Source organism: Sorex araneus, chromosome 2 (assembly GCF_027595985.1).
Source record: "Sorex araneus isolate mSorAra2 chromosome 2, mSorAra2.pri, whole genome shotgun sequence".
Taxonomy (NCBI): Eukaryota; Metazoa; Chordata; class Mammalia; order Eulipotyphla; family Soricidae; genus Sorex; species Sorex araneus.
In genome coordinates, this window is record NC_073303.1 from 265,475,260 (window position 1) to 265,611,264 (window position 136,005).

Sequence of the window (136,005 nt, forward strand, 5' to 3'; positions counted from 1 at the left end):
AAGGAGAGGTTAGAGATACGCTCTGGGGGTCAGGAGTGCTCCTAAGAGCACTGTGAGCTCTCTGGGGGGAGGAAACGGGGCAATTCCGTGACGAAGTCTCAACATGGAGGGTTAATATCCGACACTGCCCACCGTGGCTCTCCTTCAGTCCTCGTATCAGTCGTGTCTCGGGGACTCTTGGTTCCTTTCTTTCCCTTCAACGTTTTTGTTCTCTTTTGGGGTCAGACCCAGCAGTGGTGGAGATTGCTCCTGGTGGTCTTAGATAGCGCAGCCAGCCCTATCACAGGAAACATGCCAAGTTAGCCCACTGAGCCAGCTCTCCAACTCCCTTACCCCTTTTTGTTCTGGGGCCACTCCTGGCAGTGCTCAGGGGAACCCGCGGTGCCAGATTGATCCTGCGGCTCCCACAAGTAGAATGTGCCCCAGGCCCTGGGGCTCTCCGGGCTTCACAGCAACTGTTTCCTCCTGCTGAAGGCCGTCACTTAAAACCAGCACCTGGTTTGCCCATCGCTACTGCCCACTGTTGCTCCCAGGCATGCCAAGAACAGGGGAGAGTGGACAGGTAAAAGCCACCGGAGGCATGTGAGTACCACAGAGGGGAAAGATATACAGAAGCACAGAAGAGGAAGAGCCTGGAGGACTAGCACAGGAGCTAAGGAGCGTGCTGTGATTGCCGTGTGTATTGAGTATTAAGCATGCCATGTATGACGAGTACGCCATGTATGCTGAGTATGCCGTGTATGACGAGTATGCCATGTATGCTGTGTATGCCGTGTATGACGAGTATGCCATGTATGCTGTGTATGCTGAGTATACCATGTATGCTGAGTGGCTGCTTCCAGCCCCAGCACCATATGGCTCCCGCTATCTTCATGCGTGTGGCCGCAAGCACTGCTCCAGGGTCCAGGAAGGAAGCTGTTTGCAGGCTCATCGGCCCAGAGTGCCGGAGCCGCCTCCGACAGGGAAGAGAAGGAGGTACCCAAACCGAGACAGGGGCTGTGGGCCGGACTGCTGCGGCCGTTCGTGTGCAGAGAACGTGTCGTGTTTCCGGAACCGTGGGTTCCAGACAGCTTGTGCAGGCGAGAGCTGCGCGGATGGAGGAGCGCCAAGTAAACCCCACACGTGTCCAGGGCTCAAACAAGCGCACCCAGAGAGGGCTTCACGCTGAGCGCAGCGCGGCCACTGGAACCCTCAGCAGGGCCTGTCACCGGTCCCCTTCAAAGCAATCCCTGCACTCGTCTGCGCTCCAGCGCCGGCGTGAACACTGGCCCACGAGCCCTGGCGCCACGCTCGCCCGCGGGCACTGCCAGGCTGAGCCCTGCGAAGCCCGGGGCGAGGCCGGACGGAGCCGACCCCAACCCACAGCCCAGGAGAGAAGGCACAGGGGGGCGAGCCCGGGAGACCCTGCAAGGCCCAAGTGGGGTTGGGGGCTGGCGCAACGCCGCGCTCCTCACCGCGGGGCAGGCGCGACCCTGAGTGCAGCCCCACGCTCTGGGCCAGGGTCCGGCTTCCCCGGCTCAGCCCCCACGCCGAGGCTCGCCCGCTCCTCCCCCCCGCCCCCGCCGCCCCCGCTTCCGGCCGCGCGCGCCCCCCGCCCGCACTCGAGGCACTCGCGCCCGCAGGGACCCGGTCGCCATGGCTTCCGAGAGTCCGAGTGTCCACTTCCCGCTCCCGGGGAAGGTAACGCGGGCCCGAGGGTGCGCCCCGGCGTCCCCACGTGGGCGAAGCCGGCGGCCCAGGCAGGCTCCCGGAGGCGGCGCCGGCTAGGCGCGGGGCTAGCCCAGCGGTTGGGCTCGGCACCCGGCCAGGCCACGCCCCCGCTGCCGAGGGGCCGGCTCTTCCTCCGGGGGGCGGGCCGGTCACCGCAGGCCACGCCCCCGCTGCAGAGGGGCCGGCTCCTCCTCTGGGGGGCGGGGCGAGTCGCGGCAGGCCACGCCCCCGCCGCTGAGGGACCGGTTCCTCCTCCGGGGGGCGCGGCGAGTCGCGCCAGGCCACGCCCCCTACCGGCGAGGGGGCCGGCTTTTCTTACTGGGCGGGACGAAGTGCGCCAGGCCACGCCCCCTGCCGGCGAGGGGACCGGCTTCTTTTTGGGGGGCGGGGCGAGGCGCTACTGGCCCCGCCCCACAGAGGCGGCCAGGCGCCCAAGGCGGGTTTGTCTCCTAAGGGGCGGGCCCAGAAGCTGCACGCCCCGCCCCGCGGCGGCGGGCAGGCGCAGAAGGCAGGTCCCGCCTTCCGAGGGCGGGGCTACTTGCGTCACGCCCCGCCCCTGAAGCGGCGGGCCAATGGTCGGGCCCCTCGCCGGGGGCGGGGCGGGGCCGCGGCGGCGCAGCGCGGGGATCGCGGAGCGGCGGCCCGTCCCGCGGGCGCTGGCCCCGCCCCGCGGCGGCCGGGGCGGAAGCGGGAGGCGGGGTCGCGGCGCGCGCCGAGTCTTCCTCCCGCGCGGCTGCTCTCGGTGTCGCGGCGGCCCGCGGCGCAGTCTGCCCCATGGCGCTGTGCAACGGAGACTCCAAGGTCAGTGCGCACCGCCCCGGGCGCGCGGAGGCCGCGGGGCCGCGTAGGGCCCTCGGGCGGGAGCGTGCCCGGACGGCCGGGTGGGCCGCGGAGACCCGGACCCCGCGCCGGCCCGCACGTGGCTGCGGCTGGTAGGCCGTTTGTGGGGCCCGCCTGGCCCCGGGCCGCACCTGTGCGCCCTCGCGTGTGTGTGTGTTTGTGTGCGCAGAGCGGGGGTGCACCTGTGTGTGTGTGTGTGTGTGCGCGCGGGGCCGGGGGCGCACCTGTGTGTGTGTGGGGGGGGTGTGTGCGCGCGGGGCCGGTGGCGCACCTGTGAGTGTGTGTGTGTGTGTGTGTGTGTGTGTGTGTGCTCGCCCGCGGGGCCGGGGGCGCACCTGCGTGTGTGTGTGCGCGGGAGCGGGAAGGTGCACGTGTGCGTGGGGGGCGTGTGCGTGGGCCCCCGCAGGAAACCGCTGGGTGGAGGTGCCTGGACTTAGGGCAGGCTGCCGGAGGCCTGGAGGAGACGGTTCCGACCCAGTCGTGCGAGGGTCTGAGCAGGGGCCCGGGTTCACTCAGAGACACGCTTTCCTGGCCGGCAGCTCAGGTTTGGGTTCGGCTGGTTCCGTAAACGGGAGATTCTCCCTCCGTTCGAAGGACTCACCTGCTCGTCCCTGTTGGTTTGGGCAGCGCTCAGGTACCAGCAGTGGACCCGGGTGGGCTTTATGGAGGCGAGTGCGTGCCCCACTCAGCTATCTCTTTGGCCTGTAATCAGCCTATCACATCCCTCCAGGTTTTAGGAGAATTGGGGCTGGAGGGCGTTTGCCTTGCACGCCGCCGACCTGGGTTTGATTCCCAGCATCCCATAGGGTCCCCCGAGCACTGCCAGGAGTAACCCCTGAGCATCATCTAGTGTGACCCAAAAAGCCAAAAAAAACAAAAAAGTTTTAGAAGAATTAGCTTGATTTGGGGTGTGTGTGTTTTCACTTAATTGGATGAGAACTGGTCAGAAACATTCTCCACAGGAACCTCTCTGCTCTCTGCCCGTGTTCTCCCAGGAAGAGGTGTGGGTGTCTCTCCGTGATAAGGAGCCCTCCAAAAGGGCCGCAGCGATACTACAGCGGGAGGGTGCTGGCCTCTCACACAGCAAAGTGGGTGTGATCCCCACATCCCGTGTGGCCCCAAACAAGAAAAAGTGGGGGGCCTCCAGCGGGCAGTAGTACAGCGGGCGGGGCGCTTGCCTTGCACGTGACTCTATGGGTTCGATCAATCGCCCCCCCGGGTTCTCCAGGAGTGACCGCTGCCTGGGCACAGCCAGGAGGAGCCCTGAGTGCTAAATGTGGCCCCAAAACAAGAAGACACTTTGTAAGGAACGTGCAGGTGTGTGGCCAGCCAGGCCTGACCACCAGATGCTCCCCTCGCCCCACCCCCTGTAAAAGTCCGGCGGACGAGCAACTCTTTGGGGGAAGCGTGGGGCGTTTCCAGTGGGGAAAAGAGCGTGTCAGGGGGCCCTCGGGAGTGACTCGGGGTGTGCCCAGAGAGGTTGGTGCCAGGCTTTGTGGAGTCTGGTTCCAAGTGCTGCCTCCAGGCGGTTCTTTGGGACCGCGTGGTGCTGGGTATTGCTTTGGTGCTCCGGGGTCACACTGGCTCGGCCGTGTGCCCGGGAAGCGTGTTCTCTAGCCGCAGTGCTGACTGCATGCCGAGGGGTTCCTGCAGCGCTTTAACCCACCTCGACACTCTCGCCCCGCTTGCTTATTTGCTTTTGTGTATTTGTGTATGTTGCAGTCCTGGCATGAAACCCAGGACCTCACACATGGAAGGTTTGCCCTATGGAGTTAAATAAAATATTGAATTTATGTGTGGGGGGTGCCCTTTGGGTCACACCCAGGGTTACTCCTATCTCTGCACTCCGGAATTGCGCCTGACTGTGCTCGGGGATTCATATGGGAAGCTGGGATGGAACCTAGGTCGGCTGCATGCAAGGCACATGCCCTCCCCGCTGTCCTGTCGGTCTGACCCAGATGGTTGGCTTTATTAGCTTTATTTTCATAGTTCAATATTCAAGACAGATTCTTGGTTAAGGAGGCGATACTATGTTATTTGGTTAAGCGCTGCTGTGATTTTTTTCTTTTTGGGTCACCCCCGGTGATGCTCCGGGGTTACTCCTGACTCTGCACTCAGGAATTACTCCTGGTGGTGTTCGAGGAACCCTATGGGATGCTGGGGATCGAGCCCAGGTTGACCATATGCAAGGTAAACGACATCTTGCCTGCTGTCCTATCGCTCTTGCCGCTGGAATCTGTCTTTGTGCTACACCTGGCAGTGCTCAGGGGTTTCTCCTGACTCTGCACTCAGGAACTACTCTTGGCAGTGCTCGGGGACCATATGTAGTGCCAGAGATTGAACCCGGGGGCCTTCCAGAGGGGCTCCCGGCGTGTCTGAAGACCACTGTCCCACCTCCACCATTTGGCCCTAAATGGATCGTTTTTCGGTTTTTTGTTGTTGTTGTTGTTGTTTTTGCTTTTTGGGTCACACCCAACGATGCACAGGAGTTACTCCTGGCTTTGCACTCAGGAATTACCCCTGGCAGTGCTCTGGGGACCATATGGGATGCTGGGAATCGAACCCGAGCCGGCCACATGCAAGGCAAACGCCCTACCCGCTGTGCTATCACTCCAGCCCCTAGATGGATCGTTTTGGTGCCTGATACTTTGGGGGTTGAGGGGCCACAGCTGGCTGTGCTGGCATCATAAGGATGGTTCCTGGTGGGCTCTGGGTGGGAGGCGGGGGATCCCACGTGGTGCCGGGATGAACCCAGGGCCTATTTGCAGGGGTCAGTGGGGGTCTCTCCCCGCTCTGGTTTCAGGTCTGTCGTCTGTTCAGACCTCCAGCGTGGGCCTCACCAGGAGGATGGTTTTCATTATTTCTCTTTAGTCTCGGAGGGTTTGAAATCCCTCCCGCAACCCCACGTGACCTGGCTCGCCTTTAGTGGGTCAGCTCGGCCTCTGGAGTACTGTCATTCCTGTTGGTTGGGGCCGCGCCCAGCGGTGCTCCGAGACCCCCTGGGGCGGCGAGGCGGGTGCCGTGACCACTGGCCTGGCCCTGTGCTCCCTCGGGATCCCGAGCCTCGGGTGGGGAGTGGGGCGCCGCCGAGGCCTGGGCCAGGGACCCCGGGGGAGCCGCACATCTTCCCGCTTACCCAGAACCAGCAGGGTCTGTTGGGGGACAGTGCCCGCCGGAGCCTGTGGACGGCGGCCCCAGGGCTGCACCTAGGGGCCGGGTGGTGCTGGGTTCCGCCCTGGCGGTGCCTGTCCTGCTAATGCCAGGACTGGACACGGCCCCGGCTTGGGCCCGCACCCTGAGAGCTGAGCGTCACCTTGGAGCGCTGATGAGAACCCGCTTGTTTTCCGGGGTTCAGGGCCGGCAGTGGGAAGGCGTCAAACCGTGACATAGCCGCTTGCATCTGCCTTACGGCTCAGGGTGTCCGTTAGGGGTCTGGCCTGCCGGGGCGAGTCGCTGATTGTGGGGCCTGGGGCCTGCCAGTGGCTGGAGCACTGGGCACTGGGCACTGTGGGGGTGGCCCCAAGCCAAGCCACACACAGAACCTTTCTATCTGGGCGGGCGCTTTGCCTCCACAGTTGGTCTTGTTTTAGAGCCTCGCTCAGCGGTGCTCAGGGCTGACCCTGTTGGGGCCCAGTGCACCATATGGGATGCCAGGGATCGACCCCAGGTTGGCTGCATGCAAGGTGAGCGCCCTACCCGCAGTGCTTCCTCTCTGGCCCAGAGCTCAGTACTTTCCGTTTTTGGGCCAGAGAGGGGGGACGGGAGCACCGTTGGGCCTGCACCCAGCACAAGGCCAGCTTGGCTCAGTCTCTGGCCCCACACAGTCCCCCAAACAGGAGTGACCCCTGACCACTGCCTGGTGGGGCCCAGCTCCCCACCCCCTAGGGAGAAAGGCGACAGCGCAGGACTTGCTGTCAAGTGCCCTTGGGGCGGGGGTCGTGCACGCGTCCCGCCTTGGCTTGGTCCCAGCACAGGAAGGCCCCCGGAGCCGGCCAGCGATGGGCCCTGAGCACAGAGCTAGGAGTGAGCCCCGAGCCCTGCCGTGCGTGGCCAGGTCCTCACACACTCTCCCCCCCAGGTGACCCCTGACTCAGAATGAACCCAAGAGCGGGAGGGCTCGGCGCAGCCTCCCCGGCTGCCCACTAGGGTCTCGGGGGTCGCTGGTATCCAGCCCGAGCCGCTCTCTCGATGGCCAGCTGGCGGGCTTGCCCGTCGCTCCGCCCTCCTCAGGCCCCGTGCCGGTCTGCGCGTGTTGTGGGCCTACCCGTGTGTGCTCTCTGCGTGTGCGTGAGCGCGTTTACTTGTTCATGTGCGTGCCTCTTGCCTTCCGTGTGTGTGTGTGTGTGTGTGTGTGTGTGTGTGTGTGTGTGTGTGTGTGCCCCCTGCTCTGAAGCGGGCTGAGTGGTGGGTGGGTGGGTGGGCGGCTGGCAGCCCCTGTCCGATACGTGTGGGACCGCGTGTCGCCTCTTGTCCCTGCAGCTGGAGAACGCGGGTGGGGACCTCAAGGATGGCCGTCCGCACTACGAGGGTGCCGTGGTCATCCTGGACGCGGGCGCACAGTACGGCAAAGTCATTGACCGCCGGGTGCGGGAGCTGCTGGTGCGGTCAGAGATCTTCCCCCTGGAGACCCCCGCCTTCGCCATCAAGGAGCAGGGCTTCCGGTAGGCCGCGGGTCAGGGGTCACACTGGGTGGCCTGTCCTCCAGCGCTGGGGACAGCCAGCGCCACACGCCCAGCACGGGCCCCGTCAGCTCCGGCCCCTGCGGGGGACGAGGGTCTCCTGGGGCCCGGGCAGTTCCGGCCCTTCTGGCCTGCTGCTCCTGGCCCGCCCGGCCTCCCCTGCCGCCCAGCCCAGCCCCCGTTTCTCCCGGCCCGTCGCTATCTGCTTCCCGGTTGGAGCCGTGCTGGGGCCCCGTGGACAGTGGGCAGTGGGCAGTGGGCCGTGGCCGGCCTCTGGGCTCTAGGTGGGGCTTCCCATGCTGGGGGGCTCAGGAGCGGGAGGTGCCACACTGGCTTCTGACTCTGCACGGGCTCCAGAATCAGGTGGTCCCGCCTCAGCCCCCGCCTCGCCCTGAGCTGAGAGTCTGTTCGGGGGGGGGGGGGGGGGCATCTGCCTGGCACACTGCCACGGGCCACCTGCTGGCATGGCCTGTCTCGGGCCGCAGCACGGGGCCGGGGCCCTCTCTTGGGGGGACTCATTCTCCCTCGTGGCCTCAGATGGGGAACTGGCACATGGCCACGGGGAGGGCTGGGCACTGCTCCGTCCTGGGACCTGTTCTGGGACGAGCCAGAGGGGACCCTGACAGGCGCGGGCTCCGGGGTGTGCATGGTGTGTGTGTGTGTGTGTGTGTGTGTGTGTGCGTGCTGGGCTGAGTGGGTGTGGGACTGTATTGTGTACGTTGAGGTGTGAATGTGTGTGAGTGCTGCGGTGTGTACATGTGTGCACGCACTGCGGTGAATGTGTGTATGTGCTGAGTGTGTGTGTGCTGGGGTGTGTGCGCGCTTGCTACAGTGAGTGTGTGTGTGCTAGGGTGAGTTTGCATGCTGAGGTGAGTGTAAATGTGTATGCTGTGGTGTGAGAGCTGTGGTGAGTGTGTGAGTGCGTGCTGGGCTGACTGCTATGGTGAGTGTGTGCTGGACTGAGTATGAGAGTGTGGGCTGGGCTGACTGTGTATGTGCTGGGCTGAGTGTGAGTGTGTGCTGGGCTGAGTGTGTGAGTGTGGACTGGGCTGAGTGTGTGTGTGCTGGGCTAAGTGTGAGTGTGTGCTGGGCTGAGTGTGTGTGTGCTGGGCTGAGTGTGAGTGTGTGCTGGGCTGAGTGTGTGAGTGGACTGGGCTGAGTGTGTGTGTGCTGGGCTAAGTGTGAGTGTGTGCTGGGCTGAGTGAGTGTGTGCTGGGCTGAGTGTATGTGTGCTGGGCTGAGTGTGAGTGTGTGCTGGGCTGAGTGTGAGTGGACTGGGCTGAGTGTGTGTGTGCTGGGCTGAGTGTGAGTGTGTGCTGGGCTGAGTGTGTGAGTGGACTGGGCTGAGTGTGTGTGTGCTGGGCTGAGTGTGAGTGTGTGCTGGGCTGAGTGTGTGAGTGTGGACTGGGCTGAGTGTGTGTGTGCTGGGCTGAGTGTGTCTGAGTGTGCTGGGCTGACTGTGAGTGTGTGCTGGGCTGAGTGTCTGAGTGTATGCTGGGCTGACTGAGTGTGTACTGGGCTGAGTGTGTGTCTGAGTGTGTGCTGGGCTGACTGAGTGTGTGCTGGGCTGAGAGTGTGTCTGAGTGTGTGCTGGGCTGAGTGTGTCTGAGTGTGTGCTGGGCTGAGTGTGTCTGAGTGTGCTGGGCTGACTGTGAGTGTGTGCTGGGCTGAGTGTCTGAGTGTATGCTGGGCTGACTGAGTGTGTACTGGGCTGAGTGTGTGTCTGAGTGTGTGCTGGGCTGACTGAGTGTGTGCTGGGCTGAGAGTGTGTCTGAGTGTGTGCTGGGCTGAGTGTGTCTGAGTGTGTGCTGGGCTGACTGTGAGTGTGTACTGGGCTGAGTGTGTGTCCGAGTGTGTGCTGGGCTGACTGAGTGTGAGTGTGTACTGGGCTGAGTGTGTGTGCGCTCAGTGTTGGGAACAGCACGTGTGATTTTTCTTTTTCCTTTTGGGGCCGCAGTGCTCAGGGCTTACTCCTGGCTCTGTGCTCAGGAATCACTCCTGGCTGCCCGGGATGGACCTGGGTCCGCCCTGTGGGAGGAAGCATCCAGCTGCCGTGCAGCTGCTCTGGGCCTGATCACCTTCTCCCCAGTGTTACCCTGCGTGTCCAGTTGTGTCCAGCATGTGTACATTCCATGGGGCACCTTGGTTTCAGTTGGATTTCAGGGTGGTGAGTGGGTGTGAGGGCACAGCTCCCCAGGGCGGCCGGAGCCAGTGCCCAGCAGGGGTCAGCTCCCCAGAGCAGTTGGGTCTAGTGCCCAGCGGGGGTCAGCTCCCCAGGGTGGCTGGGGCCAGTGCCCAGCCGGGATCAGCTCCCCAGGGTGGCCGAAGTCAGTGCCCAGCGGGGGTCAGCTCCCCAGGGCGGCCGGGGTCACTGCCCAGCGGGGGTCAGCTCCCCAGGGCGGCTGGGGCCAGTGCCCAGCGGGGGTCAGCTCCCCAGGGCGGCTGGGGCCAGTGCCCAGCCGGGATCAGCTCCCCAGGGCGGCCGGGGCCAGTGCCCAGCGGGGGTCAGCTCCCCAGGGCGGCCGGGGCCAGTGCCCAGCGGGGGTCAGCTCCCCAGGGCAGCTGGGGCCAGTGCCCAGCGGGGGTCAGCTCCCCAGGGCAGCTGGGGCCAGTGCCCAGCCGGGATCAGCTCCCCAGGGCGGCCGGGGCCAGTGCCCAGCGGGCCTGCTGAGGGCGCTCAGGGCAGAGTTCCCTGGGGGTGGGCAGTGAGGAAACCCTCCCCTCCGCTCCCCGTGCTGACACCCCCCAGCGTCCGCCCGTGACCCCGGCCCCTTCCCACAGCGCCATCATCATCTCGGGGGGCCCCAACTCCGTGTACGCCGAGGACGCGCCCTGGTTCGACCCGGCCATCTTCACCATCGGCAAGCCCGTGCTGGGCATCTGCTACGGCATGCAGGTACGTGGGCGCCCCAGATCCTCGCAGGCCCTGGTCACTGGGCTCTGGGCTGGGGCAGCGCCGTCCTTCCCGAGCCCCGCCTGGGTGTCTGTCCTCTGTCTGTCCACGCAGCCTGTTCCCGGAGCTGGTTGCGGTGCTGAGTCTCGGCTTCCCTGCCGGGGTCTCCCCGGCTCTCTATCCCTCGGCGAGCACCGCAGTGCTGCCCGCTCTGTCCCCAGCCCGGGCTCCTGCAGGCCCTGGATGCCGCTTGTGTCCTGCCCCGTGTGGCTTTCCCGCGAGTTTGGGGTCCCATGTGTCGCGGTTGGTGGCTCCGTGGCAGCCGCGGACACAGGCTGGGGCTCTGCAGGCGTCCTGAGCCCCTGCCACTGCCTGTGCCGCTCTAGTCGGGGGCCCTCACTGCCCGTGTCTGGGCCCCACAGTGACCCCGGGCTCCTGCGACGCTGAGTGTCTCCTTGGGAGCTGCAGGGCCACCCAGGGCGCTGGGCTTGGCCGGGAGCCGGGCCTCCAGCTTCGGGCCAGGCTGCCGGCCGGGGCACCCTGAGTCTGCTGCTGTCTTGCTTGCCCTGGGGTCTGGGCTCCAGCCCGCAGGCGCTTCCCGCTGGGCTCCGCTCGGCGGGGACAGTTCCAGGTGGTCGGACAGGTCTCTGTGGGGTCTCGTGGGCTCTGCGTGCCTCAGTGGTTGGGGCTTCCAGGCCCGGCTGACGGCGCCCCTCACGGAGCTGCAGGCTGCCGTGGGCTGGGGGACTCGGCCTGGGGCTGCTGGGGCGCCACCATCGGTGCAAACTGGACACCGTGAGGCTGGCTAGAGTCTCTGGGGCTCGAGCCGGCAGGGTTGGAATCGCCTGGCGTGCCTCAGCCTCGTGTCCACGCGTGCCTCAGCTCCGTGTCCAACGTGCCTCAGCTCCGTGTCCAACGTGCCTCAGCTCTGTGTCCACGTGTGGCCTCAGCAGGCTTGCAGCCTTCCCCGGCCAGCTGGGCGGCACCGCCTGCCTCTGACCACAGCCCGTGTCCCCGTCTGCTCAGCTTCCACCAGGGGCCTCGCTCTCGAGAGTGACGGGCGGGAGGTTTGCTTGGAGTGCGGGACGGACCCAGGCAGCCCTGGCCACCCTGGTGGTCAGCGGGCACCCGCCTCGCGGTGTCACCTGCTTCTTCCCGGCAAGCCCGGGGTGGCGCTGCCCGGGGAACTCACGGCCCCTCTCCGGACAGATGATGAACAAGGTGTTCGGGGGCACCGTGGACAGGAAGAGCGTGCGCGAGGACGGCGTCTTCAGCATCTCCGTGGACAGCACCTGCTCCCTCTTCAGGTACTGGCCGTCCTCTGGGGTGGCACACAGGTCGCCTCAGTGCAGCCGACCCAGTTCTGACCCCTGAGCACAGAGCCAGGGGCCGGCTCGCCATGTGGCCCCAACACCAAAAGCACAAGGAAAGAAAACAGCCTCTTGGAGTCACCTGTTTTGAGAACTTTGAAGAGGCCACAGCCGGGGTCCTGGGGCCACATGCCAGCCCCAGGAGCTCCCCTGGGCCGTGTCTTGCCCACGCACCCCGGTGTCCTTGGCACTTCGGTTGTTGCTACTTGGGGGCTGTCCCTGGCGGTGCTAAGGAGTGCGCCTGGTCTGTGCTCGGGACTGGCTCCAAGTGTCCTCCGTGCTCCTGGGAGTCCGGGGGGCCACGCCAGGCTGTGCTCAGGACTGACTCCGGCTCTGCACTCAGGGACCCCTCCTGGTGGGCTCAGGGGACCCGGTTTCCTTTTGAGATTAATTCCTCTAGGGTCCATCATGGCTGGAACCGTGTTGCACCATGATGTGAGTTTGGTTTCTTGTCTCCACTGCAGCCGGTGGTGTTTCTGCCACAAGACACGCCTGCCTCTAGGGGCGTCGGTTCTGAGCACCCTGGTCCAGCCATGGCAGTGCAAGAACAGGACCCAGCAGTGCTCACGGCCCCACGCACGCGCGCGCACACACCCACCCACCTCTGCTCGGGCCAGCCCGGGCAGCCCCTTGTCCGTGTCTGGGCTGTGGTGACGTGCGGCTCTGTCTCTGCCGCCTAGGGGCCTGCAGAAGGAGGAGATTGTGCTGCTCACTCACGGGGACAGCGTGGACAAGGTCGCCGACGGGTTCAAGGTTGTCGCCCGGTCCGGGAACATCGTGGCAGGTGAGGACTCCGGACTGGCGGATTTTATCCTGCAGCCCTGAGCGGCCCGGGGAGGGCGCTGCTGTGCAGAGGCTCCCCTGCCCTCTGACGGTCTCTCAGGGGCCGGGTCCGAGCGCCCCCCTCTCCCGGGAAGGCATCCGGCCTGCTCCAGCCGTTTCCTTCCCCACTGTGCGTGGCGGCTGGTTCTCGGGAGCTCGAGGGCTGGAGGCGAGTGCGGGCACAGGCTCCCGTGGGAAACAGGCGCTCGCGGGTCCCTCCGGAAGTGGGTGGCGGCAGCCAGTGGGTGTGGCCACTATGGCCCGTTGGAACATGTGCTGGAGGTGGACACGTGTAGGCGCATGTCTCGGATACGTACACAGGCTGTACGTGTAGACCTGCGTGTACAGACGGAAGCCTGTGTCTGGTGCCTGTAGGTGGAGGCCTGTCGTGCATACAGGGGGTGGAGGTGTGTGTGCTGTGTATATGGGGAGTCTTGTGCGTGCGGACACGTGTCGTCTGTATGTTGGAGGCATGTGTCTTGTGTGCCCAGAAGGTGTCTGGTGTACATGTGGAGCTGTATGTCTCATGTACAGGTGGAGGAGTGTCTCGTGTGTACAGGTGTAAGTGTGTCTCGTATAGATGAAGGCATGTGTCTTGTGTGTACAGATAGAGGCACGTCTTATGTATACAGGTGGAGGCATGTCTCATGTACAAGTGGAGGCGTGTGTCTCGTGTGTACAGATGGAGGCATGTCTCGTGTACAGATGGAGGCATGTCTGTTGTGTACAGATGGAGGTGTGTCTCTTGTGTGCAGATGGAGGTGTGTCTCGTGTACAGGTGCAGGTGTGTGTCTCGTGTATGCAGATGGAGGCATGTGTCTCGTGTACAGGTAGAGCTACATGTCTCATACTCCCGTGGCAGCATGTCTCGGCTCCCCAGAACACTCTGTCCAGTGCTGGGCACGCGTGTCTGGGCCGGGCTGGCCTGCTGTGTTGCTGTGCACACGCAGAGCACGCTGGTGAGCGGGGAAGAGAGCGGGCTCTTGCGGCTCTGAGCCATTCCCCTCCCCCCCAGGCATTGCCAGTGAGTCCAAGAAGCTGTTCGGGGTGCAGTTCCACCCTGAGGTGGGCCTCACGGAGAACGGGAAGGCGATCCTGAAGAACTTCCTCTACGACATCGCCGGCTGCAGCGGCACCTTCACCGTGCAGCGCCGCGAGCTTGAGTGTATCCGAGAGATCCAGGAGCAGGCGGGCACCTCCAAAGTGCTGGTGAGCCCCGGCGGGCACTGCCAGGGGCGGGTGAGCCTGGGGGGGGCGGGGCCGGGCGCAGCGCGGGCGGGGCTCAGGCTGCGTCTGGCGCAGGTGCTGCTCAGCGGCGGTGTGGACTCGACCGTGTGCACGGCGCTGCTGCACCGCGCCCTGAGCCGCGAGCAGGTGCTGGCCGTGCACATCGACAACGGCTTCATGCGGAAGCGCGAGAGCCAGTCCGTGGAGGAGGCCCTGAGGAAGCTGGGCATCCAGGTCAAAGGTACCGGCTCCGCCTCTCCCGCCCTGCGCTCGGGTCCCTGCGTGTCAGGAGTGCTGGGCGGGGGACCCTGTGCTCCGGGGGCAGTCCCGGTCGAGGCATGGCCCTCGGGGGCTCCGAATTCCGAGGGTCTCCGCTCTGCAGCAGCCCGGGTTGGAGGGAGGACGGGGTGGGGCAAGGCCCCTCTCGTCTGGCCGCCCTGTGACTGCGCCGGCTGCTCTTCCAGTCATCAACGCAGCTCACTCTTTCTACAACGGCACGACCACTTTGCCCATCTCCGACGAGGATAGAACCCCCCGGAAGAGGATCAGCAAGACCTTGAACATGACCACGAGTCCCGAGGAGAAACGGAAGATCATCGGGGACACGTTTGTTAAGGTGCCTCTTCCTCTTTTGGGGTGCCAGGCACTTCTAGTGCTGTCTGGGTCCGAGTTTCCTTTCAGTACCCTGGGGTTATGTGTTAGCTGTCTCTACCTCACGTGGGCAGCCCTCCCGTGGACTCCCAGAGGGCGTCCCCCACACCTTCCGTGGGCATATGTAAAGCATCTCCATCCCTCCCGTGGCCGTGTGCAGAGCTCCTTCCCCCACAGCTTCCGTGGGCGACCCTGGGTCAGTGACGGGGCTGATGGGTGTTGCTTCTGGTCTGAGTGACCCTGCCGTGAGCAGGCGCGTTTGCCCTCCTGCCCCTTCTAGATCGCCAACGAGGTCATTGGGGAGATGAACCTGAAGCCCGAGGAGGTGTTCCTGGCCCAGGGCACCCTGCGGCCGGACCTCATCGAGAGCGCGTCCCTCATCGCCAGCGGCAAGGCCGAGCTCATCAAGACACACCACAACGACACGGAGCTGATCCGGAAGCTGCGGGAGGAGGTGAGCGAGCACTGGGCTCCCCCGGGCTGGACCCCCAGGTCAGTCGTGCCGCACGGGTGCTGCAGGAGACCCCTCGCTGCCGTCGGGGTTCAGGCAGGGCGGTGGGGCTGAGGGATCCCGTGGAATTCGTGTCTGGTTTGGGGGTCTCGCGGTTGCCCGGTCACCACTGTCCCCTGACCATGCTGGAACACCGTCAGCCCACGCTGCCGAGGTCGTGTCCTAGTGCTCAGGAGCGGGCTGCTGGGGCACCGTGGCCCCCGCTTGTTCGCTCAGCCCGGGCACGGCATCTCGAGCTCGGCCTCGTTGGCAGCACACAGGGCTCTTTGCCGGAGCCTGCTGGTCGCTGGCAGGCCTTTGGGGAGACACTTAGCCCTGCTCGGGGGTCGCCCTGGGGAGCCGTGGGGCGGGTTGGTTGGTGGCCACACCCAGCGATGATCAGGGCTGACTCCGCCTCTGCACCCGGGGATCACTCCTGGCAGGGCCAGGGACCTGATGGGGTGCCAGGAATTGAACCCAGGTCGGCTGCGTAGGCAAGCACCCTCCCCGAGGTGCTGTTGCTCCAGGCCCCCAAAAACTGCAGTTTCGAGCACCAGCTCCATCTTGCTGTTCGCTGTTCTCGTGAGAGCCGAGTCGGCAGAGGGCAGCAACGCCCGACGTGGCGCTCACGGCGTTTGCTCGGGAGTGGGGGAGGCCAGTGCGGTCGGTTTCAGGGCTGGATTCTAAGTGCTCCGGCTGCCGTGCCGTCTGGGGTACTAACCTGCGTTTGCCGGCCTTTTCCCCTCCCAGGGGAAAGTGATAGAACCCTTGAAGGATTTCCACAAAGACGAAGTCAGAATTTTGGGCCGCGAGCTCGGCCTCCCAGAGGAGCTGGTTTCCAGGCATCCCTTCCCAGGTACGGGCGGGCGGGGGCGGCCCTGGGCTGGCGGCTCCCAGGGAGTCACTGCGAGTGTGGCAGCGTCTTGACGTGCTCGGAGGGTTCTCGGGTCAGCTTGCGCCTCTGCGCTGTCCCGGCAGACACGCCTCCTGCGTGCCGGGTGCCCCGGTTGGCCCACGGGCAGCAGCCCCAGAGACTCGATGTTGGGGGAATCATACCCGGGCCCACATCCCCCCAGGGAGCTGGAGTGGCAGACGGGAAGGGCGCCTGCCTTGCACATAGCCGGCCAGGTTTGATCCCGGCACCCCGGGTGCCCCCAGCCTGCCCAGAGTGAACTCTGAGCACAGAATCAGGAGTGAGCATGAGCACCGCTGGGCGCAGCCCCCAGACCAAGGAGGATGACCCCCACCAAAGCCTGCTCCAGGCGCCTCGGCCTTCCTGGGGGCGTCTGGGGAGGTGGGGCCACTCCGGCGGTGCTCAGGGCCAGGTGCCAGCAGAGGAGGGTCGGGTCAGTGCTGTAGACAGCGCAGGGACGCGTGCTGCTGCCCGGCCCACGGGCCTGGCCACTGCGGGCTGGGAGTGCCGACACAGATGACAAGAGGGGCCGGGGTCATTGCCGTGTTTGAGATGAACAGGCCGGGCTCAGCGTCCGGGCGGCAGCGTCCTGTGGCCAGCTGAGCCCACCCGGGGCACAGGCAGGATCTGAAGGCCATGGTCCGTCCCATCTCGGCGGGAGAAAACTCGAGAGGCGCCAGGCCCTGGTGGGGGAGGGACTCAGTCCCGGGCGAGGTTCCGGCGTGTGCTGAGGCCTGTGTCTCCTTCCTCCCAGGTCCCGGGCTGGCCATCAGAGTGATATGTGCAGAGGAGCCTTACATCTGTAAGGACTTCCCCGAGACCAACAACATTCTGAAAATAGTAGCTGATTTTTCTGCAAGTGTTAAAAAGGTATCGATTCAGTGAAACGTGTCCCCAAAAGGAGTTTCATTTAGCATACTTTGGGCCATGCCTGGCAGTGCTTTGGGTGCACTCCTGGCTCCGTGCTCAGGGATCCATATCAGGTGCCGGGGATGGGACCCAGGTTAGCCTTGTGCAAGGCACACACCCTCCCCTCCGCCTGCCGCTCTAGCTGCTGGCCCGCTCTCGCGGTGCCGGCGTGTGGCCGTGCCCTGACCCGCTCACGGTGCCGGCGTGTGGCCATGCCCTGACCCAGTCGCGAGGTGCCGGCGTGTGGCCGTGCCCTGACCCGCTTGCGCGGTGCCAGCGTGTGGCCGTGCCCTGACCCGCTCGAGGTGCCGGCGTGTGGCCGTGCCCTGACCCGCTTGCGGTGCCGGCGTGTGGCCGTGGCCTGGCCCAATCGCGCGGTGCCGGCATGTGGTCATGCCCTGACCCGCTCGCGCAGTGCCGGCGTGTGGCCATGCCCTGGCCCGCTCTCGGTGCCAGCGTGTGGCCGTGGCCTGGCCCAATCGCCTGGTGCCGGCATGTGGCCGTGCCCTGACCCGCTCGCGGTGCCGGCGCGTGGCTGGGCCGGCTGACCGCGCTTCCCCGCAGCCGCACACGCTGCTGCAGAGGGTGAAGGCCTGCACCAGCGAGGAGGACCAGGAGAAGCTGATGCACATCACCAGCCTGCACACGCTCAGCGCCTTCCTGCTGCCCATCAAGACCGTGGGCGTGCAGGGCGACTGCCGCTCCTACAGCTACGTGTGCGGGATCTCCAGTAGGGACACGCCTGACTGGGAGTCGCTGCTCTTCCTGGCCAGGCTCATCCCGCGCATGTGCCACAACATCAACAGGTGTGTGTGTGTGTGTGAGAGAGCGTCATGAGTGTGCGGAGTGTGTGTGAGTGTGTGTGTATGAATGTAGTGAGTGTGGAGTGTGTGTGTGTGAGTGTGGAGTGTGTGTGTATGAGAGCACAATGAGTGTGTGGAGTGTGTGAGCATGAGAATGTAGTGAGTGTGGAGTGTCTGTGTGAGTGAGTGTGGAGTGTGTATGAGAGCACAATGAGTGTGTGGAGTGTGTGTGTGTGTATGAGTGTAGTGAGTGTGGAGTGTGTGTGTATGAGCGCAATGAGTGTGTGGAGTGTGTGAGCATGAGAGTGTAGTTAGTGTGTGGAGTGTCAGTGTGTGTGAGTGCTGTGTGTCCATCTCCCCATCGTCCCTTCCCTGCCTCTCCCCTCCAGACCCTGCCTCTCAGTGGTGCACCTGCGGGTGGGGCATGAGGGCTGCCCCCTCCCGCACTCTGCCTGTGGGAGAGGCCTGAGTGGGAACAATCTTGTTTCCTTTCTCTGGTCTTTGGGTCACACCCGGGGGTTGGGGTGCAGGGTATCGAACCCGGGTCAGCTGTGTGCAAGGCAAGTGCCCTGCTGCTGTGCTGTCTGTGCACAGATGGGAGGTCTGGCTCTGACCCCAGGACCTTTGTGAGAACCAGGACAGGCAGCGGGGGGGGGGCTCACGGGCGGAGCTCAGGCCTGCCCTGGGGTCCGTGCCGTGTGACCCAGAGCAGCTGCTGCCTATCACCTGGCGGGCCGGCGTCCCCGGAGCCATGCCAGGCCGGGGGTCCCTCACACTCGCCTCCTCTAGGGTGGTCTACGTCTTCGGGCCCCTGGTGAAGGAGCCCCCGAGCGACGTCACCCCCACCTTCCTGACCACGGGCGTGCTCAGCACCCTGCGCCAGGCCGACTTCGAGGCCCACACCATCCTCCGGGAGTCCGGTACGTGGCCTCGTCTCCGCTCTTGGCCCCGGGGCCGGGCTCACCTGCCTGCCTTTGAGAGCCTCTCGCGGGTTTCCTGGGTGGCCTGTGACCCCCAGCGCTGACCTCACACGCGGCACGGCACCCTGGTGTGGGCGGCTCTGGGGTCCGGGTGCCCACGTGTGCGGGGCCGTGGGCCACCCAGCGCCTCCTGCCCCCGCAGGCTACGCCGGGAAGGTCAGCCAGATGCCGGTGATCCTGACCCCGCTGCACTTTGACCGGGACCCCCTGCAGAAGCAGCCATCCTGCCAGAGGTCCGTGGTCATCCGCACGTTCATCACCAGCGACTTCATGACCGGGGTCCCCGCCACCCCCGGCAGCGAGATCCCCGTGGAGGCAAGAGACCAGCGTCCTCTCGGGGGAGGGGGGGGCAGGGGGGCATCCCCACACCCTCACTGGTCGGGGGACCAAGGGACCCATGTCCACTTGGAGGGCGGTGGGGGGTCCCCACACCCGTCACTGTCGGGGAGCGGGCCCTCTGCCTCATCTGACTCCCCTGCCCCCATGCGTCCCTAACATCTGCTGCTGCTGCGGGGGGGGGGGGGGGTGTCTCAGCCCCGCCTCGGCCTCGGGCTCAGGAAGGAGCCGGTGACGGTCCCGGGGACACGCACAGCCCCCGTGAGGTCGGGCTGGTGCCAGTGACCTGCATGTCCATCCCTGGGTCTGGGCATTCGGGCCGGTGTCGCCCTGCTGACAGCTCGTGTCCCGCAGGTGGTGCTGAAGATGGTGGCCGAGATCAAGAAGATCCCCGGCATCTCCCGGGTCATGTACGACCTCACCTCCAAGCCCCCCGGCACCACCGAGTGGGAGTAATAAAGCCCTGTCTGCCCGCACTCGTGCCTCCGTCCCGCCGTCCGGCCGTGGGCAGGGGACAGACGGACGGGCGGACGGACAGCGGCCTGCCTGCCCGGGCCCCTCGTCCCGGCCGTGTCTGAAGAGCCCTCCAGGTCCCGAGCAGAGTGTCCGGACGCGGCCTTCTGCCAGCCGTGCTGGGCGGCGGTTGGCCACAGGCCAGCTTTGTGTCCAGGCCCTGGCGGTTGACGGGTTTCTGTGCTTCCCTCGTCCTGCTTCGGGTCCTGCGCCCGGTGGGGAGGTTGGCGGTTTGATGGGCTGGAGGCGCGGTGGCCAGGGCATGGCCGGGCGGTGGCCGCGCGCACAGTGGTCAGGCTCGTGCATCCTGCAGTGATGACCCGGGCTTGACTCCCGGCATTCGTGGGCCCCTGAGGCCCCGGCAGCCCCACTTCCTCAGACCCTGCAGAACCGAGACGGTCAAACCCGACCGCATGGCCTCTGGGTTCCAGCTTCCTGCTGTCCACTGGGCACTGGCTGGGGCAGGCGGCTCCATGTCCATCTGGCACATGTGCCACGTCCAGGGCGGAAACCCTTGACCACGTGCCCGTGTGTCTGGCACCCATGAAACAGGGCCTCCTAGCTGCCCGCCTTGAGGGTCCGTAAAGGTGGGGGGGGGGCGTGTCCCAACCCAGCTGGCACCTGGCCAGCCAACTGACCGGGCAGCAGAAGAGGCTTCAGGGAGTGATCGGCCTGGACCCGGGAGGGGGTGAGGGGCAGAGCGCCAGCCCTGTGCGGTTCCCCGCAGGTGGCCTTGGGACGCCGCCCAGCACGAGGTGGGGATGGGTGGGGGGTGCGGCGTTTGGGGACACATACTTGAAAGGTCACGGGGTCGTCAGTTCCCGATTTCTGACTGGTGAGCAGCAGCGCCTGGCCCTCCCCGGCGGGCTGCACCCTGGTGTGTGCCCCTCGTGGCCCGGGGGTCCTGGTACCAGGGGACAGGGAGGCGGGACAAGGGGTGAGGCAGGACAGGGGTCACGTGGGGAATCTGAGTGGGTCAGAAGCAGAGTTGGTGCCACAGACCCAGCCGAGGGCCGTGAGGCTCTGCCATCTCTGTCTCCCATCCCAGGAGCCCTTTTACACCCCGGGGGGCTACGGGAGAGTGGAGGGGGGCGGGCTCGGGAAGGTCCGGCCAGGGCAGCAAGGCTCAGGCTCCCAAGCCTTCAGAATGAAGGTCCCTTCCGCTCAGGAGAACCCGGGCATGTCCAGGGTGGGTCTGCTGGCCGCCTGCTGGGTACGGGGAGGGGCACGCAGTGTTCGCGCTGTGGGTCCTGGGCAGGAGGCGGCAGGCCTGGGGTGACTCGGGCGATCAGGGGGAAGGGTTGGGGGTCTGCCGCTCGGATCCATCTGCCGAGGCAGGGGTGTGACGGGCCGGGCATGGGGGCCACGGTGGGGAGAGCCTGGGACCAAGGGGCGGGTCGTGCCCCAGTGAGCAGGGCTGCAGCCAAATGGAACAGACAGGAGCCAGCGGCTGGAGGGCAGCAGAGACAGGACTGGGGGGCGGGGGTCGCCCCCAGGTGGCCATAGGTTGGATCATGAGCTGCCCCCCCCAGAAAGTCAGACACAAGGATTTCTAATTTCAGGGCCAGAGGGATCGCTCAGTCGGCCTGGAGAGTCAGCACGCACGCGCGTGTGTGTGTGTGCACGCGCGCGCAGTGAGTGGGAGTGTGAGTACAAGAGTGGTGAGTGCAAGTGTGTGAGTACGTGAGTGTGAGCGTGTGTGCGCGCGCTGAGGGGGAGTGTGTGTGTGTGTGCGCGTGCGCGCGCGGTGCAGCCCAGGTTCCTCAGCAGCCGTGGCCCCTCCACACGGCCTACAGTGGCCGTATTCCCTTCACTCTGCATTTTTATGGGTTTTTTTTGTTTTGTTTTTGTTTTTTTTGTTTTTGGGTCACTTCCGGCGATGCACAGGGGTTACTCCTGGTTCTGCACTAGGAATTAACCCTGGCGATGCTCAGGGGACCGTATGGGATGCTGGGATTTGAACCCGGGTCAGCCGCGTGCAAGGCAAACACCCTACCCGCTCCAGCCCCGCGTTTTTATGTTTTTAATGCCTATTTTGCGTGAAGACCAGGACCGGCAGAATCGCCCGCCCTGACTCAGCCCTCGCCAGTGCCCTGGTCCCAGAGATAGGCGGCTCCTTTGAGAATGAAACGATTCCATGGGATTCATACCTGGATTCAGTCACAGCCCCCAGTGCTCAAGGCTCTTCAGGGGTCACCGCGCTGGGTCAGGCGGAGCCCCCGGTTGGGTCGGCCACCCCTGAGCCTGAGCTGGAGATAGGAGCGTGTTCACAGCAGCCAAAGCAGAAGTTTTGCTCAGTCTGGGCTGGTGCCCGGCCATGCTCAGGGAGCTGCAGGAGGAGCCCAGAGTTGGGGGGTCGGCCACGGGCGCCCTGGCTCTGAGGGTCCCGCCCCACCCTCCCCTGCAGCCCGGACCCAGGCAGGCCTGGGAGGGGCACGTCTGCCGGGGGGTGGAGACTCCGGCTCCGCCCTGGGAAGAGCAGGTGTGCTCCGGGCGGAGGGGCTGGGGACACCGAGGCCAGGCGGCCCCATGCACGGCCCCCACCACGCCTCTGCGGAAGGAAACCCGCGCGTGTATCAAGCCCGAGGTCTCACCTGCCCAGGCCCCTGACCAGCCGGGCCCCGAGCGCTCAGGCTGCACGAGCGGGTTCCCTCGCGTGTTCTTGGTCACGTATCAGCCACCTCTCTCGACCCACACAGCCCTGCGGAGCCAGAGAGGGGTGGCATCCCCCTTCCCGGGCTGGGCGTCCGGGACTGGGAAGCATCTATTTAGAATAGTGGTGGGGCCGGGGCTGGGGGCTGCCCTTTCTTCCCACCCGGCGGTGCTCATGGCTCACAGCAGACTCGAGGGAGGGACCCTATGGGCTGCAGGGACTCAACTCGGGCCCACCTGGTGCAAGGCAAGCACCTTCCATGCTGTGTCGCTGCCGTGGCCTTCTGGACTGTCCCAGTGGGACGGCTCTGCGTTGTGCCTCCAGGAGCTGAGGTCATGATTCGAATTTCACCCCATAGTCCCCGTGTCCCCGAGGTCTTAGGAAACTGAGCTTTAGTTGCACAAGTGGTGACACGTTCTTGGTGGAGGAAAGGTGCTGGGCGGGGGGGGGGGCACGGTTCCCCACCCAGCGCCCGGGGCTGTGCCCGGGTCCCTCCCCAGAGGCCGCTCGCGCCAGCTCGGGCTCTTGCGGTCCTGGGCCTGGCCAGGTGGGCCTGACTCCTGGCCTGGCTCTTCCGGTTTTTGTTTTGGGCTTTAAAAACATTTTTTTCTTTTTGACTTTTTGGCTTCGGGGACCATGCCCAGCGGTGCTCAGGGTTCCCCCTGGCGCTGCACTCGGGGGTCACTCCTGGCGGTGCTCAGGGGACTCTGCGGGATGATGACGGGGATCGGACCCGGGTGGACCGTGTGCAAGCCAGGCCCCAGTGCTGCTGCTCCAGCCTCGTGACGTGGCTCTTCCGAACTTGGGAAACTCGGCCCCCGAGGGAGCCTCTGGCGTGCTCAGCATCTCTGTTCAGGCTGGATTCTCCCCTGGCCCGTGAGGCCTCTGCTGCCCCGGGCTCAGGCCACCCTGATGTGAGGGCGCCGCACGGTGGCTTATGTGAAGCAGGGAAGAGAGACGGTCACCTTCTCCCCACCCGCCTCTGCCACCTGGGACCAGGGTTACTGGGTTCTCGTCTCGCCTCGCAGAAAGGAGTGGACAAGCAGTGAAGCAGAGAGATTTTACTTGGAGGGTTTTGAAGGGAAGGAGGAGAAAAGGGGGGAGTGGAGAGTAAGAGAGACCGAGCAACGCGCTCGAGAGAGAACTCGGGCTTCTCGAGGCGGAGAGCCCCCCACACACCCCAGCCTATATAGGGAAGCGTGAAAGTCCCCATCTCAAGGGGGAGATGCGGGTGGCACGTGTGCTCGGCCACTCGGGCGCAAGCAGCACACGGGCTCGGGAGCACACGTGCGCCCTTCCCTTGCTCAAGGGGCATTTACAGGGTTTCTCCAGCCTGCCCCTGCGGGGGCTTCTTCCTAGGTCAAAGTCCGTTGCTAGGGAGGTTGGTGTGGTGGTTCTCTTCGGCCTGAGCGCTAAAGTTAATCAGATTAAGGGAGAAGTCCGAGGGTATGTGAGGAATTTCCTTCATGGGAGGGGTCCAGTCTCCTCAGGGTCTTATCCGTATCCACAGGGTGGGTCAGCCTTAGGATTTTCCTTCCAGAAGTTCTGTTGACCGAGTTTCATTGCCGAGGGCCTTCCCTGCCGACGTCGACCCCAGCCTCCCCCAGGCCCTGGGAACAGGCTGCAGGGTGGGGCCCAGACGCCCCTTGCGGCCCCCTGCCTGCCCTGCCGCAGGCACCCAGACCCAGGAGTCCCCCAGCGTCGGGCGTCTCGGGGCGCTGGCTGGGCGGGCCGGAGATGAGGGTGAGGCTCTGGCCTCTTGGGCTGCACCACACAGACCCTGCCCACAGGCTCGTCTGTCCTGAGTGGTCGGGGACAAGCTGGGCCCCCCCCTGCCTCCGCCTCCTCCCAGGAAAGGGGGGATGCATGTTCCCAACATGGTTCCAGGCACTTAGAACCCTCAGCCTGGTTCCTGCCCCTCGGGCCACCCGTGCCCTCCACCCTGCACAGCCCAGCCCCATCCACGGGCGGCCACTCAGCGAAGACCGGTTCTGCCCCTCCGGTCGGGGCGTTCCAGGTCAGAATGTCTCCCGGTCACCGAGAGTGAGAAGTCGCATTTTAATCCCTACAAGTGTTCTTTCTCGCTAGTTTCTGGGCTCCGCCCTCGGTGCTCAGGGATCGCGCCCGGTGGGCTCTGGGGACGCCCAGGGCCCTGTCCCCGCCCCTTGGCCGGCCGCTCTGGTTCTGAGTCCGGGAGATTGCATCGGATCAAGCTCTGGGGAGGCGCAGGCCCGTGTCGGGTTTCCAGCTCCTGAATCTTTCAGGGCTGCCGGCGCTATCGGGTAACTCGGCTGAAATTCCCCCGGCCCTGCGGACAGCGGGCGCACGGTCACTTCTGAAGCCCCCGACGGGACCCGGGCCCGTTTCTGTTCTCCCTGAGGCTTTAAGGGTGACGAGTTTTCCGCCTGACGCAATGTGACGTTTTCTTCTGCAAACACTTGGACAGGAAACACGAGCAGCAAGTTCGAACCCCACAGAGCGATGGTGCCTCACCGGGGATGAATATTAATGTCCCCGGCGGCCGGCATCACAGTGCCCTGGCGGGTCATGCCCGGCCGCGTCTGGCGACAGTTCTGCTGAGTCGGCAACTCAACCCCAGGTGGCCGAGAGCACCCTCGAGTGAGGTCTCCCGTGTGGCCAGGCACCCGGAGCCGGCCACCAGCGCCTGGGGGCCCCGGCGACCTTCCCGCAGGAGTCGTCTTCCCACCCCTCGAACAGCCCTGCCCGAAGGCCTCGGCTCGGCCGTGGAAGTGACCCAGCCCCCCCTCCCCAAAACACAGATTTCACAGTCCAGGCCAGTGTCCCTGGCCAGGGGAAGGAAACACCGCGGGGGGAGCTGGAGGAGGGAGGGCCGTGTGAGGGAATGAGCGGGTGTGAGTGTAGGGGTGTGTGGTGTGGGTATGGGGGTGCAGGGCGTATATATGCGTGTGATATGCGTGCATGTGTGTGAGGGAATGTGGATATGTCTGACTGGACACATACACACAGACAATGGGCTGGAGCGATAGCACAGCGGGCAGATTGTTTGCCTTGTATGCTTCCGACTCGGGTTCGATTCCTCTGTCCCTCTTGGAGAGCCCTTGGGCAAGCTACCGAGAATATCTTGCCCACACAGCAGAGCCTGGCAAGCTCCCTGTGGTGTATCTGATATGCCAAAAACACTGACAACAAGTCTCACAATGGAGACACTACTGGTGCCTGCTCGAGACAATTGAGCAATGGGTGACAGTTCTATGAATGTGAGCCTGTGTATGAGTATATTTGAGTGTGTGTATGAGGGAATGTTTGAGTGTATGTGACTGTATATTTGAATGTGTATGTGTGTATGAGTGCGTATGTGTGACTGTGTGCATATATGTGTATATGTGACTGTTGTGTATGTATGTGTGTGAATGTGTATATGTGTGACTGTTGTGTATGTGAGTGTGTATATGTGTGAATGTGTATATATGTGTGACTATGTGTATGTGTATACGCGTGACTGTTGTGTATAAGTGTGTATATGTGTGAATGTGTATATATGTGCGACTATGTGTATGTGTATATATGTGTGTACAGGGCAGGCCAGGACACTGGCCCAATGTCTGGCCCAGGAGACCCCTCTGGAGTGGGCCTGGGGGTGGAGCCCCTGTTCCGGGCCGCTGTGCAGACCCCGGCAGAATCCCCGATGCACCTGAGGACAGCAGGGTGGGGGACGCTCAGTGTGGCATGTCGGGGTCCCTCACGCTGGGGGTGCAGGTGGTCCTGACCGTGGTGCTTAGAAGGGGCAGCGGGTCACGAGTCTGCCTGTGCCAGCCGGGCCGCGCCCTCCGCACCCTGGTGCTGCTCCCACCAGCTCAGCCCCAGGACAGGTGAGTCCCCCATGTCCGTCCAGGCGTCCCTGCAGCCGGGGTGGGGGTGGGGCGTCGCAGGATGTTCGCGGCCCTTTCACGCGGGCTCGGTGTCACCTGGCCCCGAGGGGGCGTGGCGGGAGCTGAGCCTCCCTCCCACCTCCCGGCACAGACGGAGACGCAGCTCCGGGCCCAGGGCCTGGGCACCTCCTGCACCCCAGGATGCTGGCTGCCCGCACCGGGGCCGCCGGGGGCCAGATCCCCGAGGAGAACCCCAAGCTCCGGAAGCAGTCGGGGCTGTCGCTGGGCGGCAAGGACAGGCCCCCCCGGAAAGCCCCGGAGAGCGGGAAGGATGGCGGCGACCGCGGCCCGTCCAGCCAGGCCCAGCTGCGGGCACGGCAGCTGGCGCTGGTGCGGGAGGCCGAGATGAACTGGTACCTGCGGCTGCACGAGCTGTCGAGCGAGCAGAGCACAGCCCACACCACCGGCATGCCGCACAGGTGAGCGCGGGAAGGCGGTGGGTGGGCGGCGCCCGGGGGCTCTGAGGCGACTCCCCGAAGCACCGACAGGCAGAGTCTCAGGACAGAAGCTCGGACTCTCGGAAAACCAAGAGGGTTTCGCCAGGGAAGTTCCTGTGTAAACCGGGTCCTGAACAACAATCTCCCAGAGGTGCTCAGGACACCCCTGGGCCCCGGGAGAGGCTGAGGGAGTCGGGGCTGTTCCCAGAGATGGGGCAGCGCAGATGGCGGGTGATGGCTGGGGGCTCGCGCCGCGGCTCAGTGCCGAGCAAGGGGCTGACTGGGTGCACCCAGGGGCCCCTTCCCGCAGTGTCTCCGTGTGCCCTCACCTTCACCTCCCTACTGTGCCCCTGTGTCACACACAATGCCGATTCTCACCCGTGGCCCGCAGTCCCAGAAGCTTGGGATGACCAACTTGCAACCACCAGAGCGTGTCCCCTCCCACCCCTCAGGCAGGTCACAGGACAGAGACCCACCGAGGATGGACAGACACGTGCCCAGCTGTGCTCCAGGGCAGGCGCTGCCTTCCGTGTCCGTGCTCCATCCAGGGAGGGGGCCGCCTTCCGTGGCAGCATTCTAGGATAGGAGCTGCTTTCCATGGCTGTGCTCCAGGGCCAGTGTTGCCTTCCATGGCCCCGCTCAAGAAAGGGCGGTGCCTTCCGTGGCCGAGCTCCAGGGAGGGGCTGCCTTCCGTGGCTGCACTCCTGGGGGAGTGCTGCCTTCCGTGGCTGCGTTCTGGGGCAGGTGCTGCCTTCCGTGGCTGCGTTCTGGGGCAGGTGCTGCCTTCCGTGGCTTCGTTCTGGGGCAGGTGCTGCCTTCCGTGGCTGCGTTCTGGGGCAGGTGCTGCCTTCCGTGGCTGTGTTCTGGGGCAGGTGCTTCTTCCCGCACCAGCGGACACGGAGGGAGGACCCAGGAGGACAGTGCTGTGTGCGGGGAGGAGCCCCGGCTGGCACTCACATGCCCACTGTCCCGAGAGCTGCGGGAACAGAGTTCAGTGCCCCAGAGCGTGACTCCAGGGAGAGTCTCATCCCCACAGTGCAGGGGCAGGGCGGCCTCACCCTGGGCTCTGGCCGACACGCATGTCCGTGTGGAGGGTCGAGGCGGTCGAGGGGCGACGAGTGGGCTCTGCTTGGCTTTCCCACGTGCCCAGCGTCCTGCCTCTGTACGGGTGGCCCGGAAGGCGTGTTCACAGTGCCATGTTTGGGCCTCGGACCTGCAGGCCTGCACGGTGGTGGTTCCACAGCCGAGAACGAGCTTTGCGCGAGGCACAGGCAGGTGGAAGGAACGAGCTCAGGCCCCCACCGCAGCCACCTCAACTGCATGGCCACAGGACGGGGTTCAGAGCACTGGCCTGACGGGTGGCCAGGCAGGTCACTCAGCCCATCCCTGCGACGATGTGGCTGCAAATAAAGGACCTTTTGGGGGATTGTTCAGGGCATCCTCCTGGCCTGTGCGCAGGGGTCACTCCTGGAACACCGGGGACCCCTGGGGTGTGAGGCATAGAGCTGGGCCTTTCTGCTGTGCTCTCTCCGGCCTGTGAATGAAGATTGTGAGGGGGCACACCGGTCCCTCAGGACAAGGCCCCCGACTGGGTTCTGATCTCAGGGTGGCTGCAGCAGCAGGACACCGCGATATCTCTGAGGCGTGGTCCTCCTCTGGAGGCTGAGCACAGTGGGGGCAGGGGGTCCCAAGGGTGCAGACCAGCTCTCCGGCCTGCAGCCTGTCCAGGATCCCTTAGAGATCGTTAGCAGGTGCAGGTGGGGCACCCAATGGGAACCTTCAGGTGCTGTTCGAAAGGTCCTAGGGGGCTTGGGCGGGAACTGTGGGTCTCTGGGCCTCAGGAATCTGCGGGAGCTACCAGCTCCTCTGTGCACATGAGGACGAGACCGCTCTGGGCCCAGACCACCATCAGACAGAACAGAACGTCCGCCGAGGGGGCGGCTGCAGGAAGGGTCTGGGGCATCTCTGCTGTGTGAGGTTTGAGGCCCCCAGCTGCAGTGTGATGTCTTCTCCCTTCAGAGGCCACTGTGACACCGCACCCCTCTAGGGACACATGTGGGACACTGCCCCCCAGAAGCCAGTGTGACATCACTTCCTCCTGGGGGTGTTGTGACGTCACTTCCTTCTGGGGCTATGTGACTTTATTTCCTCCTGGTGGTGAGTGTGATGCCTTTTCCTCCTAGGTTGACGGGCTGGTGCCTGTAGCCCTGAGGCTCATGTTTCAGCAGGTCCCTGTCTGTGTCTGGAGCCAGTCCCAGGCAGTGGCTGGCATGTGCCCTGGGTGCTGTGTAACTGAGAACTTGATTAAAAACTATTCCTGAGCTGGGTCTAAATAGCAGAGGAAGCCTCTGAACTTGGCACACAGCACAATGTGAAACATCCTCCTGCAGGAGGATGTGACTGGGCCAAGGTTGGGGCCTTTCCCTCTGAGTAGGAGTCTGGTGTCCACTCTGGCTGGGTTTAGCCTTTTCTCTGTAACATTTTGTCTCGTCTCAGGCTCTTGAGCACCCTCTGGTGGTGGCTCCCAGTTCTTCCAGAGGCCACATGGCAGGACTGGATCCTTTAACCCATGAGTGTTTGTGTCGGATTGTTGAGTGTGCTCCTGGACGGGACGGGTGGGAGCTGGGGCTGTAGGGCCCACGAGGCCTCTTGTGCAGGGGCCGGGGGGGGGGAGCAGATGGGCAGGAAAACGACCCCCGGAGCTCATTATTCCAACCAGCCTCCAAGATTTATTGTGGCTTTTGACCTCTTTTGATATTTATTTATGGATCTCAAGCAAGGCCAGTGGAAGAGCTTACATGGTGGCTCCAGAGTTGCCCGTGGGGGTGACGGCCGGGGACTCTAAGGAGTATAGGAAGTGAGGAAAGATGGCCCATTCCAGCTCCAAGAAAGCCTGGAGATTTCAGTCACAAAACTCACGTACCTGAATTTTCAGCAGGCTAATTTCTTGGTGAGGTCTTTCCTGAGACGGGGTTCAGCCAGGGACATGGCGGAGATTTTGGATTGTGGGAGCAAGCGACTGCTGGGGGCTCTGGGCAGGCACTGGGCTAACCCACCCCCTGCGATGTTTCCAGCCATGCACGGGTCTGAGATTTACTGCTTCTTTTTCATTTCTTTTGAGATTTATGTATGAGTCTCTGGAGCAATGCGGATGAATGAGCATGTATGGTGGAACTGGAGGTCATTTGTGGTTGTGGCTCCCCTGATTTGGCATTTGAACTACTGGGGTGGTGGCACCCGATGAAGGTGACTTCAAGTGGAAATTTGTTTTGGAATTATCTTTAGGGAGTTCAGCATAGTGAACCAGAACCCAACTGTTTTAGGGTTGAAAGTTGGTTCTCTGGGTTGAATGCCCCCCAGAGAAAGTGGCAGTGCTGGGAACCACCACCAGAGGGTGCTGTTTTGTTATTCATCTGCAGCTGACATGGGAGCCAGCAGAGAGCGCTGTTCTCTGTGGTTCACCTGCAGGTGGCACAGGGAGCCAACAGAGGGCGCCATTCTGTTATTCACTAGCAACTGGTGCAGGGAGGGTGCTGTTCTGTTATTCACCTGCAGCTGCGGCAGAGAGCCAGCAGAGGGCGTGTTCTCTGTGATTCTCCTGCAGATGACATGGGAGCCAGCAGAAGGCGCTGTTCTCTGTGAGTCATCTGCAGGTGGCACAAGGAGCCAGAAGAGGGTGCTGTTCTGTTATTCACTCGCAACTGGTGCAGGGAGATTGCTGTTGTTATTCACCTGCAGCTGGCACAGGGAGCCAGCAGAAGGTGCTGTTCCCTGTGATTTGTCTGCAGGTAGTGCAGGGAGCAAGCAGAGGGCGCTGTTCTCTGTGATTCACCTGCAGGTGACACGAGGAGCCAGCAGAGGGTGCTGTTCTGTTAATCACTTGCAGCTGGTGCAGGGAAGGTGCTGTCCTGTTATTCACCTGCAGTTGGCGCGGGGAGCCAGCAGAGAGCGCTGTTCTATTTTCACCTGCGGGTGATGCGGGTAGGGTGCTGCGTGGATTCACCAACAGCCTGCGGGCCTTGGTTGATGGTTAGAGATGAGCTCTCGGGCGGAGACGGGCGGCCAGTAAGGTGCGTGTCTTGCACAGGAACAAGCCAGGCTTGAGCCCTGAGACAGAGCTGGGGGTTGGCCCTGAACACCCGCAGGTGCAGCCCCCCAGGGAAATACGAACTAAGGACGAAAAGTGTGCGCCTTTTCGAGGAGGGGCGTCGCGGCGTGCTCGGGAGGTCCCGGGCCCCAACATTGACTAGGCCAAGAGGCCGGTGGGTCAGCGCAGGCCCCGGGTGCAGGTCAGCCCGGAGATGTTCGGGCGGCCTGAGGGCCCGGCGGCCCTCCCCACTGCCCAACCCCAGAGGTAGGCAGTGCCTTCGCTGACGTGGGGCCCGGGTCTGCCAGCGCCTTCCCGAGCCCGGCCTGGCCACCCGCTTCTCCGGAGCTTTCGGCCCCGTCCTTAAGGCTGGCAGGTGCTGCCCTCTGTTCTCCTGGGTGTGCGGGTGAAGACCCCTCCCGCCTGCTCCTGCCCTTCTCCTGCGTTTCACCAGAGCCGGGGGTGCCCCGGGTCCCGGGTCCCGTGCCATGGGGTGTTTGGCTCTCTGTGGCCCCGGGGCCTGTGCTCCCCCAGGGTCAGCACCGGTGCCCAAACCTGCCGAGTCCACGTGCGCTGTGACTGCGGCCCAGCCCCTGGTGCTCTGCTTGTGTGTGGCGTGGGGCGTGTGTGTCTGAGGACACGCTGGTCACCTCCCGGGGGTCTCTGTGCTCCCACGCGCCATCCCGGGCCGGCTCTGTGCTCCCGGCCTCTGGCCCGCTTCCCACCCAAATATTTCCTTTTCCCGAAATAGCGGGCGTGGGAAAGTGCCCTCGCCGCCTTCCCAGGCTGGTGCCCGCTGGCCCGGGCACACACACGGGGGACGCGGCCGGCGCGGGCACCGAGCATGCACCTGTACAAGCCGGCCTGCGCCGAGATCCCTAGCCCCAAGCGGGGGCTGCCCAGGTTGGGCGAGGGGGCTCTCAAGGGCAGGCGCCCCGCGGCTGGCCCCCGGCCCCCGGCCCCGGCAGCCTGCGGCCCTGGCACGGCCGCTGACCACAGGTCCCTGGAGAAGTTTCTGCGTGGCCACGGCATCTCGTGGGGGGACACCACGCGGGCCCGGACGGGCATGGTCTACAGGTACGGCCGCAGGCAGGCCGGGGTGGGAGGGACGGCCAGCAGGGTCCGGTTTCCTTCCCTCTGTTGGGGGGTCGCAGCTGGTGGCGCTCGGGGCTTCCTCCTGCCCCGGTGACCCCGGGAGCCTGTGTGGTGCTGGGGTCCAGGCCTTGCTGGTGGTCTCCGTGCTGGGGGGTGCCCTGTGGGGTGTTGGGAGGGAGAGGCTGGGTGGGGGCCCTGGCGAGGCCGGGAACCTCTGACCCTGCTGCCCACGCTGTCGGGCCGCCCTCGGGTCCCCGCTGTACTCCGGGGAGTGGGCGAAGGGTGGAGCCCCTGGGGAGTTGGGGGGTCACGGTCACGGTCCACCCCCCACCTGGTTGCTTGGGCTGCTCTTCACAAGCCTGCAGGGCGGGCGGCCTCCTGCGAGCGACAGTGGCGGGTGCGAGCTGCACCCTGAGGAGGGCTCTGGGCTGGGAGTAGGGCCCCCCGATCCTGCACGCGTGGCCAGAGTCCGTCCCCGAGCCCCAGCCCGGGGCCCCTGGGAGCCCGGATGCCGGCGGAGGGGCCGGGGGAAGGCCCCGGTGTCCACTGCATGAGGCAGAGTGTCGTGGAGGGGCCCGTGCCCTCATGCTGGACGTGGCTGGGGGCTCCGGGACAGGCAGGAGCCCCGAGCACGGGGGTTTCTTTCCATCCCCTCCCCACGCGCTCGCTGCTGGGGGTTACTTGGCCTCGGCCGCCTCCCCGTCCCGCGGGCCCAGTGCTGCCCTGAGCCATGGCCACCAGGGGGCGCCGGGCCACAAGGGACTCCAGAGCCCGGCCAGCCGGGGACCTTGGTCCCTCCCTGCTCATGGCCCTTAAGGTCTCCCTGGACCCCAGCCTCGGTCACTTTCTCTCGGCACAGCAGGAAGTCACGGCCGGGAGATGGAGAGACGCAACTGTCCTCTGTGCCGGGGAAGTCGAGGCGCGTCAGGCAGGAAGTGGGGCTGGGGGCGCTCAGCAGACGGCCGCCTGGGTTCCACTTGGTTAGTCTGGTTTCGGTCACGCCCGCGAGGCTGGGGCTCCTCCTGGCTCTGCACCCAGCAGTGGCTCCGGGGCGTCTGGGGGCTGTCCGGGAGCCGGGGACCGAGGCGGCTGGCCACAGGCAAGGCGGCGCCCTCCCGCTGTCCTGTCTCTGGCCTGAAGCCGGGTCCTGGGGGGCAGCACCCATGGGACCCGGCCTCTGGCCCTGGGAGGTGGCGCCTGCTCGTGAGTGGGTCCGTGGCCTCAGTTGCACCTCTGCTGTGTCCCCTGCCCCCGTGACGGTCCCGGGTAGAGGGTGGCAGCTTGTTACCAGTGCCCTGGAGAGCGGCCCCCCGGCCAGTGAGACCGGCTCCTGGCACCGCACCCTGCCCCGCCCTGACCCCGACCGGGAGCGTGGCTCAGTGAGGGTCTGCTTGACCACCCCGGGAGTGCCCAAGGCTCGACACTGGCTCTGCGCCTGGGGACCAATCCTGGTGGGACTCAGGGATGCGGTGGGGGCCAGGACTGAACCTGGGTCAGCTGCGTGGAGGCAAGAGCCTTCCCTGTCCTGTCTCTGCAGGGGGCCTCAGCGCACTTCCTCTACAGGACTCCCCCCTGCGGACCCTCCCCATAGGACTCCCCCTGTAGGATCCTCCCCTGTAGAACTCTCCCTGAAGGACTGTCTCTGTAGGACTCTCCCCTGCAGGACTCTCCCTGCAGGACTCTCCCTGTAGGACTCTCCCCTGCAGGACTCTCCCTTGCAGGATTCTCCCCTGCAGGACTGTCCCTGTAGGACTCTCCCCTGCAGGACTCTCCCTGTAGGACTCCCCCTGTAGGACTCCCCCTGTAGGACCCTCCCCATAGGACTCCCCCTGTAGGATCCTCCCCTGTAGGACTCTCCCTGCAGGACTCTCCCTGCAGGACTCTCCCCTGCAGGACTCTCCCTTGCAGGATTCTCCCCTGCAGGACTGTCCCTGTAGGACTCTCCCCTGTAGGACTCTCCCTGCAGGACTCTCCCCTGTAGGACTCTCCCCTGCAGGACTCTCCCCTGCAGGACTGTCCCTGTAGGACTCTCCCCTGCAGGACTGTCTCCTGCAGGACTCTCCCCTGTAGGACTCTTCCCTGTAGGACTCTCCCCTGCAGGACTCCCCCCGTAGGACTCTCCTCTACATGACTCCCCCCGTAGGACCCTCCTCTACAGGACTCTCCCTATAGGACTCCCCCTGTAGAACTCTCCCCTGCAGGGCTCTCCCTGTAGGACTCCCACCCCCCTTCAGGACTTCCCCCGTGGACTCCCCCTTGCGGACTCCCCCAGCCTCTCCTCTGCATGGTGGTGCTGGCATGCTGGATACTCCTCCCCTTCTGCTCAGGGTGCTTTGAGCTGAGCTGGAACAGCCCCCGTGCAGCTGTCCCTCGCCCACCCGCGGTCTTGCATTCCTGGTTCCTGCATTGGACCCTTGGTCCCAGTGCCTAGGGGCCTGCTGGAAGAGCAGGAGGAAAGTTTCTCTCCAAATTCAGATTTTTTTCCTCTTGGCAAAAGTAAATGAAAGTTTCCAGAGTAGCGGCTTTGGTTGCAAAGCCGATGGAGGGTGATGGTAAGATTATTGGACTCGCAGGATTGTGGCGAGAAGGAGCGTCCCAGGTCCTGCCTCCCAGGGAAGGACCGCAGGGGTCGGGGGAGTGAGCGCTAGGGCTGCACGCGCACACATGTCACACTCTTGCTCACATATGCCCTCTCTCACACACACACATACACACACTCATACACTCATGCTCATGCACACCTTGCACAACACTCACACACTCATAACACTCATATATACCCACACACAGTACTCACACACTCACATTCCCATAACACTCAGATATGCACAACACTCACACTCACACACGCTCATAGCACCCCCACATACAACACTCACACATACACACTCATAACACCCCCACATACAACACTCACACTCATACACGCTCATAACACTCATACACACACTCATACACACAACACTCTCACACACTTTCATTACACTCATGCTCATACGCACCCACACACAACACTCTTACACAGCCACACTCTTATGTCCTTGTCCTATGGTGGGAGATGCCCTTGTAGGTAGGGAGGGAGGGAGCGTTCCCTCAGACACTGCAGGGGCAGGGTCCACTTCAGGAGAGGGGCTCAGAGGGGTCCTTCCAACATTCCGAGCCCCAGCAAGGACAGCAACGGGTCCCGCGTTCCGGAAGCGGTGGGCTGTGCGTCAGAATGGAGGGGGATCGGCTTTTGGGAGCAGGAGTTTAGGGAGGAAACTCGGGGAAGTCGGGACAAACGGGGCCAGGGCAGCGTTCCAGAGAGTTCCTCTGACGGCCACGCACACACTCTCACACTCACACCAACACTCATCCCAGTCTCACACTCATGAACTCCCTTACACTGATAACACTCACACTCTGACACTCCAGCACAGACGCTCACTCACACACGCTCTTATGGTCTTTACACTCAGACACTGACACGCTCATTCACTCCCACGCTCATCCAGTCGCTTACACTCCTACTCTTACTCTGACACGCTCATTCATTCACACGCTCATCCACTTACACTCCTACTCTCTGACACGCTCATCTGCTCTCACACGCTCATCCAGTTGCTTACACTCCTACTCTCACTCTGACACGCTCATTCACTCTCACATGCTCATCCAGTCACTTACACTCCTACTCTCGCTCCGACACACTCATATTCACTCTCACACGCTCATCCAGTCGCTTACACTCCTACTCTCACACTGACACGGTCATTCACTCTCACATGCTCATCCAGTCACTTACACTCCTACTCTCACTCTGACACACTCATATTCACTCTCACACGCTCATCCAGTCGCTTACACTCCTACTCTCACAATGACACGGTCATTCACTCTCACATGCTCATCCAGTCACTTACACTCCTACTCTCACTCTGACACACTCATATTCACTCTCACACGCTCATCCAGTCGCTTACACTCCTACTCTCACACTGACACGCTCATCTGCTCTCACGCACGCTCCTCCAGTCACTTACACTCGTACTCTCACTCTGACACGCTCATCTGGTCTCACATGCTCATCCAGTTTTTACACTCCTCTCACAATGACACGCTCATATTCACTCTCACATGCTCATCCAGTCGCTTACACTCCTACTCTCGCTCTGACACACTCATTCACTCTCACAAGCTCATCCAGTCGCTTACACTCCTACTCTCGCTCGGACACACTCATATTCACTCTCACATGCTCATCCAGACCGCTCCCGGAGCCGGTCCCGGCTGGATGGGGGACGCCTGCCCTGAGGTACAGCCCTAGGCGCTATGCCCTGGGGCCTTCCACGCAGACAAGCCGCTGGCTGCTCTGCTTCTGGGCCGGCCGGGAAGGGACGTTGCTGAGCCCATTCTCGGCGTCCGTGTAGATCATGTGGCTGCAGACAGTTTGGGGGTGCGCCTGCCCCTGCCCGCTGCAAGCCCCCCGGGGACCCTGTCTCTGTCGTCGTGTCACCCGCGGAAGGGCACGGGCCTGAGCCACCCGAGCCTGTGGGCGAGGGGCAGCTGCCGTGGCTGGCATGGCCAGGCCCCCTCTGATGCCCTCCTGCCCGAGGGAGGGAGGAGTGGGAGCCACCGGAGCCCGGGGCTGGCCTGGCACCGCTGCTTCCAAACCTCTGGAAGCTTCTGGGCCCCCGGCCACCGCAACACGGAGTGGACAGCGAGGGACGTGGCCCCTCCTGCTCCAGCCATTGCTCAGGGGGTCTCCGGGGTGGCCCAGCTCGGAGCCTGGGGAGCGGCTGTGGGTGGACTCGGGCTCTGGACGGTGACCCTGGCGAGTCCTGGGGCGGCAAGGAGGCGAAGCTGCTTTCCCGGGGTCCCCGCGTGCAGTCCGACGTCTGGCGCCCTGGGCGCTGTCGCCCCTCGTCCCAGGGTGCCCCGCACCCCTCTGGGCTCCCGTCAGCCCCTGGGGCCCCTTTGCATCCTGCTGCCTGTCTCCAGCAGGGAGCTTGTTTCTGGGAAGCCAGCCTCGCTCTTGATCGTCATGCAGCTTTGGCTATCCTTTGGCAAACCCAAACTTGCAGCTCTGTCCTATATTTCTTCCATATGTTTCGGGTTGCATGTCTTAAATTATATTTAAGATCCATTAGATTTGGGGGATCTGAGTAAAAGTTTTCTTTTAAATTTTTTTTTTCTTTTTGGGTCACACTCGGCGATGCACAGGGGTTACTCCTGGCTCATGCACTCAGGAATTACTTCTGGCGGTGCTCGAGGGACCATATGGGATGCTGGGAATCGAACCCGGGTCGGCTGCGTGCAAGGCAAACGCCCTACCCGCTGTGCTATTGCTCCAGCTTCAGTTTTCTTTTTTAATTTTTTTAAAATTTTGTCTGTGGATGCCCCGTTGTACCAATCTGAAACACAGCATGTTTTTCCCAGTGGAATTGTTTTAGTATCATTGAAATTCAATTGACGTAATGTGAGGTTTTATTTCTGAACTTTCTGTTCCCTTCCATTAATCTCTATGCCGAGGCTTTGCTGGGCCCACATTCCTCATTACTGAAGTCGGGTAGTAAATCCTGAAATTAAAGCATATCATTCCTCCAGTTCTGTTGTTCTTCAAAACTGTGTTTTAGTTTTTGGGTCTGGGTCACATCTGGCTACGCTCAGGGGTGACTCCTGGCTCTGCACTCAGGAATTCCTCCTGGCAGTGCTCAGGGGACCATATGGGATGCCGGGGACCTAACCCAGGTCAGCCGCATGCAACGCAGCTGCCACACCTGCTGGACTATTGCTCTGGCCCCTCAAAACTGTTTTTGTATTTCCACAATCTTAGAAGAGTTTGGCAATTATCACAAAGCTCAGCTGAGAATCTTTGTTCTGCTTTTGGGCCACACCTGGTGGTGCTCGGGGCTGACTCCCAACTCTGTGCTCAGGGATCACTCCTGCTGGCCTCAGGGGACCATCTGGGGTACAGGGGATTGAACCCAGGTCCGCTGCTGTGAGGTTGTGGTGGGGCGGTGCTGGGGTTAGGTCAGTGGTGGGCCAGACGCAGTGGTGGGCACTGAACCCAGCTGCAAAGTGCCATAACCCCCGGACTGTCTACATCTCTGGTTCCTCCCAAAATGAAAACAAAATTGTCATTTTGTTTGTTTCTGGGCCACGGCCGGCAGTGGCTCACAGTTTGCTCCTGGCACTGACTCAGGGTCACTCCTGGCAGACTAGGGGGGCACCTGGGGTGCCGGGAGTCGACTGCAGCCAAGGGAAGCAAGCACCTTACCCACTGCACTGTCCCTGCACCCCCCTTAATTTTAAGATGTTTTCTTTCATTTCAATTCAATTAAAATGTTTTTAAGTCTCCTTCCCCCATTATTTCTTTTCGAGTGAGTTATTATGTCAGAGAATATCGTTGAATTTCAAACTATTTGGGGATTTCTTCATAGGTTTGATTTCTGATTTAATTCCACTGTTCTGGAAAACCATTTTCATATGATTTGGGGCTGGAGCGATAGCACAGCGCGTAGGGCATTTGCCTTGCACACTGCTGACCTGGGTTGCCAGGTATGACCCAAAAAAGCAAAAAGCAAAAAAAAAAAAAAAATCCCAAAAAAACCATTTTCGTGTGATTTCAATTATTTTAAATATGGCTTATGTGACATACAAAAGTGGTCTTTTATTTTTAGATCAGAGAATTAAGTTATAAATCCTTAGCTGAATCAAATTTGCGATATTGAGTGAGATCATGCTAAAATGGCATTAGGTATTAAAGTTTTTACTATTATAAAGAAAAAAAAGAAGCAGAACTAGCAAAGTTAACTTTTTGTTTTGCTTTTTGGGTCACACCTGGCGTTGCACAGGGGTTACTCCCGGCTCTGCACTCAGGAATTACTCCTGGCGGTGCTCAGGGGACCATATGGGATGCTGGGAATCGAACCTGGGTCGGCTGTGTGCAAGGCAAACGCCCTCCCCGCTGTGCTATCGCTCCAGCCCCTAGCAAAGTTAACTTTATAGAGTTCATTTTATTAAGATAGATGTTTATTCTAGTAACACCAAAATAAGCATATCAATGGATAGCTGTATATACACTGGAAATCAGTTTGGTTCTTATACTATGTAACACTATAGACTTTTGTATGTCAGCTTTCAAATTTTAAACATTCTAATTTAAAATGGTCTGGAGCGATAGCACAGCAGGCAAGGCATTTGCTTTGCACGTGGCCTACCCGGATTCGATTCCTCTGCCCCTCTCGGAGAGCCCGGCAAGCTCCCGAGAATATCTCGCCCGCACGGCAGAGCCTGGCAAGCTCCCTGTGGTGTATTCGATATGCCAGAAACAATAACAACAAGTCTCACAATGGAGATGTTACAGGTGCCCGCTCGAGCAAATCGATGAACAACGGGACAACAGTGACAGTGATACGGCTGATGTGGGTCTGGGAGACATTAGGGGTGACAGGAGAGGGAGGGGCGCTCGGGTCCCTCAGAAGGTGCCGAGTCTGGCTGGACTCACCTGTGGCTCTGGCTGGTTTGGAGTCGTGCCGGCTGTTCCGTTGTGATGGAGGGCAGCTCCCAGAGCCCGCTCGCCACTCCCCTTCCCCCAGCCCGCTCGGTGTGGGGCGGCCACTCCTTCCCCAGGCCGCGCCCTGCAGTCCGCGGGTCTCGGTGTGGGCAGTGTGTCCTGCTGTTTAGACGTCCCTGTCTTCAGCACAGACTCGGCGACGTGCTGCTTTATTTCTATGAGCGTGGCCTCTTCTGGGCGGGAGCGATAGCACAGCGGGGAGGCACTTGCTTTGCTCCCAGCCGACCCGGGTTCGATCCCCGGCGTCCCATAAGGTCCCCGAGTCCCACCAGGGGGGGATTCCTGAGTACAGTCAGGAGTAACTTCTGAGCACCGTTGAGTGTGGCCCAAAAACCTGAAGGAAAAAGAGAAAGAAAAAGGCCTGGAAGCCCTAGGGGGTCGCCCCGAGGCTGCCGAGCACCGCTGCGGAGCACCCGTCCAAGGGCGGCCAGTGCGGCGTCACCCCCCCAAGGCGAGGCGCCCGGGCAGTCACCTTCACTCGCCACGCCGAGCCCCCGGGCGTCTCCACAGGTTCGTAGGGCCGGCTCTGTTCCAGCGCCAACCCGGTGACCCTGCCCTGCATTGGGGCACCTGGAACATTCCTGGGCAAAGCCACTTGGCACGTCTGCCCCACTGCCCCACGTGGCCTTGCCCTCGACATCTGCCCTTCGCTCCTCGTTCTTCGTTGGTCGCTTCTGTTAAGCGCTTTCCCTTGTCCACTAGGAAAATCTCTCTGATGGCTGGGGGCGCTTACGTACCGGGATGACCACCCCCGGGGGTGCTCGGGGTCACTCCTGGCTCTGTGCTCAGGGCTGACTCCCGGCTCTGTGCTCAGAGTTGACTCCCACTCTGTGCTCAGGGATGACTCCTGGCTCTGTGCTCAGAGCTTACTACTGGCTCTGTGCTCAGGGCTGACTCCTGGCTCTGTGCTCAGGGTTACTCCTGACTCTGTACTTGGGGCTCATTCCTGGGGGTCTCGGGACTCTTTGGGGGGGCCATGGACCCGTGCCCCAGGAGACCAGCGCTGGCACGCCCTGCCCTGCGTGCATGAAGGCTTTCTGGGCTCGTTTCCTCAGGCCGCCTGGCTGGGGCCTGCGATGGAAGGTCCGTCTGCAGCCTGGGCCTGCCCTCAGCTCTGCCGGGTGCAGGTGGACGCTTGTGTCCTCCTGCCCGTTCCCACGCTGCCCTCCCCGGGGGGCGATGGGGCGTGTTGGCATGTCTGCTGCACGTGTGTTTCAGGGGTTTGGGAGGCGGGTCGGAGGGTGCAGCTGCCGTGGGGGCGGTGCAGGGGCGTGGGGGGACATCTGCATGGCCCCTGCCCGGGGGCTCCCTGGACGCTCCCCGGGGACAGAAGGGCAGACGCCCGGGCAGCCGAGCGTCTCTGGGCTCTGGCCCGCAGCTGAGGCTCCGGCTCCTCTTCCCGGCGGCTTCCCACTACCGGGATCTCGGAGACGCTCTGCGGGCCGCGTGTCTGGCCCTGCTGACAGACGGCCTGTCACACCCTGCCCTGCCTCTCGACCACGAGGAACAGGCGTGCGGGAGGCGCCTCTGCCCTGGCCTGTGTTCCTTTGTTCCGAGCATCTGGCCCAGATCCGGGCAGCCCGGTGGTGATATGAGCCCAGCCGGACCCAGCGCGGGCGTCCTGGGGAACCGGCCTGAGGGGCGGGGTGCTGCGGGTGGGGGGGAGAGGCTTTGCACCCGCCACGCCAGCACCCACTGGCCCCAAGCCCTGCACTGCGGGGTTGGCTCCAGAACCACCAAGAGCCCAAGCTGAAACTCAACCCCGAGGCGGTGGAGAACCCTCCCGCCGCTCCCCAGCCCTGTGGGCCCCATGGCAGGAGCCTGCTGGTGCAGGGGACAGGAGCAGTGACACAAGGATGCGTGGAGATGCAGGCGGGGCTGGGCTCTGCGCTCCCCAGGGCTGCGGTAGTCAGCGCTTCCCCGATACCTCCAACACCCCCCAGCTTGCTGCACCCCTTCCTCCCCGGAAGGCCTGGTACTCCTGCCCCCAGGCCGGGACGGAGCAGGCCGTGCTCCCAGCACTGGGCAGCGCCAGGCACTCGGGTCCTGCCCATTCAGGGGGGACTGCAGGGACCACCCCAGTGGCTGCGAGGTGCCCGCTCCCCTCTGCGTCCCTGGACCCTCTGTGGGCTCAGGCAGTGGACTGTGGGGTCCGAGACAGCCTCTGCTGTGGCCTCTGTCCCTGTCACCGTGGGCCCTGGGGGCTCCGTCCACTGCCCAGGTAAAACTCCGGGGCCTGCGGCCACTGTCCCTGGGCTCGGGTCTCTGGGGCTCGTGGGGGCTTTGGGGAAGGGGGCTGGTGTCGCTGGAGCAGCCGGACATTCCCTCGGGCGGAGGACACAGGCCACGGCGTCTGGTCACCCTCCAGCATTGCCAGGCTCTCCCTAGGGGTGAGAAGTCAGAGACCAGTGGACTGTTTCTGCTGGGTCAGCCTGGCTGGCTCAGCCGTGTCCCCTCCCGGCGCGTCCTTGCGGGCTCTGTGACCTCGTCTCGGCTGGCCGCCATCTGTCAGAGCAGCCCCTCCGCCTAGACCTGGCCCCCCGTCTTGCTCAGGCCCCGAGCTGTGCGGGGGCCCTGCCGGGACTCCTACGTCTGGGCGTGGCTGCGCTGCACCAGCACGTGCTCGTGTGGTCTGCCCCGCGCCCGTCGGCGCCCGTGTCACCCGCTCATCTCCCTCCGGGTCAGCACCTGCGTCACCTGCAGCTGCATCGTTGCATCTCCTCCTGCTGCCCCCCCGCCCCCGCCAAGTCTCCTGGGCACCCCTGCACCTGCGTCTCCACCCCCACCTGCACGTGTGCTCAGGAGCCTCCCGGCCCCGGGAAGCAGCCGGACTCTCCAGATCCACTTTCTGTGCTCGATGCCCGGAGCCCCGGCACGAGTGTCCGGACTCAGCTGCTCTGGCGACCGGCGAGGCTCCCGGGGGAGCTGAAGGCGCGGCCCGAGGCAGAGGGTCTTCCCCGGAGCCCCGGGGCCGGGTCTCGGCTCTCCCGGCCGCTCTCCGAGGCTGCCCCTCGCTGGCTGCGGATGAGTGACAGCGTCTCTTCCTTTCTTTGAAGGAATCAAGTTTACCCAAGAATTTGGCATCCTCCCCCTCGCCCTCCTCCCCGCTCCGCCTCCTTCCTCACCTCCCCGCGGTTATTTATAGCGCCCACGGAGCGCTGAGCGCAGGCACCCCGCAAGGACCGCACAGCTGAACCCCTGCCAGCCCCGCCCGGCCTCGGTCCCTGTGGCCCCAGCTGGCCCCTAGCCACTGCGGCCACTTCCTCACGCTCGTCCCCCGCCCGGAGCCTCCCCTCCCGGACCTCCACTTCCTCTCCACGTTGCCGACCTTCCCGATGCACACTGACCCTCTGGCGAGCAGCTTCCCAGGAGAAAACCAGCTCTGGCGATTTGCTTCCTGCCAGCCCACCGTTCTCACAGCCATGGGGCCGGCCCGACTCCCACGAGCGGCGCTGTGCTGGAAGGAGGCGGTCCCCCGCCTACCCGCGTGCACCCCAGGAGCGTCCTGATGTGCCCACGGGGTGGACGCTCAGGTGCACGGGAGGGCCGCAGTCCCGCAGGGGCCCACTCACCCCCACGGCATGGCTCACCCCACTCCGGGTCAGCCCCTCGACGCTGCCTGGAACTGTGGTGGTTGCGGGGGCTGGGGGCCTGCAGCTGCTCCTACAGCTCTGGGGAGCCAGAACACGCTCTCGGCCCTCACGCCCGTCACTGGGCAGATGTCCGGGCCCCTGCCTAACGGTCACCACTAACCTCTGGCAAATGCTCCGTGGACAGGGTTTCAGAACTAGCGGGCCCTGGGGGCTCTCCAGCACCGCCCCCCCTTGCCCCTGGTAAGAGGCTGCAGACCTCGGGCTCTTGGCCCCGAGGCCGCACTCCGTGGCTCCCAGGAGCTGCCCTTCCCCAGGTGAGGGCCACCTTGCGCCCCGCCTCTGTGGCCCGGGGCAGCCACAAGTCGTGTTGCTTTGGGCTTTGCAGTGGGAGAGCCCCGGGTAGAAACGGGACTTGGCAGAAGCGCGCGCTCTTGCGCTTTCCCGGTGGCCCTCCCCCTTGGGGCTCCCGGCCAGAGTTACTGCTTTGGGGGCCACACCTGGCGGGCTCGGGGGCCCCTCCGTGGAGGGGGTGGAGCGCCGGCTCTGCGGCGCCCCTGGCCCAGCGCGGGCGGGCGGGCGGGGCGGGGCGGGGCGCGCAGCCCGTTCCTGTCCCTGTCCGCGCGCCCGTCCCCGTCCCCGCGCCGTCCGCGCGCCCGTCCCCGCGCCGTCCCCGCGCCGTCCCCGTCCCCGCGCGTCCGCGCGCCCGCGGCTCAGAGCGGCTGCAGGCGCTCGGCAGGGGCCCGGGACGATGCAAGTCTCCATCGCCTGCACCGAGCACAACCTCAAGAGCCGCAATGGCGAGGAGCGGCTGCTGAGCAAGCAGGGCGCGGCCCCCGTGAGCGCCGCCCGCGCCAAGTTCCGGGCCGTGGCCATCATCGCGCGCAGCCTGGGCACCTTCACCCCGCAGCACCACATTTCTCTCAAGGAGTCCACGGCCAAGCAGACTGGCATGAAATATCGGTGCGCGCGCGGGCGGCGGGGCGCGCGCGGGCTGTGCGGTGGGCGCGGGCGGGATGGGCAGCGCGCGGGATGGGCGCTGTGCGGTGGGCGCGGGCGGGATGCGGGCGGGATGGGCGCTGTGCGGCTGGGCGCTGGGCGCTGGGCAGTGTCGGGCGGGCAGCGTGCGGGCTGAGCTCTGGCGGGTGCTGTGCGGGCAGCGGGCAGTGTGCGCGGGGCACGTGGCGCAGGTGTGTTCTGCTGGGCAGTGTGTGGTGGCGCAGGAGTGTCCGGCTGGGCAGTGTGTGGTGGTGCAGGAGTGTCCGGCTGGGCGCGGTGGGAGGCCGGGGGCGGGGTCGGGCTGGGCAGTGAGGGGAGGGAGCCCCTCGAGCTGGGAGCGGCTGCAGAGAACTGGCCAGCGGGGCTCTGCACCGCGCACCGCTCGCCCGGTTTCTGGCCCCGGCTCAGCTCCTGCGGCTCCCGCAGCGGCCCCTGCAGTTCCCTGCCCCACAGCTGGGAAGTTTGTGGGGCAGCGGGAGAGGGGGGGGGCTGTCCCGTTCCGCACACCTCCCGCCCCCATTCCTCCTGGGCCCTCCTGACCTCATGAACTGCCGTGCAGGCAAAGTGGATGGAGCCCTCTAGGGCTGGACTCGGGGAGAGGTGGACGGTGCCCTCCAGGGGCTGGGCAGTTACTTTCGATGACCCCCTGCCCTTTGCCGGGAGCCAGGGTGAGGCTGGAGGGAAGGGGCTCGCCCCGAGTTTCTTAGGAGTCAGCGGCCCTGAGAGTCCTTGAGAAGTTGCTCTGCAGCCAGACCAGGGCTGGTGGCTGGTGGCCTGGACGTGTTTCCCAGCCATTGCGAGGGGCGGGGAGTGAGTGGGGAGCGACCCCCTAGGGCCCCAGGAGGGTCTTTGCCCCAGTGGTCAGAGAGATTTGGGCCCCTGTTCTCTGCTCCCCGAGACCCCGGCTAGGGCCCAGTGATGGCCCCTACATCTCCTGCTGCAACGGCGCCAGCCCCCGACGGAGCCAGGGCACTGCAGGGCCTGGGCTGGGCAGCTCAGCTGGTGAGTCTGTGGGGCTGGAGTCGGCCAGCAGACAGACAGACAGACAGACAGGCAGGCAGGAGGGAAGCCAGGACAGGAGGAGGCTCGCTGTCACACATGGACACTTGTGTTGGTGGCAGCATCCTTCCCTTCGACTTGGACGTCACCGAGATTTGTGCCCAGGCCCCGCCCTACTCCTGCAGTGGCCGCAGAACACGGCCAGTGACGGTCCTTGAGCCAAGAGCTCAGTCGGGGGTGAGGCGCCACCCCAGGTCTGTGGTTCCAGTTCCCGCGGGCTCCGGGGTTTGGTTCCTGGCCCGGGTTGCGTATCTGGAGCCGATGGACAGGCGCTGTTTGGTCTGTGCAGGGCCTGACCCCTGGGCTCAGCCCCGGTGCCTGTTAGCTGTGCCTTCTGCTGCGGGCTCACGCGTGGCACCTCACAGAAGTGAAGGCAGCTGGTCCCGGAGGGGTCGCTCGGGACGGCCAGGCTTCTTTCAGGGCCGAGCAGGGTCGCTCCCAACGCTGCCACTTTAGTTCGAGGTCAGAGAGAATATTGGGACACGTTCTCCGGTCAGGCCCGGGTCAGCGCGGCCAGCAGCAGGCTGTTGGGCACGTCTCCTCTGTGGCCGACAGGCACGTGGCAGGAGCGTCCTGCCAGAAACCCTCCAAGCTCTGGTGCCCGTGCGGGCTGATCTCGAGGCACCTGACCCTGCCTCACGCACCCGTGTGGGAATGATCAGCCCCAGGAACCTTCCTGAAGTGGGTTCTTCCGCCCTCTCCTCGGTCTGGCCTCTCTCTGGAGCCACGTCCGCGCGAGGGGCAGCTGGCGGGGTCTGGTGGATCTGAGCGGCTCCCTGGTGTCCGGATGCGGAGGTCTCTAAGGAGCTGGACTTGTCCCTTGTCCCTCCGGCTGGGCTGTGGTCTCCTGTCACTCAGAACCTGCAGCCGCCCTGGGCTGCTCGTCCAGCTCTGTCCTCCCCTGCCCTGCTCGCTCTTTCCTTGGTGCTGACTCAGCTCTGCCCAGGCTGCCCCGTGCCGCCTGCATCATCGGGCCAGTGGCCCTGCACCCTGACACCGGTTCTAGCGTGCCACTCTCCACGCCGTCTCACCAGCATTAACGCATCAGTTCCCAAGGCAACTGGCTGGACCTCGGTGCTGGAGATGACTGACAGGTGGATTGGCGTCTGCCTTCCGGAGTGATCGATCGCACAAGTGGTGTCTGTGCTCTGGGGCGATTGAGCACGTGGATTGGCGTGTCTGTTCTGGGGCGATCGATCACATGGATTGGCAGTCTGTTCTGGAGTGACTGTCACACGGCTTGGCGTCTGAGTTCCGGAGTGACCCGTGGCACAGTGCCACTCTCAGCAGGCGCGTGGGCCTGTGCCCAGGGGTGGGGAGGGGCGGGCCGGAGAACGGCCTGTGGGGCTCTGGAGAGCCTGGAACGGGACGGGTGTCTCTGGGCAGGCCCCGGGGAGTCCCAAGGTGGGGCTGGGCGGGTGACTTGCGCTGAGGCTCCCGCCGGCCCTGCAGCCCCTCCTGGGAGCTCCGTTTCTGCCCACGGCGCCTCCTACGAGGTACTGAATGAAAGATCAGCCCGGGAGCGGCTTATGTAAAGGCCGCCCGTGCGGGGCGTGGGAGGGCACCTGTGGCCGAGGAGGGGGCCGCGCGCTGGCGCCTTCTAAATAGAAGCCTGGTTTCCGTCCAGGAGGAGCTGCGCTATTTAAGGGCCGGTTTTCTGGGCAGAGAACAGCACTGCCGTTCTCACTGCCCCCGGGCTGCGGACCTGCCTCTCTGCCTCGGAGCGGGGGAACCTCCCGGAGAACCAGTGGCTGATTCAGCCCCGGAGAGTCGACTCCACCTCTGCACACCCCAGCCCGAATCCCGGCAGCGTGGGGCGCCGGGAAGTGGTGGGAGAAACGACAGGGGCAGAGTGCCAGCTCCCTGGCTCTGAGCGTGCGGGCACACCACGTGTGTACACGTACGGTCTGTGTGTTCCTCTGTGTTTGGGCATGACTAGGGTGTGAGCTTGGAATGACCTGTGTGTGCGTGTCTGTGCATGCGTGCGATCTGATCTGTCTGTGATATATGTCATATTTGTGTGCCTGACGGTACTTACACAGTCCGTGCGGCGTGAAGTGTGTGTACATGATCTGTATCGCAGGACTGAGCGTGTGTGATCTGTGTGCACGTGAGACCTGTGCGTATGTCTGAGTGTGGTGGCCTCTGTGCACACATGCATGTAGGCGCATGCAGCTCCTTGTCTGCCGCCGTAGGTGAAACTCGGACCCAAGTGCGTGTGACTCGAGCAATGCATCATTTGGAAACATTTTGAGCTTTTTTTAATCACAGTATTTCAAGGTGTCAGTGGAGAATGTCCTGTTGTTGTTGTTGGAGACGCACACCCGGCAGTGCTCAGGGCCCAGGGGTCCCTCCAGGCAGGCCGGAGTCAGCCACGTGCAAGGCAGTTGTCTCCCTCCAGCCCCTGGAGAATGTTCGGACAGGGGACTAACAGTCCAGTTATATTCAGAAGAATCACGTTGTCAGTTTGACTTCCCAGATGGTTTGTTCATCTTACCGTCTGTTGGTGCCCATTAGGGCAGTGCAGTGCTCGAGGGGCGGTGGGCAGCTGCCCCGAGACCTGAGCAGACGAGCGCTTCGTGCATTCCCGCATGCTCCTTGGGACGCCCTTCCCGAGAGACCCCACTCAGGCGCTGGGCCCCGTCATCTCAAAGTCACTGGGCATTTCACCGTCACCTGTGACACAGCGGGGCCAGGACAGACTCCTGCCCAGTGTTTTAGGGCTGGGAGTCGGGCCCGAGACCGACGTGCCGACGTCCTGCCTGCCCTCGCGGTGAGGGTCCCTGCCGCCTTCCCGCTAGGCTCCAGGACGGGGTCAGCCCTCGTCTGTGGGGCAGCGCTGTCCTGCTGGTCAGTGGCCGGGTCCGCTTTCACGACAGTGGCCTCTGCCCTGGCCATGGCCACTGCTGGCCGCAGCCGGGAAAGGACCAAGTAGCTCTGCACTGTGGTCACTCACCGTCCAGGGCCCGGAGGCCCTCAGAAGCCACCCCCCACCCCAGGCCGCGCTCCGCAGGGGCCTTTGCTCTGCCCAGTGCAGAGTCCGAAGTTAGGCCGTTGTCCTGCTCTGCCCCTGCCCAGCCCAGAGCCTGCTGGGGCCCGCTGCACTCTGCCCGCACTGGCTGGGTTTTCTTTTCTTTTTTAAAATTTGATTTTTGTAAAACTGTTCCCAGTGATTTATTAATTGGACTGGAGCGACAGCACAGCGGGTAGGGCATTTGCCTTGCACGCGGCTGACCCGGGTTCCATTCCTCTGCCCCTCTCGGAGAGCCCGGCAAGCTACTGAGAGTATCCCGCTCACACGGCAGAGCCTGGCAAGCTCCCTGTGGTGTATTCGATAGGCCAAAAACAGTAACAACAAATCCCACAATGGAGACGTTACTGGTGCCCGCCTGAGCAAATTGATGAGCAACGGGGTGACAGTGCGACAGTGCCCCAGATTTATTCATTTGCTATTCCAGCCAATCCCCCACCGTCACGCCTTCCCACCACTGTTATTTCCTGTTTTCCCAACCACCAACCAGGGCTGCCCAATAGCAGGCCCGGGATGATTTATTTTGTGTTGCTTGTTATGATTCATCCCCTGTAAGTGACCAAGAGGTTTCCTTAGAAGAAGGTGTGTGTTGTCGCGACTCACCCGGGGCCACCAGGCCCTTGTGTGAGGGATTGCGACTTGTTCGTGCAGGCTGAGCCTGGTGTGCGTGCACGTCCTTCACTGAGGCTGGCTGCCTTCTGCCTTACATCCCGGGCAGCGTGGTCAGCTGCCCCGGCACAGCAGCGACGGTTGTCACCGCACACTCCAGGAATCCTAGAGTGTGGATGGGGTGATGCCGCTGGATGGTGACCCTGGAGTCCGGAGGCCTCTCTGCAGCTCACTCTCTTTCTAGATTTATCTCTGAGCCTGTGGGTCACGGCTGGTTAAGGAGCAGCGCGTGGGCGTGACTGCCGGACTCGGGGAGAACAGGGGTCTGGGGCGAGCTCGCCTTCCCCGACTCCGTGGGGCCCTGGGGATTCTGGTCACGAAACCCGCGTGTTTCTCAACAGAGTCACGCAGGGACGAGGCTCACCTGAGCATGGCGGCGATTGGGTTCTGGGGGTCTTCGGCTGCGGGTAGGGAGTCTCGGCCCCGGCTCAGGGCGACCTGGACCTGAAATTCAGCCGGTGCAGAGTCTGGGGGCATCTCTGCTGGCTGCACCTTCTGCCTGCCGGGGGACGCAGCCCCCCACCCCCAGGCCCCGGGAGGGCCGGCTGCACGTCAGAGTGGCCCCACGGCCCTGACGAACCCTTTGCCGCCTCCCCTCCCCACAACGTGCCATGCCCCTGCGGTTCCCATCAGAACCTTCTGGAAAGCTCGCCGCGCATTCCTGCTCAGAACGGACGGCTCTGCCCATCTGGTCCAGCCCTAGGGAGAAATCTGTCTCGCGTTTCCAGTTTTCACCGTGTGGCAGCTACTTGTCAAGTCGCTCCGGAGAAACGCTCATCAACTCTGGGCGCTTTCTAAGAATCAGGCTCATCTGTTAGCGGGGTGCTGGCCGGGGGGATGAGGGGCCCGCACACAGGAGCCGGGTTCCTGCCCGCACCCCGCAGCCCCCACATAAAGCCCCGCCTCCTGCCTGGACCCAGCACCGAGACAGGTTGGAGAAGGGGCAGCAGGGGACAGCCCGCCGCCCGCCCTCCGCCCTCCGCCCTCTGCCCTCCGCCCTCTGCCCTCCGCCCTCTGCCCTCCGCCCTCCGCGGGCTGCTCAGCTAAGCCCAGCCGCTTCTCCCTGCAGGCGCTCGGCTCTCCCTGGGGCAAGTCTCTGAGGAGCGTCAGGATTCGCTTTGGTTTCCTGCCCCTGCGCCTGTTGCTCCATCAGCCCCCCCCCCCTTCGGGCCTTGCTCCCTGCCCACCACCGAGCTGCCCGACTCGAGGCCTTTCCCGTGGACCCTGCTGGCTCCGGGCCCGAGGGCCCAGCTGCACAGCTCAGCAGAGCCTCCTGTAAATGCGTTTCACACTCGTGCTCGGTGTCAAGCCATCGCGGCTGCCTCTGCAGCCCTGCTCCGATGTGACATGTTCCTGAGGGAGATGCGTGCAGCGCCCGCAGGGCTGGAGGGACACAACTCTTCTGGGGAGTCGGACCACACCCGGGGCCCAGGGCTGACTCCCGGCTCTGTGCTCAGGGCTGACTCCCGGCTCTGTGCTCAGGGATCACTCCTGGTGGTGCTGGGGGACCGCCTGGGATGCCGGGGATGGAACCCCAAGACTCCTTCTTTGGGGAGCCCCCTCCCTGTGGTGAGGGCTGCATGCACAGTCAGGCTTCTGCATGTGTGCCCTGGGGAACCTTTGGGGGCCGTGAAGCCGACCCAGAAAGTGGGGGTCCCTGCAGCACCCCCCTCTGCCCTCAGGGCTCAGGGGCTGCTCTGTGCCACTGCCAGTGCGTCAGGCTGTGGTTTTGGGGGGCCCTGGCTCCTGTGTGCTTGACTGCTAGCACCCCCAGACTGCGTGCTCCTGGTGCTGGTCAGGGGAGGAGCAGCACCGCCCACTGAGCCGCCTTTCCTGGGACCCTCCCTGTGTCGTGGGGGGAGGGGCTGACTGCAGAGCGTGTGGCAGAGCCGCCGGGGGGAGTGAGGCACCTGGGGATGTGACCGGGTCGCCTCACACACCGAGGAGATGCAGCACCCGTGGGGACCAGCGTGACCGAGGCTGGCGCGGTGCCAGAATGTCTCTGAAAGTGGCCTGGGGGCCCGGGACTGGGGTCTCCTTGCACCCAGAGTGCCTCCACACCCGATCCTGCCCTCACGCGCGTGTCCACAGCGTGACCAGACGCCCCTTCCCGGAGAAGCCGCCCTGCGCCCACACGTGGGGCATGTTCATTGTTGGTTTTGTGGTTCTTTGCTGGTTTTGTGGTTCTTTGTTGGTTTCATCATTCTTTGCTGGTTTTGGATTCATTGTTGGTTTTGTGGTTCTTTGCTGGTTTTGGATTCATTGTTGGTTTTGTGGTTCTTTGCTGGTTTTGTGGTTCTTTGCTGGTTTTGTGGTTCTTCGCTGGTTTCGTGGCTCTTTGCTGGTTTTGTGGTTATTTGTTGGTTTCGTGGTTCTTTCCTGGTTTTGTGGTTCATTTGTTGGTCTTGTGTCAATTTTTCTGTTCGCTGTTGGTTTTGCATTGATTTTGGTTTTGTGCTTGCTGTCACTTTCGTGCTCCTTGTTTGTGCTGGCTGGGCTGAGAACCCTTTCTCTGGTGAACTGACACTGTGGGGGCAGGGCGGGCACATCCTCAGGCCAGGGAGCTCAGCCCTCAGCGCCCAGCACCCGAATAGCCCAGTGCAGCCCTGGCCCAGCCGAGTGCGGGCCAGGCCACCCGAGGGCACCGCTCCCTGCACGCCGTGACCGGGCTCGGCGTCGTGTCCCCAGTGCCCGGTGGCCTCCCAGGAGGGCCCCTGTGCTCTGGCCCGGCTCACCTGCCTGGGCATGCTGTCCCGGCCGTCCCTCTGTGGTGCTGCTCCCGGGAGGAAAGGTGGTGGCTATTCTGGGCGCTGAGCACCTTGCCACTGTTCCTGACGCTGCCTGTGGCACAGAAGGTGCCGGGTTCCAGACAGCCAGCTTGCACGTAGACTGGGGGCCTCCTGCTATTTATAAGCCGACGTCGTTGGGATTTCGTTTTAGCTCTCAGCAGTGAGGCAGGAGCCCGGAGACTCCGGCACCGCGCTCCTGGCGTCTCCTCCGGCAGAGATGGGGCGGGGCAGGCGCACTCCTCGCGGGCGGCCAGAGCGGCCCTGCAGGACCTGTGTCACGCACCCAGATGGACGGACAGACGGCTGAGATGCAGCCCCGGTGTCACCTGGTCTGCCTGGGCCCCGCCCCCAGGGCCCTCCGGACGTCTCTGAACAGCCCGTCCGGGATCCACTTCCTCTGGCGTGGCTGGCCACTGGCCACCAACTGGACACTCCCGAATACCGGCAGTCAGGAGGGGCCAGCCACGGGGAGGGAGTCTCCCAGCACTTCGTCCGGGCGTCCAGGGGGCAGAGGCTCAGGTCGGGGACGGCTGCCTGGCTCCTGCTGTGACCCACACGGGGGGGGGGGGCGGGGGTGATGGAGGGCGGCTGCGCCCATGGCTGTCCCTGCTCGGTCCCGGTCACTCGGGCTGGCCCAGCAGGACCGTGCCTGTGACCGGGCAGTGTCGCGGGTGCCAGGGCCCTGCAGGCGAGTCGCGGCCGTGGGGTCTGTGATCGTGCAGTGGACCCTGCGTGTACGGTCGTGTGCGTATGGTCAGGAGCCCGGGGCTTCGCACGTCACACGTGCCATCTGGGCTCCTGTCCGCGGCCCCCGCCCGCGCGCGCCCCCAGTGGAAGCCCACCCTGCCCCGCCCCCGCGCCCCCAGGCGTGTCGGTAACGGGACCCAAGGGTCTGGTCAGAGCCAGCTCCCGGCAGACCCAGCGGTGCCGAGTTCTGCTGTCCGTTTCTCACACCCGTGACTGCGGGGCCGGGGCCACACCAGGCGCATCTCGCAGCCTTGGGAGACCGAGGCACTGAGACGCTGCCGCTCTGCACGTGCCCCAGAACCCCAGGGGCAGAGCCCGGGAAGGAGCCGGGGTGGGGCTGGGCTGGCCAGATGAGCCGGGCTGGGGCTGAGACAGGGCTGGGACAGAGCCGGGCAGGCCCGGCGTGCAGTGCGGCTGTCAGAGGCTGCCCACACGCCCCGAGCCCTCCCCCTTGTCCCTTCCCTCTCGTACTCACCCCTGCCTCCTCCCAGTCACCCAGCTCTCCCCCCTCCCTCAACCCTGCTCTCCCCTTTCTCCCCTCTCTCTCCCCCTTCTCTTCTCTCTCCCTCCTCACCCCTGCTACCTCCCTCCTCCTCCCCTTTTTTTCTCCCCCTCCCTCTCCTCTGCTCTCTTCCCTCTCCCCCTGCTCTCTCCCCTCCCTCCCCTCTACTCTCTTCCCCCTCACCCATGCTGTCTCCCTCCCCCTCCCTCTGCTCTCCTTCCTCCCTCACCCCTGCTCTCTCCCCTCTCACCCATGCTGTCTCCCCCTCCCCCTGCTCTCTCCCTCACCCCTGCTCTCTTTCCCCTCTCACCCATGCTGTCTCCCTCCCTTTCCCCCTGCTCTCTCCCTCACCCCTGCTCTCTCCCCTCTCACCCATGTTGTCTCCCTCCCCCTCCCCCTGCTCTTGCCTTCCTCCCTCACCCCTGCTCTCTCCCCTCTCACCCATGCTGTCTCCCTCCCCCTCCCCCCGCTCTCGCCCTCCTCCCTCACCCCTGCTCTCTCCCTCTCACCCCTGCTCCCTCACTGGAAACGCTCTTTTCTACCAGTCCCTCAGCTTCAAATCCAGCCGCTTCTCCGGTGGTCAAGCCTTGTGACTCTGCCCCTGTGTCCTACACGGTGTAAGTCTTAAGGCTTTCTCTGAGTCTCACTTCCCCTCGGCCTTCTACGTGGATCAGACAGGAGAGGCAGGGCCTAGAGTTCCCCCAGAGATGCGGGTCGAAGTGACATTTGTCACGGTCACTCTTCCTACTGGCCGCTTGACCTCCTTTCCGGAGGGGACGTTTGAGCCACTCACCTCTGGTGCAGGACTGGGAGCAGCCGTTCTGCCGGCTCACACCTCTGCCTTTCTCCTTCTCGGGGGCCTCTTGCAGGCCCCGGCCAGGACCCCCAGGCTCGGGCTGTGCGGAGGGCCAGCAGGGGCGTGGCCTGCATGACCCCAGGGTTGGGCAGTGCCTTCCCCCAGCCCAGCCTCTCCCCCCGCTGCCCACTTGGTATTTTTGTCTTTCTTTGCTGTAGCCTGTTGATGATGGAGTTCCAGACGCCCAGTGTTCTGCCCCAGACCCACCACGTGTCTCGTGCCCGCTGACGCCACTGTCCCCTTCCTCACTTTTAGTTTGCTTTGTTTTGGTTTTGGGTCACTCCTGGTGGTGCTCAGGGATCACTCCTGGTGGGGCTCGGGGGACCATACGTGGTGCTGGGGATCAAACGGGAGTCTCAGCTGATGTGGCAGCCTGCAAGGCAAACACCCAACCTGATCGCTCCAGCTGAGGAAATGCATTATTTACTTATTTATTTATTTATTTATTTATTTATTTATTGCTTTTTGGGTCACACCCGGCAATGCACAGGGTCACTCCTGGCTCTGCACTCAGGAATTACTCCTGGCGGTACTCAGGAGACCCTATGGGATGCTGGGTATCGAACCTGGGTTGGCCGCGTGCAAGGCAAATGCCCTCCCCGCTGTGCTATCGCTCCAGCCCTGAAAATGCATTATTTTAAAAAATTCACTTATTAGAGTTTGGGTGACGCGCTCATAGCAGTCCACCGTGGCTTCTTAAGGGATCTGGGCTCTTGGGCGTGTAGGAGAGGCCCCAGCCCTGGGGCTTGGGGGACTGGCTGGGGCACTTGGTATGCGTGTGGCCAGCCCCGGGTCCACCTGGCACCACGTGGGGTCCCGAGCACTGGGGCGCGGTCCAGTCCTTCCCCAGTTTGGCAGGACACATCCCCGGGGTCCTGGCTCAACGCCACGGCCCACAGGCTGAGTCTGGGGTCTCACAGCCTGGCTCGGGCGGAGGGAGGGGGCGAGATAAGGGGGTGCTCAGGGTCTCGGGGAAGGGGTCCAGGGCGGCAGGGCCAGTCCAGCTACAGGAAGAGCAGGCTGCACGCAGGAGGGGACTCAGCGGGTCCCCAAGGCTCTTCGGAGTTGCCTGCTCCCCACTGGGCACGTTTACACGCAGGGGGCTTGGGGCCGAGTGCTCTGACCTTCCCTGCTCACTCGGGGTCCTGGGGCTCAAACCCAGGCTGGGACCTTCTAAGTGGAGCCATGTGCTGCCCTCGTCCCTTGAGCAGGACACCCCACTGTCTACCCCGTGGAGGTCTGCTGTATCCTGCACCCCTGGGTGACCGCGTGCGGGGATTCCAGCCATGAGCCTGGTGGGTTTCTGCCGCCGGGCGTGGCTGTTGTTCTCCAACGGGCGGGACAGGCGTCTCTGGGGCTTATCCCTCAGCTGGGCTCCCAACTCCGCCGCGCCCGGCTGGGACGTGCTTTGGGAACAAGAGCTGTGGGTGGCCGGGGCGACAGCACAGGCGGCGGCACGGGCCGTGCATGCGGCTACGCTGAGTCTGACCCTCAGCACCCCATACGGTCACCGCATCCACCGAGAGAGGCTCCTAAGCGGAGCCCGAGTGACCCCTCGGCACCACCGGGTGTGACCCAAACTAAGGGAAGGAGCCTGGCTGGCGACCCCCTGCAGCGGCCGTGCTAAGGGCCGTGTCCGACTGGGCCACTGAGGCCTGGCGCTGGGCTGTGCCGGGCAGGTCTGTGTCCGCAGCTGCCCTGGCTTCTGTGGGTCCCGCCCCCTGTGCTCCGTGCTCCCGTTCCCACTCCATGTGCTCCCTGCTCCCCACTTCCACCTGTGTGCTCCATGCTCCCGTTCCCACGCCCCACTCTCTGTGCGCCCGGTCCCACACCCCACTCTCCGTGCTCCAAGTCCCACGCCTCTCTGTGCTCCCGTTCCCACGCCTCTCTCCATGCTCCCGTTCCCATGCCTCTCTCCATGCTCCCGTTCCCACCCCTCTCTCCATGCTCCCATTCCCACCCCTCTCCGTGCCCCCGTTCCCATCCCTCTCTCCATGCTCCCGTTCCCACGCCTCTCTGTGCTCCCGTTCCCATGCCCCACGCTCTGTGCTCCTGTTCCCACGCCTCTCTCTGGGTTCGCCCTCCCTCCTCTTTTCTCCGTCTCACTATGCTTCCGGCGTGGGGTCGGTGCCTTCCCCTGGTTCCTGCTTCGGGGTGGAGCCTTCCGTGCGCTGCCGTGACGCAGCCTTTCCTGAGGGTCTTTGTGAGGCCCCCCCCAGAGCAGGGGCCCACATCGCCTCCATCTCAGGGGCCTGGGTCGTGTGGTTCCTTAGTCACGTTTGGGGGCCAGGGGTGCGGCCCCTGCAGGTACAAGGACCTCGGCAGCACGTGGCTCAAGTGCCCGGGAAGGACTTTACTGGACCCAGTGCTGACGGCGCTTCAGCAACACGCAGGGTCCTGCGGACGCAGGCTGGGCAGCCTCTGACCCTGGTGGGCTTTTCACTCCCTTGGGGTCGCCGTGGTGCGGGGGTCTTGGACACAGCCAGACGTAAGAGCGGCTGTTTCCTCCCTCACGCCGGAGTGCGGGCTCGCACGGGCTCGCGGGGATTGGCCGGAGAGGACGTTTCTGGCTTGATGGTCATGTGCTTACGCAGCTGCGACCATCTGTCCCAGCGTCAGGCCCCTTGCCCCAGGCCCCGAGGACAGCCCGGTGTCCGCGGTCACTGCGGAGGCAGCGTCTCAGTTGGGCCTGCTGCCCTCAAGGTACACATTACGGACATGCTCGCCCGAGACCACCGCATGCTCCGAGCCTGCACCCTCCAGCAGGGGCCTGCGGCGGACGCCTTCCTGGCCCCTGCGGCCCAGCTGGCCAGGTGGCCAAAGCGGCCGCAAGCGTTTCTGACAGAGAAGCCGTTTCCTGTCTGGCACGAGGCTGAGAACACGAGCCCCAAACTGGACGCTCATCCCTTCCACTCTGGGGTGCCCGCTGCAGGCGAGAGCCATGGCAGGGGCAGCTTCCGGAGGCAGAGGGGTCAGCAGCGCCTGGGCGGGACCCTCAGCCAGACAAACACTGCTCTGCCCGCCCCCAGCCCCTGTGGGCTCAGACACTGCGGTCTGTCACCTCCTTCCCGAGCAGGTGAGAACCAGTGTGTGTGTTAGGGGGGCCTGGGGACAAAGGGCGTTTGGGTCCAGGTCTGCTGGTGGATCTGGGCTTGCGGCCCCTGAGCCCGACCCGAGCGAGAGCCGCCCGCAGGCCCGTCCTGGCCCCTGCCAACCAGCATTTCGAGTTTGCGTATTTCCCGTTTCCGTCTCCGGCCCGTTCTCGGGGCCAGGGAGGGCTGCGGTGGGGGTCTCCCCTCGGGGTTCTGCCTGTCGGGAAGGGAGTGTACGATGACCCACAGATCTCGTGCAAGGTCCTGTGTGGCATGGCCAGGCCCTGCCCACTTCACTTTCCCCGGGAGCTTCACGGGGCCCCTCCCCCAGCTTGAGAGAGACGCCGGTAGAGCGCAAGCTGCATGGCAGATGGACCCCGAGGCGTCTCCGAAGCAGCCTTCATGCTCCATCTGCAGGGGGACCCTTGGGGCTGCACCCCCCAGGAGACTCACAGCCGCGCCAGCCCCGCCCAGCGCACGCCCAGAGATGCGGGATGTGCCCAGAGCTGTTCCCTGGGCCAAGGCGGCTGCTCCTCTGTTTGGTGCCGGCCGGCCGGCCAGGCAGCAGCGTGGACCCCGTCTCCCTGTCTGAGCACTGTGGCGTGAGGTTGTCAGGGCTCTGGGCTGTGATCACCCGGAGCATGTGCTGACCAACAGGGCAGTGCCCGGCCCCACACACCCCTGCAGGCCAGGAGCCGCACATCTGTCCCCGCCCACAGAACTGCGTCCGTCCTCTGATGGAAGACTCCGAGGTAGAGGCTCAGCCCTTCTGAGCTCAGGCACCGTGAAAGAGAGTCGGCAAAAAGGGAAGCAGCGCTCCCGTGGCTGAGGATGTGGCTGAGGGACAGGACTAGGGAGGTGGCTCAGGGACGTGGCTGGGCCGAAGCGTCTGCTTTGCATGCAGTCAACCCAGGTTCGATCCCTGGCATCCCACATGGCTGCCCAAGCACCTCCAGGAGTGATTCCTGAGTGCAGAGCCAGGTGTCAGCCCTGAGCATTGCCACATGTGTCACCCCCAAAAAAGGGGGGGGGCTGGGACGTGGCTCAGAGATGTGGCTTGGGCACATGGCTGAGACGTGGTTTAGGGACATGACTGGGGAACTGTCTCAGGGACGTGGCTGGGACATGGCTCAGAGATGTGGCTCAGGGTTGCAGCTGGGACATGGCTCAGATGTGACTCAGGAATGTGGCTGGGATGAGGCTCAGAGATGTAGCTCAGGGTCGTGGCTAAGACATGGCTCAGAGGTGTGGCTCAGGGTCATGGCTGGGATGTGTCTCAGGGTCATGGCTCAGAGATGTGGCTCAGGGTTGCAGCTGGGACATGGCTCAGAGATGTGGCTCAGGGTCGTGGCTGGGATGTGTCTCAGGGTCATGGCTCAGAGATGTGGCTCAGGGTCGTGGCTGGGATGTGTCTCAGGGTCATGGCTCAGAGATGTGGCTCAGGGTTGTGGCTGGGATGTGTCTCAGGGTCATGGCTCAGGGACGTGGCTGGGACGTGGCTTAGGGACATGACTGGGGAGATGTCTCAGGAATGTGGTTGGGACGTGGCTGGAGCATGGCTCAGGGTCCTGGCTGGGACGTGGCTCAGAGACGTGGCTGGACCGTGGCTGGGCTGTGACTCTGGGGAGGCCCTGAGTTCCAGCCTTAAGAGGCAGAAATATCTATCAGATGGAGACGGGACAGGCCCTGCTCCCTCCTCCCGTCTCCTTCTCTCTTCTTGCTTCTCAAGACTTTTCTAGAGTGACACAGATGCGTGGTGATCTCCAGAGACATGGAGAGAGACCCCGTTGGACCGTGTAGATGACTGACGCTTTCCGCAGGGGGAGGCCGCAGACCTAGCTGGAGTCGGCATCTGACAGATGACTTGGGGGGAAAAACATTTTATTTTGTTGCTGCTCCAAGGAAGGTAGGAAGAAAACGGTTTCTTTGTGCTACCTGCCAGCCGCTGCCATGGAGATGCCGAGCTCCGTCAGGAGACGCCTCCGCCCCCGCGAGCCCGCGCCCACTCGGTGCCACCCAGGAGGGTGTTTGGCATTGGGAAAAACAAGGCCCTGAGCCCCAGCCTCGGCCACTGCATGTGCCCCATGCTGGGTCAAAGAGGTTAAATGAGCACGTCTTTAAAGCCCCGTGTGGAGGCCGGGGTGGGAAGGGCAGCTCCCAAAGTCAGGGCCCCCCCTGGTGCCCGGGCAGCGGGAGAAGCTGAGCTGGGAAACCAGGTCAGGCCAAATGTGCGCCTCCCCGAGCCCCAGCCCCGCCAGCCCGCTCTCTGGAAGGCTCGCTCTCGAAGGCTCGCTCTGTCGAGGCGCGGCCCGGCTGGCCGGCCCTCTCTGCCCAGCCGCTGGCGCTGGGAATGTTGCCTCAGATCTGTGCATTCAGAAGCCGTTTAGAATCACACCTCTGGGCTGCCGCTCTGCTCTTAGCACCTTTGGTTTGCCAACCCCAGCCTCCTGGCCTGCGGGAGCAAGGCGGGATCTCAGCTCTCTCTCACCCCATTACCCCCCGCCAAGCTGGGTTCCCACCGCTGCTTAGAGGGCGGCTGCAGGAGCGGGCCCTGCGCGGAGCTGGCCATGGTGCTGAAGGCTGGCCGGCCTCGGGCAGGCAGCCAGCCTCGCTCCCGCCTAAAGGGCCACCGTGTGGGCACCAGGGCCGCGTGGCGGGCGCCTGGCTGATGTCACTCATTCTAATATTAGCGGCTGCCGAGCTCGGGCTGGTCCGCCTCGGAGAGCTTTTATTCTGAGGTGAGCAGAAGCAGAGGCTGAGCGGGAGCCCGGGGCCAACTTCCTCCTGGTGCCTCTTATGCAGCTCGGGAAGGGAGAAAGGGTCTGAAGCACGAGGGCAAGCGGGGGGCCTGCTGGCTCATGGGGTGCCCCTCCCCCGCGTGTGTGCGAGGGGGGTGGGAATCGGGTGAGGTCCAGACTTGTTGGGTCTCAGTGTCGCCCAGTCACGAGGGGGTAGGGAGACTCCGGAGCATGCTGTGGCCTGCTGGGCGGCTGACCCCGCTGATCAGGGGCCCACCAGGAAGCGCACCTCTGGGGGCTGTTTGGGGGTCCCGAGGGCACACCTGCCGGTGCGAGCGTCTCTGTCCCAGGCGTAACTGAGTCGGGCAGCTGCGCAGTGGCTGCCCTGCACTCAGCCACGTGCTGGGCAGGGTCGTGGGGGACCCCACGCCTGACTGGGGGGTCGAACCTCCTGCCTTCCCATCTGCAGAGGCTCCCAGCGGGGCGCGAGGGATGGGCTGTGAGGAAAATGTTTCCCCCCGAGCAGCGCCCCAGGGGAAAGCCTGAGAGAGAGAGAGAGAGGGAGAGAGAGAGAGGGAGAGAGAGAGAGAGAGAGGGAGAGAGAGAGGGAGAGAGGGAGAGGGAGAGAGAGAGGGAGAGAAGGAGAGAGAGAGGGAGAGAGAGAGAGAGGGAGAGAGGGAGAGGGAGAGAGGGAGAGGGAGAGAGGGAGAGAGGGAGAGAGAGAGTTCACGTTGCCACCCCGGGCGTTGTTCTCCTCCTCCTGGGAGCTTTGGCCTCGGGTTCCGGAACAGCTGGTGCTCGGGGTTGAGCTGAGCGGGGAGGAAGCGTCTGCATTTAGCACTTGCAGCCTTGCGTTTTTTTCTGCTGACTGTCCTCGACTTTCTTGAGCGTGGTCCTCCAAACCCGTGTGGTGGCAGAAGCAGCAGTTTGCCCAGACACCGTCACGAGGTGGCAGGCGCTGTCCCACGGCCCCCGCCGTCCCCGCTGCCCCTGTCCTCCCCACTGCCCCTCCCCCCGCCGCCCCTGCCGCCCCCTCCGGCCCCTCTGCCCTGTGACCTGGCCTTGCCCTCTCTGAACCTGTTGCGAAACCTCCCTCTGCTGCTCGCCCCGGCGCCCCCCGCCGTGCGCGGGGGAGATGTTCCGATGACAGGAAGCCACCCTCTCCCCTCTGCACCCACACTGTTATGAAACCAGCGCCCCACCCCCAGGTGCTCCCCGAGGCTGCCGGGACACGCCCTGCTGGGCTGGGGGCTCCTGCCTGCTTCAGGGGCACACAGGGAGCGCGCTGCCCCCTCAGCCCCTCCCCACCCCGTCTCTCCTGAGCTTGGGTTCGAGATGCTGAACCTGCATGCCCGAGAGAGTCTGCCGCTGCTGAGAAGCTGCAGGCAGGCCCCCGTGCGGGAGAGGCCCCGGTGCTCCCCACTCTCCCACTGCCCCTCAGGCGGGGGCTTCCGGGCTGCTCCCCACTCGGCCCCATGAGGAAGAGAGCGACTTGGAGCCGTGCTCCGGGATTCCGTGCGGTGCCTGTTGGCGCGGGGGGGGTGCGCAGAGAGGGCAGGAGCCATGAGCAGAGGGAGAGACAGAGGCAGGGTCAGGGAGGTGTCCACTGCCTGCCACCGTTGGGGGAGGGGCCTGCAGGGGTGGTCCCCAAGCATGTACTGTGGGGGAAGGGGCGCGTGTCACACCAGGCTGCAGCCACCCAGCGCCCATGCCCCCCTGCTGTGGGCGGCTGCTGGGTGGGACTGACACGTCCCCCCAGGGACTCTGGAACCTGGTCTCCTGTCCTGGAAGTGCAGGGGGTGGCCAGGGGTGGGAATGGGAAGGAAGGACTAAGTGCAGACAAACAGCCCTGGGCTCTGCTCAGTCTCTGGCAGAATGGCTCAGAACCAGCCTCTGCTCAGCGCCGTCTGCTCAGGGCTACATCCTTGGGGACAATGGTCTCTCACACTCAGCCAACAATTAACACATGGTCTGTCTTCGTGTGTCAGCCCTGAGAGACCGTGTCACTGTATGCCATCTCTGTGAGAATGTGTCCCTCTGTCATCTCTGTGAGACTATGTTCCGTGTGTCAGCTCCATGAGACCATGTCCCCGAGTGTCAGTCTCTGTGAGACTGTGTCCTCACGTGTCAGCTCCATGAGACCATGTCCCTGTGTGTCAGTCTCTGTGAGACTGTGTCCCCGCGTGTCAGCTCCATGACAGTGTTCATGTGTGTCAGCCTCTGTGAGACCATGTCCCCATGTATCAGCTCCATGAGACCATGTTTCCATGTGTCAGTCTCTGTGAGACTGTCCCATGAGTCAGTCTGAGAGAAGGTGTCCCACACGTTGGTCTCCATGTGTCAGCTCTGTGAGACAGTGTTCATGTGAGTTTGTGTTCTAGTGGGTCAGCTCTGTGAGACTATGTCCCTGTGTGTTAGACTCTATGAGACTGTGTCTCTGTGTCTCAGTTCTGTGAGACTGTTATCTGCATGTGTCAACTCTGTGAGACTATGTATCTGTGTGTTAGTCTCTATGAGACTGTGTCTGTGTGTGTCAGCCTCTGTGAAACTGTATCCACATGTGTCAACTCTGTGAGACTGTCTCTGTGTGTTGGTCTCTATGAGACTATGGCTCTGTAGGTCAGCTCTGTGAGACTGTGCTATGTATCAGCTCTGTGAGATTGTGTCTGGGTGCATCAGTCTCTGTGAGACTGTGACTCCCTCTGTCAGCTCTGTGAGACTGTGTATCAACTCTGTGAGACTGTGTCTAGGTGTGTCAGTCTGTGAGACTGTGACCCCCTCTGTCAGCTCTGTGAGACTGAGACTGTGTTCATGTGTGTCAGCTCTGTGAGACTCTGTGTGGGTGTGTCAGTCTCTGGGGCTGTGTCCCCCTCTGTCAGTTCTGTGAGCACGTGTCCACATGTGTCATACTCTGAGCATGTGTCCCTGCATGTCAGGCTGTGTGGAAGATGCCTCGGGGGTGGATGCGTCGCTTCCTTGCCCCTGAGCTAGAGATCACATCCCAGGAGAGGGCGAGGCAGCCTTTGTGGATGAGTCAGTCAAGATGACAGTTTGGGGTGAAATGCCTCCCGGGGGTGCCGTGTGTGCCGATGCTGCGGAGTCTGCACCTCCTGAGGCGGGGAGGGCGGCCAGGCGGGCCCCGGGGATGGTCCCTCCAAACCCTGACACGTGTCGCTCTTTTTCTGTTCCAGGAATCTCGGCAAATCGGGACTCAGAGTTTCTTGCTTGGGTCTTGGTGAGTACTTGGGGACGGGGCGGGGGGCAGCAGGGAGCGGGTGGGAGCCTGTCTGACTGCCGCCACCATGCTGCCCTCCCGGCTCGGGCTCATGTCCTCAGCCCCGTGGAGACCTGAGGGCAGCGGGAATGGACCCGTAGCCCGTGCACCCCCCTTCGGGCCTCGCTCCCACCCTGAGTGTCCTCTCGTTTCCCTTTGCTGGACCTTCCCTCGGTGCTGTGCGATGATTCCTCATTGGCCGGGTGCCGGCAGGGGCAGAGGCTCTTCCCCAGCATGCAAGTCCACTCAGACATCCACTCACTGGCCTGGGGTCACACCCGAAAGCCTGGCACGCTGCCCGTGCCCCCTACGCCGCGGCCCAGAGCATCTCCGGCCCAAATACAGCTGCCCATCAGAGGAGGCGCTTACAGAGCGGGTGTGGGCGGGGCCGCATCCCCCAGCACCCCGGGAGCCTGTGAGGGCCAAGTCCCAGCTGTTGGCCGGAAGCAGGAGCCAGGCCCTGAGGAGCAGGGCGAGGGGCCGCCTCAGACCCCTCGGGACTCTTGGGGCTGAGGGGAGCTGAGGGGGGGAGTGGCAGGGCTCAGCAGGGTGCAGGGCCTGGTGGGGCATGGCGGGGTGCAGTGGGGTGCAGGGTTAACAGAAGGGGTGAGAAGGGACCACACATCCCCGAAGGGAGGCACCTTCCGGGGCATCTGTGTCCGAGTGGGGGCCGTGGGGTCCACACTCCAGGGGTACCTTCAGTTTGTTCCCACAGAGGAAGGGGACAGCCCTCCCCCGGCTGTGGTGGCCGACACTGGCCCCTGGATCCACTGCCTCTGGGTGCTGCTGTCCACTCACAGGCCGGGGTCAGCCGGACTCAGAAGTGGCTCTGCTGGCCCCAGGCCAGGACGTGTGGGCTGGGGGAGTGTCTCCCAGTGGCTCGACGGAGCCAGGGTCGAGGTGAAGCCGGTGTGGAGTAATAGAGGACTTGGAGGTCGGCAGCCATGGCCTCGGCGACACCGGGGCAAGCCCCAGACAGAGCCAACCTGCCTCAGCTTTTCCCAGAGCCTGGGATTGGACGGAAGACTGGAGGATGGGGGGCCCAAGGGCTGAACCCCACATGGTCTCTAGAATGTTCCAGAGCTGCCTCCACAAATAGTGATGTAACGCAGCAAAAGAGTAAAGCAGTGAAGTAATGCAGCAGAGGAATACTGTGTCAAAAAAGTAACACAATGAAGTAACACAGCAAAGGAGTAACACAGCAGAGTAACACAGCAGAGTAACATAGCAGATAAGTAACACAGCAGAGTAGCACAGCTGAGCAATGCAGCAGAGGAGTAACAAAGCTGAGTAACAAGCTGAGTAATGCATTAGAGGAGTAATGCAGAAGAGGAGTAACACAGCAGATAACATGGCTGAGTAACACAGCAGAGGAGTAATGCAGTGGAGTAATGCAGCAAAGTAATGCAGTAGAGAAGTAACGCAGCAGAGTGATGAAGCAGAGGAGTAACACAGCAGAGTAGCACAGCAGAGTAACACAGTAGAGGAGTAACACAGCAGAGCGATGCAGCAAGGAGTAACGCAGCACAGTTACACAGCAGAGGAGTAACAGCAGAATAACACAGCTGAGTAATGCAGTAGAGGAGTAGTGCAGCAGAGGAGTAATGCAGCAGAGTAACAGTAGAGTAGTGTAGCAGAGGAGTAACACAGCAGAATAACACAGCTGAGCAAAGCATTAGAGGAGTAACGCAGCAGAGGAGTAATGCAGCAGAGTAACGCAGCAGAGGAGTAAGAAGCAGAGTAACACAGCTGAGCAATGTAGCAGAGAAGTAATAAAACTGAGTAACATAGCTGAGGAACACATCAGGGAGCAATGCAGCAGCGGAGTAACGCAGCAGAGGAGTAACGCAGCAGAGGAGTAACGCAGCAGAGGAGTGACTCAGCAGAGGAGTAACGCAGCAGAGTAATGCAGCAGAGGATCAATGCAGCAGAGGATCAATGCAGCAGAGGAGTAACACAGCAGAGGAGTAATGCAGCAGAGGAGCAATGCAGCAGAGGAGCAATGCAGCAGAGGAGTAACACAGCAGAGGAGTAATGCAGCAGAGGAGCAATGCAGCAGAGGAGCAATGCAGCAGAGGAGTAACACAGCAGAGGAGTAACGCAGCAGAGTAACACAGCTGAGTAATGCAGCAGAGGAGTAACGCAGCAGAGTAACACAGCTGAGTAATGCAGCAGAGGAGTAACGCAGCAGAGTAACACAGCTGAGTAATGCAGCAGAGGAGTAACGCAGCAGAGTAATGCAGCAGAGGAGTAACGCAGCAGAGTAACACAGCTGAGTATCGCAGCAGAGGAGTAATGCGGCAGTGCTGGGCCCTGCATCACTCTGCCATGCCCTGTGGTGCTGGACAGGGTCCCTGGTAGACTGGGATGTCACTCCCGACAGCCCACTCTCACGCCAGCCGGGCCTCTCCAAGCAAGCGGAGCGTGGCGGTTCGGCCTGTGCTGGCCCTGGCTCGTGCTGGGTCTCCGTAGTGAGTCGACCCCGTGTGTCCAGGCCCCCTGCTCCCCCGCACAGTCCTCACGTACGGCCCCAGACCTCGTCCCAGAAAGGGGAGTCGGGACGCGCGTCTCCCCTTCCACACGACCGTTCTCTCTGCAGCGTTTGCAGCCCTGGGAGGCTGCTGTGGGCCCTCGTGCCCCTGTGGTCTGGCCGCGCTCAGGGCCCGGGGGCTTCAGGGCCCACTTGTGAGGCCAGAGGAGGGGCCGGGTCTCCCGAGCACGGGTGGGCAGAGTCCGTCTGTGTTGGGGTGAGGCACGGACCCTCCCAGAAAGCAGCTCCCTCTGACAGAGGCCGTTTCCGGCCAAGACCCTCCTCCTGGGCACTCAGGTGGACTCACATATCCCACACCGGGGCCGGGCAGTTCCGAAATGCAGTGCCCAAGAAGTTCCGGGTGCGGTGGTGGGGAGGGGTACGCTCCTGACCCGGGTGCTTGCATCAAGCCTGGGCTCCCCCAGACCCAGCACGGCCTGTGGGGCGCTGTGCCTGTGTGGCACCTGGGACCCAACCACGCTTGGCTGCATGCAAGGCAAACGCCCACCCCATTCAGTCTTCCCAGCAGGACGTTATTCACACCTTCAGTCTGCTTGAAAGCTTCCAGTCACTGACCCCGTACTGCCAGGCTGAGGCTGCCTGTGGCTGTCAGTCAGACTCAGAGAAGCCAGGACGGCGGCGGGCTGGTCCTCGGGAGTTGGCAGTCCTGTCAGCCGGAGGATTATGTTAAGTCGTCTCTTACATCCCCTCATTTCTGTTTCCCCACATTCCTAAAGCTTCTTAGTCAAGCTTAGTCAAGCCGGCGAGTCATTTTGTGTCTCTCCTTTGAGTTTTCCAGTGTATTAGTGTGGCAAGCGCCACGGAGGGTTTCCATGCGCTGATGTAAAATAGTTTCCCTCCTTTCTGCCTGAAGCCTGGGATTTACCGCCTTTGCATTGGAGAAAGCCTCCGGGCCCCCGGGAAGTTCCCACTTCCTTCCCCCCTTCTGACTGCCGGAGGGGCAGACGCAGAGTGATTCCGGATCAGGACTGTCCGGGCCATTCTCCTGGCCGATCACACGCGTGTCAGTGCACGGAGCTAAACACGCCCTGGGCTGTCCGGAGAGAGTGCCCCGGGACACACTCAGACTGTGGACAGCTGCTCCCCGCGTCCTGTCCCGGGGCTCACGTGGCCGAGGACAATCCGAAAGAAGAGGTGCGCATGTGCCAGCGTCCCTGGCTGCGGCTCAGGGGAAAATGGACTTTCCTCCTGAAATTCTTTTTGTTCGTGGGACGGGGTGCAGGAGGAGCACTGGGGTGTGGACCCGCCTATAGAGAGACCTTTCTCCATGGCCCTCTCCCTTCGGCGTGGCGTCCCTCCATTCTGTCCAGTGCCGTGATCGTGCCCTCTCGGGGCTCCACGGGACCCCGCCAGGTCCGACTCCCTGCTGCATCACCCCCAGCAGACACCTGTGTCCGTACCCGGGCTCTCGAGCCCAACAGTGCAATGAATAGGTTTGCGTAGCCCTTCAGGGTGGTTTTGCTGCTGGTTACATTTAAAGCAGGATATCTCTGGATATCTGTTTTAATTGTGTGGTGAAAAAGTTAAAACATCCCAGAAAGATTGGCTCATCTGAGCATTTGGGGACTTAAAGCAAGTTCCAAACGGGAGCTGAGGCGACCTGTGACCCCAGGGAGGTGGGGGTCCACGGCCACACAGCAGCGGGGCCAAGCACGGGGCCCAGGTCATAGCTGGGGGGAGGGAGTGAGAGCCTGGGGTGCTCCTGGCACCCTGCTCCCCTCCCTGGAGAAGGGAGTGTCCCCTGGCTTCTGCCTCCCCATCACGGAGCTGCTCCCACCCACCCCTCGCACACACTCGTCCCCGCGTTACCGACGGGGCTCATGGCCCACGGCTGCTCCAGCTCTCGGCCAGGAGCAGCCCTCTAAGGGAAGCGCGGCGAGCAGCGGCCTGGATGCCCAAGCCCGTCCGGCCTCGGACCCGAGACGGCAGAGGCGGCACTGTCTGCCAGGCCACGAGGGAAGTGCCACAGTGGGACCCGCTGTCACCCACTTGGACGGCCCCAGCCCCCACCCACCCGGCGTCACCCAGTCATCCTTGGGCCTCACGGCACCTCTGGGGGTCTGAGGCCGCGTGCTCTTGGTCCCCTCGGCCCCTTTGCCTGGTCCCTGGTGGTTTCTGTCCTCCACAAGCTGCGGGCATGATGGCCCCCCTCCCCCGCATGTGCTCTGGTCTTGTCGTGGAGGCCACCAAGGCGGTCACTCTGGGCGGACAGGGCTGCAGGCTGTGCTGTGCTGCTTGAGGCCCCAGTCACCGCCTGTGCACGTGGCCACCAACTAGAACCACCAGCCACGCGGAACCACCAGCCACACTGGAACCACCAGCCACACTGGAACCACCAGCCACACTGGAACCACCAGCCACACCGGAACCACCAGCCATGCCGGAACCACCAGCCACGCCAGAACCACCAGCCACGCCGGAACCACCAGCCACACCGAAACCATTAGCCACACCGGAACCGCCAGCCACACCAGAACCACCAGCCACACCAGAACCACCAGCCACACCGGAATCACCAGCCACACGGGAACCACCAGCCACGCCGGAATCACTGCCATGCCAGAACCACACCTGAACTGGGACCGTATCTGCCGGCCGCGATTGCAGCCTCCAGCCAGGGGGCAGAGCGGATCTGGGCTCGGTTTCCATTTCTGGAAAGCGGCTGCAATGTAGGACATTGGCTTCTATTTCTAGTCTCTATTCACCAGTCGCTTCTTAACAAATGAACTTCCCGAAGCTGCTTGGTGAGAGCAGGGAGGCCCCTGGGAACGTGCCGGAAGGGGCAGGAGTCGGGTGCAGGGCCGGCCCTTGGCTGTGCTGCTCCCCACCCCACGGTGCTCCTCTGCCGAGGCCGGAGCGGCTGGCCCAGGCCTCGAGTTTCAGCCGAGAGGTCCCTGGGGCAGGAGGACAGGAACTGTGGGGCCTCCCGGGTGCCCTGGGGCCTGGGGCAGAGCACGGCCCGGCCCCCTCCTCACCCTTCCATGCCCCCCTTCCTGCCAGGGGTCTGTGCCCGAGACTCCCGTTTGGGGCCTCCAGCCGCAGGCGCGTCTCTCGGGTGCTCTGCGCCTCCCAGGCACCCCCGACTGTTGGTGAGCACCTGGGGCGGAGTCTGTGGGCTGGCCTGACTGCGGGCACCTCGTCGGCCTCCTGCGCAGACGCTCTCCCCACCGGGAATCCAGGCTCGTGCCGCAGTGCTCCACAGGCCCGGGGGCTTGGCTTTCCTGACTGAGTAGGAAACCGGCCTGCGGGTACTGGGGTCGGGGCGGCCCTGGGGTCAGGACGAGCCGGACAACAGGCGTTCGAGAGCACGATGTCCCCGGGGTAGCGTCAAGCCAGCAGCCCTGGCCTGCATGGAGCGGGCAGGGAGGTGCCTGCCCAGACCCTTGGTCATGGAGGCCTCGGTCCCCAGCACTGGGCGTGGGACGTCTCGGGGCCTGTCGCCAGGCTGGGCCTGAGTCCGTGCAGGTGGGCTGGGCTGGGGAATGGGGTGGGGAGGGGCCTGTCCTGCTCTCCCGCCTCCGGCTGCTGCTGTTTGCCTCACTGGTCCGGGGTCACTGCCATCTGGAGAGCTCGTGACAGAGGTCACAGGGTCGCGCCTGGGCCGGGGGCTGGAAGGACGGGCACCGAGCTGTGAGCGGGAGGGGCCCCACACGCCTGGGGGGCTGCACGGCCGGGGGCCGGGAGGAGCAGTGACCACCCCGTTTCTTCTCCTGCAGGAACATGGGTGACGTTCGGAGGCCAGATCTCAGATGAGGTGAGCGCGGTGGGGGCAGGAAGCTTCCCGGGGTGCTGCCCCCCGCCCCCCGCCTTGCACTGCTGACACGGCAGGTTCTGCGGGATGCGGGCCAGTTTCGGGGGGCCAGGCATTGGGTGCCGGTCGGTCTCTGCCTCTGGGACCCCCGTCTGTCCACCTGCCCATCTGTCTGTCTGCACCTGGCCCCGGGCAGTCTCTGACACACCCGCTCCTGCCCCATGTCCCACCTGGGGTCCAGGAAGTGCCACCAAGGCCGGGGGACCGTGTTGAGGGTGTGTGGGCCGCACTCAGGGACCTGCCCCCCACGGCCCTGGGTCCCCTACGCGGCTGCCATGGAGACGGCCGGGGGTCCCGTCAGGGTGGGGAGCTGGGCTGGGTCCCCTCCTGCTGGGCTGCGCCTGGCTCTGTCTGGGGCAGGACACGGGTGACACGGGCAGGAGGAGAGGCCCTGGGCAGCCCCTTCTCAGGGCGCAAGCTGGGGGCAGGGTCCCGCTGCCCAGGCTGACCTGGAGTGTGGCCTCGTCCTTCCGTCCCTGTCACACGTCTGAGGAGAACCAGGAGCGTGCGGTTGGGGAGGCGCTGCCCTGTCCACCCGGCGGTGCTCGTGGCTGCACTCGGGCCCTCCTGGCCGCTGCATGCTGGCCCTGCGCCCCTGGGCCAGTGGCGGTGGTGGCAGCGATGGGCTTCCTCGCAGGTGGCCGAGCGGCTGATGACAATCGCCTACGAGAGCGGAGTCAACCTCTTCGACACGGCTGAGGTGTACGCGGCGGGGAAGTGAGTGTCCAGGGCCCCGGGCACCGGGCTGCCATGGGGTCACCATGGCTGTCCCCTCCGCTCCATCCACACTCGGGGAGGGGACAGCGGCCAGCAGTGGCCCGGGCAGTGTGCGGGGAGGGACCATGGGGGAGCGTCGAAGATCCCGGCCTGGAACCTTCCAGACACGGGCGCTGCTCCTCACCCCCAGGGAACTGGGTCCCCTCGGGGGGCAGGAGATCTTGGGAGGGGGGAAGCCGCTGTCCTTTCCCAGTGACATTTGTCACCAGGGCTGTCGGCAGCTTCGGCTGCGGCCTTCTGTCCTCAGGACCTCCCGGGACCAGGTGGTCTGGGTCAGCGCGGGGGGCGTCCTCTGGTTCTGCCCAGCAGCCCCCTCGCACGTGACTGAGCACCGGCCATCCTGCCCCTTTCGGTCCCCCTTGGGCCCCTCTCTGCATTGGGATGTGCCTCAGTTTCTCCTCAGACACTGGATGGGGGCCGAGGTGGAGAGGGGGCCGGGCCTCTAGCCCTTATCTCCTGTTGTGGGGGCAGCTGCCCTCACAGGCCGAGCACGAGGCCGAGGCCCCGGCAGACCAGGAGTGAGGACCACCATTCCCCAGCCCAGAGCCCCAACGCCTTACATGCTGGGGGGGACAGAGAGGTGTACCCTTGGTCCAGGGCCTGGCTGTAGGCATGTCCAGGGGCTGTAGGTGTGTCCAGGTGGCAGAGAGGTGTCCCCTTGGACCAGGACCTGCTGTAGGTGTGGGGACCCTTCGGAAACAGAGGGGTTGCAGCAGGCAGGACCTCTCTGCATGCTCTCGAGGTGGGGGCCCTGGGCGCTACTCTGGGGGCTTTGGGGGTTGCATCTTTCCGGCACTACCTCGAGTCACAAGTCCCTCTCCCCCAGGGCTGAAGTGATCCTGGGAAGCATCATCAAGAAGAAAGGCTGGAGGTAACACCCCACCTTCCCCAGGGCAGGGTGTCTTCTAAAGTCTGTGTGTGACAGGAGTGAGAGTGAGAGGGGGAGAGAGAGGGAGAGAGAGGGAGACAGAGGGAGACAGAGGGAGAGAGAGAGGGAGACAGAGGGAGAGAGACAGAGGGAGAGAGAGGGGGAGGGAGTGAGAGAAAGGGAGAACAAGAGTGAGAGCAAGAGAGTGAGAGAGTGAGAGTGAGAGGGAGGGAGGGAGAGAGTGAGAGTGAGAGAGAGGCAGGGAGGGAGAGAAAACACGAGGGAGTGTCCAGCGTGTATCTGAGCTCAGGCTGGTTACTCAGGTGGGAGGCCTCTGCCACGCAGTCCTTGGTCACAGCTGACGAGGCCAGGGTGGTTCTGTGGACACTCAGAGGTCAGTGTCACGAGGCTGGAGACAGCCCGGGTTAAGGCATTTGCCTTGCCCACCAGTGCCTGCACGACTGAGGGCCCCCAGGAGACGGAGCACCGAGCCAGGAGTCAGCCCTGAGTGCTGGTGGGCGTGGCTCAAGAGTCCAAACCACCCAGACAGACAGACGGACAGACAGAGCCCAGCCAGGCACGTGGCGTGGTTCTGCCCTGCGGTTCCTCGCAAGGCCAAGGCGGCAACACGGGTGGCACAGACCCCGTGGCCTGACGCCCTGCTGTGGCCACGCCAGCTCCGAGTCACACTCTGAAGGTGGCCACGGCCCTGACGCTGGGAAGGCCTAACGCAGTCGCCCATCCCGTGGTTTTCCCAGGCGGTTGTTGGGGCTGGCCGGGGGCGGGGTGGGGGGGTGGCACCTGGGATCAGCCGCTAGGCCAGGTGCCACGGACTCCCTGGAGACCAGCGGCCTCCCAGCTCATGTCCACGGCCGCCCTGTGGGTCGCTGTGGCGGCTATGCCTTGCCGACGGGGGTGCTCCTGTGCTGCTGCCCCTCAGCGCCCCCCGCCCCTCCTCCGCGCACGCTGCCCTGGACGCTCTGTCCCACAGAAGGCCCCGCTCACGCCAGGCCCTGGCCCGGGGCACTTGGCACTCAGAGCCACGGGGTCTTCCCGTGACCCCCCACACACGGGCCTCCTCCCTCTCGGCCCCTCGCCCGGGCTGGGCCCGTCTCTCCAGCTTTCCTGCTGCTTGTCCACTCAGCGCTTGAGGCGTGAGGCCCAGGGGCGGTGCAGGGCTGAGGGCGCTTGCCCAGGTCTATCCCACACCACACAGGGTCCCAGCCCCGCAGGAGGGCAGACCCCAAAGGAAGCAGGTGTCAGGACTGATGGGGGCGACTCGTCACTAATGTGCCTTTCTCTCGCGTCTCAATGCAGGAGGTCCAGCCTGGTCATAACCACCAAACTGTACTGGGGCGGCAAGTAAGTCAGCCAGCAACGCCCTGCGGCCCTCTCCCCCGTCCAGCTCAGAGAGGCTGTTTCTCCCTCTCCCCAGAGAAAAGCTGCCTGGGGGCCGGCCTTAGCGAGAGTGACCGGGGCCGATGGGGTGTGGGGCCCGGGGTCACTCGTGCTGAGTGAGTCACGAGCGCACGCGGCCCCAGATGCCAGCCTCAGACTCCGCCGCTTCCAAAATAGAGTCCAAATTTGGGGGAAAGAAAATAAGCACATAGCATCGCAAAAGAAAAGCTGCTCAAATCTGCCAAAAGGCAGAGAGATTTGCACGGAACGCAAAGATAAAAATATCCCACACGGCCTCACTGGGAGGGCTCAGCGGGCGCTGCGAGCTCAGAGCACCGGCCTGTGCGGGGCAGGGAGACCCCGGGCTGCAGACGCCCTTCCTCAAACAGACACGCTTCCTCAGACAGACAGGCGCCCTTCCTCAGACAGACACGCTTCCTCAGACAGACAGACGCCCTTCCTCAGACAGACGACACCCTTCCTCGGACAGACAGACACCCTTCCTCGGGGATAGATGACCTTCCTTAGACAGACATGCTTCCTCAGACAGACAGACATGCTTCCTCAGACTGACAGACACTTTTCCTGGGAACAGACAGACAGGCTTCCTCAGATAGATGGCTTTCCTCAGACAGACAGACACCCTTCCTCAGACAGATGCCCTTCCTCTGGCAGACATGCTTCCTTAGACAGACACTCTTCCTTGGACAGATGCCTTTCCTCGGACAGACAGACATCCTTCCTCAGACAGACAGACATGCTTCCTCAGACAGACATGCTTCCTCAGATAGATACTTTTCCTCAGGACAGACAGACACCCTTCCTCAGGACAAGACAGACATTCTTCCTCAGGATTGACAGATGCGTTTTCTCCAGACAGACAGATACCCTTTCTCGGACAGACAGACATGCTTCCTCAAGACTGACAGAAGCTCTTCCTCAGGACAGATAGTCTTCCTTAGGGAGGGCAGGACACCCCTCGCGGCCCCAGGGGAGTCGCCATCAGTCCCAGGTCCTCCTGGTGACAGTCTCTGAGCTTCTGGGGTCTTCTCCAGAGGCACAAACTAAAGCAGCTTGGGTGCAGGGGCAGGCTCGGGTGAAGCGCTAGCCTTGTCCACTGACGGACAGGCCCCAGAGGGAGACTCGGCGTGTGGCCCAGGTGAAGGACGGTCGTCGTTTCCTTCCCACGGCCCTCTCAGAGCTATGAGCCATGGATGAAGCCCAGTGGCCAGCCCGTGTTGGTTGGTGCTGGGGGGCGACCCCCATGTCTGCGATCGCTGGGCAGCTGTGGCCAGGCGCTGCCCAGCCTCTGTGGAGAGCAGAGTGCCCGCCCCACCCTGTCACCTCTGCCCCCGGGGGTGGAGTCTGCCAAGAACGTGCTAAAATTAGCATCAGTTCAAGTCAGAGTGATTCCGCTGTACTTTTGCAAGAGCAGCTATGGGGAGGGGCTGGAGCGATAGCACAGCAGGGAGGGCATTTGCCTTGCATGCGGCCGACCCGGGTTCAATTCCCAGCATCCCATAAGGTTCCTGAGCACCGCCAGGAGTAGTTCCTGAGTGCAGAGCCAGGAGGACACCTAAACATCGCTGGGCATGACCCAAAAACCAAAAAAAAAAAAAAAAGAGCAACTACGGGGAGACTCACCCCTCCTCAGCGCGCATCTCTCTCCTCTGCAGGGCCGAGACCGAGCGGGGCTTGTCAAGAAAGCACATCATTGAAGGTGAGTCCGTCAGGCCGGGGGTAACCAGGGACAGCAGAGGAAGGGAAGGTGTACGGAAATGGCGGAATTTTCTGGAACTCTTCTCACAGCTCTGATAAACCTGATTAGGCACTCCCAGATGACTTTTTACTTATTTGTTCTTAGTTTGGGGGTCACACCTGGAGATACACAGGGGTTACTCCCAGCTCTGCACTCAGGAATTCCTCCTGGCAGTGCTCAGGGGATCATATTGGATGCTGGGGATCGAACCTGGGTCGGTGGTGTGCAAGGCAAGTGCCCTCTCCACTGTACTATCGCTCAAACTCAGATGGCTTTTGAAAAATCATTTTTAAGTTCTGATTCATGTGTGGGCAGGGGCTCTGGGCGTTGCCTTGCCGTGTGCTGCCTCTTGGGCCGTGAGAGCGTGTGCAGGGAGGAGTGATTGCATACCACACAGTGGCACCCAGTCCCGAGGTGGGAAATCACCGCTACCGTTCCGAGACCTTCTCAGCTCTGGAGAAGGAACCTCGGGCCACGGCTTGGCCCCGCTCCCGGCTCCGGCTCCGACAGACAGCTCACGGCAGCCTGGTACATGGAGACACCTGCCGAGGGCGCCCCCCAGACCGGGCCCCGCACAGCCGCAGCCCCCGTCCAGCTCCCATCACCCCCTCTGTGTCCAGCCAGCAGAAACGAGCATCTGGGTCCTTCCCTGGTGACTGTGAGAATGTGGCGATGAGCTTGTGGCTCCAAACTTCCACGAGACCCGAACACCTTCCGAACTGGAGCGGCGTGGGGAAGCCCACCGGGAAAACGGCCGTAACGGTGCTGGTGCCCCCGGTGGAGCACACGTCTCGGAAGTGAGAGACGGTGGCTCGGGCTCCGATGCCGGCCCCACTGAGGGGTTACGGCCTTCGGGGTCCTGACTCCTGGACATCTCACGCCTTCTGCAAGGAAAGGCCCAGGGCCCTCTGTACTCTGGCGCCGATTCTCCCTCAGGAGTGACGCTGGAAAGCTCTGATGTCACCAGGCAGGAGACTCTCTCCTCTCCAGAGGCAGTGGCACCTGGGGAACCCTGCCAGCTGCCCAGAGCAGAGCGCAACTCTCGGCACATCGCTTCAGAAACGGATGTGGGCGACCAGGTCGCCTCCTGCTCCGCCCTCCTTATCCCCCGCACTCTGGAGACCTGGCGCGTCCTTCCAGCTGGCCCTTGTGTCACCCCGATACCTGTCTGTCCATGCACACTGAAGCATGAGGCGACACGCCGAGCCAGGAGCACTGAGCCAGGAGCACCACACCTGTTGAGGCCTTTTGCTGTGCATTCCTGGGCACGCCGGGCCCTACCTTTGAGATTTATAAGCAAGTGTGCAGTGACTGTCCCGAGGCAAACGGCCTTGTAGAGTCCAGGAGTGAAGTGTAGTTGAACATGAAGGAGTTTTGTAAAACAACCCAGCAGCCTGGCGGGCGGTTGCTTGCTGACGCGCCTGTCAGTGGTTCATCCTTTCAGTCGTCTGCTGCTCTCTGGGGTCCAGCCTCTGTCCCGGGAGACTCTTTTTGGGGTGTTTCTCTTGCTCGTGTTAACTGCAGGCTCGTGATAGCCGTGGTGCGTCCCCTCTCTGGCACACGCCCCTCGTCCCACCATGAGCATCTCTCCTCCATGCCAGGACCTGAGACGTGTGCTGGGGGTCCAGATATCGCCTGTCTGGAAGCTGCAGACCCAGGGAGACGGTGGCTTTGCCATCATTTCGAGGCCCCCTGGGAAACAGTCCCTGAACTCGGGCACTGGCTGCCAGATAGATTGTTTTGTTTGTCTCTTTGCTTGTATTTTTTGGGGGGGCCACACCAGGCGATGCTCAGAGCTTACTCCGGGCTCTGCCTCAGGATCACTCCTGGTGTTGCTTGGGGGGGGCCTCGAACCCAGATGAGCTGCGTGCAAGGCAAAAGCCCGGCCGCTGTACTGTTGCTCCTTCCCCTCAGACAGAGAGAGGGTAGAAAGATACACACAGCTTCAGTTACTTGTATCTTTCTGTGGTTTCAAAGACTTGGGAAACAGGCGCACTGTAGCATGGATACATAGATGGCAGCAAGGTCAGACCCTAAGGTGAGACATCCTTGCAACATTGTGTCAAAGCCAGAGTCACCGCTGTGACCCTGCTGGCCTGTCACAGCCTCGTCAGCCCCGCCCCACCACCAAACCAGCCCTCGGCCCCGGCACCCTGCAGGGTAGGGTTGGGGGCCAGGTCCAGGCTCTGAGCTTTGCCACGTCACTGCCTTCTCCCTGCACGGTGGCCGCTGCGTCCCGGCGTGCACAATTCTGGAACGTTCTCTCTCTCTCAGATGCCCCTCCGTCTAGGCCAGAGGTGACCGGCCGGGAGCCTGTAATTCTCTGTCCTTGGAGTCAGTCGGCGTGTGACTGGCCCTGGCGAGCAGGAGGGGCTTCCACGCATGGGCCTGCGCTGAGCCGGCGGCGAGCGGGGACCCCGGGCAAGCACGGGCGCCAGTCAGGGTTCGCTGCCCATGCCATGGCGCGCACCTTCGATTCGAGATGCCTGCGGACAGCAGGACGCACTTCGGTTCCCGAGGGCTCCGACGGTGGCTACGCGGGCTTCCTGCCTGAGCTTGACGTCACTTGGGAAATCTCCTGAAAGGCCCATCTGAGACCCCCAAGACCTTGGCCCGGGCCCAGCGAGAGGCACCCAGCGTTGTGCTGCGGGAGAAGGGAGCATTCCAGAGACTTCTGTTGTGGCGTCTCGGCGGGCAGAGGGGAGGCCCAGGTGCAGTGCCTGGGTCCCGACTCGCCGGGTGTTTCCAGAGAGCAGCATGGCGGTGTGGCTCAGAGCAGCGGCCAGTCCTGCTCCTGGCACCGGGACCCCTAGCATCCGGGCATTCAGCCTGGAGGCCCCGGCACTGCCCGGTGTCCCGGGGTCTCTGCCGCCCTCGGGCCCCACTGCTTGGGAGGCCCCTGCAAACCAACCAACCCCTCAAGGGACATCAGCCCGTCTTGGACCTCAGCAGAGGCTCAAGAGCCAACCAACCCTCCACAGGGCAGGGAAGGAGAGACTGTGCAGGTTTCTGTCAAAGAACAGGTTTCTCAGTGCGTCGGGTGCTGGGCCCAGATTCTTGGGCTCTTTCACCCTGTGCCACCACTTGCCTTGTATCCCTCCGACCCTGGTTCAAACCCCAGGCACCACACACGGTCCCCGAGCACCGCCACTCCGGGACACAGAGCCGGGAGTAGCCCCTGGACGCTGCCGGTGTGCCCCCCTTTTAGAGAAGAGCGGAGCCGGAGGATGGCCGGAGGGAGGAGGCAGGCAGTCTCTGCTCCTCTCGGGGGCCGCATCCTGCTTCCTCGGGGTCTTGTCCCTGGAGGCCGCGTGACTCAGGCTCGGCCTCGCTGGAGACGGTGCTGACCACCTCAGCGCCTGGCCCCTGGGCTGGCAGGCGCCCCGTGGGGATGCGGCAGGGGTGGGCAGCAGAGCGCCTGTGCCCCGCGCCACTCACGGCTCTGTCTGCCCGCAGGGCTGAAGGGCTCCCTGCACCGGCTGCAGCTCGAGTACGTGGACGTGGTGTTTGCGAACCGGCCCGACAGCAACACGCCCATGGAAGGTGAGTGAGGCCCGCGCTGGCCGCTCCTGCCCGCACGCCCCAGCTCACTTTGCTGAGGGTCTGGGGCCTCTGATCCTACCCCCTGCACCCGCGGAGCTGACAGGAAGCGGGGATTCCAGCCCGAGCCTCCCTCCGAGGGGCCGCCTTTTGCGGTTATGAGTCCACATCTTTTGAGTTTGTCATCTGTGGGGAAGGGGCTCACGGGCGCCCCCACTTCCCACTCAGACTCTGGTACCACCTGTGACCCGTCAGGAGTGATCCCTGAGCACCGCCAGGTGTGCCCAGAGACAAAGGGACAGAATGTGACAGGCCCTGCCCCGGGCGCAGAGCAGCTGCTGTTGGGGTCAGAGGAGATACACTTCCCGAGTCCCGCAGAACCCGAGTCTCCCGAGACCCACAGAACCCGCAGCACTGTTCTTCCTGAGTTTCTATGGAGTCTTTAGGGTTTTCAGTGTATAGTATCGTGTTTTCTGCAAACAGTGATAGTTTAGCTTGTTCTTTTATGATTTGGGTCTCTTTGCTATCTCTTGTCTGATTGCTTTGGCAAGGACTACCAAAACGATGTTGAATAATGGTGGCCAAGGTGGACATTCTGCCTCTGACCGGATCTCAGGGGAAGGAAGGGCTTCCAGTCTCACCAGTGAGTGGGTTTGCTGTATTTGCCTATCACTAGTTGAGGTATATGACATTTATCCCTATTTTTTGAGGGTTCTGATGATGAATAGATGTTGGATCTCATCAGATGCTTCCCTGCACCAGTGGACATAATCATACAGCCTTTCTCCTTCCTATTGTTGGTGTATTTCATGAGCTGAGTTTTGAATCCTCAACCATCATTGCATCCCTGGGATGAAACCCACTCGATCATGGTGTATAATCCTTTTGATATGTTGCTGGTTTGATTTTGTTGAGGATCTTTACATCAATGTTAATCTGGAATATTGGTCTGTAGTTTCCTTTTTCAGTCGTGTCTCTGCTTTTGGTGTTGGGGCCTAGAGGTTTGATAGGCCCTATTAAGAAGGATTCCCGTCGGGGCTGGAGCAATAGCACAGCGGGTAGGGCATTTGCCTTGCACGCGGCCGACCCGGGTTTGATTCCCAGCATCCCCTATGGTCCTCCAAGCACCACCAGAAGTGATTCCTGAGATGCAGAGTCAGGAGTAACCTCTGAGCATCGCTAGGTGTGACCCAAAAAGCAAAAAAAAAAAAAAAAAAAAGAAGGATTCCCGTCTCCTCGATATTTTGGAAGAGCTTGAAGGATACGGGCGCTTCTTGAAGTTTTGGTGGAACTCACTACTGACCCATCTGGACCTGGGCCGTTTTCATTGGGGAGAGTTTTTAAATTACTCTTTTACTTTCCTAGTGATTGGTCTGTTTCGGTTTCCTGTTTCCTCTTGGTTGGATTTTGGGAGTTTGCACGATTCTAGAATCCATTCGCTTCTTTCAGGTTCTCATCTCAGTGGCATGAATTCATTTGCAGAAACCTCCTCTCCTCTGATCTTCTGTGTTCCTGAGGTGTCTGTTGTAACTTCTCCCCTGGCATCTTTGATTCGATTCACTTGGGTTTTCTCTTTTTCTCCATGGGTCCAGCTAAAGGCCGGTTAGTCTTGTTTATTCTTTCAAAGAGCCACCCCTGCTTTCACTGCGCCTTTGTACTGTTTCCTTACATTCTGTGTCACTGATTCCAGCTGTAACTTTTATTATTTCCTGCCTTCTGCTTGCCTTGAGATTCATCTGTTGTTCTTTTCCTCATACTCTCTTAGATGAGAGGTTAGGTTGTTGACTTGACCTTTTTCATTATCCTTTTGACCTTGAAGAGCAATGAACCTTCCCCTCAGTCCTAGGAACTTTCCCCTTAGTACTTTGAACTTTCCCCTCAGTGCTTTGAACTTTCCCCTTAGTGCTATGAACTTTGACCCTAGGACTTTCCCCAGAGGTTCTAGCAGTATGTTTTTTCATCCTCGATTGATTTGAGGAATTTTTTGGTTTCTTCTTTTTCCCCATTGTTACTTACCAGTATGTTGTTTAGTTTCCAGGTAGTTCATCCTTTTTAATGATTTCTCTTTATGATTGATTTCTACATTTGTGACTTTGTTTTCTGAGCAGACACTTGGTGTAATTTCTTTTTGTGGTTCTCCAGGATGTTTGAGTCATATCCCAGCATGTGACTTGTCCTGAAAAATGTCCCCTATGCAGTACAGAAGGACGTGTATTCGGTTTGGGGGGTGGAGGGTCCTGAATACATCTGTGATGCCCAGTTCCCCCAGACCCTTTGTTTCTTTACTGACATTACATTACATGACATTACATTACAGCCGGGAGAGGAGAGTGGGGAGCTGAGTGTGACCGTCATGCAGAAACTCAGGCTGCTACAGCTGCTGGGTGGGCTTCGCTGCCCTTCGTGCGTGTCGGTGCTCAGGGGGGTCTGTCCTTCAGCCAGTGTGTGATGTTCCCGCCTGTCTTCTGTGGTCTGTAGCCAGTGTGGCCATCCCGGCATCTGTCTGCCTGTCACTAATGTGGCTGTCCCCGTGTCTGTTTGTAGCCAGGATGGCTGTCCCCATGTCTCTCTGCCTGAGTCAGTGTCACCTGTGTGGCCGTTCCCGCATCTGTAGCCAGTGTGGCTGTTGTTCTGTCTGTCCCTGAGGGCTGTGCAGTGCTCGCAGACCACTCTCAGCCTGTGTGTCTCACGGAGTCTAACAGAAGCTCTTTCTCGGCCCATCCGGTTGTTCTGTGTTGCTTTATGGGAAAGCTCAGAGGAATTCCTGCCACGGGGCATTTGTTGCTGTGTCACCGGGCAGTTCCCTTTGTAACTGTGGCCAAGGCACCTATTTTAAACCTGCAGATCTGCTTTCTAACACACGCCCAGCAGTTCTGATTTAAATGGATTAAGATGCCAACCCCGAGAGTCTGACTTGCGCCCTGAAGGGCTGTTAGCTGGGAACTTGGTTAAAATAAGACAGGGAGCACAGCTCCCAGCCGAGCCAGAAAAAGCCTCCGTGCCCCTCTTCCCAGCAGTCGGCCTCTGGATCCAATTAGCAGTCCCATCCCCTCCTGGTGCTGTTGGAACCAGCAGGCAGCGTGTCTGCTTTCCCTGCCACCGAGGGAGCGGTCCAGCCCAAAGGGCGCTGGCACCTTCCCCCTCCGTGCCCCTCTTCCCTGGCTCCCCTACCACGAGCCTCTCCTCCCTCGGAGCATCTGCCAGGCCATCTGGCCCTGCCACCGCCCTGGCTCCGGAGAAAACCCATGCAGACGCCTGTCTCTTCTCCCGGGAAGCTGTTTTTCCTCCCTGAAGTGGCTGACAGTCCCTCCCTGCCAGTCTCCATCCCCCCCTCGCCCGGAACCCCGACTTGTGCTCCCCCTCTTGGCAGAGCCCGTCTGACGTGAGAAGGTTGGTTCCCGAGTGAGTCAGGCAGTTGGTCGTGGGCCTGAGCCTGGCGCTCCGCGTTGCGTGGGGTTGGGGAGCCGCCAGCTCTAGGTGCCAGGCTGGTTCCCGAGTCTGCGGCTCCCACCCACAGCTCCGGGGAGGCGGGGCTGGCTCGGGACCCCCTCTCGAGAGCACAGGAGGAGGAGAGCTGTCCTCGGAGTCCCCACAGCTTTTTTAATTCGAGGGAAGAATTCGTCTGTTGATCTGAAAAGTTTCAAGTCGATTTTCATGACACTTGATTGGAAAGACACTTGCAACAGACCTCCCTCGCCCCCCAGGTGGGGTGTTTTGCCAAAACCAGTAAACCTCAAAGAAGCCTTGAGTCATTAAATATTTATTCCCAACTTAACTGGCGCTTAAGTTAACTAAGTTCCCCTGATGGATGGTCAGTGCTGACATAAAACAAATCAGATGTTTTTATTCCAAGTAAGAGGCACTTGATCAAAGAGGATTTTGCTTTATTCCCAGAGTCTCGTCACGGCAAGCAGCTCGTTCACCCAGTTCTTTGAAGCCTTTGTTTTGGGCACTGTACTTGAGCAGGCGCGTAGGAATGTTTAAGGACCCTGAAGGAAGGCAATATTGCAGCAGCCCAAACTGTCGTTTCCAGAGCACTGGGCACATTGAAGGTGCTTTGTGGGTATTTAGCGGATGGATGAGTTGGTGGTGAGATAATGGATGGATGAAAATTGGGTGGGTGGGTGGGTGGATGGGGGGATAGACTGATGGAGGGTAGGTGGATGGATGGAGAGGCCGATGGATGAATGGCAGGTGGATGCTCGATGCTGTGTGGGTGGGTGAGGGAGCGCTGGACAGAGGGTCACTGCGCTGAGGAGTGAACAAGTGTGTGAGTGACTGAATGAAGGGAACTACAGAGTTAAAAGTTCATTGTAAAGTTCATTTTATTCCCGTGGAGTTGGAAGCGTAGTTTCCTGACATACTTGGTCACTGATTTGGTTCGACATAGCTCAGCGTGGTGCTGGGGGCGGGCTGCAGGGAGGCGGCGGGCCTGAGGCGCAGCCCTCTTGCCCGCACCTATCAGCACCCAGGCCCGGGAGCAGGGAGGCGGGAGGCGCCACCCCCAGCGCTTTGCGTGCCCTGGCGTGTTTCTCCAGCAGATAGGGACTGTCGGAGCTCCTGCCTGAGCCTGGCTGGGAGACCCCCGGCTCTCATCCACTGGATCCCTCGGACCTGATCCGAAGGGCTGGCACAGCTGAGTTTCACCCATTCGTTGGGAAGAAATGATTTTTCCATCTCTGATGACGAACCAACTGCTACCAAATCTGGGGGGTGGGGTGACGGCCCCCACCTGACCTGTGAACTTGCAAATGTTCCCTGATCTCGGCTGTGAGGGGACGAGGCTGGGCGGGGCTGCAGCCAACGGGGGCCGGGCGGGGCCTGAGTGCCCGGAGCCCACTTTGCCCACGGCGCCATGGGGACTTGAGCAGCACTCTACTGGGGTGAGGAGAAGCATCTCTGCTGCTCGGCTCGCAGTGCTCCGTGCCCCTGGTGCCTGGACTGCTCAGAGAGGGGGCACCCCGGGGGAACACTGCTGAGAGCCCCGGGGGTCCGGGCGGGGCGGGACACACCCGGGGACACCCAGCCCGCCCAGCCCCCTGCAGGGGACAGGACACGCTTCCTTGTAAGTGTGGGCGGCTGGCTCGTACCTGGAACAGCACCTGGGCCCGGGAGGGAGCTGGGGGCGCCCGTGTCCAGCGGCCACGCTGACTCCCACACCATGAATGCAGCCCCTCTCTCCCGGCTGCTCTCCCGGCTGAGCGCCGGCCTCTGGCGTGAGAGGATGCCTCCCTGTGGAGGGCGGGCAGAGCACCTGCTCACGAGTCTTTCTCAGGGAAGTTTCCCTCCCGCCTCCTCCCCGCTTTCTGCTGGGGCTGGGTGCTGGTCTTCCCCTGTCACGCCCCACCGTGGGTCCTGTATCCCGGACACTGACCCGGTGACGAGCTTCTCCCGTCCCGTGGCCATCTGTATCCTGGTCACCGTGTCCTGCAACGTGCAGAAGCGTCTTGGTTTCTCCTCCTCCCACCTGCTCGCCTTTGCCGCCCCTTCTGGGGGCGGGCTGCTTCCCCCCTGCAGCTGCCCGGGGAGCGCCACCCGCGTCCCCCTGCCCGTATCTCGGGGTCAGGCTGAGGAGGGGGCTGGTGGCTCTGCCCCCAGCCCCGAGCCCCGCAGGGACCCGCTGATGAGCCGGACACTGTCCTGCAGGGACTCTGGCAGGGTCCGCTTGGGGAGAAAACTCCCACACCCCAGCCCCACCCTCCCCCTCCCCCCCTTCCCCTTCCTGCTGCACCCCACAGGCTGCCTCGGCCGCTCGTGTGGCAGTGCTGCCCTCTGGTGTCCTGGCCGGGTAGTGCCTGCCTGTGCCCTGGCTAGACCGGGCCAGCTTCTGAGATGTCAAATCTTCAAACGTGCCCTGACGTGAGATCGGGCTCGAGGCTTTCACTGGACGCATCATCCGCGTTGCTGGGGTGTGGAGGGGCCTCGCCTGCCATCCCTGGAAAAAATGTCCGCGGCCTGGACACCTGGAGCCCCGGGAGCTGGGCCGTGTCAGTCTGCAGTGTCCACACACGGGGCTGTCCAGGCCCGGGCCCCCCAGGCCTCTGGCCCAGGGTCCCGTCCACTTAGGAGCTGAGTGGCGGCAGCTGGCGGGGTCGTGGGTCACTCGCCCTTCTGCTCGGCTCTCAGTGGCCACGCAGAAGTGGCCCGCCCCAGTTCGCTGAGTTGCAGGCTCAGGCCGTCGTGGACCGCTGCATCCTTGGGCAGGCCAGGCTGTGTGGAAGGCTCCGGGGTAGTGCCGCGGCCACAGGGCAGGAAGCTAGGGAGGGAAGCCGGGGTGGGGGTCCGCGCGCCAGAGGTCACTGAGTTCGGCGACTGCTCGCGGGAGCTGGACGCAGCTCATCCCAGGCACCTGGTGCTTCCGGCTGGACCCGGCTGGCCTCCGGGCTGGACCCAGCATCGCACCAGCTCGGCAGCTCGTGGGGACAGCGGCCGGCCGGCTGGCCAGTGGGCAGGGACTCACCACGCACCCTTCGTCCCACAGAGATCGTCCGTGCCATGACGCACGTCATCAACCAGGGCATGGCCATGTACTGGGGCACCTCCCGCTGGAGCGGCATGGAGATCATGGTAAGCGGGCGGGCGGCTGCCACGCGTGTCCCACCGGGCACCCCGGGCCTCCCACCTCTCAGCCCCGCACGGCAGCCAGCACAGGGGAACCCCTGCCTGGCCGAGACGGGGCTGCAGGCACCTGCCTGGCATACGGCACTGCCGGGGGCGGCCCCCAGACGGGTTGAACCCAAGAACGACGATGGCGTTCCCCGCCGCAGTTAGATGCACGTTCCCACCTCAAGGGCACCACTGGGCGGGCCCCACGGCCACCCCCAAGCCCCAGTCCCTGGGCTGTGCGTGGCGCTAGCCCGGGTCACCTGGCTAGCAGCCGCCTCCCTCCCTGCACGGGACCCTCAGCTACGTGAGGGGCGGGAGCTCGCCCTGGGACCCCACCAGGCCTGCCAGAGGCTCCCGGCCCCCCGCCTCCCGTCTGTCCACCAACCTTCCTCCCGCAGGAGGCGTACTCGGTGGCCAGGCAGTTCAACCTGATCCCGCCGGTGTGTGAGCAGGCGGAGTACCACCTGTTCCAGAGGGAGAAGGTGGAGGTGCAGCTGCCCGAGCTCTACCACAAGATAGGTGGGGGCTTCTGCACGCCGGGGGTGGGGTGGGGCCCGGGACCAAGGGGAACGGAGGGGAAATGGGAAGAAAACATTAATAACGATGCACTTGGCCCAGGGGCCTCCCCCGCCAGTGCTCAGGGCTGAATCCTGACTGTGCTCATCAATCACTCCTAGCCGGGCCCGGGGGGCCCAATGGTGCCAAGGGCAGGACCTGGTCACTCATGCAGGGCAAGTGTCCACGCTGCTGCACTACCCCCAAACACCCAACCGATAACGAAGACATGCCCACCCCAGGCCCGGGACGAGGAAGTTAGGGACAGGCAGGTCCTGTGCGCGGGGACGGCCAGGGGGATGGGTCACTGGGTGCAGGGACAGCCGGGGGACAGGTCACTGCACAGGGACAGCCAAGGGTACAGGTCACTGCATGGGGACAGGTCACTGTGTGCGGGAACAACTGGGGAACAAGTCACTGCGAGGGGATGGCCAGGGGGACAAGTCACTGGGTGCGGGAACGGCCGGGGGACAGGTCACTGCGCGGGAACGGACGGGGGGACAGGTCACTGTGCATGGGGATGGCCGGGGGCACACTGGCCACAGACACAGGTGTGGCCACCAACAGTTTCCCAAGAGGTGTCTGGGACCCTCGGGGCGGCAGCCGACTATGGTGACGGCTGGCCTGGCATGGAGGCGGCAGGCAGAGTCTGGGGTCCTGGAAACGGGACAGGCCGCAGCCCTCAGTGTGCTGGCCTGCGGCGCCCCCTGCTGGCTGCAGGAGCACCTGATGCCTGCTGCTCTCTCCGCAGGTGTAGGAGCCATGACCTGGTCCCCTCTGGCCTGTGGCATCATCTCAGGAAAATACGGCAACGGGGTGCCAGAAAGTTCCAGGGCTTCCCTCAAGGTACCTCCTCCCACCTGGGACCCTGGGACCCCCACTCCGCCCGCAGAGTCCTCCTGGGTGGCCCTGCCCTCTGCCCCCACTGGCTCCTTGTGTGTGTGTGTGTGTGTGTGTGTGTGTGTGTGTGTGTGTGTGTGTGTGTGTGAGGTCAGCCTGGAACCTGCCTCACGGATGCCCTGAGCCCCAGGTGCCAGGCGAAGGTGCTCTGGGGTGTGCAGGGACCCCCGTGAGCACGACATGCGAGGGAGGGACAAGGTGGTCTGTGACACTCAGCACCAGGCATCGCTGTCTGGAGCCCATAGGGAACCTCCCGGTCAGTGGCCAGCTTCCGGGCCGTGGCCGCAGGTCTGACCCGCTCCGGTGCCTCCCTCCGTGCCAGGCCTCAGTGGAGCAGCTGAGACTCGGAGTCTCCGCACTGTGGCACTTCGGCCTCGGGGAGCGAATACACAGGCCAGCTCCCGGGCCAGCTGCGACAGCCCACAGGAGGCCCGGGGCAGTCTGCCTCCCACTGGGTGGCTGGCAGGCACACATGCTCGTGTGCATAAAGGCACGTGTGAATCACGTCCCCAGTGCTCAGGGCAGATGTGCCTGGTGTGGAACGTGACTCCGCAGACCAGCCGCACGCAGTAGGGGGGGCGGAGTGGGCCGCAGACTTAAGTTTGAGCGCCAGTTGAGTGCTTCCAGCACCGTGCGGGTGGCCCTGGTGCTCCCCAAGGATCCCCGAGCCTTTCAAGGGGGCCGATCCCCAAGCACCACTGGGCGCCCCTAACTCAAGCACAGAGCCATGCAAAGAAGCGGCCTTGCCCATGAGGGGTCCTGGGCCCACCCCACTGGCCTTGTCCCTCAGCCAAGGGGGCTGAGCACTGCAGAGCCACACCCCGGGGCTCGCACACACGCACACATGTGCTCCCTGCCTGGAGCGGCAGGCACACGGTGATGGTTTCCCAGAGCTGACAGGCCTGGCTGCGGGGGCGGGGCCCCAGCTGTGACGTGCGGGGGGAGGTGGCCGCAGAGCCCCAGCCGCGTGCCCAGCGCTCTCCGGGCGCTCTCCCCGCAGTGCTACCAGTGGCTGAAGGAGCGCATCGTGAGCGAGGAGGGCCGGCGGCAGCAGAGCAAGCTCCAGGAGCTGGCCCCCATCGCCGAGCGGCTGGGCTGCACCCTTCCCCAGCTGGCCGTGGGTGAGTCTGCAGGGCCCTGTGCACCCAGCCCCAGGCAGCCCCCTACCCACGGTGGGGGAGGGGCAGGGAGCCGCAGCCAGCAGGTGTGGGCGGCCCCCCGCCAAGGCTGACGCCTCCCCGCCTCCCCCCCAGCCTGGTGCCTGCGGAACGAAGGCGTGAGCTCTGTGCTCCTGGGCGCGTCCAGCCCGGAGCAGCTGGTGGAGAACCTGGGCGCCATCCAGGCGAGTACCGCCCCGTCCCCGGCCCCGCTGGCCAGCGCACGCACACCCGGATCCCGCTGCCCAGGGCCGGCTGTGGCCCAGAGCGGGGAGGGGAGGCCCCAGTCCCCACCCCGACGGTCCTGCTGCCCGCCCGCAGGTGCTGCCCAAGATGAGCTCGCATGTGGTGGCCGAGATGGACGGCATCCTGCGGAACAAGCCCTACGGCAGGAAGGACTACCGCTCCTAGCCCCGGCCGGCCCTTCCTGCTTTGCTGTCCCCGCCGGGCACCCCGCCACAGGCACCGTGACGCAGCCGGACGGCCGGAGCCTGCCAGGCCGCCCAGGGGGCCAGAGACCGTGTAGGGACTTCCCAGGGCTCGTCCCTGCAAGCGACCCGGAGGCCGCAGGGCGTTTGCTTCTCTCTGGCCGTGGGCCGAGGACTCAGCGCCGCCCCTCCCGAGGGCTGTGGGCAGTTCCGTGCACGCGCCCCGAGCTTCTACGCCACAGCCCCCACGGCTCCGCAGCGCCCACCTGCATGCGAGCCCGTCTCGGCCTCTGCACGGCGGGCGGCCTCTCCGGCTGGGAGGCGGAGGGAGAAACTCCTGGGCTGTGTGCAGAAAGGGAGACCGAGCCTGAGAAAACCCCGACTCGACACTCGTGACGCCGGGCTCTCCGGGGCCCAGCCAGGACCCCCTGGCGCCTCGCCGCACCCCCCACCCTGCTTCCCGCCATCACGCCCACGTGCGTCTTGCAGCTTAGTTTCCTCCCAGACCGCCCTGGCTGACCGAACAGCCCAAGGGGGCGGCGCTCTCTCTCCAGTGCTCCTCTGCTCCCAACTGCCTCACTGGCAGAGGGAACTGTATGTGGCTTAACCTGCTTCAATAAAAGCATTTTGTGCATTTCCTGAGACCCCGTCTTGCTCCTGTCTCTGCGGGGAGGTTGGCGAGGGGACGGGGCAGACGCGGCCAGGTTCACCGTGCCCCAACAGCCCTTCCCTTCCTCCCGAGCAGAGAAGCTGCCCCCACTGAGCCCTGGAAACACGCCCAGGGCACAGTGCAAGCCGGGGGGGCTGAGGAGACCACCAGGGTCTGACCTGGGCTCCGAGCCTGGGCCCCAGCACTGCGATCCAGCGCACCGACGGTTAAGGCGGCCGCCCCCGTGAACCCAGACCAGGAGCGAGCCTGTGGCCAAGGTAAACGTGCGCCAGCCTTTCCTGCAGGGGGAACATTCCCACGCACCCTCCTGGCTCCCTGGGAGAATTCCTTGGCAGCAACGCGCCCTTCTGAGGGGGAGGCAGGAACGGCGTCCACTCAACAGAGTCCGAGCTGGAGCTCTAGGCCCTGGGCAAGGGGTGGGAGTGGCCGGCGGTGGCAGGGGCAGTCTTGCTGGTGCCGTGCCCCAGGCAGCCCTGCAGGGGACAGTATCTCAGCTGGGGGGGTCCGAGACGAGGCCAGGGTGTGGTGGGGCCACCAACGGGCCCTCTCGCTCCTCCCTGAAAGCCCGAGTGTCCCCCTCAGGCCCCCATCTCGGGAGCCCGCACCGAGGAGAGCCACAGGGCAGTGACGGGTGGGTGTGCTGCTCCCCCAGCAGGGCCCGTCAGAGCCCCATGCGCGGGGTCTGAGGGGAAGGCCAGGCTCGGCCACGCCCACAACAGGACGCCAGTGCTCCCATCCCAGATGACACCAGCTCTCAGGGTGCTCGTGGGCACAGACAACAGATGCTGCCATCCCGGGGCCTCAGGAGGGGCCCGTGTGCACCCTGGGTCCAAGGGCTGCCCAGGCGCCAGCAGGCACACAAGCAGCAAAGACACCTGACAAACCCGCTTCCCAGGCACTGCAGGCAGGACGGGCTGGCGCTCGCATGGATGATCCCACCCCTGCAGCCTCCAGGGGGCAGCTGGACACCTGCCCAAACAGCCCCACATTTGGGCACCATTTCCAGACCCGCCACGACCTTCCCAGTTGCCCCAGGCAAGGAACCCCAAGCGCATCCCGGCCCTGCGTGCTGGCTGCTGCCCAGGCCCCTCGGGGGAGGACGCACCGTGACAGGCCCGCAGGGCTCACAGCGTGCTGGAAACTCGAGGCCGGGCCAGGACGTGGCTCCGGGCCAGGCCCAGCCCATCCCAGAACACAAAGGACACATCTGGGGGTTCCAACACCTTCTATATTCTCCCGACCAGAAACAGGGGCGTGCCCCGCCCCTCGGCCCCTGGAGCTGCACGGCTACTTGGAGCCCGTGGACAGGAGGGCGATGAGGCCCGACGCCGTGCTGATGGACAGGATGTAGTTGCTGCAGGAGCTCGGGTCAAGGAAAAGGCAGCCAGGCCTGCGACTCACCCCACACAGAGGGGCGTCCACCCCCCCACCCCGGGCAGGGGGCAGAACCTGCACCCACCGTCCCTCTGCCCGGGCACCTGGAACGGGAACACGCCCGGCTCCCGGCAGCAGGGCCAGGTGAGCACTGGCTGAAGGGTACCACTGGGCAGACTCTCCCGAGGCATGGGGCACCCCTGGGATGGCAGGCTGGTCACTGGGACTCAGCGCAGCACGCCCGGCCCGTCAGCACGAAGCCGAGCGGGAATGGCACCGTCTGGGCCGGGAGACGCAGAGAACCGTGAAGGATACACGGTGGGGTTGAAGTTCTTCAGGATGAAGAAGGAGGCCACGAGCAGCAGCACCAGGAAGAGGGTGTTGTTGTAGAAGATGGAGAAGGTGGTGGCCTCGTAGTCCGCCACCTCGTTCTTCTTCCACAGGATCCTGCGCACGGGCCCAGGCGTGACGTGCCGCAGTGGCCGCAGGACCCCAGCCCGGGGGACATGGCTTCTCTGCCACCAGGGCAGCCCGCCCGCCCAAGAACACTCCAGCAGGTTCCACAGCCTCCCACCCCCGTCCAAGTCCTGGTTCCAGGTTCCCCTCTGCGGCCCCGGCCTGGCTGGACTCCGCTGACCCGACAGCCTTTCCTGCCCAGGTGCCGCAGCACCAGCACAGGCCCGGGGGCGGCAGGTCTATACCAAAAACCAGGGCACCCCACGAGTCCTGCGCCCCCTCACCCACCAGGGACGCTGCCCACGGGGCAGGACACAGCAGCCGCCGCTGACCAGTCCCCAGACCGGCCCTCACTGTCTTGGGGTCCTGGAAGGCCTGGTACTGAGGCCGTGTCCTCGGTCTCAGACGCCTCCGGCCACCCTCCTGCAAGCCCGGGGCCGCCCAGGGCAGAGGGGTCAGGGCGCAGCGGGCAGAGGGAGGGGGCAGACCCGAGCAGGTCTCACCTCTCGTCCTTCTCCTTCCGAGACATCTTCCTGTTATCGGCCTCCGAGAGCTTGCGTGTCACTTCTCGGGAAACCGCGTCCTCGCGCTTCTGCGCCACTCTGGGGACAGGCAGGATGGTCAGCGTGGGCGTCCCAGCCAGCCCGACACGCCGCCCGCGTTTCAGGAGTTCCGGCGACTGGCACCGTGTGCAGAGGCCCGGGACCGTGGGGAGGGTGGTGAGAGAGCAGCAGTGACCACTGCAGGGATCTTTTTGTTTTGTTTGGGCACTGCACCCAGCAGTGCTCAGAGGCTACTCCTGGCTTAGTGCTCAGGAGCTATCCTCAGCAATGTCCCGGGCGCCGATGTACTGCCAGAATCTGAACCCGGGTTGCTGGGATCCCGAGCAAGGACTCGGTCTCCAGTCCTCTGAAGAACTTCAGGGGAAACTGTGTAAACCAGAAGCACCAGCCATTGCCCCAAACGAGGGAGATTTAACCAGCTGCGTTGCCAGTCTGGGGAAGAATCGAATCTAAACGATGGGACGCAGACGCCCCCAAGGATGATCTCCCTTCAACACAGCACACTGTTGAGGGAAGACTGACAGCCGTCCGCAAACCAGGGGTCCCCACACACAAGTGACCCCTAACTCTGACGGCCCACAGGGCACCGATCACCCCCGCAGCACACAGCCCGGGGCCTCAGACTGTCCGACTCCCGAGCCCATCGGAAGGCCGCGCCTCCCCCATTGTTCCCGTTCCCACAGCCCTGGCCCCCTGGGCCGCCTCAGGACCTGGAGCACTCACCTGCCGGGTCAGGTCACTCACATGCACTGACAGGGCGGGTGGGGGCCCATGAGGCTTCTCACGGGGAAGCCTGGGTCCCATCCCCACCACCCCACGGCCCCCTGAGCACCCCTGGAGTGACTCCCCGCCCCAGAGTCAGGCGTGCCTCAAACACACATGCACCCACGGCTCAACACACGCAGCTACCGGCTTCATAACGCCGCGTGCAGCCTTAAATAGGGAAACCAGGGTAAGGGACTTGCCTCCGCACACCTCTCGGAATGATGAGAACAGCAGCACCACCCCACGAGGGCTGACAAGCCACCAGAGCCGGCCGGCCCAGGGGGTAGAGCACAGGGTCGGACAGTGGGGCACTGAGCCGGGGTGCGGCCGGGAGGCACGATGGGCAGGACCCCGGGGCGGGGCACCTGCCTGGCACACCCGGGACCCCAGGTCGGCCCGCCCCACCCTGCCCGGACCCGGTCTTTCTCTAGACCCCTCCGAGGGCACCACGAGGAGCGGAACGTGGGACGGGAGGACAGACGGGAGCGACTGTCCTGCGCGGTGGCCACGAGGCAAGGCTGGGCCGCCGCACGGCTGGGGTCACAGGGCGGGGGCGCAGGGCGGGCTGGGGGGCAGCACCCCGCGGGCTGCAGGGCGCGTGTCCAGGGCGGGACTCACTTGTGCTTGAGCACGAACTTGACGTTCTTGTAGGCAAAGGCCACCAGGTAGGTGCTCACGAGGGTCATGACGCTGTAGAGGATGGCCGACTGCAGGAGGTCCATGTGCCAGATGCGCCAGTACAGCCCTGCGGGGGCCGCGGTGAGACCCTCGGGGCCGCCCCGGCCGCGACCCCCGCCCCGCCCCGACTCCGACCCCCGGCCGGCCCCGACTCCGACCCTTGGCCCCGACCCCCGCCCCGACCCAGGCCCCGACCAACCCTCGACCCCAGCCCCGGCCCCGACCCCAACCCTCAACCCCGCCCCCGCGGGACCCCGACGCCGACCCCGCCCCGGCCGCCCGCGCTCACAGATGGGGATCGCCGACACGATGAAGGCGTTCCCGAAGAACAGCGCCGACGACTTGGCCGACAGGTTGCGGCTGAAGTCCTGCAGGAGCAGGTCCTCCTCGGACTGCTGCTTGGAGCCGCCTTTGGGCGCCATGGCGAGCTGCGGGCGGGCGCGCGACGCCGGGCGGTGACGTCACGGCCGCGCGCGCCCGCGACCGGGATTGGCCGGCTCGCGGCGGCTGCGCGCGGCGCCGCGCGGGATTGGCCGGCGCCCCGAACTTCCGGGCCCCGGCCCGCCCCCGACACGTCGGCTTCCGGCGGGGGCGGGCCTGCGGGGCCGCGGGGCGGACGTGGCGGGCTCAGCCCGGGTGGTCGTGGGCTCCGCCCGGCCTGCGCGCGGGGGGTCCCGCTCCTCCCGGGGGCTCCGCGGGCACGGGCAGTGTGGGTTGCGGCGCCCCCTTGGCGCGTGCTCTCCCCACAGCCCACGTGGCCTTCCGGTGCTTGGGGGGTCGCCCCGGCCCCGCGCTCGGGAGTCAGCCCTGGGGGCGCGGGGGCTGCGGGGCCGCGTGCCAGGCGGGCAGCTGTCTGGGCCCCGCCGGCAGTGCTCAGGGGTCACTCCTGGCGGTGCTCGGGGCACCGGCCGTAGGGGTGCGGGGGGTCAGACTCGGGTCAGCCGCACGCAAGGCCAAGGCCTGCCCGCCGCGCCCTCGTTCCAGCCCTTACCGCTGTTTTATAGTCGCGACCAATTAATTTCAAGGCGCTCTTTAGCCGTCGTGTGGCCCGTTACGCGTCATCACTTCCTGCGGGCTCGCCGGCCGCCTGAGGTTCCGGGAACGGTCACCGTGGAAAACCCTCCGTTTCCTCCAAGGAAGCACATGCTAACTGCGGGAGCAGAGGAGGAGAGCTCTGCGGTGACCCTGGTTTGGTCCCGAGAGCAGCCAGGAGTAAGCCGTGAGCACTGTTGGGTGTAACCCCAAGCCCAAATCATCTTGAGAGTAATATTTCCAACCACCTCACTCAGCAAACGCTTTTTTTCTTTCTTTTTGGGTCACACCTGGCGATGCACAGGGGTTACTCCTGGCTCTGCACTCAGGAACCACTCCTGGCGATGCTCAGGGGACCGTCTGGGATGCTGGGAATCGAACCCAGGTCGGCTGCATGTAAGGCAAATGCCCTCCCCGCTGTGCTATCATTCCAGTCCCCACAAACGCTTCTTTAACCTGCATTGAAAGTTGGATTTAAATGACTGTAGACAATAGTTAATAGTTAGGAAAGTGACTTTAGAAAGAACGCTCAGCCTTCAGCTGCTGCTCCAAAGGCCCCAGATCTTTCTCCCCTACCTTCTAGTTGAAATCAACGTTTCCAGCCACATTTGTGCTTTATGTTTTTAACCAGTTTCCTTCAAGTTGCCACCCGAGTTTTCCTAAAGTAGAAACTCTCCCTCTGCCAACAAGTATTCCCAAATGCCAGCAGTTTTCACCAATTCCTTATAAAACAGAAGAGGAAGCTATCTAGGGAATTTTCTAGAAAGCTAAGAGAAGTAATTTTTAAATTTCTTCACTTACGCCCTTTGGATATTAAAGTGCTCTTTTATTATGTGGGATCGGGAGCACGACAGGAGAGACACGCGTCCTCCTGGAGATGCTCTTGTCTCTGGTTCCGGTTCCTACAGAAGCACGCCCCCTCCCCACCCCTTACTCCAGCTAAAACACTAGATTTTAGCAGATTCCTTTCTCCCTCCCTGTCTGTGACCGACTCATCAGAGATTTGGGGTCTGTCTTTCCTCCTGCTTTTGCTATGTACATCAGGGCTGAAAGAAGATGTTATTGCAGGGGGCCTGGACCAGGTGAGCGAGTACCAGGCCTCGAATACCTCAGACCCCGAGTTCCATTCTAGATGCCAGCCTTCAATATCTCAGACCTTGAATTTTATCCTCAGTGCCCAGCCTGGAATATCCCCAGCCCCGAGTTTCAGAGTTTCAGCCAGTACAAAACAAAATCAATCAGAAAAGTCTAAAAAGGGTCTAAAACATCAGGAGTTTTTTTTTTCTTTATATATATATATATATATATATATATAGTTTGGGGGCTAAGAAATTGCTAAACAATAGGTGAGATGTATTTACACAATTCAAATAGGAAAGGCAAAAGACGATACATAGGTAGCACATAGCACAGTCATCCCATTGTTCATCCATGTGCTCGAGCGAGCAACAGTAACGTCTCCATTGTGAGACTTGTTACTGTTTCTGGCATATTGGATACACCACGGTAGCTTGCCAGGCTCTGCCCTGGGGGCCGGATACTCTCTGTAGTTTGCCGGCTCTCCCAGAGGGACAGAGAAATCAAACCCGGGTCGGCCGTGTGCAAGGCAGACACCCTACCCATAGCACAGCGGAGCGATACATAGATGAAACTATTAAAATTGAAGAGATTAAGATGGAAGTAACAGGCTGAAAGGCCCATGCAATGCTCGCCTGGCATTCAGTTGGCCCAAGTTCCCCGCCCAGCACTCCACAGGGACCCCCAGTCCCACCCCTGGGGGCCTCTCCTTGACTGCAGAGCTGGGAGTAAGCTGAGCACCACCGGGTGTGGCCCCCAAACCAAAATAAATAAAAAGGGACTGGCTTAAAATTTTGTTATAGGGGCTAGAGAGATAATATATCTGGAAGGGTGTTTGCTCACACCTGCTGACGCAGTTTGAGCCTCTGATATGGTCCCCTGAGCACCGCCAGGAGTGATTCCTGAGTGCAGAGCCAGGAGTAACCCCTGAGCATCGCCGGCTGTGGCCCAGGCACACACACAAAAGGACTTTACAGTTTTCCAAGAATAACAACTGAAGAAAATTAATATAAACAGGAGAGAACCTAATCATAGGAATTTAAAATGTTTAAGAGGTGTAAGTTAAGAAAACGCATTGTTTAGGCCAGAGATCAGTTTTGTGGGCCACAGCTGATAATATTCAGGGCTTACTCCTGGCTCAGTGCTCACGGCTCACTTCTGGCGGTGAGGGGACCGTATGCGGTGCCAGGGAGTGGATCCAGGTGGGCCACGTGCAAGAGAAGCAACTTCCCTACTCTGCTGTCTCTGGCCGGAGGTGGGGCTGGGGGCAGGAGCGGTGAAGATCACCTTGCAGTTACCTGCAGGCGCTGAGGGCCTCACCACGGGCAGACAGCCGCAGTGCTCGGAGCCAGCAGGAGGGCAGTGCCAGCACCCAGAGTCGAGGGAGCCCGGGGGTCCACCAGAGACTGCGCGGCAGTGGGTCTGTTTCCAGAGAGCTGCACTATGGGAGGAGAGCCCAGGGGCTACTTCCCTGATGCAGATGCAAACACGCCCGGACGCTTCACACTGACCTGGGAGCGGAGGGGAGAGGAGCTCAGGGCCCGCAGGGCACTCGGTCTCCCCACGCACCCCTGCTGCTCCGGTGGGAGAAACTGAACCGGGCCCGAGCTCAGGCCCCGGCACCCCCCTGGCACTGTGGTACTGTGTGAGCCCCATGACTAGCGTGTGGCACTGCAACCGTGTGTGGGACCTCCGCCCTCACGCTAGCACAGCCCGCCACGGGAAGGGGAGGGGTGCGTTTCAGACAACAGTATACCGTGTTAGATGGGGGGCGGGGGACAGGCCGCCTAGCCACGAGGAAACCCACAGCAGTTTCTCTAAACAGAAACCACCCAGTACACCCCAGAGAAAGGCCAGCGAGTTCTGTCAGAAAGCTCATTTCATAGGACGCAGGGGGAGGAGGCACCCCTGCCGGCGCTCAGGGCTTACTCCCAGTCCTGTGCTCAGGGATGGCCCCTGTTCATCTGTGGTTCCAGGATCAAACTGGGGTCGGCCTCACACAAGGTAATTGCCTTGACCCCTGTACTCTCTCTGGGCCCGGAAAGCTGATTTGAAATGTAAATCTCATGATGCAAATAACTTTTAAAATCAGCAATAAAATACACATTTGTCCCTGGCGTCAGGTGTTTCAGGCTCCCCCACGGGCACGGAGAGATAGCGCTTGCCTTGCGGCTGACCGTGGTTTTAAGCCTCCTTGGAAAAATCTTACTGAGAAGCCGGGACTGCTGGGGTCCCCCTCCCGCCCCGCCCCCCGCCCGCCCCCCCCCCAGCCTGTCTGGTGCTGCTGTCCCACCCCCAGGGCCCCAGGAGCCTCCTTTGCGGGAGCCACTCACAGAACTCAAACTTTTATTATTTTTCAATTTTATTCTATTTTGGGGTTTGGGGCCCACACCCAGCTCTGTGCTGGGGGTGAGGGAGGGGTTCAGCCAGCAGATTCTGTCCCAGGGACCAAGCCCGGGAGGTTGGGGGCAGAACTAAGGGCCACCCCTGGCCGGATTGACACGCCCAGCCTTGGGTTCCTGGCCCCACACCATCTCATTAGCATAACAAAGTCCTCTGCGGGTTCCTTGCAGAAAGGGAACAAAACTGAGGTCCCATTCTCTCTGGGTGATGGGGGACCGCACCCTCCTGCCCCTCCCTCCCCTCTCCACTTCCCCACCCCCACCCGCTTCCACCCCACCCTGCAGCATGCCCTTCTTTAACTCAGCGGGTGGCCCCCCCTTGCCCTCTGGCCCATAGTTCCAGGGCATGGTGCCAGGAAGGTTTCTCTGCTACAGATAAGATCTGGAGAATTCTAAGGCGCACTTTACCGCCAAATTGATTTTAAACCAGGTGAGGCATTAAAACATTTGAAGGCCGAGCATTTGTCTTTGAGCCTGGCTTACACTTTTCAAGATAAATCTTGCTTTCCTTTGTAGGAAAAATCCTGATTATGACCCATATTAGTGGGAGGCTGTGTTGGAGGCAGGAAACGGTTCCTCTTGTGCCTGGGGGTGCTCATGAATCCCAGCACTTCTTTAAGAAAACGATACGCATCTGCAGAAAATGTATTATTTTAATAACCGCTGAGAGAGGCTGTCATATTTTAACTCTCAAAACTCCCCCTGGAATCTTCTCTGGCCGAGACTCATCACACACGCATCTGCGTGAGGCCCTGCAGGGCGCGATACAAATCAAGACTTGCACCGGAAATCAATTTTCTTTATCCCACGTTTAACCTAAGTGCTATGGCAACAGAACAGAAGATTAAAGTAGGTCACTAGGAATTTTGACTGGAATAGCTCAGATGATACAAGAGCGCGGCTGTAATCGGTTGCTCATATTTAAGGAGACTTTATTTAAAAGCCCCCTTCATGTCACATACCCCAACCAGTGTTATTGAACTGTCTCTAGATAAAAATCCTAAGACCAGCGCCGGAGCAGGGCGGGCGTCTGCCTTGCACACAAGGGACCCGGGTTCGATCCCTGGCACCACCCTGAATCACTCAGGAGTGATTCCTGAGTGCAGGGCCAGGAGTAAGTCCTGAGCATTGCTGGATGTGGCCCCCAAACTAAACACAGGACCAAAATGAATCCCCAGAGAGCAGATTGGGCAATGGGCTCTGGCCTGCTGCCCATTCGCTCGCTGCAGGGGGCTGCCCGCTAACCATCTGGGTAACTCCGGAGGGAGAGCCACCTTGAGGCAGGTGAGAGCACTGGGGGGGCAGAAGGCAGGAAGGGAAAAGGCCTCTCCCTGCCCCCTGCCTTGCCCTGGGAGCCCGGCAAGCCCCGCAGTCTCCGTCCCGGAAACAGGCTGACAGGCTCGGTCTTGGGCAGTACCTTCGCCCCACGTTCTTTGTCTCTGGAGCAGATGCATTCTTCTGTCTTGCTAACCCTCAGCCCCTTTTACTGGGGGGGTGTGGGTGGGAGAACCCCAGTGGCTCTCTGCCACTGCTCAGGGCTCAATGTGCACACAGGCACACATGACACATGTGTGTACACAGGCACACTTGACACATGCACACAGGCACACATGACACACGCGTGCACACAGGCACACTCGACACACACGTGCACACAGGCACACGTGGGATGTGCTCCCCATCACTCCACCCAGCAGGGCACAGGGCAGGGACGCAGGCCTGGCACACTCGGGACCCTGTGGGGGCCTCCCAGCACGGGTTGGCACCTGAGCACTTCTGAGTGTCGCCCTGGTGACCCCCAGCACTGCTTGGGAGCCCCCCAGAGAACGCCAACCCCAGACACCTACCTCCTGGCCCCCACAGAGACAGAAAGGCCTGCTGCCCGCTGAGCCCCGCCCAGCCTCTTCCGCTCCTGGCTCTGTCCCACTCAGGGTCCTACCCGAGCCCCGGGCCCTCCACTCTGCTCGGCTGGGGGAAGCCAGAAGCCCCCTCAGGGGCACGCAGGACACCACCCACTAGTGGCCCCAGGAGCAAACTGGACAGAAGTTTTCTGAGACCCTGAAGTGTGTGCTCTCCCGTCAAACTGGGGTGGTCTTTATGCAGCCCCCCCAGCCCAGCCTGACGCTGGGAGCGGCAGCACATAGAGCTTCAGTGGACACTGGTGACGGGGGCGGGAAGGGGCCAGCCGGACCCACTGCGGGACAGGGCTCTGTCCACCAACCCAGGGTAGCTGCCTGTTTCCCTGAAGACCCCGAGCCGTGCCCAGGGGGGACCAGCACCCACAGGAAGGAAAGCCTGTGACCCCCTGTCCTTTGCAAGGGCCCCCCAGATTTCCAGCAAGAGGCCATGGTGTGGATCCAAATCCCTGGGGGGCACTGCCAGAGGGTGACTTGTAGGGGGCGGGGGCGTGGCCTGGTCTCGGGCTCTGCCCTCGTGGGGGCGGGGAGCCTGGGGTCTGCTCTGCTAGTGTGTTGGAGTTCGGGGAGACCGAGGGAGAAAGGAGGGGCTGTCGCTGCGTCCCCCTCTGCCCGAGACGGCTGCTGTGCACACAGCACCCCTGTGGGGGGGGTGGGCCCCAGAAGGCGGGGGCTCCTACTAGGCCCTGGGGTCATTCCCGCCTGGCTCAGGAGCGCCCGGCAGTGCCCAGGGACCTTGTGCTGTGCTGGGACTAGACCCTGGTGGGGGATGCCAGGCAAGTCCTCAGCGCTGCGCTGCCTCTGGGCCCTACGCCGCCCGCTCTGCTCGGGGGACACAGGGGACACAGGGGACACAGGAGCGGTTCCTTCCAGCCGCTGCCTCCGGCTGGACTCAGCTCTGGGCAGGAGAGGTGGAGAGGGACGTTCCCGCCCGCCGCAGGGTGAGAGCGAGCAGGGCCGGCATCCCGCCCGTCCTCTGTCTGTGGCCTGACGGGTGGAGACGGGCTCTCTGGGCGGATGGCGCGAAGCGCATCAGGGGAGAAGCTGCCCCCATGGCCGCAGGACGCCGCTGTGCTGGCCAGAGCCTTTCGCTCCTCCCGCCCGGCCCCACACGGCTCCGGGACACCGGCCGCCTCCAGAGCTGTCCTGGGGACACACGGGCTCCCGGCGTGCATTTATTTGAGTAGCTCATTTTCTAATCACAGAATAATTGAATGTCCATTTATAACAGTAGAAAATGGAATCAATAAATCACCGTGATCTCATTGCTCCGACGGAACCTTGTTAATATTCTGATCTGCCTCCTTCTGGTGTTTCTCTATGGCCAGCTATCACGTGCTCAAAGTAATTGAGGTCGTAAATTACAGACACGTTCCCGTGTCATTAAAAATACTTTGCAAACAGTCGGGGGAGCTTGTGAAACACGAAAGGCCGCAGGACTGCCCGTGCCTCCTTGGGACGGGCAGGGAAGGACCGTCTTGTTCATGTTAGAAAGTGTCCTCTGCAGACATAGAAAGATTGCACTCATCTGTGGAATATAGAATAATAGACTATAAGACGAACACCCAAGAATAGTAGAAATAAGTACCAGGAGGTTGTCACCATGGCTTGGAGGCTGTTCTCTCATTCTGGGCAACTCAGAGAAGGGAACAGCAAGTAAAATGTGGTTGTTGGTCATGTGGGGGAAAGATGATGTGGGCCAAATATAGACTAGAGACTGAACGCAATGGCCACTCAACACCTTTATTGCAAACCACAACACCTAACCAGAGAGAGAGAACAAAAGGGAATTCCCTGCCATAGTGGCAGGGTGGGGTGGGGGGAGACGGGACTGGGAAGGGGGGGTGGGATGTTGGGTTTACTGGTGGTGGAGAATGGGCACTGGTGAAGGGATGGGTTATCAAACTTTGTAAGGGAGAAACATGAGCACAAAAATGTATAAATCTGTAACTGTACCCTCACGTTGACTCACTAATTAAAAATAAACTATTAATAAAAAAAAAAAAAAAAAAAAAAGAAAGTGTCCTCTGGGGGTGCAAGGGTGAAGGGCTGCGTCCCCCACACGGTCTCCACATGTGTGTGTGTGTGTGTGCATGTGTGTGTGTGTGCGTGTGTGTGCGTGTGCATGTGTGTGTGCATGTGTTTGTGTGTGCGTGCGTGTGTGTGTGCATGTGTGTGTGTGCGCGTGCGTGTGTGCGTGTGTGTATGTGCATGTGTGCGTGTGTGTGTGTGTGTGCGTGTGTGTGCGTGTGCATGTGTGTGTGTGTGTGTGCGCACACGCTTACCCCAGGGCCTGGGGAGGACCCTCAGACAGCCACCAGCAGGTAATCAGGTGCCCCGCCCCGCCCTGGGAAACAAGCTGAAACAACGCTCAGGTGAGCATGGACAGGGCGAAGAGAGGCCCGCCCCGGGCTGGACTTTGCTGTGTGTTTGATTTTGCTATTTTAGTTTGGGGGCCACACCCCACTATTCTCAGCCTCGCCCCCAGCTCGGCTCCCAAGGGCCACTCCTGGAGGGCCCCGGGGGCCACACTCAGGTCAGCTGCGTGCAGGGGGAGCTGTGGCCTCTGTCCCTCAGAGGACTTTTGGGGGGAGGTTATCAGGTTGTGACCTTGACGGCCATACCCCTTCCTTTTGGGGCCTAATTGGGTTGCCCCCTCCCACCCCCCTTCTCCTGTCTGTGCCTTAACGGAGAACTGGCTCATGTGTTGGGTGACCCCGTGGGGCACGAGCCGCCCAGACCTCTAATTGGAGACAGCAGCGTCTGCGGGGGTCTTCGGGGCCCCAGTGGCCCCCTCTCCAGGAGGCCACTGGGCTTCGATCGTTTCCTAGGTTCGTAGGTTTATCTTTCGTGGTGCTGGGGCCGGAGCTGGGGCCTAGGCCACACCCCCAGCCTGTGGCTAATTTCAGAGAATTCTGCTCCTCTACTTGCTCAAACTCCAGCCAAGCAGGACAGCTCTCGCCCCGGCTCTGCTCCCGTCGGGGGAGGCCCGCGGGCACCTCACCCCCAGGAGCTGGAGCAGACGCAAACGTGTCCCACCAGGGAGCCGCACATGCTCGGCCAGGGAGGGACTGGGACTGGAGGGGCAGGTCAGAGGTCCGAGCACGTGCCTCTCACACTGCTGACCAGGGCCAGGTCCCTGAGAACCGCCAGGAGTGACCCTTGAGCACAGAGCCAGGAGTAAGTCCTGAGCACTGCTGGGTGTGCCCCAACACCCTCTCCCCCCAAAAGGAAAAACCAAATCACAACACCGGAAAATACACCTCTCCTAAAAGCAAGTCTGGCTTCTGAGCCTAGCTCGAGTGCCTGGTGGGAGGGGCGCGGGCCGGAGGGGCGCACGGGGGCCAGGATGGCACAAGGCTCTGCCCGGGGCTGGCTAGGGGCCCTGGCAGCCCCCACAGGGATGGCGGAGGAGCGTTTCCCCGTGTGCAGCACGGGCAGATCCTGGAGGAGACACAGAGAACCAGCGACACGGGAGAGGGACGCAGTGGGCTTGGCCACGGCCCCAGCTCCGACCGGCTCCGGGGCTGCCCGCCAGGCGCCTCCAGCCCTGTCCAGACGCCCCCGGGTCTGCGCCTTCCAAGAAAAGCCCTTCCACACAGCAGACAGAGGCCGCAAAGGCGCAACTGGGTCAGTCTGGGAACGCCGCCTCTTCCTCTGGGGAGGTCGCCGTGCCCCGGCTGTCGGGAACAGCCCGCTCTGCTCGTCCCTCCTGCGGTCACCTGTGCATGGGTGGGGCCGAGCGTGCGGGTCCCCGTGGACCCTCGGGCTCGGCCTCTTGCAGCTGGAGAGCGCGGTGCCGGGCACGGTGCCCGCGGCCGGCTGCTGCCTCCCGGTGCTCCCCGCCTGGAGCCAAGCCACAGCATTGACCGTGGGGACGGCTACAGCACTGTCCACGGGGGCGCTGGGCCGTGGAGGACGTCTTGACCTCCCGGTGGGCGAGTGCCAGGCCAGTACGGCCGAGGCCAAGCCCAGGGCTCCCCAGCTGAGTCGGCGGCAGGGGTGCTGGCCTGGCCTCTGCCCCCCCAGCGCCCTCCTGCTTGTGTCAGGCCTGGACCTGCCCCGGGGACATCCCCGACGGGGTGCTAGGGGGGACTGTCTTTCTCCTGTGTCTGGGCCACACCCAGTGGTGCTCAGGACTGAGCCGGGCCCTGGGCTCGGGACTCTGGGTGCTGGGGAGTGTGCACGGGCCAGGCACGGGCCAGGCAAATGTCCTCCCTGCTGGACTTTTCCTTTTATTTGGGGGGCGGTGCTTACGTGCTCAGGTGCTGACTCCTGGCTCTGTGCTCAGGGCTGACTCCTGGAGGGGCTGGGAGTCCCCATGCGGTGCCGGGAGTCAAACCCGGGTTGGCCGCAAGGTTGGCCTTTGCCCCTGGACTGTCACTGGGCTTGGATTCGATTCTTTTCCACGGACGCCCCGCCCGGCTGCCCCGCCTCGACGCTGTCCCCCAGCCCTGTGGGGTGAAGGGGACGCCGGTCATGGCTTGCCGGGGGGTGGGAGGAGGGCGAGCGCGGTGAGTCCTGACCTCAGAGTGAGGTCGGGGCCGTGGCCAGGGCACACGGGGCAGGTCGCTCCCAGCACCGCCTGGTCACCCGAGTGCTGCCGGGGGTGAGGCCTGAGCAGGGGGCACTGGCGGGGCCCAGATGGGGCAGGAAGGCGGAGATGGGCCGTCATGCTGTCACATCACCATGGCGACGCCAGGTGGGCGCAGGAACCCCAGGGTCTGCCAGGGCTTTGCTCTGCTGTTGCTGGAGGCCTGGCAGTGCTCGTCGGATGCCTCCAGCTCTCTGCTCGGGGGTCTGGGAGGTGCTGGGGCTTGATTGCGTCTCAGCCTCAGGTCAGCCAAGTGCCTCCTCGCCTGCCCGTACCCAGGTCTTGTTTCTTCCAACATGACCTGTTGTAAAACAGCCCCAGGCTGGACCAGGGACACCAGGGGACAGGTCTCGCTTCTTAAGCCCCTTACGGTTGTGTAGAGTGGGGGCCGGGGGGTAGTGTAGCAGGGAAGGCCTTGCACATGGCCAACCTTGGTTCCGCCTCCAGCACCTCTTATATGCCCCTGAGCACTGCTGGGAGTCATCCCTGAGGATAGAGCAGGAGTGAGCCCTGAGCACCACTAGGTGTCAGCCCTGAGCACAGAATCAGGAGTGACCCTGAGCACAGAGCCAGGAGTCAGTCCTGAGCACAGAGCTGAGATAGCCCTGAGCAGAGTCAAGAGTCAGTACTGAGCACAGAACCGGGAGTGACCCTGAGCACAGAGTCGGGAGTGACCCTGAGCACAGAGCCGGAGTCAGCCCTGAGCACAGAGCCAGGAGTCAGCCCTGAGCACAATGCTGGGAGTGACCCCAAGGACAGAGCCGGAGTCAGCCCCGAGCACAGAGCCAGGAGTCAGCCCTGAGCACAATGCCGGGAGTGACCCCGAGCACAGAGCTGGGAGTGACCCTGAGCACAGAGCCGGCAGTCAGCCCTGAGCACCCCCAGGTGTGGCTCGCAAGCTGAGGGGGGTGGAACATGGATGTATTTGCTGACCAGCTTACTGCTGAGTCCGCTGTTGATGCCTGAGGGTGATGTGGGGCTTGTGCATGTGGCAGGGGCCTGTGGCTCTTCCTCTGGCTGCCTGCACCCCCTCGTCCCCTCCTGCAGACAGACACAGTCGCGCCTCCGTCCCGGGATGCGTGTGGGCACCGGGGCTCAACCATGGCCTCATGTAGAGCTGCTGCCCCGCACAGCCCTGGCTGGGATCCCGCAGGCCACAGGCGGGGCGGGGCCTTGGGCAGGGCCACGGGGACTGCGCTCAGCGGGCAGAGGGCAGCGCTCGGGGCGGCTGGGTTGCCACGTGGGTTCTGCCCTGCCTGCAGGCCGTCCACCCAGCCCTGGGGCAGGAAACGCTCTCGCCGAGCCATCACGTGTGCGGGATGGCCGGTCACTGTGGCTGCCCAGATAGCCGCTGCCCTGCAGGCCCGTTCCTGCCTCCCCACGGAGCTGCCTGCGGTCACCGCTGGCCATGCCGACCTAAATAAGACACAGGACCACGGGGTCATTTCCATGGAGACTGGCTGGTCAGGCCTTGCTGCACCGGCGAGCTATCAGCGACCAGGGAATTTTCCATATTCAAATGGAAGCGTGGCTGTGCGCGCCGGGCGGTGCTGGGTCCCGGCTGTCTGTGGCTTCCTGCTGGCTCAGTCCGTTCACCTATCAGAGACAGAAACAATGTCCAGGGGCCTGTTCTCGGGCTGCGGCTGCAGCAGTGGTCGGCTGGTGCTCACGGCTGTTCCTAGCTCTGTGCTCAGGGGCAACCCCAGCAGTGCTTGGGGGCCACGTGTGATGCCCGGAGAACACACCAAGGTTTGGAGTCGGGGTACTGTGGACGAGCACGCCAGGGAGGGGTGAGCAGCACGTTCGCTAAAGCACGTGGCCTCCGCAGTTAGTCAACGTGGGGTGGAGTGTGCAGGCGCCCAGCCAAGCACGCTGCCCCTGTCACGGTGGCAGCAAAGAAGGGCACGTCGGGCGCTGGCTGATCTGGCACCAACAAACAAAACAGGCCTACAGGAACCAGGATAAACGCAAGCGACGGTCTCCGGGAGCAGCTCCAGACGCGAAGTGCAGGGACACCCCAGGCTGCACCCACACGCACTTGGCCGTGGTCCTGGCCCCGGCTCCAGTAAAACTTTATTGACAAAGAGAACAAACTACGTGGCCACTGGTCAGTAAGCCACAGCTTGAAAGCCCCACGTGTCTCCGTGGTGAGCCGCCTGCATGGGCTCAGCCCGCGTCTGCCCCGGAGCCTTTCTCCCAGGCTCTGCCCAGGACGTGGCCCGGGAACGGGAGCCTCATCCCCGCGTCTCTCGTGGCCTCGGCCTTTCTGGTGCTGGGAGACCGAGAGGCCCCTCTGTCCCTGCATCTCGGGGCAGGCTGGGGTGTGGCTGGAGCAGGCTGGCCAGTGCCGACCGAGTCCCACAGGGCGGTCTTTGGGAAGGGCCCAGGGAAGCGCCGGGCGGGGGGCTCCCTCCTCTCCCCAGCGGTGGGGTCATCGCCCCTGCCGGACGTTGTGGCCACTCGCCCAGCTGTCGAGACAGGGAGCCCGCCCAGCACGCTGACGGGGACCCAGCAGACGGAGCCGGGGACAGGCTGCAGGGGTCAGGGGCCTTCTTGTCTTGGGGCCTCAGCTGGGGCATCCACAGGGTCAGAGCCTGAGCCCAGGGACAGAACAGCTCTGCAGGCAGATGAGACCCAAGGGGCTGCCATCCGGCTTGCTGGTGTGGGCCGGTCTCCAAATGCACATGCAGGCACACACACACACGCACACACACACACAGAGTTGCACACACCTCATACATACAGACACTGAGACACACACATCCACAGTTACATCCAGACCCATGTACACAGGGAGACACACATACACACCCATGCACACGCAGACACACCCACAGGGACACCCACCCACCCATACATACACAGAGACACACACCCGTACATACAGGGAAATACCAGACACACAGACACACAGACACGCAACCCCCCCTCCCCCATGCATGTGGGGAGACGCACGCAGAGTCCAGGGCCGAGGGGCCGTAGGACGGGCTCCTGAAGCGGGGCTCAGACCCGCTCTCTCTCGCCCCTGCTTCCCGCTTACCCGCAGGTCCCTGTTCCCACACTTCCCAGGGTCCGGGGGCCTTGCCGCGGCCAGTGTCCCCTGGGATGTGGATGACCGAGGCCCAGACAGGCCTCCTGATGTCCAGGCAGGGGTGAAGTCGAGGCTCCCACAGGCCCCCCTGGGGACAGCCGGGCATGGGGGCTTGTGCTGCCCCAGACTGTCACCTCTGAGGTGTCTGGGGGCCGCTTTGCTCCCGCCGTGGTGGCCGTGGCCTTTCCCTCCCTGCAGGTGGGCGTTGAGCCACACCTGGCAGTGCCGGGGATCGAACCGCGCCAGCCGCACGCGGGCACTGGCTGTAGGCGTGGTGCTGTCTCTGCGCCTGAGGACCGGGCCTTCCGAGGGGCAGCGACCACCCCTGCCGCCAGCTGCAGCGTGCCTTCAGGCACTGTCCTGGGGGCCGGAGGGTTAGCACAATGGGCAGCACACCTGCCTGCACGTGCTTTACCCGGGTCCCCAACTCCACGTGTGGCCCCCAAGCCCTGCCAGCTGTGGCCCCCAAACCAAAGCGTAACCACAGAGGTTCCTTCCTTCCCTTTCTCCCTCTCAGTGTGTCTCAGGTTCCTGAAGACGGGCTTAGGTTTCCTCCCCTTTTCCCACCTAAACGCCCCAGGAACACGCCGCGTCATTCGCTCGGGAGCCATTTCAGCATTCCCGTTTCCGGGACCCGAAGGCCCGCGTCTCTCGGAGGGTATTTTGGGATGTGGAGCTGGAACAGAGCGGAGGACGCGTTGGTACTCACCACTGCGCTCGGCTGCCAAGTACACGCGGTGAAATGAGCCTGATAAACATCTCAGGCGCACGCCCGCCCTGGACGGCCCGGCTGGCCACCGTGTTCTGGAAAGAACAAGGCGCCCCTCCGCGTGCAGACGCCGCTCCCGGCCCGGCTTGGCTGGCGCGCTAGGGACCAGCTGTTCCCGGGAGAGAACAAGCCCAGAGCTGCCAGGGAGAGACAGGCCCACGGCACCCCGTGCTTCCCGGCTGTGCTGGTCGTCTCCGCTCCTCTCTGGCTCCCTCCCCTTCCCGGCTGGCCTCACCCCAGTCTGGTTGTGATGCTCTCCAGGCAGTGCTCACACACGTCCCGGCCAGGGGGCTCTCAGGCCTTTGTTGCAGGGCTCGTGGGGGCGGCCCCTGGTCGCTGTGCGCGGCTGGTCATCCTCCGGTGAGGCTGCGGGAACACTGCCTGCCGGGCGCCAGGCTTCCTACGGGCTCCTGGCCTGCTTGGAGAGTCTCGCCTCAGGTCAGAGGCTCCTAGGAGGCCGCCCGACCCCGGGCTTGGCATGCGGCCTGGCGGGCAGGGCCCCAAGAGAACCCGTGTCCACCTTCACCCCGTGAGCTCGGAGCGACAGGTACGTGTTGAGCAAACAGACTGAACGTTCTTCAAACAGATGCGCTCGCCTCCCGCCCGCCTGCATGCCCTCTGCCCGCTCCCTCTCAGCCCCAGCCAAGCCCCTCACGCAGCCCCTCTGTCCCTCCAGCTGCTCGAACCCATCCGTGGCAGCCGCGCTCTTGGCCACCTCATTCTGGGGCTTCCCGTTTCCGGGCACCCCTCAGAGCCTGCCGGGGCCTGGGGCTCGCCCTGACCCGCCCTGCCCAGTCCCCTGACAGGCCAGCTGCACGCCCGTGGGAACTGAGGGTGTCCCTCTCGTCCTGCACGGCCGCCCACAGTCCCTGCCTGTCCCCTGCCCCCAGGGCCACCCCGAGCGGCCCTCGTGGTGGTGTCAGGCCCCCGGCTGCTTGTATGTCTGTCCAGTGCGGGCTGTGCTTGGCCCACACTCAGGATGGGGCCTCTTGGGGGAGTGGACGGGGGTCCGGGCGTCTCCCATCTGTCGGGATCAAGACTCCCCCGCCGGAGTCCTGCGCAGGAAGACATTCTTCTGTGGCGACGGCAGGTCTGTCTCCCTGAAGGGGAAGGAGAGGTTCAGCGGTCAGCAGCGGCTGGCGGTAGCCCCAGCGAACAGCGGGCGTGTCTGTGCGGCCCCCGTTCACGCTGCAGGTGCCCTGTGGGGACACCGGGTGACCTTGTCCCGCGTGGGAAAGGCGTCAGCCACAGTCCATGTGGCACCCCCTGGCCAGGACTCGCCTCTCGTGGCCTCTGCCCGTCTCACGGCTTTGCCAGTGCCACCCCCACTGTGTCCCCACCAGGTGACCCACAGCGGGACACGGATGAGAGCAACACTTGCGTCTCCTGCTGGGGCCCCGACTTGCCCTGTGGCAGCCAGCAGGGGCCCAGCGGGGCTGCGTGCTCCTGAGGCAGGGCCTGCTGGGGCCTCGTGTCCCCTCACAGGACGGGCAGGGGTGGGCAGCTGTCCCGGGGCGCAGGCCCGGGGGCGGGGCGGGGAAATTAACGGCTGGATCACGCTTGCCTGTGCCGGGAGGCCCGGCCATCCCCACTCCTGGCTAGCTGCAAGGCGGGCCGTCCGGGCTCGGGGAGCTGGACACGGAGAGAGCAGCACTCGCCTGACCCAGGTTAAAGGGGCAGCCCGGGCAGGAAGGCCCCCGCCGTGTTGGGGCCACACCGGTGGTGCTCGGGGCTCGTTCCTGGCAGAGCCAAGGAGCGGGCCCAGGTCTCCTGCATCCAAAGAACACGCTCAGCTCGTCGAGCGTTTCTCCTGGGCAAGGGCTGTATGACTTAGAAGGAAAAACAGACGCCGATAAGAGGCCAAGGGAGCCCCCGGTCCCCGGGCCCCCGCCGAGCAGGCCAGCGGGTCAGCCCGAGCCTCCCGGACCCCTCACGGTTAGGCCGGGCCACGGTGTGAACTCTGTGTCCTGAGTTCCACGCACACCTTCCCTGGCTCCCTCCGCGCAGGGTCCTGGGGGCTCGTCCCCTCGCCCTGTCTGCACCGTCCATGTGTCCTGGGGCCGCCTGGAGCACGTGCTGGTCTCCTGGGAGAGGCTGGCCAGCCGGCTCTGGGGTAGGGCGGGTTTCTGCTTTCAGCCTGATCAGCCACCCCGGCCTCTCACTGTGAAGACGCTTGTGCGAGCTCCAGCTCGGGGGTCTTCACTCAAGGGCCCGCTGCCAGGCCGCAGGAATCTCTGGGCTATTACTTACTAACTAGCGCTTTTCCGTACCAGTCCTCAGGCCTGTTCCCGTCTGAGCCACGTGCTTGGTCCTTGCAAACGTTTCCCGGGCTGCAGGGACAGAACAGGGCATTCAGCTCTCACCTGGCGCGTGGCCAATCCTGGTTTGGTCCCCGGCACCCCATGTGGTCCCCCCAGCACGGCAGGGATGACCCTGAGTACAGAACCAGGAGTCAGCCCTGAGCATGCTGGGTGTGGTCTCCAAGCCCCCACAATAAATGAAATGAAAAAGAATTAAATTTTAAACATTTTCCTGTTGGCTGACTAATTCTAACATTATTTTTTTTGGGGGGGGGTTGTACCTGGAATTGCTGAGTATGCCTCCCCTGTCAGTTTATTGTGGGATATTTTTATTTATTAAAAATTACCCTTTTTAAAAAAAATTGTATTTTTATAAAGTTGTTCACAATATTTAATTACATTTGATTTCCGAACCCCAATCCCACCACTATTACACCTCCCCAGCATCCTCTTTTGGATGTTTCCATCCCTGACCCCAAACCCTGCCCCCAAAGCAGAACTGAAATAATTTATTTTGTATTGTGAGCTATGGATAATCTGCTGAAAATGAAAACCACCCTTTTAGTGCCAAGTCCTACGGGTTTCCACAAACACACACAGCGGCTAAGTAAAACCACAGTGAAAAAGCAGTTTTTCTACCCTCTCCCAGACATACTCAGGCCCCTGGAAGGGGCCCCTCGCCCCTCCAGCTCCTGGGCCCCGAGTGTCGCCTCGCCCTAGACAGGGAACAGAGCAGAGGAGGCGGTGCCTGTGACTGTAGCAGCCTGGACAGAGCCGTCCACGTCGCATCCTCCAGGGCACGGCCGGGCCCCGGGAAATCCTGGCTTTGTGCCGCCTCCCCTGCAGGAAGGCAGGAGGTTGGACCACACACCTGTGCCTGAGCTGACTGACCAGCTACGTCTCGCCCGTAGCTAACCGATGGGCTACGCACCGGGGGACGGAGAGCAGCCCTCCAGCCCCACCTTAGCAGCCTGTGTACTGTCCGCTGGGTTTGTTTAGGGCTTCTCTTTCAGTCTTTGTAATAAACGCCTGCAGGAATTTCGTTGTAATTTTAAATTTGCATTAAAAAAAAAGAACCCGAATAAAATCGATATTCTAAAGAATGAACAATGTCTGTGAATATAGATGTGTTGTCATATTTTTTTTTTATTCTGCTGTGTGGAAAACTCTTTTCCAGTGAGAAAGCAGAAGAAAATTCAACCTTATTTTTGTGTTTTTTAAAAATCGCTTCGCTCTAGGGTCATGAGTAATAGTGCCGTGGCTAAGGCACTCGCCTTGCACTCGGCTGACCCAGGTTCGATCCCAGATACCCCAAATGGTCCTCCAAGCCTGTCCAAGTGATTCTTGAGTGCAAAGTCAAGAGTAACCCCTGAGCACCTCTGGGTATGCCCCCCCGGCCCCCCCCAATTTTTTTGTTGTTTTTTGGGTCACACCCAGCAATGCACAGGGGTTACTACTGGCTCATGCACTCAGGAATTACTCCTGGCGGTGCTCAGGGGACCATATGGGGTGCTGGGATTCAAACCTGGGTCGGCTGCGTGCAAGGCAAATGCCCTACCCGCTGTGCTATCACTCCAGCCCCCAGCCCCCACATTTTTTTTGATTTAATCTAAACCATCCACATTTAAAATCCATGAGACCACATACTTAGGTGGTCAGTTGTATTATGATATTAAGTATCTTCAGTCACTTAAAATAAAGACAAAGTGAGCGTGTGCTGTGACCTTTATTGATGATCCACTCACCCCTTTCCTTGCGACGGCTCCCAATGAGGTCATCGCCCAATTCCTCGGCAGTTCAATCTCCGTCTGTCTTCCCATTAACTACAGGACTCACATTAAGTGCTTACTATGGGACAGGGACGATCCTGGGTTCCGGGAATGCTGTGGGACTGAAAAGGAACCCCCGCCCACCCTCCGCCCCCACCCTGAGCAGAAGGTCATAATTGAAGACGCTGATCAATGTGTGGTAATTTGGTGACACAGGCTAAGCAGACAGGAAAAAGCAGGTCAAGAACCTTGTCCTGGCAAGAGAGGGTCCCTAGGGGGAGGCCAGCCTGACCATCCTCTCCAGGGGGGAGTGCAGGCCTGACGGAATCCAGGTTGGAGGATGGGGGCACGTTCCCAGCAGACCCCCCCCCAGGGCAGCTGCGGGTGGGAGTGAGCTGGCCGCCTGGCGGAGAGGCCTTCCCGGGTGCAGCCGAGAGACGGAGATGGTGGGAGTACATGTGGGGGCAGGCGAAGGTCACTAACCTCCCCCGGCCTTACAAAACGTTTTCACTCCGCATCATCCGAGCGGCTCCTGGGTGTCCTTGTGCAGAGGCTGGTCTGCTCTGATCGAGAGACTGACGTCTCTGTGGGAGAGCTCGTCTGTCTGGGCTGAGTGCAGGGCCCAGCGGGCGGCAGGCACACGGTGCAAAAGCTCCTCTACCCCACAGTGCTCCGGTCCGCCCCAACTCCCAGCTGAGGGGGGATTCCCGCTGTGCCCAGGGGTGGGAGTACGATAGAGCAAGGGCGGGGGCCCGGCGACAGCGGAGAGCACGGCTCAGGGCTCGACTGAATGACTGGGCCAAGTCACCTTCGCGTGTTTGGAAAATCAATTACATGACTTAAATATAAGTCATGTAAATGTAAATGTAAGAGCCACAACCAAGTGTGTGAGAGCCACAACCAGAGTGTGTGAGAGCCACAACCAGAGTGTGTGTAAGGGCCACAACCAAGTGTGTGAGAGCCACAACCAAGTGTGTGTGAGAACCATAACCAGAGTGTGTGTGAGAGCCACAACCAGAGTGTGTGTGAGAGCCACAACCAGAGTGTGAGAGCCACAACCAGAGTGTGTGTGAGAGCCACAACCAGAGTGTGTGTGAGAGCACACCCCCTGGTCCTCGCCATAATAGCCACGGGCAGGGCTGAGCCGAGCTGAAGCGCAGCCTTCACAGCAGGCTTGTGGGAACTGAGTCATTCCAGGACGTGTCACAGACACAGACTCTCCCTTCCTGGGATGTAGCGGCTCCTTTTGAGAACAAACCACACATCCCAGGTGGGTCTGAGGCAGAGGCGGGGCCCTGGGGCCGAGGCCGGCTAAGCCTAGCCCGACTGCTGGGGCTGTGTCCCACCTGACGTCACTGCCCCGATGCGGCCAGTCCCTTCATCTATTGTTCCAGAAGAGGCCGGCAGGAACAGAACAGGCACTCGGTGCTCCTCAGCACTTGGCGTATTCGAGACTGCATGAGGACGCAGTTCCAGGAAATGGCAGGTCCCCTGTGGCACTTGTTCTGTGAAGTGTTGCTAAAAGGTCTCCTCTCGGGTCTTCCAGAGAACAAGCCGACCGGTGGGAGGCGAGGACAGGCTGTAACTCTGAGAGCCTCTCCAGGGTCCTGTGTGGTTTGCAGGCTGACTGAGTGGCGGCACACACCGGCACCAGGGGCTGCCCCGGCAGCCTCCACACAGATTAGCTCCCTCACAGCCAGACTGACTCTCTCACAGCCCGGCTGCCTCACAGGCTGGCTGCCTCAGAGCCTTCTCAACTCTCTCAGAGCCAGACTCAATGCCCTCACAGCCCAACTCAACTCTCTCAGAGCCCGGCTCCCTCACAGGCTGGCTACCTCGTAGTCTGGCTCCCTCACAGACTGGCTACCTCAGAGTCTAACTCGGGTCCCACAGAGATAGACTTGACTCCCTCAGGGTCTGATTTGATTACCTCACAACAAGACTTGTGTGCTGTTCTCTCTTCTTCTTCTTCAAGAGAAGAAAAGTGCATTTACTCAGAGATTAAAGTCAAAATTGCCAGCTTACCTCTAACTTTGGGCTACAATTCTTTTTTTTTTTTGCCATGCTGGAACTGGAAGCCAGGATCTCACACAACATGAAAGGCCATAAATTTGTATCTATTCAGTATTTGCCCCCCTGGAATAGCATTCCTGCAGAAAACCTGCGGGAGCACGGTGTTCACGCTCCCCTCCACAGAAAGGTGGTGGCCTGCAGACGCGAAAGGCTTGCAGACATGTGAGGTAGAGCAAAGGCTGTGTGTGAGTCCCCTGTTCCACCCCAGGAATAGCAAGGAGCCCACGGGAAGAGGGGTGTGTGTGTGTGTGTGTGTGTGTGTGTGTGTGTGTGTGTGTGTGTGTGTGTGTGTGTGTGTGTGTGTGCGCGCGCGCACGCACATAGGAACTCGAGAGGGTCATGGCAGCCACTGGAAGGTGCCGTTTTAAGTTTCAGCAGTGGTTGACATGACCTGACTCACGTTTCAAAGCATGGTTTGGCCCAGAGTTTGGGGCAGTACAACAGAACGGGCAGAAATCTGAGGCGGGGAGGTGGGAAGGAAGAGTGGCTTCTGGCTGTACCTTGGAGGTCAGATCTACTGGATTTCTTCCTGGGTTCTCGGGAACTCTGAGGAAGAGAGACGTGAGTCCCCGAGGCCCACTGGGGAGGGAAGAAACCAAGTCAGGGATGGAGCAATAGGACAATGGGAGGGCGGGAGAGCGTTTGCCGTGCAAGCTGCCCACCGAGGTTTGATCCCTGACATCCCATATAGTCCCGTGAGCACCACCAGGAGTGATCCCTGAGTGCTGAGCCAGGAGTAACTCCTGAGAAAAAACAACAAAGACAAAAAACAAAACAAAAAACCCATGTCAACCCCGGGGGTCTCCCAGGCCCTCGGTGAGTTTGGAAATCCTGGATTCTAGTGATCGTGTTACAGCAAGACTGAGCTGTGAGTCCCGTAACCTTCACCTGCCATAAAAGACCACTGGCTGTCTCCAACTAAGTACCACGAGGGGGGAGGGTGCTTGCCTCTCACGCTGCCGAGCTGGGTCCAATCCCCGGTCCCGCCGGGAGTGATTCCCGGATGCAGAGCCAGGAATAACCCCTGAATATCACTGGGCGTGGCCCCAAACAAACAGACAAACGGAAACCAAATGAAGTGAAGTAAGGCTTGAGGCTGACCCTTGACCCTCTGGTCTCCGGAGATGGCACTGGTGGAGCAGCGCAGTCCCAGGGTGAGCGGGGCCCCGCATTTGTGAGGCTCTGGAGATGGCCCAGCGCATGGCGTTTGTCTGGTCTGTGAAGCTAGCGTGGGTGGCAGGGAACGAGCCTCACGCCTCGCTCCCCTCCGCGGGGCTCCTGGGGGAGGTGCCCGGGCCGGGCTCTCCGCAGACCCCTCAGCCCTTCCGCAAGGACGGGGAAGGCGGGGTTGAAGCCAAAGCAGCAGGCGTCTGGCTGAGAAGCCCCACGAAACTCTGGTGCAACAGCAGACGTGGGGCCGAGGGGAAGGGCCTCATGGCCACTCGTCCCCAGAGGGCTGGCTGCGGCAGCCCCGAGGCTGGGCCCGGGCCCGGGAACTGCGCCTCTGGCAGAGCCACTTCATCTTTTTTTTTTTTTTTTAAATTGAATCACCGTGAGAACAGCTACAGAGCTTTCAGGATTCAGTCTCAGTCACACAGTGATCACTCATACACCCATCCCTCCACAGTGCACATGTCCCACCACCAAGAGCCCCAGCACACCCCCTCCCGCCACCCCCGCCCCCGCCTCTGTGGCTGATGATTTTCACTTTACACTCTCTTTACTTTGACTACATTCAATTTTCGACTGAAAACCCACTATTATTATTTGGGATCTTCCCCCCAACAATCAGACCTGCCGAAAAAGCATCATTAGATTATTTGTTTTCTATTGCTGATAATGAAGAGCATATGATGACGCACGGTCGTGAAAGAGGCCGCACGTGGTTTTGGAATTCTGGTATTTTAGTAATTTTTTTTTTTTTTTTTGCTTTTTGCTTTTTGGGTCACATCTGGCGATGCACAGGGGTTATTCCTGGCTCTGCACTCAGGAATTACCCCTGGAGGTGCTCAGGGGACCATATGGGATGCTGGGAATCGAACCCGGGTCGGCCACGTGCAAGGCAAACACCCTACCCGCTGTGCTATCATTCCAGCCCCTGGTATTTTAGTAATTAAGTCCAGAGGTATTTCTGCCAGCAGCCACTGCGTTCCGAGATTGGTTTGTGTGCCTCTGGGATCACGGCCGCTCAGGGGCAAAGGAGCCGTTCCTGAGCGGTTTTTTGTATATGAGGAAATAGTTCCGGTCCCCGCATATGAGAGCCATGTCAGTAGAAGCTCAGTGTCGCCAGATTCCATCTGGAGAAGGCGGGGACTCTGCACCTTCTCTGTCTGGGGCACCCCGGTGTTGCTGGCCCGGTCTGGGGTCCGGAGCATTCCCCGGCTTGCGGTGCCTGCCGGCCCGGATTCTTCACTGCTGAGTGCGGTGAGATGGCTCCAGGGCGGGTTGAGGAAGAAGAGCCACTTCATCTTGGCCTTGACCAAGGTGTTTGCTGGTCAGTGACACTGCGCCCCTGTCTTTTCCCAAGCTGGTTTCTGTTCTCATGTGGGGGCTTGGGGGAGGATCCATGTGTGTGTGTTACTGAGAGAATTTACAGGCACAGTCAACCATGTCAAGGGTTTGACCAGGGACTGTAGCATCCCCCAGAGCTGAGAAACTGTCTTCATCATCTCAGAACATTTTGTCACCCAAGAGGGAGCGCTCACCTGTGAACTCCAACCCCTCATCCACCTCCTGTCCACGGCATTGCCTGTTCAGGGCCCGCCAGGGAGGTGGAACTTTCCAGTTTGTGACTTTTGGTTACTGGCTTCTGTCACGCCAAGTAGTTTCTCAAGGGCTGTTCACGAGGCAGTGGCACTTCCTGTTTCCTCGTGGGGGCGGCCTTTGGGTATCTGAAGCCCCGTGCCTGTTACGGAGACCGGTGCTCCGAGCAGCAGCCAGGAGCAGGCTGAGGGGGACTTGTTCCCATTTCCCTAGTGTCTCTGACAAGAATCACTGTGCTGTGTGATCGCTCCCTGCTCCACGCTGGCGGGAGCTCTTTCTCTGGAGTCCGTCTGACGCTTCACAGCTTTCGTCTTTCCACACTCTGCCCAACACGTGTCACTGTTCTTTCAGCACCCAAAGATCCTAGAAAAACACAGATGAGCGCCGTGTGTGTGTGTGTGTGTGTGTGTGTGTGTGTGTGTGTGTGTGTGTGTGTGTGGTGCTGGGATCTACCACGGAGTCGCCTGGGAGACGGCCCCTGATGTCTTTCCCCCAATAGGTGTGGAGCAGTGACCCACACAAAACATCAGTGGCCACAAGAGTGGAAATGAAAATAAAACACAAGGCAAGAAGATCAAAGAGGCTGGAGAAACGGATCAGCGGGTAAGGCGCGTGCCTTGCATGTAGCCGGTGTGAGCTTGGCCTTCTGGCCTCTATAGGGCCCCCTCACCCCCAAAGACCCCAGGAGTAATGTCTGAGTGCAGAGCCAGGAGGAAGCCCTGAGCATTGCTGGGTGTGACTCAAAAACAGAAACAAAACAGAACAAAAGGAGCGAAACTGAGAGTGGCTCAGTTGGAAGGTCAGTCACCAATGCTGGGCGCCTTCTTTCTTCCTCCCAAGCTGCTGACCCGGGCTTGTCTTGGCTTTCCCTTGCTCCTCACCATACCGCCTGCGGTGGGGCCATTCGGCCGGGTTCATACACGAGGACACCTGGGCTGACAGCCCTGCACAGCGGGACCCTCCTGCACAAGCTTTCATTCCGGAAATGCCCCTTTCCGAAATGGGCCGAATCAATCATTTCTGTTCTTCCTCTTTCTTGATAACTTAGTGACATGGTTGCAGTCATGCTCCCATCACCCGTCACTGCCCACCTTCTGCTCACACTGACCCTTCACCTGGTCCCGCTGAGGCGAGGCTCAGGGGGCCGCTCCTGCGGCACAGAGTTCACTTGCGGTGGCCTGACAAATGTCATTAGCAGCCTACAAATAAGCTTATCAAAATTCACTTACAAATAGTTATGCTCTCTCACGACGTCTAGATCTGAATCAGTAGAAAGTCAGTCAGAATTCTGGTCTCCCTCGAGCACTCAGTGCCCTTTGGGTGAACCAGAAAGACGGGGCTGGGTCCCACCATTCTGCCTAACTTCAAAGGCCTGGGTACTACAATGCCCAGAAGGAGAGAGAGGAGAAGAAAGAGAGAGAGAAGAAAAGTGCCTGCCAGAGGGCAGGTGGGGGTGGCTGGGGGGAAAACTGGGAACACTGGGACCTCAGTGGTGGGAAACGTACACTGGAGAAGGGCTGGGTGTCGGAACACTGGATGACTGGAGCTAAATCATGAACAACTTTGTAACTATGTATCTCACTGTGATTCAATACAAATAAACAAATAAAGTAAACAAAAAAAGAAAGTTCTGGAAACTATTTTTGGTCTCTGAGAGGTGCCAGGGCTTGGCTCCATGTGTTCTGCCTCTGGGTCACATCCTGGACCCTGGATAATTTTTCTTAGCACAATCAATCATTGCTTTTCAAAGGCAAGGGGCAGGAGCGACAGCATGGGGTAAGATGCTTATCTTGCACACGGCTGGCTCTCTGGTCCCACAGAGAGCCCCACCAGGGGTGGTCCCTGAGAGCAGAGCCAGGAGTGATCCCTGAGCACTGCCAGGAGTGATCCCTGAGTACAGAGCCAGGAGGGAGCCCTGAGCACTGCCAGGAGTGATCCCCGAGTGCAGAGCCAGGAGTGATCCCTGAGTGCAGAGCCAGGAGTGATCCCTGAGTGCAGAGCCAGGAGGGAGCCCTGAGCACTGCCAGGCGTGATCCCTGAGTGCAGAGCCAGGAGTGATCCCTGAGTGTAGAGCCAGGAGTGATCCCTAAGTGCAGAGCCAGGAGTGAGCCCTGAGCACCGCCAGGAGTGAGCCCTGAGTGCAGAGCCTGGAGTGATCCCTGAGTGTAGAGCCAGGAGTGAGCCCTGAGTGCAGAGCCAGGAGTGATCCCTGAGTGCAGAGCCAGGAGTGAGCCCTGAGTGCAGAGCCAGGAGTGATCCCTGAGTGCAGAGCCAGGTGTGAGTCCTGAGCACCGCCAGGAGTGAGCCCTGAGTGCAGAGCCAGGAGTGAGCCCTGAGCACTGCCAGGAGTGATCCCCGAGTGCAGAGCCAGGAGTGATCCCTGAGTGCAGAGCCAGGAGTGAGCCCTGAGCACTGCCAGGAGTGATCCCCGAGTGCAGAGCCAGGAGTGATCCCTGAGTGCAGAGCCAGGTGTGAGCCCTGAGCATCGCCAGGAGTGAGCCCCGAGTGCAGAGCCAGGAGGGAGCCCTGAGCACCGCCAGGAGTGATCCCCGAGTGCAGAGCCAGGCGTGAGCCCTGAGCACCGCCGGGTGTGGCCCCAAACCAAGCCAAACCAAGAGAGACCCAAGCCGCCGTGTGCTCTGCCCTCTCTGAGCTCAGGGTGCCACTCGAGCAGGATGACCTCATCAGCTTCGTAGATGCTCCCGATGAAGGGGAGAGTGGAGGGCAGAGTCTGGAACTCGTCTCAGCCGCAAGCAACGGGGTCAGCGACACGAGCCAGAAACGGATCTGTGGGACTCACCAAGAGCCCAGCGGTCTGGGGGGTTGGCAGGGGGCTTCCTCCCACCTGGTTTCTCTGCTTCGTGGGTCTGTCCCTTTCCCAGAGCCAGCGCCCTGCCCGCGGCCATCGCAGGCCCCGAGCACCGGCCGGAGAGGGTGCCTGTGCTTCCAGGGCCTTCCCTCGCGGGTCAGACCAGAGGCCAGGTGCGGTCAGGAGGGGGAGGGCAAGGGCCTGGGCTCTGGCCGTTCTCTTAGGCGAAGCAAGGCTGGGACGGTTCATCATCCTAGGCGACCGGAGGGGGTGGGGCGCTTGAGTGACTCGACTGAGATGCTCTCTAGGGGCGTGTCAGATCCTGTGGCAGGCCGACGGACTCCCCCCCATGTGCTCCCTCTGACCGGCCTGCGCGTCCCACCACGTGGCCTTTTCCTTCTAGGAGATCAAGGTGGGGTTCTGCCACGCTCCTCTTGAGTCCCCCGGCAGAAAGCCCCTGTGCCCGAGGGCCAGGCTGACGGCACATCCTGCTCGCAGGGGCCTGCAGAGACCGTTTCAATTGCCGCTCTGGGTCGGCGCGTGCACGAGTATCCCTGCGGAGGTCAGTGAGTGTCTGTGCAATGGGCCCAGACACGGGGGTGAATCAGCTGAGCGCATTACACCAAACCCCAGAACTGACTGACTCACGGGCACCAAACCCCAGAACTGACTGACTCACGGGCCGGGCCGCCGGCCCTTCCCGTTTGGCAGGAGCCCAGAGACGCAGCAGCCTGAGCAGGCCGCCAGGGTGCCATCGGGGCTGCCAGGCAGTTCCTCCGCCCGGGCAGGCAGCGAGCAGAGGCTCTGCCTGCTGGGCTGCTCGGGCAGAGGCGCCCCTCGAACCGACACGTGACATGAGGAGAGGAACAAAAGAGAAGCTGCTCACGGATGAGCCTAGATGGGTCACCCCCTGCCACGCCTCCCTCAGGAGATGCCGTGAACACACTGGGGCAGCCGAGACTCTGTACCGTGTTTAGGGCCCGAGCTCAGCTCGCACAACCCTCTCCAGCCGCATTTCCCTCCAGCAGCTTCGAGCTGGGACACTTCCTCTGGCCGGGCCACCCCCGCCTACCTCGGCCCTCAGCTCCCGAGGGAGCTTCTCCGGGAAATTCTCTCGCACACTTGGAAACTGGGTTAAACAAACCTTCAGGCTCCTCTTCTCCTGCCCGACGCGCCACCCTCACGCCTGCCTCTCCATTGCCCCCTATGGTGTCATCGCGGTGACAGTGTTGCCTTAACTGGGGGCTGCCACACTTGGAACACACTGGGATCACATGGTGAACTTGAAAAAATTGATGTCTGAGTCTCACCCCCCACCCCCAGGTTCTGTCTCTCCAGCCCCCAGCCCACACCTGCTTATCCAGCCACCTGCCCGTGGGCACACGGGCTATTTCCAGGCGTCGCCGTAAACGATCTCTTCCAAGGATCATTTTAAAGGAAAAATGGGGGCATTTGAGTGGCAGCCCTGAGGTCCCAGAATCTCAGGGTGCCGAGTCCCCTCCGGCCGGCCGCACCCTCTCCCCTAGCAGCTCCCACTCTCCAGTTTGGGAGAACTGGTTTGACCCCGTGAGAGATTCTCGTGTATCGCCTCCTCCTAGCCTCGGGCGTGTGGCCTGGTGTGGTCAGTGCAGCAAGGGCAGACGTGGACTCTGGGAAACGTGTCTGCAGCCCAGAAGGTTGGGGGGGCGGTGGAGCTTCTGCGTCCACCCCCTCGCTGCCTGCCGGGGAGGCGGGTGACCCTGGAGCTTGGTCACCCAGGGCCAGGGTGTGGCCGGGAGTCTGAGCTTTCTCCAAGGGCCTCCTGGTGGCTGCTGACGCAGACTCGTGGCTCTGGGCACCCTGTTGAAGAGAGCTGCAGGCGGGAGCCAGGCCCCGCCAGCCCCGCCCCGTGGGATGGAAGGGGGCCTTCCACCCCTGCCCCGAAGACCCCCACCAGGGGCGCCCGAGGACTCTGCCCGGCTTCCCCTCGGCTCTCCTGAGCCCCCACTGCTGGGGGGCGTCCTCGGTAATAAGCCGAGACCAGCCCAGTCATGGAGACATGAAGGGCAGGGCAGGGAGGGAGGGATCGGTGGCACATGGGGGGTCCAGGGTCTCCCTAAGTCTGGGCCCGGGCAGCCTCTCTCCAGCCCAGTTCAGACACGGACACGGAACAGCTGGAGGAGACGTCTCTGTCAAGGCTTCTCAGAAAACAGAGCTGGGAGTTGCTCAGCTTCACGAGAGACTCCCAGGACCCGCCCTCCCACTGGTGCCCGGAGGACCACCAGGGTCGGGGCCTGGGGGTGGCCCCCAAAAAGGTGTCTGCTAAGCCAAGGGAAGAAGTGCATTTCTGCAGTGGTCCCGGGGACTCCTTCTACCCCGTTGAGGGCCTGCAGGTGCCGACCCATTTGGGCTGGATCTGAGCACGAGGGCCCGGCGAGGTTTGACGAGACGCCGACAGTGGACACTGCTTCCCGCCGTTGGCTGCGGAGACGGGAGTGTGGTCGGGGAGAGACGGCCCTCCTCCCAGAGCCTGGGCAAGCGTCCTACAGGGATGGAGAGTGCCCCGGCAGCGAGAAGGGGCGAGCCTGGTCGCGCCTGTACCCCAAGAGCGTCTTAGACTCGGGCTGCACTCCCCTGAAACCAGGGCGGGCATGTGGCCTGTTCCCGTTCCCTGGGGAACCCCTGCCAGTCTCAGTTTCCCCTTAGGCGCCTGGAGGGTCTCATGGGACAGGCTCTGAGTAGAGAGCCAGACCAGGCCCTCCAGGGACCCTCTGTCCCACAGACCTGAGTGGCACGAGAGCGACTCGTCCTAGGGCGTGCCAAGCACTCGGCAGGCACGTAACGAGTAGTGCCCACCCTTCCCGCTCCTGTGGCCCCCTCCGTGGGCGTCGGGGCCCTGGGACGTGGCAGGAGAGCGCCCCAGGCCGCCCTACACCCCTCAGTCCCTGGCACCTGTGCGTGATGAAACCAGCACCCGTGCGTGTCAGCTCCGGGTGGAGCCCCACCTGGCGGGTGCTGGGGGAGGGAAGAGGGTGTCGGAGCACGACCTGGGCTGCCTGGCAGGGTGGCGTGCCCTCTGGGAGCTATGCCAGCGGGAGGCTGCCGGGACCCGGGCACAAAGGCTTTCTCTGCAGACGTGGCTCTGCCCCGACGGCTCTTTCCACGCCTGGCAGAGAGCTGAGGGAAGGTGTGAAGGCTCCCGAGGGCGGAGGGAGTGAGGCGCGTTTGCGTTTGCCCTGGGCTCTGGGAGCGGGTGGGCCTGGCTTCAGTCACCGGGTCTCGGGGCAGGTGCATGACTGACCGTCTGTTCGGAGGCTATGTGGGAGGCTGGGCTGTGGTGGAGCGAGCGGCCGTGGTGAGGCCCTGGCCTCCGCCCCGGGCACCCGCCAGAGTCACTGTCCCTGTGGTCCCCGAGAACGGCCCCTCCAGCCTCCACCACGCCTGCCCAGCATGGGAGGGCGCGGTCCTTGGACCCTGGGCACCGGGTACAGCCCGGGACCCCTCCCTGCTCTGCCCCAGCCTCACCAGGGTGGTCCTGGGGCTCCATGCCAGCTGGAGCAGCACCGTGAGCCGCACCTTGTCCTCAGATCCTGCCCCTCCTCCCTCCGGCCCCCGACACCCAGTTGGCCAGAACTGTCCCGAGGGGCTCTGGGGCCTCTGACCGGGAGGCTGTTGGGAGGCGCCCCAGCCCCCCGATGGCCACTAGGCTTGGGGAGCGTGGCTCACGCAGCTGTCTGAGCCCTGGAGCCCGGGCGGGTCTGAGGAAGGCCGGTTCCAGCCCGAGCTGCCCAGTCCCTCTGCTCGGGCTCTCCCCAGAGGCACTCGTGGAGGTGCTGTGCTCCCTCCTCCCCGGGGGTGGCAGAGATGGAGCTGGGGCTGTGGGGTCTCTCCGCCCCACTGCACCCTCTCAGTGGAGTCTCTGCTTCCCGGCACCTGCCCCTCGGGCCATGGATTGGTGGTAGTGACCCCGCCCTCCCAGCCGTTACCGAGGACCCAGTGAGTGACCGTCACGTCATTTAAATCAGAGCCACCAGCGGCTGCAGTAGGCGGGATGGACTCCTGCACTTTGCATGCTGGTGTCCTGGGGCCACCCCCGCACCGAGCACCTGGGGAAGGATAGCCACGCCGAGAGCCGGGGAGAGCCCTGAGCACGCCCCGGGCTGCGCCCCCACATCAGAACAGAGGAATGAAAGCCACAAGTGACTTAATCTCCTCAGTGGGCCCAGAGCGCCAGTCCAGCAGGCCAGGACCTTGCCTTGCACGCATCTTCCCTGGCTTGATCCCCACGACACACACGGTCCCTGAGCACTGCCAGGCACGGCCTAATGGCCGCACGGTAGCACACGTGCCTTGCCCTGTGCTCTCCTCCTGGGCGTTTGTCTGTGATCTCCAGTGTCAGTGGCAGGGAATCTCCGCTGAGCCGTTAGTTCCTTCCTGAACTGTTTCTTCAGGACATACTCAAGGTTGTGAGGGTCTCGGGGGCGCCCTAGAGCCCCCAGGACAAACGGTCCGTTTCGGGAACTTCAGCCTCAGCAGCTCGCCCCTTACCCCGGGAGCTTATGAGCTTGTCCGAGGTTTCCGTCACGGGGTCTCACGAGGGGTGACCCATGCTTCGGGATGACAGTGACGTCAGCCAAAGGGGCGCGAGGCCGGCCTCGGTGGCCCTTTAGTATGGGGAGCTGCTTCTCCTTTTGAATTTGCATCCTGTTTACCTTAGTGAAATCAAACTCCTTTCCATGTATTTGTTTACTCCTTGTTTCCTCCTGAACAGCCTCTATCTCTTCCCCAGCTCATTTACTTGGAAGGTTCTAATAATTTTGCACGAGCGTCTCGGTGTGCAGATATCCCCGTGGACTTTCCCCTTAAGTGCAATTCCCAGGGGTGTGCAAACGCTCCCCCTGCACCCCCAGGCCCCCCAAATTGCTTGGGGAAGCTTTGGCTGCGGGTTGGGTCCCAAGGGCAGACGTTACTCGTTAACTGACAGCCACCCAGACTGGACAGATGTGCGGGTCTGGGTGACGGGCCAGGCACCGCCGTCCCTGGCACTGCGGGGCTGAGGAGGTCACGGGCTGTTTGCAGCGGGAGCTGGAGCAGGCTTGAGCGTCTGTGTTAACAGCAGCGTTAATGGCCGAAACCTGGAAACAGCAGAGTGCCCGAGAGCAGATGCCTGGGCAGAAACCGGGGCTCCCACACACAGGAACGCAGCTCTGCCCGAGGGAAAGGGGAATCCTGCAACCTGCTGCTCCTCGGGGCGGCGGGGGGGGGGGGGGCGTCTGGAGCATCTCCTGCTGAGAGAAGCTGGCCAGAGCTGGGGGAGAAGGTCAGTCCAGGATGATCTCCGTGACGCAGGACGTGAAGAAACACAGTGAGGAAGCGAATGGCCAGAGGCAATAGGCCTGGAACTGGTCTGCGGAGCTGAGTGTCCAAGGATGGGGGAGCGGAGCAGGCGCCCCACGACACCGGTGGAGGCGTGGTGTTGGAACGGTGTCTGCACGAGCCCCGTGATTATCGCGATTGTAAATCAAGGCGCTTCAAATGAAACATTTGCAGAAAGCTGGAGGGGGACTGTGAGGACCCTTGGGTGGGCCGGGCACTGCCGTGGGCACTCAGAGAGGGCGAGCCTGGGGGAGGCTCCCGGGGCTGGAATCCATCCCGAGTGTGTCTCTGGGAGAGTGTCTCTCGCGCTGGCTCCCCTGGTGGCCCACCCTATTCCTGCCTGACTCTCTTGCAGCCCCAGTTTCTGCCAGGAATAGAAATTAGAACCCCTGATCAATGAATCTGGTGACTTAACTCCCGAAAAAACACAGATAACAGAGGCTGATTCAGGAGGTCACGGAGAACCGCTCAGAGCCCTGCAGAGTGAGACGCGGTCTCAGTGCAGACCCCGAAGGCCGGAGCCCCGACCCGGCCCAGCCCTAGCCAAGACAGCTGTGTCCACGGACTTCTCCCGGGGGTTAAGGGAGAGCAACTCGGCACTGATTCCTTCACAAAACAGAGGGAGGCCCATTTCCCAGCTCCCTCCACAAACCAAAGCCCATGGAAGGCGTGGGAAGGAAAGCAAGCTCTGAGCCGGAGAGGTAGCATGGTGGGCTGGCAGGCCGACGAGGCCCATTTGGCTCCTAGTACCTCACAGGGTCTCCTGAGCACCACCAGGAGTGACCCCTGAGTGCAGAGACAGGAATAAGCCACGGGCATCACTGGATACAGCCTCAAAATAGAAAAGAAAAGAAAGGAAAGAAAAACAAAAAATGAAAGAAAAGGAGAGGAAAGGAAAAGAAAAGAAGAAAGAAAGGAAAGGAAAAGAAAAAAGAAAGGAAAGGAAAGGAAAGGAAGAGAAGAAAAGAAATAATGGGGCCGTGGGGTAGGGCGTTTCCCTTTCAATGCCAGGAGTAATTCCTGAGTGCAGAGCCAGGTGTGACCCAAAAACCCCACCCCACAAAAAAAAAAAATTAAAGAAAGAAAGAAGAAAAGAGAAGGAAACTTTGACCAACACCTCTTAGGAGCAGGGATACAAAAATCCTTGGCAAAATGCTCGCCAATGGCCGTGGCCATGGCCCAGTGAGGTTTGTCTCAGGAAAATAAGGTTGATTTGAAATTCAAAAGCTGACCAATGTAATCAGTCTGCTACAGAATAACAGGAAAATACAAATCAACAATCATCTCAGTAGGAAAAGAAAAAAAGTGGGGGACAAATGTTTTGTTTATGATAAAAATCAGCAAGAGGTCAGTGAGTTAGGACGGGGGGTGGGGGGATACTTGCCTTGCACACGGCATCCTGTTTGATTTCTGGCACTGCGTATGGTCCCACAGCACCGCCAGGAATGAGTCCTGAGCACAGAGCCAGGAGTCATCCCTGAGCACTACTGGGAGAAACCCAATGCAACCTCTGCCCCCAAACTCTCAACAAAGTGGGAGCCAGGCCCGTCCTCTGCCCTGAGACAGGATCTCTCAGGATGAGGGGCCAGCAGCTCGCGTGCTGGGGAAGCAGAGGAGAAACGTGGGCTTGAGAGGAGCCACAGTTTTTTCAAGCAAAAATACGAACAGGGGCTGGAGCAAGAGCCCAGCGGGGAGGGCGTTATAGCTTTGCACGTGTCCGACCCAGGTTCAACTCCCAGCATCCCATATGGTCCCCTTGAGCACCGCCAAGGGTAACTCCTGAGTGCAGAGTCAGGAGTAACCCCTGTGCATCACTGGGTGCGACCCCCCCAAAAAAAATACGAACAATCCATTTAAAAAGGCAAACTGAGCCTCATCCAAATGAAACAGTCTTGGGAAGAGAAAGTTAACGAATTCCTAAAATAATTTTAAAAGGTGCAGAGTCTGGGAGAAAATATTTGCAAAGCACGTCAGACAAAAAAAAAAAAAAAGGCTGGCTGCCGGGTTCCGTAGAGAGTGCCTGCCACTCAGTAGCAGGAACACCCCAAAAAGCAGAGCGGGCGGGGAGCCGGGCAAGGCGAGGGCAGCGCAGCAGCACGTGTGGGGCAGGACGAAGCGAAACCCGCAGGAAAGGACAAAGGCTGTGTGTGGAGGCCACGTCTGGCCGTGCTCCAGGCTTTGTGCTCAGGGGTCACTCCCAGCAGTGCTCGGGAGTCCATGCGGTGCCAGGATGGCACCTGGGCCTCCCCCCTGCAAAGGCGGCACCCCAGGGGGGGTCACTCGGCAGGAGCTCTCGGGTGTGAATCTGAGATGCTGGGTCTGCTCTGAAAAGTAGGGGGCGACTTGCCTGTGGCACAGCCCACAGTACTGGGGGGCCACCAGGTCCCACCTACCTGTCGAACCCGGACCTCAGACTCATGAGGCACGTGGCTGCCCCCGGGGAGAGAGGGTGTTCCTTCCTTCCATCTGCTTGGCGTTGTGGCGAGGGTCCCCCAGACGCCCGGCCCTGTCCTGGCCGCTGCTGGGCTGGGTGCTCCTGGGGCCACCTGCCACGCTGTGACCCAGGGCTGTCTGACGGTGGGGCTCGTGTGTGGGGAGGGCTGTGCCCGCACTGGTGCCCGGGGGCCTCCCACAAGCGCTCACTCACCCAATGCCATCTCCAAGACCTTGGACAAGGGGTGTCCTTGTGTTCTTATCACCCACGGCCTGGGGGTGAGCGTGGCCCAGAGGGTCCGCACAGGAGCCCTCTCAGCTCAGATCATCAGTGCTCACCTTCCCACACACAATTTCTCTTTTGCTTGTTTTTTGGTTTGGGGGCCACACCGGGCAGTGCTCAGGGCTTAGTCCTGGCTCTGTGCTCAGGGCTTACTCCCTGCAGTGCTGGTGGGACCATGGGGTCCAGAGATCAAGCCAGGGGCGTGGCTCCTGTTCTTTCTCTCCATCCTGGGTAGGCATTGGTCATTAGAGACATTAATTCATGAATAAACGCTTATTGGACACGTTGCATGGGTCTGGTGGGGGGTGTGGTGCTGAACACGTGTGCATGAAACCCCACCGACAATACTGTAAATAAAAACAAACACACGAAGCTCAGTGCTGGCACCACACCTAGGGACCCAGTTTCTGTCTGGGAAGATAGAAGAGTTTGGGACCTAAACAGTGGTTTTTCATACCCAAGTGAACTCCGTGCTCTGAATGGGAGGGTGGAAATGGCCGTTTTATGTTACCTATGAGTTATAATCAAATAACAAATTTATAGACACCTAATAAAAACGAGTTCACAGCTTTGGAATCCAGCTTCGCAGGAAAGAAAACCTTAGAGAAGTCACAATGAAGTCTTTGTCTGAGGCTAAACCCCGGAGGGAATGCTCTGTAAAGACCTCGAGGGTCTTGGGGCTGGAGCGATAGCACAGCGGGTAGGGCATTTGCCTTGCACGCAGCTGACCCGGGTTCGATTCCCAGCATCCCATATGGTCCCCTAGGCACCGCCAGGAGTAATTCCTGAGTGCAGAGCCAGAAGTGACCCCTGTGCATCGCCAGGTGTGACCCAAAAAGCTAAAAAAAACCAAAACAAAACTCCTCGAGGGTCTCAGGACGGAACTGTTGAATATCTTAATAGGGAGAACGTGGAAATTAGCCTCCATCACGGGAGCATTAAGAATCAAAGAAGCTGATCCATCAAGCATTTCTCTGTTAAGATAAAATACCAATCAACAAAACTTCAGCTTTTTTCCCATACAGAAGCTATCAAAGATTCAGCTATCAAAGCTATATAAAAGATTCGGCACCTGTTAGCAGAAATATAACTGACAATGCCTTGAGTGCTGGTGTTAGGTTACTCAATTGGCTATCTGACAGACACTTCTCTCTGGGACTTACGTGGTTGATTGCATATATTTTATGCCTTTATAGACTCACAGATTTTGTTGACGATGGTCAGTGTTGGGAAATGTGCTCAAAGTGACAATGTCGAAGAGTTCCCTTAGTTTCTCTCAGACTCTTCACAAGGCACATAAACGTTTATATGGATATAAAATGTTGACGGGTTCCTCCTTCCTTTGTTGGGAATGATGGAAGAGCTCATTGTGTCTGGAATAACCCAGCCCCCGCGCAGGTATGGGGGAAACCATTTAAAAGGCTCAATGGGGTTTTGAGTGTATGTATGTAGTATGTAGCATGTAGAGTGACGTTCCTCCCTAACCCAAAGAGAGGGTTATAGAAACACCAACGGTGCCATTCAAAAGAGAAGTGACAGGGCAGGAGGCATTGGGCAGGGGAGAAGGTGCCGCTTGCCTGACCCGGGCTTGATCCCCAGAACCACGTGTGCTCCTTGAGCACTGCCAGGAATGATTCCTGACCACAGAGTCAGGAGAAAGCCCTGAGCACAGCCTGGTGTGGCCTCCAAACCAAAAATAAATGAGAAGTTTCAGGGTCTGGGGAGATGGTTTGAGCTTGTTGGTCCCTGGGGTCCCTGTGTCAGTCAGGAAAGTTTGACTGTCTTCCTCTCCATCTCTCTCTACTGCTGTGTGACTCTGAGAGGTGTCAGGGAGGTGTGGGGCCCCTGGGAGTCCCCAACCCAGGCATCCCTCCACTTCCCGTGTCCTGGGGGGAAACTGTTTCTGTGAGACCGACGCCCAGGAGAAAACCGTCTGTTTCCTTTACAAAACACACAGGCTCATGGTCCTGGGGAATGCCAGCTGGAGCTTGTGAGGCGCTTCCAATATTCCTGAAAGCCCGGAGAAGATTCTATCACCGTCCAAAACAAGCTCCGCGCTCAGCTGCTGGCTCGTTTCCATGGCACGCTGCTTAAGCCCCAGAACAGGGTCATCCATGTCGGGGATTATGGTGATTAAAAACTAAGTGCGTGCAGGGAACATGCAGTTCCCCCCGGAGACAAACACTTTGGGAAATGTGAGCTCCTGTGGAAAAGCATAAGGAAATTCCCGGGGATGGAAATTTGGGGACCCACGGGTCTACACTAATTACTCAGCAATTCGTTGTCTTATTCCGTTGCTGTTATTGATTCCTTATCAACAATTCAGACTCAATCTTTCCCTGAAAGCGTTTAACTGATCTCACACTTGCTGACCATCTCTTCTCACTGCATGTCTAATTTTCTTCTCTGCCCGGTGGAGAATCCACCAGAAAAAACATATCCAGAATACCAATTTTCCTTTTCCCCATGGCACCGGCTTCCCCATGTCTGCTGCCCTGCCCACAAGGTCGGTGGCATGTTCTGGTCAGAGCCACGGGTCGCCCTCATTCGCCAAGTACAATCGTCTTCACTTGCCTCTGTCAGTGTGTCCTGACCTAGCGAGGAGCATGTCACAGGCCGCTTGACGGTGACCTCACTGGCATGTATCGGTTAAGTCCCTATAGAGAGAGATAGTGCGGTGGGTAGGGCCTTGATGCAGCCAACCCTGGGGCCACATGCGGTTTCCTGAGCATCGACTCTCTCCAGGGGTGCGAGGAAGGTGGCCCAGAGTGTGCCAGGACTATCCCAGCTCCTGTCCCCGGCAGAGGTGAACTTCTCTTCATTCCCTAGGCCTACTTTTGGGGTCACACTGGCAGTCCTGGGCCAGAGCGGTAGCACAGCAGGTAGGGCATTCACCTTGCACGTGGCCGACCCCGGTTTGATTCCTCCATCCCTCTCGGAGAGCTAGTGAGAGTATCTCACCTGCACAGCAGAGCCTGGCAAGCTCCCCGTGCCTAAAACAGTAACAACAAGTCTCACATGGAGACGTTACTGGTGCCCGCTCGAGCAAATCGATGAGCAACGGGATGACAATGACAGTGACGGTGACCGGCAGTTCTCAGGGGTCAGTCCTGGCAGAGCTCGAGGGACCTGTGGTGCAGGGAAGGAGCCCGGGTCTCCCCATGCAAAGCCTGTGCTTGCCGTGGAGTCACTCCTCCTTGTTCCAGCGGCAGCCGCTTGCTTGCCTGAGGGCCTGAGTCCCAGAGTACTGTGCGCGGAGCTGGTGCAGGCTTCCTTCCCGGCCCCTTGCCGTGGCTGGAGCCTGGGGTGCCCAGTGCACCCCCCGTGTCTGCCCCCACTCGGGTGGGGTGGGGCGCCCTGCTGACTCGGAGTCCCGTCCTGGAGGGGCTGTGGCACGTTGCACTGTTTTTTCGGGCATCCCAGCCGCTCGTGTCCTCCCCGGCCCCCGCGCCTGGCCCTTCCTGTCTGCCTGGGGCCTCTCGTACAGACCCATCCTGCGGGGTCCCACGGGCCTGTCCCCGGCCTCCCGACCCACAGCCAATGTCAGGCGCTTCCAAGCGAGTCCACAGTCAAAGGTGCCGGGGGAGCACCGGGCCGGCCCAGGGTGGGGGGTGACGAGACCCCACCGAGCCCAACGCTGGTTCCGTCAGGGGGAGTGTGGGGGAGGAAGGAGAGAAGCTCAGGCCTTTTCAGGCCGTGTTGTGCTCAGCAGCCGGGGAGGCTAGAACCCGGGATCATTTCTGGATTTTTGTTTGTTTGGGGCCACACCTGGCAGTGCTCAGGGCTGAGTCCTAGTTCTGCACTCAGGGGTCGCTCCTGGCAGTGCTCGGGGGGCCTATGAGGTGCTGGGAGGGAACCCGGATCCGCTGCGTGCAGCCCTGTCCTTATTTCCGGATCCTGAGTCCCCCCTCGTATCCCGGCAGGCAGCTCCCAGGGACCCTTCACTCCCCCGCTCCTGGGAGGTGCTCCTGGGAGGTGCTCCTCCTCAGCAGCCTGCTCTCGCCGGCTCATGTCCCAGAAAGATGCCAGCGGCCCAGAGGCAGAGACGGCGTGTCCCGGGGACACCACTGCCCCGTCCCATGCAGCCGAGAGGATGACTTGGCGGCCCTGACCCCTCCCCCGTCCCCTCAGTGACCTTCCCGCCAGCTCAGCCTCACTGGGCAGGTACCCGAGGGCTCCCCGGGGCCCCCCAGGCTCAGGCCCTGGCCCCACTGACGTAGGTTTTCACCCCTGGAATAACTTGGGGCCACACAACCCTGATTCCTTCACATGGCCAAAATGCTGGTCTGGACAGGGGCGAGGAGAGCTGAGGCATGGACCCTCGCCTGAGCGCCCACCTCCGGTCTCGCGCTCCCCGGCGGGGGCTGCGTCGAGGGTCCCAGAGGCAGATGGGACCCCCTCGGTGCCTCCTGGCGCTGCTGCCCCCCACCACGGCGCCTCCTGTTCTCCTCTCCGTTGCCTCTGGGCCCAGCCTCTCCTGCCGCCCCGGGGAGTGGGGGTGGCTCAGCCCTGTCCAGTGGGTTCCTGGCCCCGGGTGAGCCCCCTCTGGCCCCCTTCCCCGGTCCCCTTCCCCTTCTCCTGCCTCCTCGCTCCCTCGCCGCCTCCCGCGGTGGGGTCAGCCATGGCCCGTACTTTGCCAAGTCCTCCCGCCAGCCTCCTCGCAGCCCCCCAGAGGGGCCCCGTGGGCCACACCAGGTGCCCCAGAGTGGAGCGGAGGGCAGCTGGCACCCGGGCCCAGCAGCTCTCTGACCCCAGCCCAGTACCAGCTCCCGGTTCCCCGCAGCCCCCACCCCACCGCCCACCTCAGGAGCCCTTCGGGGCATGACTCTGTGGCGCCCTGCCCGCCCACACTCACCCCACGCCCCACCCAGAGTGCCCGGACCAAGACCACCCAGCTCCTTCCTCACACCCCGCCCTCCGCCCGCCCCCTCCCTTCCGACCTCGACCTCTCGCTTCCGGATTCTGGCCAGTATCTGGACCGGCAGCCGGGGGCAGTGGCCGGCTGACCACTTCTGCTCTGCTGTCTCAGCACCTCCCCTTGCAAGTCCTCTGGCCGCTGCGCCCCAGAGCTCGGTAACGCTAGGCGGGAGACAGGCCAGATGCACAGGACCCCGGCCCCCACCTCATAGACTCCCGGCCACGCAGCCGGTTGCCTGGTTCTGACCCCGCAGGCGTCCGCGCGCATGATCTTGTTTCTCTAGATTTTCTGCCGTGTCGTCCTGTCTGCTCACCGCTTGCTTCCTGCCTCAGACTTTCAGTGTAAGATCGGAGTGTGTGGACAAGCCATGAGAGTCCCATGGCGGGTACCTGTCTTGGCTCTACACAAACACGCACACACGCACACGGGAAGTTCCACAGCAACGGGCCCAAGTGTCAGCTGCACGGGACACTCATGGGAACTGCATGCAGAGCAAACTTCCTGCCCGCCGCATTGGCTGCAAGCCCCTACGCCCTGTGCAGACCGGGCCGGGAGGCCCCCTAGAGCCTGCGCAGACCAGGCCCTGGGCACTGGCTCCCTCACGGGGCTCCCGCTCTCCTGCCGAGCTCTCCCGAAGGGCGTTGGAGACTGGCCAGCGGCACGGAGAGAAACGGGGGCTAGGACTGGGCGCCCTGGCGAGCCCCTGGCGTGCCCCTGGCGTGCCCCTGGCGAGCAGTGGGAGGAGGCTGCGAGGGAGGGCCGAGCTCAGGGCACTCACTGCAGTGCAGGAGGAGCCTCCCCTGTGTGGTCCGGGCACTCAGGCCAGGAGCAAGGGTGTCCCCAAGGAAGCGGCACCTGAGAGACTCTTCTGGAGACGCCCAATGGCACCGTAAGGGCAAATGACGAAGTGGCTCACGTTGGTCCTAGTTTAGGAGGGTGATAGTCGGTGAAGGCCAGAGGGCTCGTACGTTTCAGAGCCGCTCGCGCGCTGTGGGCAGGTTTGTGGAAACAATGCAGTGAAATGCTGGGCCGGGGAGAGCACGGGGGGCCCACAGCCAGCCCTGGGGTAGCCCTGGAGGTCCCCGAGCATTGCCGGGTGGCCTGGGACTCGTACCCGGGCACGGAGGGCTTGAGCAGTGCCACATCCTCAGGCCTTTGGACGGGACAGCCCAAAGCTTGGCGGGCTTCTGAGGCAGAGCTGGGGACCCTCCCCAGTGCGGTGGGAGCTGAGGGTGCGACCAAGGGATAGAGCACGATCTTGGCACCTATGAGGCCCTGAGCTGAAGGCCCTGTAAACAGACAGACATCAAAGGAAACGGAGACGCGCATTCTCCATGTGTCCGATGCCCCCAAGAGCCTCTCCACAGAAACTCGCTCTGCAGGCCTGTCCCCGCTCTCCCAGAAGAGACCTTCCTTCCTTCTTCCTTGGCCTGTGGGGCTGACCCCGGGGGTTCCCAGGGGCCCAGACGGGGCTCAAAGCTGCTCGGAGCTCACGCTCCGGCCCACAGGCCACCTCTGGGCCTGCCGTGACATCCCTCTTTCTGGATTTGTCTAATTACTTCCCCCTGCTTAGGTTTCGAGGAACTAGTTTTGCTCGAGATCTGGTTTCCCGCGTCTGCCTGCCTCTGCGGTGACAGCCCAGGTCTGGCCAGGGGGGCTGGGCGTGCGCCGGCATCCCCTCCTCGCGTTCCCCCCTCTCTCTCTCCACCACCCAACCTACCAGCTGCAAGCCAGCCGGGCCTTTTCTCTGCGGAAACCGACCCTCAGCGGCGCCACAGTTCACTCCCCCAACACTCCCGTTTGTGTCTTTGTTGGCCGGTGGAGGGGCCTCCAACTGTGTGCTCAGGGACCACCCTGGCGGGCTCCGATATGCAGCCGGGGTGGAACCGGGTGGCAGTGTGCAAAGCCAGCACCTCAGCTCTGGCAATATCCCCGACTTGTGCTGTCTCCCATGGTCCTTCCTGCCCTGTCTGGGCTGGAAGAAGGCCCGTTAGTCTGGCTTCCGTGCCCTCCGAGGTCCTGCAGGCCGGGGCGTGCTTCCCTGCCCACTGGGGCCAGGCGGAGAACGAGAGCGTGGACACCGTCTGAGGCTGGGAGGGAGCTGAGGCACAGACGCCTAGACCACCGCTGCCGTCGGGGCTGGGGGTTGGGGGACGGGCACCCGCCCTCCTGGTAGTCCCTCGGGTCCTGCCCCGAGGCTCCGTCTCACCAGACTTGCCTGCTCCATCCCTAGTACCCCCGGCACCCCCGAGCACTGGCTGGAGTGATCCCTGGCACCGCTGGGTGTGACAATACGGGAGAGATCTGGTCAACTTCCTGCTCCTCTGGGCTAGCAGTTCCGCATCTCTCTCCCTCTCTCCCCTCCCGGTTTCTCTCCCCCACCTCTAGTCCCCTTAAGCCCTCTCGGTCACTGTTGCTCGAGTTGCAATTTGTAAATGTTTTCTGGTAACAGGCCCAGGCGAAATCACCCGGGTCGTGACTGGAAGCGAAAGTTCCGCTCGCCCAGCGATGACATTCAAAAATAAAATGTGTGGTCAGGTCATTTTCCTCATCCAGTGTTTCTTCCGAATCCTTTGCGAGGCCCTAAGGTCAGGCCTGGCCCTGTTATCTCCAGTCCCGCCCCCCTGAGGCCCGGCTCCCTCACAGCCCCAGAACCAGGCTCCAGGGAAAGCTCCGCATCAGGGACCCGCAGACATCTGTCCCGGGGTGCAGTGTCCGCTCGCTCGGTGACTCAGTGTGGATTGGAGCCGTTCCTGGAGGGACACGGCCGCCTTCCTAGCGCTGTGTGGGGTCAGCAGGCAGAGGCGGGAGGAGGGACGCCTGGCCCCTGCCCGCCTCACCTGGGACGCCAGGCTTTCCCTTCCCCGTCCAGCACTGGCCCTCCCTGACCCGGGTCTGACCCTGGCTGTGCGGGTGCCGTGACTCTCCCGCTTGTGACTTTGAAGTCTGATAAGGAGCAGTTTCGATTTCCATTTCTATTATGGTCACATTCATTCCATGTCACTAGAGCTGTTATTTTTAACCAAAGAAACACTCTTGGGTGGATTTTTTTTTTTTTTTTTTTTGGTGACTGCAAAACTTTGAAACCACAGGTTACCTTGGTTTCCATGTAAACACACTGAAGGAGCACTCAGATCTTTGCCCCGTTTCGCTGTGTCTTTAGGAAACGAAAAACAAAAGTCGGAACCACAGGCTGGTGAGGCAAATAAATAAATAAATAAATAAATAAATAAAGCAAACACTGAGCACAGCAAATAATGTTGCAAATGTTTTCTCTTGCTTAGTATAGATTTCCCTGGTTCATTTCCATTTGCTTTGCATTTGGAAATGAAGACAGCTGCACCTTTAAAGTTTGTGGGCAAGAAGTTAAAAAAAAAAAGGCATGTGTGTGTGTGTGTGTGTGTGTGTGTGTGTTGTGTGTGTGTGGAGGGGGACACTCTAATTGATACTCTAGGTTTTGTTTTGAAACCAGAGTTAGGATTATATTACTAGACTCTCGGGGAGCTGGTGCCAGTGCTCCTTCTCCTGCAGGCCTGGCTGCCTTTCACGCGAGAAACTTTCAGAACGTGCCACTCAGTGGGATCCCTGAGTGGGGTCCCCAGGACCTGGAATCACAGTCGTTCTTGGCCTGGGAAACAGGAGGAGCCTCTCTAAGCTTGGGGAAGAGACCCAGCTGCCTCCGCTCACGCAAGGGCCAGGCCGGCGGGGAGCAGGGCCGCTCGCAGGACACCGGCTGGGCTCTGGCTCTCTCCCCTGTGGCCGGCTTCCTCCCCCGGCTGCCCACGGGCCATCTGAGCTCAGTCTCCACACGCCCAAACGGTGCAGGACGGGCCATCTGGTAACCCCACTGGCCTCTTCAGCAACCCCCCTGGTTTGTTCTTCCATGCAGTGTGGCCGGCTCCGTGGCTGCCCGCTGGACGGCCTTCCCTGGCCTTGGCCTTGCTCTTCCTCGGGCATCCACTTAAGAGTTTCACGGTCCAGTCTAGCCCCTGGAAGTGCCTAGAGCTCAAACCCTCCATAAACGCACGTCAGGAGAAAGGCAGGACCAAGCACCGGGGCCTCTCAGCGCCCTGAGAATGTCAAGCACCCTCCCGAGAACTCAGAGAAAGACAGCTGCACCTTTGAAGTTGGTGGGGGGGGGAGTAAAGAAGAGAGCCTCCGCCCCCAAGAGACTACTTCCTTCTCCAGAGTGCTCAGGCCAGCCTTGTGGGCACAGGTTGGGCGGGAACCCAGGTTCAAAGAGCTCTCTTGAGTGGGGTGCCAGCCATGTCTCCGGGCAACGGCTGAAACCACAGCTCCGGGTTGGGACACCACAGGAAGTCTCAGGCTCTGCCCAGGGTGCGGGTCAAGGGCCACTTGACATGAATTCAGTTCCTGCACCCTGTCTGCTGCTGGGAGGAATCTCCGCCGTCAAGAGTGTGTTGCCTTTGCCCGGCCTGCATGGCAAACACAGGCACGATTTATGGTCCAGAACGTTCCTGACGGGGCAAGAAGGGAGGACAGCAAGTTGTTCTGCAGAGAACGGGTCGGGACTCCAAGGCAAGGAAGCCCTTGAACACAATTTATTTGCTGTCGGCAATAGCTTTGTCACCACGTTGCACAGAGAACCCTAATTACACCCTTAGGATAAGTTCACACACACAGACTCATGCTATTAACTCTGATGACCTCGGCTCAGAATTTTTAAGATCTTTAATGACTTAAAAAGTCACTTTAATTTTAAAAGGTTTTTTACTCCCCTATTAAATTTAGGGGTGCTCCTAGGAGTAACAACCAACTTTTTTTCCCCCCGCCTAACATCCTAAGGAATCCCAATAAGAAATAGATTGCTGGTGACCCTGCGACGGCTGTCGTCCTTATTCATCTTATTCACCGTCCACCTCCTGGGCACGGCTACCTCCACTACAGCATCTACCATTCTAGGGTTTTGTTTTCCTCAAAGTTTCCTCTCCCCGCCCCTCCCTCCCCCTGCCCTCCGTGCGTTGTAAGGACTCTGAACTCCCAAAGCTGCAGTTCCTGAGAAATTCCCCGAGGTGCATAGTCCCCACGCAGGGACACGTCCAGGTTCCAGTATGGCCAGCAGGGCTGGGCGGCTTTCCAGGATGAGCAGGTCATCGGTTCAGAAACTCCACAGCAGGGAGTTAGTTTTCATTTCACAACTAATGCCTGGCACACACCCGCCCAATAATTGCGTTGAGTCAGTTCTTTGATTTGGGGTTTCTTTGAGGAAATTGTTTCATTTGTACCTCATACCCCCTCCATGAGACGAGGCTCTGACTGTGCACTGGGAGTTACTCCACAGACCTCAGGGGACGGGGTTAGAACACACACACAGTGCTCAG

At 62.2% G+C, this 136,005-nt stretch overlaps 3 protein-coding genes across 4 annotated transcripts; 2 read left to right on the forward strand and 1 right to left on the reverse strand.

The window, feature by feature from the left end:
- Nucleotides 1–2,320: 2,320 nt before the first annotated feature.
- On the forward strand, nt 2,321–19,099 carry GMPS (guanine monophosphate synthase). Its single transcript, XM_055126780.1, has 15 exons — nt 2,321–2,511; nt 7,030–7,211; nt 10,011–10,125; nt 11,332–11,429; nt 12,173–12,276; nt 13,330–13,523; nt 13,617–13,782; nt 14,006–14,157; nt 14,473–14,646; nt 15,433–15,538; nt 16,350–16,465; nt 17,069–17,310; nt 18,097–18,227; nt 18,430–18,602; nt 18,978–19,099. The coding sequence occupies exons 1-15, from the start codon at nt 2,485–2,487 to the stop codon at nt 19,077–19,079; spliced, it is 2,082 nt and encodes a 693-aa protein (XP_054982755.1). The 5' UTR covers nt 2,321–2,484; the 3' UTR covers nt 19,080–19,099.
- Nucleotides 19,100–31,046: 11,947 nt separating this feature from the next.
- On the forward strand, nt 31,047–87,217 carry KCNAB1 (potassium voltage-gated channel subfamily A regulatory beta subunit 1). Of its 2 annotated transcripts, none has more exons than XM_004602905.2 (14): nt 31,047–31,301; nt 62,141–62,184; nt 68,491–68,528; nt 69,223–69,302; nt 70,189–70,233; nt 71,548–71,592; nt 73,305–73,348; nt 76,844–76,930; nt 83,409–83,494; nt 83,932–84,052; nt 84,840–84,934; nt 85,989–86,109; nt 86,242–86,330; nt 86,467–87,217. In XM_004602905.2, the coding sequence occupies exons 1-14, from the start codon at nt 31,069–31,071 to the stop codon at nt 86,554–86,556; spliced, it is 1,218 nt and encodes a 405-aa protein (XP_004602962.1). In that variant the 5' UTR covers nt 31,047–31,068; the 3' UTR covers nt 86,557–87,217. The 2 variants fall into 2 exon arrangements, with proteins under 2 accessions (XP_004602962.1, XP_054983279.1); XM_055127304.1 differs by lacking the exon at nt 31,047–31,301 and adding an exon at nt 43,132–43,430.
- Nucleotides 87,218–88,451: 1,234 nt separating this feature from the next.
- SSR3 (signal sequence receptor subunit 3) lies at nt 88,452–91,534 on the reverse strand. The gene is made up of 5 exons (XM_004602906.2): nt 91,369–91,534; nt 91,020–91,146; nt 89,577–89,675; nt 88,933–89,064; nt 88,452–88,597 (listed from the first exon to the last, which is right to left on the reverse strand). Exons 1-5 carry the CDS (start codon nt 91,499–91,501, stop codon nt 88,531–88,533), a joined length of 558 nt encoding a protein of 185 aa, XP_004602963.1. The 5' UTR covers nt 91,502–91,534; the 3' UTR covers nt 88,452–88,530.
- Nucleotides 91,535–136,005: the final 44,471 nt, after the last annotated feature.

What these genes read in the sequence shown, in the direction of transcription:
- GMPS (XM_055126780.1), top strand. Translation starts at nt 2,485, where the DNA reads ATGGCGCTGTGCAACGGAGACTCCAAG. An exon ending in ATCAAGGAGCAGGGCTTCCG is followed by an intron (nt 7,212 to 10,010) that starts GTAGGCCGCGGG and finishes CCCTTCCCACAG; the next exon opens with CGCCATCATCATCTCGGGGG. An exon ending in AGCACCTGCTCCCTCTTCAG is followed by an intron (nt 11,430 to 12,172) that starts GTACTGGCCGTC and finishes TCTGCCGCCTAG; the next exon opens with GGGCCTGCAGAAGGAGGAGA.
- SSR3 (XM_004602906.2), bottom strand. Translation starts at nt 91,501, where the DNA reads ATGGCGCCCAAAGGCGGCTCCAAGCAGCAGTCCGAGGAGGACCTGCTC. An exon ending in CGTGTCGGCGATCCCCATCT is followed by an intron (nt 91,147 to 91,368) that starts GTGAGCGCGGGC and finishes CGGCCCCCGCAG; the next exon opens with GGCTGTACTGGCGCATCTGG. An exon ending in AAGAACTTCAACCCCACCGT is followed by an intron (nt 88,598 to 88,932) that starts GTATCCTTCACG and finishes GAGCTCCTGCAG; the next exon opens with CAACTACATCCTGTCCATCA.
- KCNAB1 (XM_004602905.2), top strand. Translation starts at nt 31,069, where the DNA reads ATGCACCTGTACAAGCCGGCCTGCGCCGAGATCCCTAGCCCCAAGCGG. An exon ending in CAGCAACACGCCCATGGAAG is followed by an intron (nt 76,931 to 83,408) that starts GTGAGTGAGGCC and finishes TTCGTCCCACAG; the next exon opens with AGATCGTCCGTGCCATGACG. An exon ending in CCTTCCCCAGCTGGCCGTGG is followed by an intron (nt 86,110 to 86,241) that starts GTGAGTCTGCAG and finishes CCTCCCCCCCAG; the next exon opens with CCTGGTGCCTGCGGAACGAA.